General features: G+C 47.2%; 2 protein-coding genes across 6 annotated transcripts; one reads left to right on the top strand and one right to left on the bottom strand.

Annotated features, from left to right (window-relative positions):
• Window positions 1–1,407: 1,407 nt before the first annotated feature.
• On the bottom strand, window positions 1,408–2,438 carry NCBP2L (nuclear cap binding protein subunit 2 like). The gene is made up of 2 exons (XM_040266608.1): window positions 2,433–2,438; window positions 1,408–2,089 (listed from the first exon to the last, which is right to left on the bottom strand). The coding sequence occupies exons 1-2, from the start codon at window positions 2,436–2,438 to the stop codon at window positions 1,520–1,522; spliced, it is 576 nt and encodes a 191-aa protein (XP_040122542.1). The 3' UTR covers window positions 1,408–1,519.
• A 20,537-nt stretch (window positions 2,439–22,975) lies between these two features.
• Window positions 22,976–90,916, top strand: TSC22D3 (TSC22 domain family member 3). Of its 5 annotated transcripts, none has more exons than XM_040265039.1 (4): window positions 22,976–23,133; window positions 23,791–24,216; window positions 88,079–88,130; window positions 89,297–90,916. In XM_040265039.1, exons 1-4 carry the CDS (start codon window positions 23,039–23,041, stop codon window positions 89,525–89,527), a joined length of 804 nt encoding a protein of 267 aa, XP_040120973.1. In that variant the 5' UTR covers window positions 22,976–23,038; the 3' UTR covers window positions 89,528–90,916. The 5 variants fall into 5 exon arrangements, with proteins under 5 accessions (XP_040120973.1, XP_040120972.1, XP_040120975.1 ...); XM_040265038.1 differs by lacking the exon at window positions 22,976–23,133 and adding an exon at window positions 23,317–23,511; XM_040265041.1 differs by lacking the exons at window positions 22,976–23,133; window positions 23,791–24,216 and adding an exon at window positions 81,885–82,313.
• Window positions 90,917–143,931: the final 53,015 nt, after the last annotated feature.

The following is a 143,931-nucleotide window of genomic DNA, read 5'->3' as shown; positions in this document are numbered from 1 at the left end:
ATTGTAAAGTAAAATAAAAAATAAATAAATTAAAAAAAAATAAAAATAAAATGTAAGTAAAATGTTGCAAACTATATTGAGAGAATTGAGAGAAGAGAAGTGCCAGTGGGGGTGTAACTGAGCTACATCCTCATCTCTGAAAGCAGAAAGTCAATAGATGACATTTAAAATTAAAATAAACAGTGTAAGTAGTCATGTTATTTAGAAATATAGAGAGAACTACCAGGAAAGATACCAGAGTCATTCAGTTCAGTCGCTCAGTCGTGTCTGACTCTTTGTGACCCCATGGACTGCAGCATACCAGGCTTCCCTGTCCATCACCAACTCCCGGGGCTTGCTCAAACTCATGTTCATCGAGTCAGTGATGCCATCCAACCATCTCATCCTCTGTGGTCCCATTCTCCTCATGCCTTCAATCTTTCCCAGCATCAGAGTCTTTTCCAATGAGTCAGTTCTTCGCATCAGGTGGCCAAAGTATTGGAGTTTCAGCTTCAGCATCAGTCCTTCCAATGAATATTCAGGGTTGATTTCCTTTAGGATGGACTGGTTGGATCTCCTTGCAGTCCAAGGGACTCTCAAGAGTCTTCTCCAACACCACAGTTCTAAAGCATCAATTCTTTGGTGCTCAGCTTTCTTCACAGTCCAACTCTCACATCCATACATGACTACTGGAAAAACCATAGCTTTGACTAGACAGACCTCTGTTGGTAAAGTAATGTCTCTGCTTTTTAATATGCTGTCTAGGTTGGTCATAGCTTTTCTTCCAAGGAGCAAGTGTCTTTTAAATTCATGGCTGCAGTCACCATCTGCAGTGATTTTGGAGTCCAAGAAAATAAAATCTGTCACTGTTTCCATTATTTCCCCATCTATTTGCCATGAAGTGATGGGATGGGATGCCATGATCTTAGTTTTCTGAATGTTGAGTTTTAAGCCAATTTTTTCACTCTCTTCTTTCACTTTCATCATGAGGCTCTTTAGTTCTTTTTCCCTTTCTGCCATAAGATACCAAAACAAGCTGCTAAAATAATTGAAAGTTATTAGCCAGGGTATAGGCCTAGGGTAGGAAGAGGTGGGGCAGGAGGATTTTTGCTTTCCTTATAGTCTCTTCTGGATTTTTTAAATACTTTATAATAATGTGCTTTCATTCCTTTAATGGCTTTTTAAATTGTTTCCAATTATTAGACTTTATTTTATGCAAAGTCTACAAAATGATCATTTCAGGTTCTGGGAACATGGTTATAAAATCCAGCTGAAATCTTCCTGAATGGGAAGTTGTACTTTTCATGACTCATATCTCACATAGCTAATTTATTCCTGAAGGACATTTCACTTTTGACCACCTGATGATCAAACTGGTAACCTGACAACCAGTCTCAAAATTAAGATAAGAACAAGAGATTATTTTTATTTGCACCATTTAATATCATTTCAGAGAGAAAAATACATCAATAGGGCTTCTGCCCAGCAAATAAAGTAAATTTGTTATGAAATGGGCTATTTGCTGGCCTGGCATTGTTCTTTAACAAAGAGTTTTTGAATGGATTCCTCTCCTACCAGGGACCTGAGCCTGTTTTCCAAAACCTTCTCTATCATCATTGAAGTCTTCATGAAACTCATCTCTTAACTGGCCCCCAGATTGACCATGGCCGTATTGTCTGCCCTCTCTAAAACCTAGATCCCAATCTGTGAGGATAATATGGTCATCTAGGCTGGTGCCATTTAGGAATTGCATGGCATTTTCGGCCTCAGCTCTGTTAAAGTATTCTATGAAACAGAAACCACAGGTCATTTTCTTTATTTTATCCAGGCCCATATAAACATTCTCGATGTCACTGCATCTACTAAAGAGCTCATATATTTGCTCTTTGGTTGTATAAAAGGAAAGATTCTCCACATAAAGTGTGGAGCTTTCCATCAGTAATCTTTCTTGCTCATTGTTGTCACCACTAAACTTCTGGTCCCAGTACTTGCTCAGCTCCAGGGAGGAGTCATTGCACAGAATGCTTAGGTCATTGGATATGGCACCATGTGGGCACCGTGAGGGTGGTTCCTGATCCAGCTTAGCAGTAGCGAGACCGCCAAAGAAGCCCTAAATTAAATTTTAAAGAAAGTAAATTTACAAGGAGGGAAACTGAAATACAAACTTGTGTGTATTCGAGGTTTGCATCCAGAGGCATAGACAACCTCAGCTCTTGACTGTGAAAATCACATCAAGGCAAACCAAAAACGATAAGTTCCAAGTCCCAGGAACATGGTCATAAAATCCAGTTTAACAAGTCTTCCTGAAAGGGAAGTTATGCTGCCTTAGGTTGACTCAGATGTTGTACATACCTCATCTATTACCAAAGAACACATTTAATAACAGTACCCTCCGGGAAAATACAGTATAAAATGGTAAAATGAATCAAATTTTCATGGAGAATGAACACTACCACCATTCCTGATCAAGGACTAGGCGTCAGATAAAACATACCTAACCAGGGGCCAAAGCACCAATATAGTTGTGACATACTCTAATAATTTAAAATAACAAATTTGTGATTCAGGCCTATAATATGGCAATCACTATATTATACTGTTGAATTAGGCAAAATCTCTATATATTGTCAAGTACACAAGTGAAGTGAAAAGGGAAAGTGAAAGTCACCCAATCGCGTCTGACTCTTTGAGACCCCACGAACTATACAGTTCATGGAATTCTCCAGGCCAGAATATTGGAGTGGGTAGCCTTTCCCTTCTCCAGGGGATCTTCCCAACCCAGGGATCAAACCCAGTTCTCCCACATTGCAGGTGAATTCTTTACCAACTGAGCTATCAGGGAAGCCCTCAGTATACAAGTAATTATATAAAAATGAAAACTCTCTGGCATCACAAACTTTGATCTAAATTAAGATCAGGTTTTATTAGCAATAATTTCACTTATTATCTTAGACTTTAGAACTTTAATATAATTAATTGAATATTCCAAGTCTATTTAAAAACCCTTCCCAGGTAATTTTAACGAATGCCTTTTCCTCCCTTTACTAAATGTTCTTACTGTAGTCGGAGATATTAAACATGATTCAACTGGTTTTAGCCACACTTTTCAAAAATATGCATTAGTTCTCCCCCCTCCCCTGACTCCTGTTTTTCAGTGGTTCCCAAATTTTAGTGGGAAAGAAATATCTGCAAACTAGACTGAAATGCAGCTTCTTGAAGCCCACCCTTAAGAGATTCTGACTCAGTAGATCTAGAACCAGAACTGACATTTAACATGCAACCTGAGCCCTTCAGTGATCTAGATGCAAATGGTCTAAGGACCACACTTGGAGAAATTCTTCTGAAGAAATGCATTCTCTTACCAAACCTACAATGAGCAATCTTTATTTGCCAGGCATTATGCAAAGTGCTCGGAGAAGGCAATGGCACCCCACTCCAGTATTCTTGCCTGGAAAATCCCATGGACAGAGGAGCCTGGTAGGCTGCAGTCCATGAGGTCGCTAAGAGTTGGGCATGACTGAGCAGCTTCACTTTCACTTTTCACTTTCATGCACTGGAGAAGAAAATGGCAACCCACTTCAGTATTCTTGCCTGGAGAACCCCAGGGATGGGGGAGCCTGGTGGGCTGCCGTCTATGGGGTCCGCACAGAGTCAGACACGACTGAAGGGACTTAGCAGCAGCAGCAGCAGCAGCAGCAGCATGCAAAGTGCTATGAATGCAAAAATGAAAAAGACAGTGTAAGTATGATTTTCAGAAATTATTGTATCCCCAGCACCTAGCATGAACAATGACTCGCACACACAGTAAACATGCAATAAATACCTCTTGAATGAAAGAACACATGAGTTCAGAACTGACTGATGCAGGGGACAAGTAAACAAGAGAATACAATATGGTGTGATCCATACTGTGTTAATGATATACATGGGGAAAGAGAGAATGAAACAAACGTTTATTGGGCATTGACTTTGTGATAGACATTGTGTGCACTTTCTACTACATCACACAGGAGGAGGAACAGTTATTCACTTTGGAGGCACCAGAGAGGGTATCCAGAGGGAAGGTTGGGTACACTGATTCTCAAATGACAAGGAGGGTGTGTGCATGTGTGTGTGTGTGTTTTGGGGGAGGGAAGAATGTAGAAATTTAGGGAACAAGTCAGACAGAAGAAACATGTGCAAGAGTAGAACTCAAAGAAAAATAAAAGCATAGAAAACTGAAATGGGATCCTAAATAAAACCAGGTGCAAACAACAGTGCTGTACCATTCAAAGCAATAAAAATGGGGGACCCTGCTTATTTAGATGCCATTTGAAGAGCAGTAGCAGCAGCAGCAGCAGCAGGAAGCCCACTGCCCCCAAATTTTCTTCCTGGCAGCCTTTCAGTGACGTTTGAAACTCTGGAAACTTTCTGCTGGAAACTCATTACTTTGAGTCACTGACAAATCGCCCCTTTTAAAAACAAATATCCCTCCCAGACTTCATTTCCTTTTTTTTGGATCTGGTTACTAGATTGGCCGATCAGAGAATGTGATATCTATAGTGGATTGCAATTCATCCAGGCATTAGGCAAAGTTTCCCATATTTTCCTTGTTGATGAGATAGCAAAATATAGGCTGGGCGCCCCAGCTGTTTGTTGCCATGAGCCTGTAACTAGTTGAACAAATGAATGATTTGGTATCATACATGGAGGGAAGTTGTAGGAGTGAGCCAAAAAGCTCTATTCTTGGCTGTGTCTTGTTCAGCTCATTTATAATTTTGGCTTCCTACAAACAAGAGCTTTAAAAATGGTCAGAATATGGATGTCCAAAGATGGAATGGCTGCCTTGGGGAACAGTGAGCACTAGGTACTAGCACTAGGAATTCAAGTCAACCTTGGAGAATACCTTGCCTGGCAGTCAGCAGTGGAGACACCCCTTTTAACCAGTGTAGTGTTGTGAAAAGTAGAAAAAACAGCGAAAGTATTAGCTGCTCAGTCGTGTCCTACTCTTTGTGACCCCATGGACTATAGCCCGCCAGGCTCCTCTGTCCATGGAATTTTCAGGGCAAGAATACTGGAATGGGCTGCCATTTCCTTCTCCAGGAGATCTTCCTGACCCAGGGATCAAACCTGCATCTCCTGATTTCAGGCTGACTCTTGTAGTGTTATGAATCAAGCATAAATTTTGAAGTCAAAAGACCTGTTTAAACCTAAGCTTCACCACTTATTATCAATGTGACCCTCAGTAAAGTAGTTAACCATAGTGATTTCAGTTTCTTCATCTATAAACTGGGGATCAAAACATGTACCTTGAAGCAAGTGCTGTAACAATGTCATTGCTTAAAGGGGCTTCCCTGGTGGCGCAGACAGTAAAGAATCTGCCTGCCAATGCCAGATACATAGGAGATCCAGGTTTGATCCCTGGGCCAGGAAGATCCCCTGGAAGAGGGAATGGATACCCACTCCAGTATGCTTGCCTGGAGAATCACATGGACAGAGGAGCCTGGCAGGCTACACTCCACGGGGTTCTAAAGAGTTGGATATGACTGAGTGACTTTCATTTTCACTTTTCACAGTCCTTAAAACACTGTTCAGTTCAGTTCGGTTGCTCCGTCATGTCTGACTCTTTGTGACCCCATGAACTGCAGTACACCAGGCTTCCCTGTCCATCACCAACTTCCGGGGCTTGCTCAAACTCATGTCCATCGAGTCAGTGATGTCATCCAACCATCTCATCCTCTGTCGTCCCCTTCCCCTCCTGCCCTAAATCTTTCCTAGCATCAGGGTCTTTTGAAATGAGTCAGTTCTTCACATCAGGTGGCCAAAGTATTGGAGTTTCAGCTTCAGCACCAGTCCTTCCAATGCATATTCAGGACTGATTTCCTTTAGGATTGACTGCTTGGATCTCCCTGCAGTCCAAGGGACTCTCAAGAGTCTTCTCCAACACCATAGTTCAAAAGCATCAATTCTTCGGCACTCAGCTTTCTTTATAGTCCAACTCTCACATCCATACATGACTACTGGAAAAACCATAGCCTTGACTAGATGGACCTTTATTGGCAAAGTAAAGTCTCTGCTGTCTAGGTTGGTCACAGCTTTTCTTCCAAGGATTAAGTGTCTTTTAATTTCTGGCTGTAGTCACCATCTTCAGTGACTTTGGAGTCCAAGAAAATAAAGTCTGGCACTGTTTCCATTGTTTCCCCACCTATTTGCCATGAAGTGATGGGACAGGATGCCATGATCTTCGTTTTCTGAATGTTGAGTTTTAAGCCAACTTTTTCACTCTCCTCTTTCACTTTCATCAAGAAGTTCTTTAGTTCTTCTTTGCTTTCTGCCATAAGGGTAGAGTCATCTGCATATCTGAGGTTATTGATATTTCTCCCAGTAGTCTTGATTCCAGCTTGTGCTTCATCCAGCCCAGCGTTTCTCATGAGGTACTCTGCATATAAGTTAAATAAGCAGGGTGACAATATACAGCCTTGACATACTCCTTTTCCTATTTGGAACCAGTCTGTTGTTCCATGTCCAGTTCTAACTGTTGCTTCCTGACCTGCATATAGGTTTCTCAAGAGGCAGGTCAGGTGGTGTGGTATTCCCATCTCTTGAAGAATTTTCTACAGTTTGGGGAAAGGTATAGAATCAGAAAAATCCTGGGAAAGACCAGCATTTAAAGGGTGGCAGAGGTAGAGTCCACAAAGAAGCATATAAAGGAGTAACTAGGGAAGAATGAGGAGAATCAGGAGAAGAGCAGCATCACCAAAGCCAAGGAGTAGACACTTTCAAGAGAGGCATGAGGACAGAAATGGAGTGAGAGTGAGATAGTAAATGTAGCAGCAAGATGTCCAGTAAAACAGAGGTCTGTTAAAACAAAGACTTAAAATTGTTCATTGTATTTGGCAATCAGGATGTCATTAGTTTCCTTAACAAGAGCAGTAACAGTGGTGTTCCGGGACCAAAAAAGGCAGACTGGGTGGGGGGGGTGGGGGGGGAGGTGGGATGTGGAGGGAGGCAGGGCTGGCTTTTGAATGGGAGGTGAGGAAATAGAGCTAATGAGTGTAAACTATTCTTTTGGGTTTTTTTTTTTGAAAATGTTCATTTTTTAAATTTCTTTTTTAAAAATTATTTATTTATTTATTTTTTATTTTAGTTTACAATTCTGTATTGGTTTTGCCTTACATTGACATGAATCCACCACGGGTGTACATGCAATCCCAAACATGAGCCCCCCTCCCACCCCCCTCCCCACAACATCTCTCTGGGTCATCCCCATGTACCAGCCCCAAGCATGCCATATCCTGCATCGGACATAGACCGGCGATTCGATTCTTACATGATATTATACATGTTTCAATGCCATTCTCCCAAATCATCTCACCCTCTCCCTCTCCCTCTGAGTCCAAAAGTCTGCTATACACATCTGTGTCTTTTTTGCTGTCCTGCATACAGGGTCATCATTGCCATATTCTTTTGAAAGGCATCTGTGATAGTGGGTGGAAAGAAATAGGGTGAGCACCAGTTAAAGATAGAGCCAAAGGAGAGTTTGCTTCTTTTTTTTTTAATTGAAGTATAATTAATTTACAATGTTGTATTAGTTTCTGGTATACAACGTGATTCAAGTATATATATATATACGTATACACATACATACACATACATATATACATGCATACTAACATATATATATATGTATATATATACATGTATGTATTGCTGTTGTTGTTGTGTTGGTTGCTCAGTCATGTCCAACTCTTTGAGACCCCATGGACTGTAGCCCACCAGGCTCCTCTGTCCATGGAATGCTCCAGGCAAGAAACTGGAGTGGGTTGCCATGACCTCCTCCAGGGTATCTTCCCAACCCAGGGATTGAACCTAGGTCTCCTGCATTGCAGGTGGATTCTTTACTGTCTGAGCCATCAGAGAAGCCCATATGAATGTATACATACAAATATATTTATAGTCTAAGATTCTTTTCCATTATAGTTTATTACAAGATATTGACTATAGTTCTCTGTGCTATACTGTAGGATCTTGTTGCTTATCTATTTTCTATACAGTAGTTTGTATCTATCAATCCCAAACTCTTAGTTTATCCCTCCCCCCCTTCCCTTTTGGCAACTATAAGTTTGTTTTCAATGTCTGTGAGTCTGTTTCTGTTTTGTAAATAATTCATTTGTATCAATTTTTAGATTGCATATATTTGTGATATCATATGACTTTTGTCTTTCTCTCTCTGACTTCCTTCACTTAGTATGATAATGTCTAGGTCCATGTCTGTTTCTTTTGTAATAGGAGAAAGTCGTACATATCTAAATGCTGATGGGGAAACAGCCAGTAAAAAGACAAAGAGTGGTTGAAGATACAGATGAGTGAGGTGATAACTGAAGAAGAGAGGTCAAGGAGGTGGGAGAGAATAGGCTCCAAATCATAAGCAGTTCCTGCAAGGTAAAACAGGAGGTAGGACACGTAAGGATGCAACTCTGTGGCAGGGTGGGGTGAGGGCAGGAAATGGAAAGGATGAAACTCGGACATGGGTCATTTACAAGGACATTAAAGTCACTCAGGATAAGGGCCAGAGTTAGGGGAGACTATAAGTGAGATGCCGAGATCCTCAATAAGTGAGAGACCTGGAGGGCAGTGGATATGAGGAAGAATGCTGGGAAGAAGGCAGCTATACCATCTCCTGGACCCAAAGGAGGTTCTCAACAAATGTGAAGAAGTGACTTTTTAAAGCCAACACAATAGTAAAATCACATTAGATGACAAGAAGGAACAGTCCTAATGTACTAAGCTCAGTTCAAACCACACATGGAGCAGCACACCCCCTCCTAGGTGCCTTATTTTAACATGAGCATCTACAAACTATAGTGAATTGATTAGCAACTGGGCATATTTAGTCTAGCAAAGAGACAGTTAACCGTTACAGGAAGATATGGCTAGCGTCATGATACATTTGAAGGGTTATTTCTGCTCCGTATGGTCAAAGTAAGATTAATGGATAGAAGTTACAAGGAGAAGACTGCAAATCTTTTTTATGCACGGCTTTTCATTTATCCAATGATGAAATGTGAACCTACCTAGTATATTCAAGTGAAGATTGGATGAATACCTACCTGAAAAGGGAGTCAGAAAGGCCACGGTTGGAGAGAGAAGATGGAAAAGCAATGGAGTTATTTCGGGCCACAGATCATCAAGTTGATTTGTAGACATTGTGAGAGACTATTTCCTACTTTATAAAGTAGAGCTTGGCTAGAATAGAAGGCCCTCCCTGCCTCTTGGTATTGGGGAAGAATGAGTCAGAGCATCTAAAAATAGAAGAAAAACTTGAAGAATGGCTCAAAATGATCGCAATCAAATCCTAAGGGGAGGGAGGAGAGAAGGTGGCAAGATAAATCAAATAATCTTCCAGGGAAACAAATTTTTCTAGTCTTCTGGAATTAGCAGGAGTACTCTGCAAAGAACTTTTTCAATGGCTGCCTTAAATTAATGCTTGGTATCATTTCAACTATGCGGAAGAAAAAGAGATTTGGACTCTTCAAAAAGCCATGCTGTTTCCTGCTCCAGATGAAGGCAGTAGCTCTGAGGAAGGAAATTAGAAAGAGCTGGGACAGCAGTGTTACATGCCTCACCCTTATAAGACTGTTTCTAGCAGGAGAGAGAAAGCTGAGAGTAGCTGTTGAGGTCTGGACCTCATGGCCAGAGATATGGCTTGGGCCAAGAGAAAGTAATGCTTGACTGAGGCTGCTTAGGGCTCCAAGTAGTAGAAGATGCTCATATATCTTTAACACTGTATTTTAAAAAGCAGTTGAGCGTAAGTTGAAACAGACAGGAAGACCCAAAGCAGAGACAATGACCTATGACAGCCTACAGGAGAAAAGAGAATAATAAGTGTTTAGTATAGAAGCTGATTTTGATTAAATTAGTAACAAGGAATTAATGATGCTTAATATGTTTGCTTGCTTATCATTGGCTCTGTGTGGCCTTGCAATTCAAAGTGTTGCCCATGGACCAAGGGTAGCATCATCACCTGGGAGCTTGTTAGGAATGCAGGAGCTCAGGCCCCAACCCAGACCTGCTGAATAATCATTTTAACAAGTATCAGGTGATTTGTATGCACAGTACAGCAAGAAGCGCTGGTTTCTTAGGTGAACTTTTGCCTAGCAAAACTCTCTCCCTTCCTCCTTCCTTTTCTCCCTCCCTCCACCTCTCTTGCTTTCTCTGATCCTTGTTTATATTGTAAGCTAACAAGCAACTCTATGGCTGGTAGCCTTAGTGCTCATGCTATACCCAGATAAGGAAAAGAAAAGAGTGGCCAGGTAACATATTATAAAGCATGAATTTGTGGGGTGGGAAACCACTGACTCGGTTTCCCATTATACTGTGTGAATGACCTTCATCAAGCTTATGGACCTTTCTGAGCTTCAGTTCCCTCATCTGTAAAATAAAGGTCATTATAGCATTTGCCTCATAGTGCTGTTGTGAGGGCGCCTCCCAGGTGGCGCTAGTGGTAAAGAAACTGCCTGTCAAAGCAGGAGATATAAGAGATTTGGGTTCGGTCTGGAAGATCCCCTGGAGGAGGGCATGGCAACCCACTCCAGTATTCTTGCCTGGAGAATCCCATGGACAGAGGGCTTGGCAGGCTACAGTCCATAGGGTGGCAAAGAGTTGGACACGACTGAAATGACTTAGCACCCACGCATGCTATTGTGAGGGTGAAAGGAAGAGAAACATGGAAATTGTCTACCACAGGTCTGTCACACAGTAGATGCTCAGTACATAGCAGTCATTATTACTGAGAGCCATCAGTTTTGAAGTGAAGTTAGAAATAATAAAGAACTAGTGTAGCCTTCCCAAGTCCCCAAAAGTCCCCTTGAGAGCCTCCAAAATGGAGTGAATTCTCCATTTTCCTCATCTAGTTCAACCTTCTTGATTCCAGTGCCAGCCAGCAGTCACACTAAAGACTTTCTTATTCCCTTGGACTATCTTCCTGTTTTTGCTGAATTAGGAAGATTTTCTACTTTTTCATCGCAAACGGCCCACAGTTCTAGTACATTAACGTTTAAAAAAGTCTTTTATGGTCTGATCTGGAAATATAACTACCACTTATAACAATTTTTTTCTCCTATGGAAAACTGCACGTCACCTTCCAAACAGCTGACTCCAGAGTGAACTTTGAGATCCTAGCCTGTGTACAAGTTGGAGGCTTCCTGAATATCAACATACAGAGCAGTGACAAAGGGCTAGATAATCCGAGTCCAGAATTCCAGAGGTGGCTGAAAGGTAAATGAGAATGCTCCAAGGAGTGGAAAGTAGGGTAAACAGATCAATTTGAGTGCACAGCATCAAGATTTAAAAACCTAGTGCAGGAAGGGAGATTCACCTTGGGAAAGATATTAACAGACAGCAACAACAACAACACAAGCCACTTTTCTACTACATTAAGTTAGGGGCCCCTAATCAGTAGCTTGGGATCTACAAACAATATAGAAGCCTTACAAGTTATCTCCGCAAGGTGGTTACCCTCCTTTGCCTTGATGTCTGTAATTCACCTGGATTCTCAGTTCAGGGAAGAAGACAGAAAATATCATCCTGGCCCCCATCTTTCTCACTCCCACACCCTGACAGCCAGCTTCCAGGTTCAGTTAGCTTCCTTCTGCCCTTACCTCCTTCTTTCAAGGGGAGATCAAAGCTTCAGGAAAGTACCACACAGTTTTTCCTTACGAAGAGGGAGAAGACCACTGTATTGGGTTAAATGAAAGGACTAGTGAAAACAGGATCCCCAGAATGGAGAGAGGTGGAAAGCTAATAACAAAGAACCATGGAAAAAGCAAACGACTTGTGTGCCTCTTACTGAAGTGTTTAGCAAGAAGATTGATTATATAATAAACAGGGGAACTCTGAGTTAATAGGGCAGCAAGGTAGCAATGTCGGATGCCCACCATTTACAAATGCCTATTACAATATCCATGAAAGTGAAAGTGTTAGTTGCTCAGTTGTGTCCAACTTTTTGCAACCCCATAGACTGTAACCCACCAGGCTCCTCTGTCCATGGAATTCCCCAGGCAAGAATACTGGCATGGGTAGCCATGCTCTCCTCCAGGGGATCTTCCTGACCCAGGGATCGAACCTGAGTCTCCTGCATTGCAGGCAGATTGTTTACCATCTGAGCCACCAGGGAAGCCCTGAGGTACAATATCCATGAAGCTCTGCAAGAACACTAAGAGTTGCACTAGCTAGTGAAACTGCAGATCGGGGGTAGAAACTGATCATCAACTGCTAGTGAGGAAGGAAGACCTGGCTCTTCTGGGAAGATGGGATTGACTGAGGACCATACTTGTGGCCTATATACCCCGTGATCCAGACAGTATAAGTGCCCAAGAAAGAGGAGAAAAGCTTTTGATTGACTTCTATCAGCTGTCTTCAGGGGCTTTACTCATCAGAAAACCAGAGAGTATCCCTTTACTGGGTTTCCCAGGTGGGCTATGGTCCATAGCATTGCAGAGTCAGACACGACTGAAGTGACTTAGCACACACACACGGACTATAGCTTGCCAGGCTCCTCTGTCCATGGAATTCTCCAGGCAAGAATACTGGAATGGGTTGACATTTCCTTCTCCAGGGGATCTTCCTGACCCAGGGATCAAACCCAGGTCTCCTGCATTGCAATAATACATGACCACCACGAAACAGTTCTATAAAGATAGAGGTTGAGATAAAAATTGCTCTTGGCTGGCTAAATTGTGGGTGAATTTTGAGGCTTCTTCATACCATCCTGCAATAGCAATTGTCTAAAATAATCTTGTATTACTTTTTCTTTCTTTTTTTTTTTTTTTGGCTGTACTAGGTCTTTGTTGCTTTGCATGGGCTTTTTCTAGTTGTGTCAAGTGGAGGCTACTCTTCACTGTAGCGCACAGGCTTCTCATTGTGGTGGCTTCTCTCACTGCAAAGCATGGGCTCTGGGGCAAGCAGGTTCAGTAGTTGTGGCTCATGGGCTTAGTTGGTCGATGACATGTGGAATCTTCCCAGACCAGGGATCAAACCTGTGTCCCCTGCATTGGCAGATGAATTCTTATCCACTGAGCCACCAGGGAAGTCCTTGTATTGCTTTTATATTTTAAAAAAAATCTTGAATTTATATTAGTAAAACATACTGATTTTTGGCAAATGATAAAGCTAAAAAGTCCCTCTCCTTCACTCCTTTCCCCTCACACTTAATCCCACATCCTCCTTAGAAGTAACCCCTGTCACCAGCTTAGTTGGCATCCTTCCAGAAGGGATATATATTTCAAATTTAATCAAGAGAAAAACGTGTCAATTCTAAATAGAGTAAATCCTACTTGTGATAGAAGGATGGAAAACCAAACTGTAGTAAAATAAATCAGTATTTAAAGAAGATCTGTGGCTTCCAGGTGGCTCAGTGGCAAAGAATCCGCTTTGAACCTACATGTCTCATAGGTTCAATCCATGGGTCAGGAAGATCCCCTGGAGGAGGGCATGGCTACCCACACCAGTATTCTTGCCTGGAGAATTTCATGGACAGAGAAGCCTGGTAGGTTACAGTCTATGGGGCCAAAAAGAATCAGACATGTGTGAGCCCTGAGCACTAAGAAGATCTAGAAAATAAATTCTTACGTTCTGGGCCTTATACTACTGCTACTACTACTATTAATTACGACGGCTACTATTTTAAAAATTATTATAATTATTACTATTTTTTGAGCCCTATGGGGAAGATTAGGCTTTCCAGGTGGTGCTAGTGGTAAAGAACCCGCCTGCCAATGTAGGAGACATAAGAGACACGGTTTTGATCCTTGGGTTGGGAAGAACCCCTGGAGCAGGAAATGGCAACCCACTCCAGTGCTCTTGCCTGGAGAATTCCATGGACAGAGGAGCCTGGGGGCTACAGTCCATGGGGTTGCAAAGGGTTGGACATGACTGGGTGAATGAGCACCAAAATGTATTATTTCTCTAATTGTCTAACTTCAACCTGAAGATCCCTGAGGACAGTTTAAAATTTCCCCCAGTTGCTCATCTTCGTATTTTATTTCCTCTTGCATAATCAATCAACAAGCTTTTATTGAGTATCTACCATGTCCAAGCACTGTGCTAAGAAATTTTGTGGCTAGGAACCCAAACCTGGCTATCTGTAAGTATCACCCGGGGATCTTTTAAAATTACAGATACCTGGTCCCCACTCCAGACCTACTGAATCTGAATACTTTTAATTGGGATCTCTTGGCCTTTGGCTAAGATCAAGTGGTGGCTTAGATGGAAAGCGTCTGTCTACAACGTGGGAGACCTGGGTTCGATCCCTGGGTCGGGAAGTTCCCTGGAGAAGGAAATGACAACCCACTCCAGTACTCTTGCCTAGAAAATCCCATGGACGGAGGAGCCTGGTGTCCATGGGGTCGCAAAGAGTTGGACATGACTGAGCGACTTCACTTTTTTTTTTTGTGGTGATATTGTGTTCCCCCTCAAAATCCACATGTTGAAATCCTATCTATACCTCAAAATGTGACTATATTTGGAGATGAGATCTTTAAAAAGGTAATTAAGTTAAAACAAGGTCATTATTTATTGTTGTTGCTGTTGTTTCGTTGCCAAGTCATGGCTGACTCTTTGCAACCCCAAATACTGCAGTACAGGCTCCCCTGTCCTTCACTATTTCCCAGAGTTTGCTCAGCCTCATGTTCATTGAGTTGGTGATGCTATCTAACCATCTCGTCCTCTCTTGACCCCTTCTCCTTTTGCCTTCAATCCTTCCCAGCATCAGGGTCTTTTCCAATGAGTTTGTTCTTTGCATCAGGTGGCCAAAGTATTGGAGCTTCAGCATTAGTCATTATGGTGAGCTTTAATTCAGTATGACTGTCCTTATAAAAGGAGGATATTCGGACACAGACACATACAGAGGGATGAACATGTGAAGACACAGGGAGAAGACAGCCATCTACAAGGCAAGGAGAGAGTTCTCAGAAGAAAACAACCCTGCCAACACCTTGATTTCAGACTCCTAGTTTCCAGAATTGTGAGAAAATAAATTTCTGTTGTTCTCTTCCACTTGCCAGCTGTGTAACCTTGGAAAATTAATTCCATCTCTCTGAGAGCTGTAAAGCAAGGCTACCTCATGGGCTTGCTATGAGGAATAAATGGAAAATGGTAGTAAAGCCCCTAGCACTGTGCCTTGCATATAGTAAAGGCTCATTCATGTTTGCTGTTGTTATTAATATTATACCATGGTTGGTCTAGAACAGGAACTCTTGAAAAAATCAGAGGATAAATGAACTTCAAGGGAAAATATTACAGCTGTATTTTCACCAATCTCTAAACTGAAATTTAAATTTCCTTCTTTTATACATGCAGAGAAGAGATCACAATAGTATTAGCAGTAACTGTGAGTTTGTTACCAGTAGGAATCACAGTTATTACAGATGTCTTTAAATATTTTTACACTCATTATTATTTTGAAGTTATTGAGGTTATCAGAGCTGCATCCATGTCTTGTTATATACATTAATAACAAGCACTTATATATAATTATATGACAATTTCCATTTTTAATATTTTGGTAAGTGAATTTCAATATGATTTATTTCCTTTGTAATTCTACACATTGTATTCTGCATATCTAAAAACATTGTTCTCAGAGGGATCCATGCTGCTGCTGCTAAGTCGCTTCAGTCATGTCCAACTCTGTGTGACCCCACAGACGGCAGCCTACCAGGCTCCCCTGTCCCTGGGATTCTCCAGGCAAGAACACTGGAGTGGGTTGCCATTTCCTTCTCCAATGCAGGAAAGTGAAAAGTGAAAGTGAAGTCGTTCAGTCGTGTCCGACTCTTAGCAACCCCATGGACTGCAGCCTGCCAGGCTCCTCCATCCTTGGGATTTTCCAGGCAAGAGTACTGGAGTGGGGTGCCATTGCCTTCTCCAAAGGGATCCATGGGCTTTATTTTATTGTCAAAGGAGTCCTTGGCATAAAAAAGGTTAAGAACCCCTGATCTAGAAGGTTTTAAACCCTTACTAACTATTGCTTTGTTTAGTCTGGCTCTTTTGCAGCCCTATGGACTGCAGCCCCCTGGGTTCCTCTGTCCATGGGATTTTCCAGACAAGATTGCCATTTCCTCCTCCAGGCGCTCTTCCTGATGCAGGGATTGAACCCACATCTCCTGACCTGGCAGGCAGATTCATTACCACTGTGCCATTTGGGAATCCCCTTACTAACTATAGGAGTCTACAAACCTGTGAAAAATTGTGAAAAGTTTCAGGAAGAATAATCTGCTTTCTCCCATTAAGAAACTTTAACAAAACTGAGTATTGATGGTAGGGAAATGGGCTTGCCTAAAAACTATTGTATGTCTTAACTTCCACCTAATTATTAAGAGATTGCAAGTGCTTAGAGACAGTTTCTATTCTCTGCTGCTGCTGCTGCTAAGTCGCTTCAGTCGTGTCTGACTCTCCGCGACCCCATAGACAGAAGCCCACCAGGCTCCCTCATCCCTGGGATTCTCCAGGCAAGAACACTGGAGTGGGTTGCCATTTCCCTCTCCAATTCGTGAAAGTGAAAAGTGAAAGTGAAGTTGCTCAGTCGTGTCCGACTCTTAGCGACCCCATAGACTGCAGCCTACCAGGCTCCTCCGTCCATGGGATTTTCCAGACAAGAGTACTGGAGTGGGGTTCCATTGCCTTCTCCGTTCCTATTCTCTAGATACCCTATATAACCTCTCAGTGCTTTGGTTTCCTCATCTTTTAAGTGGATATGATGGAAGTATCTCACAGGCTTGCTGTGATAATTAAACTGGATAATACTATGTAAAGCACAGGTGAGGTCTCTGGAAGCACTTGGAAATACCTAGCACATGGTAATAATAAAAACATTCAGCTATTATAATATTAATTATTATACCAGATTAATCAATTTCTTTTCTGGCTCTCTGCAGCACAAATAAAAGTTTTTAAACATAATGGTCAGGGCAGAAGACCCGTATAGACATTTTTCCAAAGAGGAAATGCAGAAGGCCAACAGGCACATGAAAAGATGTTCAATATCACTATTAGAGAAATGCAAATCAAAATTACAATGAGAAATCACCTTACACCTGTCAGAATGGCTGTCATCAATAAGAACACAAATAACAAATGTTGATGAGGATACAGAAAAAAGGAAACCCTTGTACACTGTTGGTGGGAACATAAATTTGTGCAGCCACCATGGAAAACAGTATGAAGGTTTTTCAAAAAACTAAAAATAGAACTACCATATGACTCAGCAGTTCTACTCCTGGTTATATATCTGAAAAAAATCACACCAATTTAAAAAGATACATGTGCCCCAATGTTCATAGCAGCATTATTTACACTCACCAAGATATGGAAGCAACCTAAGTGTCCATCAACAGATGAATGGAAAAGAAGATGTGGGATATATATCTATATTAATATATACATACATATATAACAGAATACTACTTGGCCATTAAAAGGAACAAAATTTTACCATTTGGGGCAACATGGTTGGACTTGGAGGGCATTATGCTAAGTGAAATAATTCAGACAAAGACAAATACTATGTGATATCACTTATTTGTGGAATCTAAAAAATACAACAAACTAGTGAATATAACTAAAAAAGAAGTAGACTCATATATAGACAACAGTGTAGTGGCTCAGTAGGGGGAAGGGGCAATATAGGGGTGGGAGAGTGGGAGATACAAACTGTTGGGTGTAAGATAGGCTCAAGGATGTATTGTATAACATGGGGAGTATAGGCAATATTTTGTAATAACTGTAAGTGGAAAGTAACTTTTTAAATTGTATAAAAATTTTAAACATTAAAAAAGGAAGTCATATATATATATATATGTGTGTGTGTGTGTGAATAAATCATTGATTGCATTTTTTTAGAGTATGTGATCTTCTTAAAATAGATGTTATGCTTTGTAAATGTTTGATAAACCATAACTAAAAAGTCACCTAATGGTTAAAGGCATAAGCTTTGAAGTTGGAAAGGGGTGGGTTCAAATCCAAATGTCACTACTTACTACTTATGTGACATGAGAGCTTCTTGAATGTTCCCAAGGCCATCTCATTACTGGAATCATAACCTACTTCATAGGATGTTGTGAAGATTAAATAAGATCATATATGTAAAGTACCCACCGCATAGCATGACCTCAGTAAATGATACCTATTCCTTTTCTTAATAATTGCTAAATATGCAGCAAACTTGTGAAGCGGGAGGATTTCCTTCATGCTTCGTGTGAGGTGCCCTGATACTGGTCCCCAGATCTCTTTCTAGCCTTCACCCTCAGTGTTCCATCTTTTGCATCTTGCTCTCCAGGACACTGCACTTCTTTGTAATTCATATCCGCCCTGCGCACTGCTGCCACCTCGAGGCCTCTGTTTTCTCCTCTCTCCGTGTAGAGTGCCTTTGCCTCCTTCCAGAGCTGACCCCTTCTCCACACTCCCACAGCAGTGCTCCCCCCACATACACCAGGCCTCCATCGTCGTTCCCAGATTGTGCTGTTTTTCTCTGTTTATGCCTCTGTTTTGCCAACTAGACCATGAGTTCTTTGGGTGCTTGGGCTGTGTCTTACTTACCTCTGAATCCCCACTCACCCCATACTTGGCACAGGGAGAGCAGAGAGTGACTGTTGACTCCATCTGAGAAGGTATCACTTTTTTCCCCCTTTCTACTCCACCCTGTCTGTAAGTGGGCTCCCTTCTGCTCGCTGGGTTTATAAAAGAACATTTTGCTACTTGGGAGTCTCTCCATCCAACACAGTATACGTGAGCAGAGGGAGGCTTCACAGAGAGGAGAAGATGGTCCTGCCCAGTCAGCCTTTTCAGGAAGGTATGCTATATGTCAATACACGCTGGACTTGTGTGCAAATACACAACAGCTTTCTGAACTCTATCTCAGAACAATCTAGACTTTCTTCTAAGTTATATTTGCTCTTGATCAGCCTGGATATAGTATGCAAAGCTGCATTGAATTATTAACAATACTGCTTGCTAGCAAGAACTACAACAAGGGAAATGTCAAGGGGACAAACTCTGGAGTTTAATGGTGCCAAATGCCAAGAAGGAAATACTTCCACCAGGGCCTTGTCCCAAGGTTATGCACAAAGATAAAAGAATTCAGGCAAGTGTAGAAGCAAAAGGCCCCTGCAGTTCTCAAAACACAAATTAAACAAACATTTATGAAGCTATTTTGTTATAATGTTTAACATAAAATAATTATAAACAAGAGGGAAAATCTTAAACACTGTAATTAAAAAACAATTCAGTAGGCTGTAAGTCTACATAATGCATATGAAATTTCATATTCTACTACCTCCTCTGGCTTTTAACCAAGAACATTAAAAAAAAAGACAATGAAGAAGAAAAAGGGAAATTAATGCATCTAAACTACTGGCTTTTTGAGATAAACAGTCTTCAACAGTCTGTGAGAACACAGGGACCATACCCTCAGCTTTGCTGGTCCAGTCAGTGACCTTGCAACCCCTCTTTCCTGTCTTATCTTGGGATCCTGTCAGGAGGCAGGGATACAGATCGGTTTTGGTTTTCTGTGTCTTACAGCAGAGAGAGTACTGTCCTCCTTCCATTTCTGAAAATTGCCGGGCCCCTTGTAAGATCTATAGAGCCTTGGAAACAGTTTGTTAGCTGTCCTTTGCTCATCATAGGGGTGATACTTGTGGCACACAGAGGGAATGTTAAATCTATGAAAGCCCGATCTCCAGAGACTCAGATAAGTGGAGCGGCACTAGAAAGACAGTGGCTGTGCCCTGACTGGTATCCAGATGTACAGCCTGCCCAATGAGCCCTCTTAGCTTAGAGGATCTTCCTCTTTTTACCTCGTGCTCTCAGGACGAGTGCAGTGTGAATCCCACTAGGGGGCACCTCTAGCGTCTCCGCCAAGATCTGACTCAGGCAAGAAATGTTCCGCTTTGTGAACACAAGATGGCAGTATGTACTGGTCTATTGCAAGGGCCATGGGCTTCTGAAAGTGAGCTGAAAGAAGGGTGGAGGAGTGCTGACTGAAATCCATTTGAGTTTTAAGTGAAAATTGAACATCAGGAATATTTTGAATTTTTCTCAGAAACCAATAATTACTGAATTCTATGTATACAAACTATTCCAAGTCTCCAAGTCCTGAGACACTTCAGAACCCTACCACTTAAACATCCACGGCTGGGGTTAGACCTGCCCGCTTTCCACAAATCTGCCCTTTCACGTCAGCTCGGCTCCAGGGGTACTTTCTCCTCAGAGCCAAGAACCCGTCAGGCCAAGGTTTTAGGACACTCTGCAGTGTCCATGAACACCCAATCACCACACCGCTCCAAAAGGTAAGGATAGAGATCACTTGAGATGGTAGGTAGGACTTCCCTGGTGGCTCAGATGATTTAGCGTCTGTCTACAATGTGGGAGACCCGGGTTCGATCCCTGGGTCAGGAAGATCCCCTGGAGAAGGAAATGGCAATCCATTCCAGTACTATTGCCTGGAAAATCCAATGGACGGAGGAGCCTGGTAGGCTACAGTCCACGGGGTCGCAAAGAGTCAGACACGACTGAGCGACTTCACTTCACAAGGTGGTTCAGTTCAGTTCAGTCTCTCAGTCGTGTCCAACTCTTTGCAACCCCATGAATCACAGCACGCCAGGCCTCCCTGTCCATCACCAACTCCCGGAGTTCACTCAGACTCACGTCCATCGAGTCAGTGATGCCATCCAGCCATCTCATCCTCTATCGTCCCCTTCTCCTCCTGCCCCCAATCCCTCCCAGCATCAGAGTCTTTTCCAATGAGTCAACTCTTCGCATGAGGTGGCCAAAGTACTGGAGTTTCAGCTTCAGCATCATTCCCTCCAAAGAAATCCCAGGGCACAAGGTGGTTTAGTTCAGTTCAGTTCAGTTGCTCAGTTGTGTCCGACTCTTTGTGACCCCATGAATTGCAGCACGCCAGGCCTCCCTGTCCATCACCAACTCCAGGAGTTCACTCAGACTCACTTCCATCGAGTCAGTGATGCCATCCAGCCATCTCGTCTTCTGTGGTCCCCTTCTCCTCCTGCCCCCAATCCCTCCCAGCATCCGGGTCTTTTCCAATGAGTCAACTCTTCACATGAGGTGGCCAAAGTACTGGAGTTTCAGCTTTAGCATCATTCCTTGCAAAGAAATCCCAGGGCTGATCTCCTTCAGAATGGATTGGTTGGATCTCCTTGCAGTCCAAGGGACTCTCAAGAGTCTTCTCCAACACCACAGTTCAAAAGCATCAATTCTTCGGCGCTCAGCCTTCTTCACAGTTCAACTCTCACATCCATACATGACTACTGGAAAAACCATAGCCTTGACTAGACGGACCTTAGTCAGCAAAGTAATGTCTCTGCTTTTGAATATGCTATCTAGGTTGGTCATAACTTTTCTTCCAAGGAGTAAGCGTCTTTTAATTTCATGGCTGCAGTCACCATCTGCAGTGATTTTGGAGCCCCCCAAAATAAAGTCTGACACTGTTTACACTGTTTCCCCATCTATTTCCCATGAAGTGATGGGACCAGATGCCATGATCTTCGTTTTCTGAATGTTTAGCTTTAAGCCAACTTTTTCACTCTCCTCTTTCACTTTCATTAAGAGGCTTTTTAGTTCCTCTTCATTTTCTTCCATAAAGGTGGTGTCATCTGCATATCTGAGGTTATTGATATTTCTCCCAGCAATCTTGATTCCAGCTTGTGTTTCCTCCAGTCAGCGTTTCTCATGATGGACTCTGCATATGAGTTAAATAAGCAGGGTGACAATATACAGCCTTGATGCACTCCTTTTCCTATTTGGAACCAGTCTGTTGTTGCATGTCCAGTTCTAACTGTTGCTTCCTGACCTGCATACAGATTTCTCAAGAGGCAGGTCAGGTGATCTGGTATTCCCATCTCTTTCAGAATTTTCCACAGTTTATTGTGATCCACACAGTCAAAGGCTTTGGCATAGTCAATAAAGCAGAAATAGATGTTTTTCTGGAACTCTCTTGCTTTTTCCATGATCCAGCAGATGTTGGAAATTTGATCTCTGGTTCCTCTGCCTTTTCTAAAACCAGCTTGAACATCAGGAAGTTCATGCTTCACGTATTGTTGAAGCCTGGCTTGGAGAATTTTGAGCATTACTTTACTAGAGTGTGAGATGAGTGCAATTGGGTGGTAGTTTGAACATTCTTTGGCATTGCCTTTCTTTGGTATTGGAATGAAAACTGACCTTTTCCAGTCCTGTGGCCACTGCTGAGTTTTCCAAATTTGCTGACATATTGAGTGCAGCACTTTAGGGGGATCAAAAAACTGCAAGTTTGGAAAATTTGGGGAAAATAAGTGAAATGGGGAGGGTGAGACAAAACTAAGGAGAATGAGGGGATGTGGAAGTGAGGGGAGCAGGGGGGAATAAAATGAGGGAAAGAAAAGGAGAAAGAAAGAAACCGAGAGGAGTAAAAGAGGAATGGCAGAGAAAAATCCTAAATAAGGAAATCCAGGAAAGGGAAAAAAAGGAATAAGAAAAGGGGGCAAGAAAGAAAGGAAAGGGCCGAGAGGAGTAAAGAAAGAGGGAAAAAAGAACAGAAAAATAAATGAGAGAAAAAGGGGCAACGGAACAGAAAAATAAATATGAAAGAAAGAATGGAAGAAGAAGGGCAAAGAGAAGCAAGGCGTGGGGGTCCGGCGTGCAGACAGAGGGAGAACTACTTAACAGACTGGTATTCCGGGAAGCTGGAGCAAAGACCATCTCAGATGGGGTTCAGGGAAGACATAGGAGAGAGCAATTGAGGGGTAAGGGGGAAAGGAATGAAGGGAGAAGAAACAGAAACCGAGGAGCGGTTGAGCGTGCTTCTGTGAGTTTTGTTGCAGGAGCGTGTCGGTTACCCCCGAGGCGCACAGAGCGCCCTCGGACACCCAGCATGGGCCACGTGCTCTCTGCACCTCACCCCACCCCCACCCCGCTTCTCGAAGGCGGCGTCTCTCCTGTAGGGGGACCCGTCCGCGGTGGGACCAGGCACATTGGTCCGCCCGTTGAGCTCGAGATCGGGGGTGGCGCGGCGGCTCTCGGGGATTCCTGGCCCAAGATGCGCCAGAAGCAGAGAGACTGCCCGAGGCGAAGCGCGGCGAGACTCACGGAAGGAGGCCGAGCGGGGCCGGGCTCCCGGCAGCGCGGCACAAGGTGCGGGCGGCCCTGCGGGTGCTGGGGCGAGATGGGGGCGGAAGCCCGGTGGGAGCGGGGCGGGGGAGGGGGACAGGACCGTGCCGCCGGCTCCCGGGCGCGCGCGGGCGAAGCTGCGGCGGCCCCGCGTGGTCAGCCGGCCCCCCGGCGGGTCATTTGCATGCTGTCACGGCTCCGCGCTGACTCCTGGGCGCGCGGCTCGCTCGCTCGCTCACTCGCGCTCGGCTTCTGCCACCGCTCCGCCGGCGCAGCCCGGGAGAGCCTAAGAGCCGGCGAGTCCCGGAGCTGGCGAGAGAGGGAGGGATCCCGGGAGGGAGGGAGCGAGGGCGCGCCCCGGCTCTCTGTCGGCCCCGCCGCCCGCCCTTCCTGCTACCTCAGGTCCGCCCCCGGCCCCCGCTCTCACACTTGGGAAACTTGGGGCCGCGCGGGGGCCGCGTGTGGCACCTCGGGGTGGGGGGGCGGCCCTGGCCTGGAGAGGCGGAGGAGGAGGAGGGGGGCGGAGAGGAGGAGGAGGAGGAGGAAGTGAGCCCGAAGGATCCGCTCAGAGCTGTTTGTCCAGCTGTTTCTATTCGCACCCCGAGCGGCGCAGCCAGAAGGGGGCCGAGCCGACGGTGGCCGGCTTTTGACGCTCATTTCCAACTCTTCTTCTCCTCGCAGCTTGTCTGTCCCAGACACCCTGGAGTCTCCTCCGGCCGGCCCGGCGGGCGCGCACCTGCCGGCTGCCCCTGACCTCGCGGGCCAGGCGGGCCCCGAGCTGGAGAACATGGCCCAGCCCAAGTCCGACTGCCGCTCACCTGTCGGCCTCGACTGCTGCAACTGCTGCCTGGACCTGGCCCACCGGAGCGGGCTCCAGCGCGACAACGGCGGGGACAACAACAACTCGGGCAGCCCCACCGTGAGCAACTTTCGGCAGCTGCAGGAGAAGCTGGTCTTCGAGAACCTCAACACCGACAAGCTCAATAGCATAATGCGGCAGGATTCGCTAGAGCCCGTGCTGCGGGACCCCTGCTATCTGATCAACGAGGGCATCTGCAACCGCAACATCGACCAGACCATGCTTTCCATTCTGCTCTTCTTCCACAGGTAGGTGGCGGGGCCCGCGCGGGTGGGCACCTGGTCCCGCCGCCTCGCACCTGCCTGAGCGGAATGCGCCCCTCCGGAAGGCCGGGAGGGGCACTGGAGGTTTTGGCGCCCAGGACCGCCACAACCCGACCCAGGAGGCTACCTGGATTCCTGTGTGGCTGAGGGGAGGCCTGGCAGGTGGGAGCCCTGTTTGGAAAGGTGCCTGTGGAGGCTTTCCTGGGGAAATGCTGGAGCCCAGAAGATGGACAGAGCGACAGAGCGGTAGATGCTTTGGGGATAGCCGGCCGCACTTTCTACCCAAATGCCTGCATTTCTATGGCCACTTTGGAGAGTCTGCCATGGGATGCTCTTGGGACCTGAGTTCCACGCTTATCAAAAGTCCATTTCCAAATAGGCAAACTTGGGCGAAAATTGCAAGGGCTTTTAAATTACTGAGTGGCCCTGACTGAGAATAGGGGCAAGCAAATTGTCCCGGCAGATTCAGCTGCTACTGGTGTGGGGGAGGGTGGGGAATAAGAAAAATGAGAGACCTGTGAGAATTTCTTGAAACTCTAGATAGGGAGACCCCTCCCCACCCATGACCCACCATGGATCACAGCCTTCCATTTCCAGTGATAGCTAAAAGCAGCCCCAAAGAGCATCCCAGGACAGGAGGGTGGATGAGTCCATGTCATGGCAAACCTGTTGTTGGAGTGCAGGTCAGAGTTTCTAGAAATCCTGCTGAAGGGCAAGGAAGGGAGAGTGGAGGAGAAAAACACAATGGGAAGACCAAAGGTGGCTGCAGTCTTCCAGTCTGAGGCACTCTGGTAAGAGCTGGTCTTGAGGAGACAACTGCAGCAATTTTGAGGCAGGAGAGGCAACTTTAGGAAACTCAGCTGTGGGTTTGGTGTTCTTAGAGCCATAGGAGCGAGGCACTGGGGTGTGTGTGTGTGTGTGTGTGTGTGTGCATGCGCGTGAGGGTGGGTGGGGGGGTTTTCTTCTTCCTCAAGGTCACAGGTTATGTAAGAGAAAGAGAAACCCTCTGTGGGAGACCTCGGTTGTAGTACAAGTTATGTGTCTAGTTCCCTGTGTGACCCTGAGCAAGTTGCTTCACCTCTCTGGTCTCTAAGCTTCGTTCTAGTTCTGAGGTTCCAAGTCGTGGGCAGGTAATGTGCTCAGACAAAGTAATAAGTAATTTGGGGCTTCCACAGAGTAATTGAATAATTTGATGGTTTGTCACTGAGACACAAATAGGAAATTTTAAAAGCCATCGAGCTAGGCAAGAGCTACCTTACTTAGTGCTCTGCTCAGGTTAGCTTCCACAGCCCCAGAAGTTCCAGGAGGGGACAAGCAAGGCTGCCAACTTCGTTAGCATTATTATAACAGGTATTTGCAGGCATTTTCCACGCCATCAAAGCCCTTTCTCATCTATTATTTCACTTTAGGCATCAATTTATCTCATTGTCTCTAAGAAACCAGGCCGAGTTTCCAGGGAATCTTCATTTCTGGTGACAGATTACTACAAGTGTATTCAGACCACAGCCACTGCAACCCTGCCCAGCGAAAGCCCTAACAGGTTCCGAATAGCCTGCTGAGCTTAGGGCTGTAGGTGGTGGGGGATGGGTGGCAGCGACACCTGGAAAGAGGGCTCATGGCACTTGCACTCTTTCACCTGGGAGAGAGTCTGCTCCGAAATGGCCTGACGAAACATAAGAGGGGACACTTCCTCAGCTCTGGGTCCTAGGTTGGAGGCCTGGGAGGGTCAGACCTAAGTGAGTGAGATGTGAGGCTGAAAGTCTGAAATCAAAGTGTTCACTTGCGCCACACCTTGGGAGGCTTTCTGGTGGTCTGGGTTTCTTGAAAACAGCAAGACCTCCTTTGTCACCTACTCTGTTGACACCTCTTGGTTCTTGGCAAAGCCTGGAAATGCCACCAGGTTGGTTTGGGGGCTGAGAGCTTTGGTGGAGGGAACACGGCATATCATTGGGAAGTTGTCTCTGAGCACCCTGCCTCCCCTCCTGGGAACAGAGCAACTCAAGCCCCCAGGCTGAGGAGTGACAGGGTCCTGTGGTAACCACTTTAACAGTTCCAGAAACACAAAGCATTCTGTCATTTCTCTTCACAACTAGGACCTTAGAGACTGGAGATGCTGAATTTGGTTGAAAGTTTGCCTACAATGACACGCTCACTGGCAAAGTAGGAGGCCATTATTGCTGGTCAGGGGGTTTCTCCAAAATCTAGGCTGGACAGTCTTCTGAGTGAAAATTTCCTCTTCCTATTTTATTTATTCCCTGGTTTTCTAGCTTCATACAACAGCCATCATTGTTACTTCTATTCCATTTAATTATTTGATACTTCAGATTCCTGCCTGAGTGTCTTTTTCCTCTAACTTGTCTCCTTCATGGCTTCTGGAGAAGCGACTCTTTCTGCCTTTCCTCCTACAGCCCACTCCCCAGCTGCAAGGGCTCCTATATTCTTGGGAGGAAGCGTGGGGCAGATTCTTGATTTCCATCTGGTTTCTGCTTTGACCTGTCCCTGACTATCAGCTTAGCTCTTGGTTTCCTTGGAACACAAGAGTGTAAGCAATTTGAGGGTAGGGTGTGTTTTCCACTTACTTGGCTTTTCCTTGGCTTCTAATTATACTGCCAGTACTCAATAAAGGTTTTTTTGGCTAGATGGCTACTTCATTGTTGGTGTGGTCCTATGTAAACATTTTACAACTTTAATTGACTCTTGGAAAATTCTTATAAGGGTTTAAATATGATTTTTTTCCTGGTATGAACCATATGCAGTAAGTCTGATAGCTTGGTAGAAGCCCTGATAAACAGTGTTGTGTGTATACGTATGAATCAGTGGTAATGGGCATCTAGCTCATTGGTGTGTAAATAGTCCCTCTAAACTACTTGTAAGGGGAGATGTGTTTTACATACCAGCCCTTCAATCTTGTGTTAGATAACTGATAACTATAATAGATTAGTAGCTAAACATCTACTGAGTGTTTACAGCATGTGCTAAGCATTATATCTGCATAGGCTCATTTAATTTTACACCAACCCAATGAAATGGGTACTGTTATCACCATTCTTCATTTTTTAATGAAGGAAATTAAGGCTGGAGAAAATTAAATAACTTTCTCGATGCCTTACAATGAAGAGCAGAGCCAAGACTCCACCTAAGATCAGGAGGACACTAAAGAGTTGTCGATGAAGGAAGAATTATTAAGCAGAGGCAAATATTAGCCCATAAACTAATCAAATGGTTAAAGTGTCCTAATTAGGTCAGGTGACCAACCATCCCAGGACTTTCCACCAACACAGGACTTTCAGTGCTCAAACAGGGACAGTCCCAAGGAAACTGGGATGATTGGTCAATCTATTATTAGGGGACTATTGGCACCCCACTCCAGTACTCTTGCCTGGAAAATCCCTTGGATGGAGGAGCCTGGTGGGCTGCAGTCCATGGGGTCACTAAGAGTCGGACACGACTGAACAACTTCACTTTACTTTTCACTTTCATGCATTGGAGAAGGAAATGGCAACCCACTCCAGTATTCTTGCCTGGAGAATCTCAGGGACGAGGGAGCCTGGTGGGCTGCCATTTATGGGGTTGCACAGAGTCGGACACGACTGAAGTGACTTAGCATACTGTTGAAAATGCTTCTAAAACTGGAAAACCTAAGAGGTAGATAGATTATGCTGGGCAAAGAGCTAACTTTTTTCAATTGAAATGCAGCCTATTAAAAAATTTGCAAAGTTGAATTTTGAGGGGCCTTAATTCTCTGATCTGGGCTTCTCTGGTGGCTCATTGGTAAAGAATTCACCTGCCAATGCAGGAGACACGGGTTCATTTCCTGGGTCGGGAAGATCCCCTGGAGAAGGAAGTGGTAACCCACTCCAGTATGCTGGCCTGGAGAATCCCATGGACAGAGGAGCCTGGCGGGCTACAGTCCATGAGGTCACAAAAGAGTTGGACACAACTTAGTGACTAAACAACAACAAATTCTCTGATCAGTAAAGTATAGCAAGCTGAAAGGGGAGCTTTTGCCATATCCTGTTGTTGTCATTGTTGTAATTTCAAATTTATTTCTAAGATTTTACCCAAAACTACTTAATCAGCTCTATTCTTCAGCTCCCCAGCACCCCGGCCAGTGTGATTTGAGCTACTTTGAATCTGAGTTCTCCTGCAGCTCTGAGAGCCCTTGGACTCTACCTTTAAGCTTCTGCGCCGGCAACAACTGGTCCCCACTTAGATGCTCAGAAAATAATAATAGCAAGATTTCTAGTTGTTTTATGTGTGTTAATTCTTTTAACCTTCCCTATTGATGTGAGATATAGTAGTAAAGGGAAAGATGTGGATTCAGAGATCAGGCTTCCAAGAAAAATTTGCATAAAAATTATTTGTGCTTCTCTGAGTCTTCAAAGTAATGATTTCATAAATGTATATTCCTGAACCTGATTTCTGAGGACATAGAGGATTTAGGGGGCAAAACTCTCCCACCTGCCTGCTGTAGAGCTTAATTTTATACTCTAAGATCAGTTTTCTGTCCTTGCCATCTAAAGTTCCTATTCCATAGTGCAGCAGTATTTGGGCCACACCACAAGAAATTCTGATTTAGAGGTTGCAACCGTTTGTCAACTAATTTTGCCATTTGATTTTGAGGATGATGTACTTTGCTGGGAAAAGGTCTTGAGTTTCTATGTGTTTAAGTCTGTTATTCTTTGCTTTTGTGAGTTTTGCTTTTGGTATCAAGCTCTGAAAGTCCTTTCCTAGCCCAGGGAAATTTAAAATAACTTTTCCCTAAGTGCCTAGTGGTCTGACAAACAATAGGCACCTTGAATTAAGACATATCTCTGTTGAAAACACAAATGCATTTGCAGACATAACACTCATTGTTTGTATACCTCATGAGAGCCCTGATGTGTTACAAATTGTCTTTTTGCTGAGACACAGATGTGAATTCCATGTGCTCAGAGGCTTTGGGTGGTGAGTGACCCTACTGCTCTCCCAGCAACTACTATATATACTACATATGTGAGTGTATGTTTTATATGTATATAAAGAATATGTATATATTAGGTATATGCATATATACCAATAACATATAACATAAAATTTGTCATTTTAACCATTTTTAAGTGTGCAAGTCAGTGGTATTAAGTATATTCCCAATGGTGCAGTCAGCAATATTACCCATTCCAGAACTTTGGCACCATCCCAAATGGAAACTCTGTACCTATTTAGTACCTTCCCTGGAGGCTCAGGTGGTAAAGAATCTGCCTGTAATGCAGGAGACCCGAGTTTCATCCCTGGGTCCAGAAGATCCCCTGGAGAAGGAAATGGCTACCCACTCCAGTATTCTTGCCTGGAGAATTCCATGGACAGAGGAGCCTGGTGGGCTACAGTCCATGAGGTCACAAAGAGTCAGACATGAGTGAGTGACTAACTCTGCATTTAATTAAGCAGTAATTCCCTGTTCTCCTCTCCCTCCAGTCCTTGGTAACTTCTGTTCTTCTATCTCAGGAATTTGCCTATTTGAGGTATTTTGTATGAGTCAAATTATACAAAATGTGGCCTTTTGAATAGCTTCATTCACATGAGGTAATGTTGTCAAGGTCTATCCATTTATCAGCACTTGCTTCCTGTTTATGAGTGAATGAAATCCCTTTGATGGATACACCACATTTTGTGTCATCCAGTTCATCTGTTCACAAACTCGGGTTCTTTCCACTTGCTTGATCTGGTAAAGTATGCTGCTTTGGACATTGGTGTCCAGGTATCTTTTTGAGCTCCTTCTTTCAAGTCTTTTGGGTCTCTACCTAGGAGTGGAGTTGCCTAGAACCTACTTTTCAACCCAGTTTTATAGTCCTTTTCTCATAGTCAATTCATTCAAGTATAGTAATGCCCATGAAAAGAGCAAATGTCTATTTCTTTGGGGAGAAGTCCTCCCTCCCCGAATCAGCTGCTAGTGCTAGTGATTACAATGAAAGAAAGCTAAGAAGTTTAACCAAATGATACAAGTTTTATGAGGGAAATGATGTGCTTTCAGGATGCTGATGAATTAGGGACTGGAAAAAGTTTCAATGAATGGGCAGGGTCTATCCAGGTTGGCTACCCAAGATCTCCTTTTTAAAAGAGTAACATGTACATGTTTTACTCACCATTAACCACTTTGTGTGGACTTGTTTATCAGAACTTCCTTTGGGCATGACAGCTCATTGGGCATAGGGTTCTATGGGAATGGAACCTATGAAAGCCAAGTTTGGAGAAGAGAAGTAGAGAGATGGGGCCAGAGTCCTTGAAAGGCCTGCTGCAATGTGCAGCTCTGGGCAGCACGGAGCTTGAGAGGTCTGGATGGAAGATTTGTGCTCTTCAAGAAAAGTGACAAGAACAGAACGCAAATTCCACCTCCTCCTCCTCCTCAGTCTTGCCAGGAATGGGCCCATGTGAGCCCACACCTCAGAAAATAACTTTCCAGGGTGACCTTATTTTCCCTCCTCGCCTGAAGAGAAGGTTAACTGCTTGTATTTGCACTTCCAGATAAACTAACAAGCTCTCAATTCCAGGTAGAGCTTTGGCTCCTTTCCATAACAGGTCCTGAAGGCCAGGAAGTCTGGGTAAATGGAGATGGATGTGTCTGGCCAAGGCTGCCAGGGTCTCTGGGTCCCTTGGGTAGTGGAGCCCAGCAGAGCACTTGCCTGTGCCTGTGGGCTGGCTGAGAGGAATAAGGTCAGCCATGTCTTTACCTTGGTGGTAGCCATTGCACCGTGTTTGCTCATCACAATTATGCTCTTACCTGAACTTTCTCCTCTTACGTAAGGGATCCCTCAAGATAACCACAGAGCCATAATCTGCCATGACTGGCTGGGTTTACATAACAAATTGGTTGGTGTCATGCAGTAGTCTCACTAGCCCTAGAGAAGCCAGTGTGCTGCGTGGGCCTGAAGCTTGGGCCCATTTGATGGGGCACTCAGTGTGCTCAGTGCACTCAAGGGAGAGCATTCCTTGACCACAGGGGTCAAAAAAGACGAAATTTCTCTTTTAGATGAAGAAGGCAATAATGGCCCAGGACATGTTGTGCTGTCCCATTGCCTGCAATAATGGGACAAGGGTTAGAGCTTCGCTTGGGGCCATGGGTTTGGCAGAGCAGGACCCTGTGGACTAATGGGATCTCTGTGAAGGCTGAAGGCTAGATCTCGGCCTCAAAGCAGGTTTGATGAGGAGTCAGCGTGGGGAAATGGCTTATGGAAGCCACCACGTACCCATGCCAAAATCCAGCTTAGCTAAAGAGTCAGAGTGGGGATAAGATGGGAGGAGTCTAGAAAATAAGCTTTTTCAAATGCTAATCTGGGCAGGAGGGAGTCTTTTCATGGGGCAAAGCTAATTCACTTGTACCTTCTACCTGGAAATCTCTGCCCCAAAGTGGCTGTTGCCCTATGGGAAACAGTTTGTGAGGTGTGAGATCCCAGCCAGCACGAAGACTGACTGGGAGGCTTCCCATTGTGCAGCACTAGCCTGAGGGGAAACCAGAGCCCTAAGCTGCTTGGTCAGTGATGCCCCAGGCATGCAATCAGCCTTCCTCCCCTGGGAACCACTTTCCTCAAATAGGCCTAGCCTGAAATCAGGCCCCTGCCTGTGGACAAAGCCCCGAAGGGACCTTCCCCATCCTTCCTAGAAGGAAGAATTTACTCACGAAACAGCCTTGGGTATTCAGCCTACTTCCTCTTGTCTTCTCTTCAGGGGAGATGGAGAGCAGCTGCTCACAGCTCAGGATCTGGCCGGGATTCCCACTCCGAGCTTTGTAGGCCGGCGATTGGCTATAGCTATCCCTGAGGAAGAAGGGGGTGAGAAGTGAGAGGAAAGGAAGTGGTTCCAGCAGCTCCTTCCTGGCTTACCCCCCCTCCCCACACACATAAACACACACCTCCCTTTTAGCCTCACTCCCAGGCTAAGCTGGGCCTGGGCCAGCCTGAGGTCCCTGACTCATATCTCTCGTAGTGCCTTATGTAACAGAGCCAGGTTACTGAGGCATCAAGCTTCTGCTTGCTCAGTGGCAGGCTTCCCTGGGGCCAGGCATTCAGAAGCCTGCTGGGGGTCTAAGTAGAGCTCACTACACTTCCAAAGGAAAAGCCTCCCCTGCCTAGTGTCAGGCCAAGAGTCTGCTCAGAGGCAAGTGCCAGGCAGTGAAGGTGATTCCTCCCTGAGGCCCCCACACTCTGCAGCACATGTAAGCTGGTAGGTGAGCTGCTATGGACTTAAGCGTGGTTTGGGGTGTTCTTGAGGGTTGGCATCTCCTGCTGTCACCTGATGGTGCAGTGCTGAAGTCAGCCTGGTGCATTGGGGGTGGGGGGTGCAGAACAGGTGTCAGAAGTTCTTCTTCCTTTTGTATCTGCTTGTTGTGACAGGTACTGTTCTGGGGACTTTAGGGAGATGGGTTTAGAGGAAGCTGGGAGGCCCAATCCATTCTTCACAAAGTCTCCAGGCTGGCCTGAATTCACAGTGATACCTAGTTCACTTCCTGCTGCTGCTGCTGCATCGCTTCAGTCGTGTCCGACTCTGTGCGACCCCATAGATGGCAGCCCACCAGTCTCCCCCGTCCATGGGATTCTCTAGGCAAGAACACTGGAGTGGGCTGCCATTTCCTTCTCTAATGCATGAAAGTGGAAAGTGAAAAGTGATAGTGAAGTTGCTCAGTTGTGTCCGACTCTTAGTGACCCCATGGACTGCAGGCTCCTCCGTCCATGGGATTTTCCAGGCAAGAGTACTGGAGTGGGGTGCCATTGCCTTCTCTGAGTTCACTTCCTAGCCTTTTCAGAAAATGGCATTACTGGTTTGGTACAGCTGAGCCCCCAGTGAAATTGGACTTGCTAAATTCTATGACATATTTCTCTAATAAACTCACATGAATATCTACAACACAAAATAGCCCCATCAATCTAATAGTCCACTGGCTCAAAGTTTATGTCTAAACCAATAGGTCCTCTTCTCTTTCCTTGTCTCTACCCAGCCTGTCATACTATGTTGTCAGTGGGTAAATGGCTCACAGGCCGAGTGTCATGGGGGACTCTGCCCTCCTGTCCAAGGAAAGGAGGAAGAAACAGGGAGGTAAAGTCAAAAGGTAGCATGGGAATTACTGACAGGTGTGATTTGTATGCAACTCTCAGACAAGCCCAGGACCACCATCTCAGGGCTCAGGAGAGCTGGGCTCCCCAAATTCCCTGAATCCAGTGACAGTTGGGGGCGGGAACTGAGGCAGAGGTGTAGGATTCCCCTTTCTTGAGGCCCCTCCCAGGCCTCCAGCCCCTCACTTTTTTCTATCCCTCACCCTTTCAGTTCATAGTCAGTTGCAGTAAAAAAAAGAAAAAGAAACAAAAAGGAATAAGATAAACCCGGCCCAGTCCTAACGCACTAAACTCTGCTTCCCCAGGTGCACAGGAAAATGAACCACGGCAGTGCCTCATTAGACCTTGTACTGAGCGGCCAAGCACTTCAATTAATCAATCCATCATTTATCGACCATAGGTCTGCTATTTACCGAGCACCTACTGCAGATTTATTGAATGCCTGCCCTGTTAGGCACGGTAGAGGAGGGAGGCAGCAGGACCAAAGCGGTTGCAGCAGAGCCACTAGCCACTGCAGGCTAGGCTGGGGCTTCTGCTTCTTGAGGGAAAGGCCTCAAGTTTACTGTTTCTGGATCTGCAAGCCCAAAACTTCAGTTCAGTTCAGTCGCTCCGTCGTGTCCGACTCTTTGCGACCCCAGGAATCATAGCACGCCAGGCCTCCCTGTCCATCACCAACTCCCGGAGTTCACTCAGACTCACGTCCATCGAGTCAGTGATGCCATCCAGCCATCTCATCCTCGGTCGTCCCCTTCTCCTCTTGCCCCCAATCCCTCCCAACATCAGGGTCTTTTCCAGTGAGTCAACTCTTCGCATGAGGTGGCCAAAGTACTGGAGTTTCAGCTTTAGCATCATTCCTTGCAAAGAAATCCCAGGGCTGATCTCCTTCAGAATGGACTGGTTGGATCTCCTTGCAGTCCAAGGGACTCTCAAGAGTCTTCTCCAACACCACAGTTCAAAAGCATCAATTCTTCAGTGCTCAGCCTTCTTCACAGTTCAACCCTCACATCCATACATGACTACTGGAAAAACCATAGCCTTGACTGGACGGGCCTTAGTCAGCAAAGTAATGTCTCTGCTTTTGAATACGCTATCTAGGTTGGTCATAACTTTCCTTCCAAGGAGTAAGTGTCTTTTAGTTTCATGGCTGCAGTCACCATCTGCAGTGATTTTGGAGTGCAAAAAAATAAAGTCTGACACTGTTTCCACTGTTTCCCCATCTATTTCTCATGAAGTGATGGCACTAGATGCCATGATCTTTGTTTTCTGAATGTTGAGCTTTAAGCCAACTTTTTCACTCTCCTCTTTCACTTTCATCAAGAGGCTTTTTAGTTCCTCTTCACTTTCTGCCATAAGGGTGGTGTCATCTGCATATCCGAGGTTATTGATATTTCTGCCGGCAGTCTTGATTCCAGCTTGTGTTTCTTCCAGTCCAGCGTTTCTCATGATGTACTCTGCATATAAGTTAAATAAGCAGGGTGACAATATACAGCCTTGACGGACTCCTTTTCCTATTTGGAACCAGTCTGTTGTTCCATGTCCAGTTCTAACTGTTGCTTCCTGACCTGTATACAGATTTCTCAAGAGGCAAGTCAGGTGGTCTGGTATTCCCATCTCTTTCAGAATTTTCCACAGTTTATTGTGATCCACACAGTCAAAGGCTTTGGCATAGTCAATAAAGCAGAAATAGATGTTTTTCTGGAACTCTCTTGCTTTTTCCATGATCCAGCAGATGTTGGCAATTTGATCTCTGGTTCCTCTGCCTTTTCTAAAACCAGCTTGAACATCAGGAAGTTCACGGTTCACGTATTGCTGAAGCCTGGCTTGGAGAATTTTGAGCATTACTTTACTAGCGTGTGAGATGAGTGCAATTGTGCGGTAGTTTGAGCATTCTTTGGCATTGCCTTTCTTTGGTATTGGAATGAAAACTGACCTTTTCCAGTCCTGTGGCCACTGCTGAGTTTTCCAAATTTGCTGGCATATTGAGTGCAGCACTTTCACAGCATCATCTTTCAGGATTTGAAATAGCTCCACTGGAATTCCATCACCTCCACTAGCTTTGTTCGTAGTGATGCTTTCTAAGGCCCACTTGACTTCACATTCCAGGATGTCTGGCTCTAGATGAGTGATCACACCATCATGATTATCTGGGTCGTGAAGATCTTTTTTGTACAGTTCTTCTGTGTATTCTTGCCACCTCTTCTTAATATCTTCTGCTTCTGTTAGATCCATACCATTTCTGTTCTTTATTGAGCCCATCTTTGCATGAAATATTCCCTTGGTATCTCTAATTTTCTTGAAGAGATCTCTAGTCTTTCCCATTCTGTTGTTTTCCTCTATTTCTTTGCATTGATCGCTGAAGAAGGCTTTCTTATCTCTTCTTGCTATTCTTTGGAACTCTGCATTCAGATGTTTTTGTCTTTCCTTTTCCCCTTTGCTTTTCGCTTCTCTTCTTTTCACAGCTATTTGTAAGACCTCCCCACACAGCCATTTTGCTGTGCCAAAGCAAACTAGGAAGGGAGAGTCTGTTTATGGCAGCAGCTTCCAGCAGGGCCTTAAAGAATGGCCAGTGGGAAGAGCTGTGAGGCTGTCTGGTTGGGAGAGGAGAGGGGCACCTTGCCTGTCCAGCAAGGGCCATGGGTCAGAAGGAGCTGGCTGGGGTGGGGACAGCGAGGAACACTTTCCATGTATGAGAGGGCTTCTTTGGCCCTCCTCTTGTGGCCCCTCTCTGAGTCGGAGCAAGCCTCCCCTCAGGGACCTAGCTAGTCTTGGGTAGCTGGAGGCCTTCAGGGCCCAAGAGCAGAAAGGCACCCTTCAAGGATTCTTGAAGAAAGCCCATCAGAACCAGGAAGGCTAAGCGTGGGCGTGCAGTTGACAGTGGGTACCATAGGAGTCTGGGGGTATGGCTTCACATCTGTGCATCTCTGGCCTCGGTCTCCACCAGGCCCCTTCTGAGGGGGATGACAGAACCAGGATCATGTCAAGGCGCTGCCCTGAGAATACATATATAGTGTAGTAGTATTAGTTGCTCAGTCGTGCCTGACTCTTTGTGACCGCATGGACTTAGCCCAGTGGGCTCCTCTATCCATGGGATTCTCCAGGCAAGAATACTGGAGTGGGTTGTCATTTCCTTCTCCAGGGGATCTTCCCGACTCAGGGATCAAACCCAGGTCTTCTGCATTTCAGGCAGATTCTTTACTAGCTAAGCTATCAGGGAAGCCCATGAATGCACACACAGACACACACAGTTCACCCAAATCTCTCTGGAAAAAAGTTCCTGGTGGCCCCACAGGGTGTCATTTTAGCCTTATTTGCATCAATACCTTGGTCAAACCCTTCCTTCCCAGATGCCATATAAATGTAGGTCCTGGGGTTGGGCTGAGGAAGGAGGGAAGTCTCAAGCTGACAGGAAAGGAAAGCGAGCTGGAGTAGCAAAAAGGAAACAGCCTTGGGTCATCTGGGGAAGCAGATTGCTGCTTGTGGTCAGCACCTTGCTTTCTGGGGCCCTCGCACCAAGCTAATGTCCTGGGCATGCATACCCACACCCTTTCCCATCAGTGCTCTGGAAAATTCACATTTAGGTTCATGAGCAGATTCAGTCAACAACAAATATTTCTCTCATGCCTTCCATGTGACAGGCTCACTGTGCGGTTCAGTCGCTCAGACGTGTCCGACTCTTTGCAACCCCATGAATCACAGCACGCCAGGCCTCCCTGTCCATCACCAACTCCCGGAGTTTACTCAGACTCATGTCCATTGAGTTGGTGATGCCATCCAGCCATCTCATCCTCTGTCGTCCCCTTCTCCTCCTGCCCCCAATCCCTCCAAGCATCAGGGTCTTTTCCAGTGAGTCAACTCTTCGCATGAGGTGGCCAAAGTATTGGAGTTTCAGCTTCAGCATCAGTCCTTCCAATGAACACCCAGGACTGATCTCCTTTAGAATGGACTGGTTGGATCTCCTTGCAGTTCGAGGGACTCCCAAGAGTCTTCTCCAACACCACAGTTCAAAAGCATCAGTTCTTCAGCGCTCAGCTTTCTTCACAGTCCAGCTCTCACATCCATACATGACCACTGTTAGGCACTGGGAATAGAGTGGGGAACTCACAAAAAGCATGGCCACAGCCATCATGGAATAGTAAAGAGAGGAACATTAACCTAAATAACCACACCAGTGAATCTATAATTACAAAGAAGTGCCAAGAGGGAAAAGGAATAAGCTCCTCCCTAAGAGTGTAACAAAGTATCAGACAAGGCTTCCTGAGGAAGTGATATTGAGCTAAAGAAATGAATCTCTATGGCTGAAATTCTAATCATCAGACCCAAGCCGAAGGAGATATGTTTAGACAGAGGCTTTCTCAGAAACCCCTGAAGTCATGCTACTCACACTCTTGGAAATATTTCTAGGCTATGAGTGGCCAGCAGGTCCAAAAGGGGAGGTCTGAAAACATTCTGACAGGAGGAAGAGATGGGGGTTGAAGCCCACGGGGCAGCCAGTACTTAATGTCATCTTTCACTAAAAATAGTCCATGACGGTATGGAAATGCGTAAAGGCTGGCTCTGGGGACCAGTGATAAAGCCTATGGTGGAGGAAAATTTGTTTTTGTAAATTATTTACTGTAAAGAAAAAAAGAACCACAGAGGGTCATCGAGGTTTTTATTTTCCCTTTGCAGGCCTGCTTCTAAGTTGTGAATGCTTCTCATTGTACAGTGGCCGTGGGGCACAAAGCTTCAGGCTGCATTCGTTTCTGGGGCCCCAGGGTTAAATTTTCTGGGGTGCAAATGTCAGAGAATTTGTCCAGGCTGGAAAACAGTCTGAATGCAGAAGGGAAGAGAAGCTTGCTTAGCCAACCAGCTAACGCCTGGGACTTCAGGGAGCTGTGGGGCCAAACTAAAGGAGCCAAGATGATTGATTGAAGAGGAGCATAAGAATGGGCCAGACGGTGGCCAAAGAGAGCTTGATCTTCAAATATAATAAAGTCACAGCTCAGAGATGGTGACTAGCTATTTCCAAACCACCCTAGAAACAGAACGAGAGGAAATAGGCCTCTACTGTAGCATGAAGAACTGTGATTAGATAACAGAAAGAACTTCCTGACTACCAGCAAGCAGAGAAGCTAGACAGAATTACCAAGGGATGTTACATAAAATACAAACACGGGGAAGGTGGTGACTAGCAATAAAGAACTAAATAAAAGTATGAGAGGGCTGGTAATAAGGATCATGGACAGAAGGGGTCAGACGGGTGGGGAAAGCAAAGGCATCAGATGCAGGTGCTTATAAGGAAAAGAAAAGTGCATGTGTGAGAGATGAATGTTTTTAGGAAAATACTTTCATAATAGAAACACGTATGATATTTCCATTGGAAATGGAAGTGAAGTGAAGTGAAAGTCGCTCAGTCATGTCTGACTCTTTGTGACCCCATGGACTATACAGTCCATAGAATTCTCCAGGTGGAGTGGGTAGTCTTTCCCTTCTCCAGGGGATCTTCCCAACCTAGGAATCAAACCTAGGTCTCCCACAATTGCAGGCAGCTTCCTTACCAGCTGAGCCACAAGAGAAGCCCAAGAATACTGGAGTGGGTAGCCTTTCCCTTCTCCAGGGGATCTTCCCAACCCAGGAATTGAACTGGGGTCTCCTGCATTGCAGGCAGATTCTTTACCAGCTCTTCTAGGACTGGAATCATGTGGGGGAACGGACTAAGGAGCTGTTAATTCCCCCTCTGAATCTTTCAGCTTTCTTATCTCCTAGGCAGATTAGCTTCAGTGGGACATCCATCCTAATGGTCTAACAATTTTGGGGGGCATCTCAGTGTGGGAAGTCACTGGAATAAGACTGCACACCCCAGGTGCTTGGGGAAGAGGAGGATTTCTCCTTTGACACACATGTGAAAATCAGACACGGGCAGAAAGTGGCAGCCAACAAGCCAGGCAGGATCCCCGTGGCAGGAAATTTACAATCTAGTAGTGGAGACAGACATCAAATAATAATTACACAAATAGCCATATCATTACAATTGATCATAATGAAGAAAAGGTGCAGGAAGCTGTGAGAACACAGGCTGAGGGGTGTTCTAATCCTTCTCGCAGGACTAGAAAATTCACAAAAACAAAAGTCACCTTGTTAAAACCTTGGGCATTGTGTCATTTATGTCCTTCTGTGAGGGATTCTTGCCCCAAATCAGTATCAAGGAAAGTTAAAATGAACCCAGTCACTGCTAATACCCTAAGGTGTGGATTTTGAAGTTACTCTGGCTCACTGGGGGCTTCAGATAGAAGCAAACCCCCAAGGAAATTTTCTCATTGCCAAGATCAAGCAGCCATGATTTAGGCAGAGTGATTCTCTAAGGGCCCTAATGGCCTATCAGCTGAAAATCAAGATCAGAAAGACTTTGACGAGCTCTTCACCTGCCAGATGAACAGGGCGAATGTCAGTGAAGAGAATAAAGAACTGATGCACTGAAAATTATACTCGAAACTAGCCCCCCGAAATGACTATGTCTCCAAAATGTCTTCAGCCACCTATTCAGATGTGGGTGGCTTTGCTGGTATATTCTAGTATAAACTGCAAGGTATGTCCAGAGCTTTTGAATGCTGGGGAGCCAGGATCCTAGAGAGTCAGGGCCCCACTCTGTTTTTCCCAGGTTCTCTCCCAGTAGGGTGGGAGGTGCTTGCCTTTGTGGGGAGCTGGGGTGGGCTTCTTCACCTCAAAAGACCCTGGAGCAGCCACTGAGGAGTAGAGAAGGGCCTGACAGATGATGTGATGTTAGCAAGTGACTTCTCGACCTCAGTCTCCTCATTTAGAAAATGGCGGAAGTAAAAAAAGAAAAAGAAAACGGTGGAAGTGTGGTTGAGGGGTGGGGGTTAAGTGAGAGGATGTTCCAGAACAAAACCTTTTGGGACATGCCTTATCTCCCTCTCTCACCAGTCCCCTCACAGACCCCTCCCCTTGCTCCGTCAATCACACAACCTGTCCTGGCCAAAGCCAGCTAACACCCGCAGCCCAGTCTGGCAAGCTTTATCTCTGTCAAGGCTTGCTCTCTGAACCTTCTTCATTCACACTCAGGTGTAAATGACTGACAAGGCTTCTCGTTTTCCTTCTGTTTGCGGGGGACAAACTGCTGGGAGCTTTGACATTTTTACCAGAGATTGAAACCTGAAGAGGCATGAGGGCACCCTACTCACACTGCTGGCAAATGGAGAAGGATTCACAAAAACAAAAGTCACCTTGTTAAAACCTTGGGCAGTGGAACTGGGGACTGCGTCTTCAAGACCTTGAACTTCCATCTACCCAGTGTTGGGGGCTGGCACCTTCTGCCTTCACTTGCATCTTAGCCAGAGACACAGAGGCTCAGATCTGGTAGGGTTTCTGCAGTCATTCAGTCTGACCCTCACCCTTTACAAATGAGGAAACTGAGGCCCAGAGATGGGTGGGTGCCTGTCACAAGCCAAACGGCCAATTAGTGACCAGCTGAAAAGAGAAACCATGTCTCCTGATTCTCTAACCCAATGGTCTTATGACTTTTCATCTCTCGATGGCTGTGCCTATCCCTTCCCAGTAGGTACACAGCATCTCCATGCCAAGAGACCAGCTTTGGGTCTCCCTGATGCCCCAAATGGTGGTTTTTTATTTGATTTTATTTAATGGAATTGACCAGTGGTTTGGGTGTTATGGAGTCCCAGCCCTGGAATTCTGCTTCTGTTCAGACTGGGGCTGCACGCCACAGCCACAGTCATGCAAGGGGGACAGAAAGGCTTGCTGTTCGGGTTGGAAAAGAAATAAGTTGCTGAAACATTGGTCTTTTTGAAAGTTCCAACCACAGGGGCTGGCTGGCAGAGCCACTGTCTGGGCTCCCCTGGAGGATCCGGCCCTCCCCTTCAGTCTGGGAGTTAGTTTAGGAAGCTGGCTTGGCCTCAGCAGAAGATCTGGAGGGCAGCACTTGCCCCAGGAGCTCCAGCCTTCCCTCAGAGCCTGGGAGCCCCCGAAGGCACTCAGGGCCAGGAACTTCCTCCCGCCTCCACAACTGAGCCAGCCCAGGCTGGCCCCAAGGCTCCTTGAGCACTTTTTCTTCTGAGCCTGGACAAGAGTTTCCAGTTGATCCCGCCCTAGCCCAGCAGCTATAGAGGGAGAGCTAGAGGGAGAGCTAGAGCATGAGAGGGAGGTACAGAGAGAGAGAGGAACCAACCCCAGCCAGACAAGAGAGAGAAACCAACTCCAGTCAGGCAATCAAGATTTTCCTGGGCAACAGTGATAATGAAGGAGGAAAGGCTGGAGGAGCCTCAGCTCATGGAAGAGCCCCAGCTTGTAGAGGACCCCGAATTCATGGAGGAGGCACAGTTCCTGGAGGAGCTACAGCTTGAGGTTGTAGAAAGTGGGTCAAATTTGGATCCAGAAGATCTGGGTTTGAGTCCTGACTTTGCCACCAATCTGATGCTTGAGCTTGAGTAAGTAACTCCCTGCCCTTCTGTGGGCTGCTTTCCCTACTTACAAAATGAGAGAGGGGAGAAAGAAAATGGGTTTATTGACCCTCTTCCAATTCAGATATTCTGAAAGATCACACCTCTAGCATCTTTTGTATAGATGGGATGTGTGGACACATGAATATGTCGTTGAACCCCTGAAGGTTAGAAGGATGGGAGGAAGAGGGGATTCACATAAGCAAGAAAGGGAAAGGAGAAGATGGTAAATGTCTAAAAAGTCATAACCCCAAAAGAGAATCTAGGCTGAATAGAACATTAGGGTCCACTTTGAAAACTCAAGGATGATGGAATGATTTAGTAACGAGAACCAAGGTGTTTGGGGGTGTGGTCAAGGTATAGTTGCTAATGAGCTCTCCACCAAATGTCTCCCAGTGACCCCTTTAGCCCCAAAGCTCAGCTCCTCAACCCAGAATGAGTTTCTTGAGTTCTTCGTGTGTGTCTTTGGAGAAATTATCATTTGAACTAGCGGGATTTTCTGGTCTTGGATGTCTGCATCCCATCTAAAAAACTGCCTAAGAAGAAGGACTAGATTGGTCCTTTGTCTTAGAAATCTGGTTTCTTGGTAAAGCCCCACTTTCACCAGAACCACCGCTGCATGACTCAATGCAGGGCCCTTTGAGAATTTGACTGCTGCCATATATAGCTGCTCTCCCCCTCACTTATGCACAGATGAGCTGCCAGAAACCAGTCTGCTTGGCGAAAGTCAGTGTTTGGTATATTTCACTGCATTCTGATTCCTTCATAGTGGACCATCTCTCCCTGGATTATATGATGAGGGTCCATAGCCACAGTAGGTGACACTTAACTAACCAGAGAGTGCTCCTTGGCAGGCGAGGCTTGAGAGCTCAGGGCTCCCTACATGGCAGATCTTCTCCAGTGTCCTCTGCCAACTGTGTACCCACCAGCCTCTCTACTGCAGTGGGGAGGGTGGTTAGAGAGAAGCCGGCCCCACCTGTCAGGCACCTGCCTGCCGCCCTAATGTCCTCACCCTCAGAGTCACACACTCTGCTTCCTTGCTGCTAGCCCTCTTTCTTTTGGCTCAGTTTGTTCAACAATCATTTCTTGTCCCTCAGTTAATCAGTCATAGAGTCCGGTGGTTGCAAGGGATCTTAGAATTCCCATAGGGAATAGTGCTGCAATATCTAGACCCCTAAGGTCCTCCTTGGTGCCTTGGGGTCTGCCGAAGGGAAAGAACAGAGAAAGGAGGGAGAGAGTTGGGGGCAGATGAAGAGAGGCCGGGGTGAAAGTGAATTTGAAGGGAAGAAGAAAGAGTTTAGAGGAGGACACAAAGAAAGACAGGAGGCATTGTGCCACCGCCCTCATCTCCAAACAGAGGTTACACCTCCAAACAAGCAAGGTCACAAATAAAAATCTGTGTGTGTCTTCTAAACTTGAAGGGGTTTGGGCCTTCACCTGGTTTAATTTTCTTCACCACAGTATTTTCAAGCTGGACTGCCCTGAACTGGAAAGCCTCTCCCAGTGGGTAGTGGAAGTTAGGGAGCTCTGGGAGCCTGGGGAGTGGAACAGGCAGAGCTCCCTGCCTCAGCCCTGCCTCCCTCAGAGCAGTTTTGTTTCTGGGGACTTTGCATTCAGAGACCCTGAGAGAGTCCAAGTTAGATGGGGTGGGGGTGGGGGATGGTGGAATGGGGAATGATTATCTGTTTAATAACAGCAAAAAGGGCTCTAAGCCCCTAAAGGGCCTTAACTCTCCAGCAGAAACAGGAATCTTGTAAAGCATCCCCAGGGGGTGGACACACTGCTTGAGCCTGTAGGCATCTACCCACAAGCGGGTCCCCTTGCTGGTCAGCCCTGATTGTTAGATAGTCCTTGTGTTTACCCCACATTGGCATAATCTTTCTGGGCTGCAGAACACTTTGGCCCCGCTCCTCATGTTCTTGCTGCGGGCCTCCTTTGTCTCCTGACCACCCGGGGAGCCAGCTCAGTGAAAGGGGGGTTGCTGGCCTCCCAGGGAAGACGGTGTTCCCAGCTCGGGGCACCACGCACTCCACGCTTCTCAGCCAGAGGTGGCTGGGCCCTGTGTAAGCACTGGGCTGGACAGGCAGGCTACTGATGTGGGCTTGGGGGCACTCCAGCCAAAGCAGCCCCTGGGGCCAAGGCTGAGGAAGTCCGCTCCACAGAGGGCACTGTCCAAGTTAAGTGAGGTCTAGGGAGGAATTCTCAGCAGGGGAAATAGCTTGAGGGAAGGAGCACTTGACCAAGAATAAGGGCCCTGTGTTCTGCTGCAAACTGCAGCCTTGGCCAGGGTTGGCACCTGAAAGGAGGAAAATAGGAAGGGCTGGGCCCCTAGCCCTAGAGGAAGGCGTGAAGGAAGCAGGCTCAGGATGGCATCTCGGCCACTCAGCCCTCTGCAGCCCTGCCGGCTTTACATTGCAGGAGGAAAGAAAGCCACGCTTGTTGGCAGTGGGGACCTTCTGCATGCATTATACAGAAAGCACTGTTCCCCCCAAGTGCGGTAAACAGGCGCTGGTGGTATGCAAGATCATTTTAGGTGGTATGTGGACTAACTTTTTCTATTTTTACAGCTATTTATTTCTTCAACATGTATGGAGGGGGAGGAGTGTGTCTAACACATACACTGTATGATTTCTAAAATATTTCTGAGCTGGAGGCAGTTTTAAAAAGTGAATCTCCTATAAGCTGTTTTAGAGAAAATGTTAAATAAATAAGGTTTCCCATGTGGCTTAGTGGTAAAGAATCCACCTGCCCATGCAGGACACTTGGGTTCCATCCCTGGGTCGAGAAGATCCCCTGGAGAAGTAAGTGGCAACCCACACTAGCATTCTTGCCTGGGAAGTCCCACGGACAGAGGAGCCTGGAGGGTTGCAGTCCACGGGGTTGCAAAAGAGTCGGTACACAGCTCAGCGACCGACTAAACAACAACAAATAAAGAACAATACTGGTGGCCCTCAAACATGGCCTAAATCTTGAAAGTGGTAGGCAAATCACTGGATTCGGGGCCATCCGACCACACTGTGTTAGCAGAGGCAGGCAAGGGGAGCCGTACTGTATGATTTGAGATCCTCTTATCCATGTACGGGCTTCCCTGGTGGCTCAGCTGGTAAAGAATCCACCTGCAATGCTGGAGACCTGGGTTTGATCCCTGGGTTGGGAAGGCCCCCAGGAGAAGGGAACAACTACCCACTGCAGTATTCTGGCCTGGAAATCTCTTGAACTATCCATGGGGTTGCAAAGAGTTGGACACGACTGAGCGACTTTCACTTTTTAACTTATCCATGTACACCTAGCTTGAAGGCCCCCTCTGACAGACCACTTCCAAGTGTAAGAACACTCTGCTATTTTTATATCTCTGGTGTCCTGCTCTGCCCCGTGACACTCAACACTCCAAATCAGCAGCAGGCCTTTCCCCTGGCTCCAGGGCACCGCCTCTACCACACTCTGGGACACAGTTGCTGAGAAGTTGGTGGGACTGTCCTCACCACCTTCCACTGATTTCTTCTCAGCATTGTTCACAGGCATATTCAGCTCCAACTTAAGGAGTATTTCCGGGAAGTAAGTCAGATGGTTCCAATCTTTTTCTGAATGCACAAAGCCCCAGTAGAAGGACAGGAAATATGTCACTGTGGCAATTTCACACGGACTGGTGCCATTTCTGGACAGATTCAGGCAAGATTTGGTGGGAAATTTGTATAAAATCAAACTGTACAAGAGGGTTCCCATTTCTATGAAGAATTTGTGATGGGCCCCTTCCTCCTTCCATTGCTTTGAGATAGGGAACATGATTATTAGCCCTGCTTCCTCCTGGGGCTCACCTTGCGGATTTTGAGGTGAGCCCTAGAAGGAAGTGGAAAGCTGATCAAGGTTTTAGGTCTGTTCTCCTACCTTCCGCCTGGATTGTACCTCAGGAGCCTTGCATGTCTTTGCTGTGTTGTCCTTGGAACTGTCTTTAGCCAAAGGCTCAAGCCGAGACAGCTGAATTTCCAACACCTCTAAGAAAGGAAATACTACAACATCCTTTGGTGGCCCAGTCCAGGGTTTAACAACCTTTGCTCTCTGAGACTGTTCCTCCCAAATTTTGTCCTCCTGCTTTCTGATCCACCTCTTTTATGCTTAATGGTAGTTCTGACGCCCTTTGTCAGCTTTCTTTTCCAAATTAACAAAATCTATTATAAAAAAATTTGAACCAGCTTGTATTTCTCTATCTCTTAGACAATCTCCAAATTCTCTACCAGAAACTTCGTTATGTCCTCTGTAACAGCTTTAGCCGGTCACCCCCATCTCTCTTCTTACCAGTGACACACATTTTGCAAGATGGCAGGTTTGGAAAAGAGCAAAATTAACTGAACCTCAGAGGACCTAATCACCTGTCCTAACTCCCTGAGCTAGCTGTCCCATGGGAGACTGGAGCAGTATAGGGTTTCATTAGTGGCCAATGGCCATGGAATAGAGAAGGAAGATGACCTCAGAGTTCCTACAGGCTTCTTCTCTATTTAGAGCATCCAGGATCATGCTTGTTCCTTAATAATACTAGATTGTGTACTTCTAATTCATTGCAGCCTCTGTCTTTAGCCACATAGATCCATTCTTGTATCTGTCACATTTTGGTTGTTCTTATATTCATTATCCACATTATCCATAGGAGTCACTGACTCCTAGGTTGCTAGCACACCCCCACCTGAGTGAGCTGCTCTCTGGGTACTCAGGCATGCAGAGTCACTTTGACACCAGTCCAAGTCAAACATAAATAAAAAAGATTCTTGCCAAAAGAAATCATCCACTCACACACAGATTCCAAATACAGTTACAGTTGAATTTCATGTAGCTGGGGTAACATTGGACCTGTGGCATGGATAATTCAAAATAAAAGTTTTACCCCCAAAAAACATGTATAGCTAGCTTTTAAATTGCAGTATGGGCCTAGTTTTTTGTTTTGTTTTGTTTTTCAGTAGTTCTGCTTTCCTAATTATTTGGGCCAATATGAAAGTGAGCCTGCATTCCTGGAGTATACAGAAACTAGGAGAAGAACTTGGGTGTACGGAGAAGCTAAGCTGAGACCAAGTGTTGCCACAGACATTTCTCAAAGTGGAAAAGCCTCCCAGAAATACTTGGGAGTTGGCTTTCAGAAATCTTCTCTGTGTGTCTTAGGCATGTGTCATATGGTTGTTTATGCAACGGACTTGTCCAGGAAGGTCTAAGGGGCCTGTCTGCGGGTATCTAGCTTGCTTTGGGGAGACACAGAGCCAGGGAGTTGACCAGAAATCACAGTTCCCTTCTCCTTCCTCACCATAGCCTGATGGCTGTTGCACTGTGCCTGGTCTGGTCACCTGACCTGAGTGAGTCTGAAGGAGGTGGTGCAATTCATCTGAAGAAAATCACGTCTGAGACAGGAAGGGGCACGGCAGCCTCTTCAGCCAAGGATTTATGTATCTGTCACAGGAGGGAAGTGTGAGCTGAGAAATGACTCCCAGAAGTGCTAGAATTGGAAGAGGCAGCACAGCTACCTTTCACAGTCACTAGTGTATTCATGCGGAATCTGGGCTACCTCAGGAGGCCAGCGTCCTGGCCCTTCCTCCCTTCCTGGAGTCCCTCCTCCCTCCTCCCTCCCCTCCTCCCTCCCTTGCTCCTTGCTCTGACTCCTCATACACTTAAGAAAACAGAGCAGAGCTGGCCAGGTGCGTCCCACCAGGGGCCAAGCTGTAGGTGAAGGAAAGGGGATTGCTACTGCTTTTCGCCTAGCAGTGAGAAGCCAAGAGGACAGAGCCCGGACCCTTGAGCCAGGCATAACCTCTTGCAGCAGATGTCATGTCACCATGCCAGGCACTGTAGCAACCTAGGGGAAGGGGGTTCCTCTGGTCCCTGCAGCCCACAGAGGCCAGGGGATTCATTCAATCTGGCTCTATCTACACTTAATTCTTTGTGGATTTTGTGAATCGATTTTTGCATTTTTGCCTGCTGGGCGCGTTTTGGCTATGGGCCTCGGTAACATCATTAGGCTCTCGTGGTATCTCTGGGGAATATAAGATGGGCTGTAGGACTCCATCTATTGGGCTCTACTGTCTGGATAACTTCTAGCCTCTCCAGTGCCAAGGGACCCCAGCTGCAACATCCAACCCACTGATCAGGTCTGTTCCTGGCCCCAGTGGAAACAGAGTCCTGGCATCCGAGTGCACCTCTTTGTGTGTTCCTTTCCTATTCTTTGTCTCCAGGGCAGGGGCTTGCCCAAGGGGGCAGATTCCCCGCCATGACAAAGACCAGGTCACACTCTTCTCAGGAAGCAAGGAGTGGGCCACGCCAGGCCTTGAAGGGTGAGTGACACCCTGGCGTGTGATCTCGGCCCTCCTCACCAGCACATGCTCCCTCTGTTAAGTGGGAGGCGATGAGTCTGAATTCTGGGGAAATGCCTCTCTCTGGAGAGGAGATTTTATCTCCTTTGTTGTAAACCTAAATGTCAAATCTGAAACATTCTCAGCCTGGATAGAGGAAGCAGGCACATTCCTCAGAAAATGGCCAACTGGGTAGAATTTGGTTTTGACCCTCTTTCTTCTCCCCCATTCTGCTTTCTAGCACAAGCTCCCTCAAACCACCACACCCCCCCGCAGCTGCTCAGGGTGATAGATAGCACATGTTCCAGAACTTTCCTGATCTCCCTGTCTCTTAACCATTCCCCTGCAGGAAGCTTGCTTTCTGCTACTGCTAATGTGATACTGTGAATCCAGCCAAGGTGTAAACAACTGGTAGTAACTGAACGTGCTTCCCCTGCCCAAGTCACAATTCTCTTTAAACCTGGACCTTTGCCAAGAGTAAGCACTGTGAGAACTGCAGGCTTAGCTGGGGGCCAGCAGAGCTGACCTTTTGCAGCAACGTTCCTCTGACCTTTACCTCTCAAATCATACCAAGCAGGCAGCTACCCTCTCCATCCACGTATAAAGCCATCCCTGGGGATGCTGTTGACGTTAGCAGAGGGGACTGGGAGAGTCCTGGCTGTGCCCTGACCCTACCCTCATAAAAGCCCAGACAGAGGGGGAGGTCTCTAGCTGAGCCTAAATTTGGCCTAGGCCTCTGTGCTCTTCCCACAAGTGGCAAAGTGGTAAAAAACCTGCCTGCCAATGCAAGAGACTCAGGAGACCTCCCTGGGTCGAGAAGATCCCGTAGAGGAAGAAATGGCAACCCACGCCAGTATTCTTGCCTGGAGAATCCCATGGACAGAGGAGCCTGGTGGGCTAGTCTATAGGGTCGCAAAGTATCAGATGCAACCTAGCACACACCAGCCAGACAGGATCTTTTGGAAGATGCTAGGAAGAGACTAGAAATCCTTCCTGGCTGTGTGTGTGTGTCTGTGTGTGTACCTGATTTAAATATCCTTGTAATAGCAAAACCATCCTCGTTTGAAGGGAGGAGCTCTAACCACTTACAGAGCAAGGGTTACAGTCCTTCTGAGGGGTCTGTTGCAAAGCTATTTTTGGCTCATTTGCTCTTCTTTCCTCTTTGAGTCCCGTTCCTCCCCAGGCCCCTCAGGAACCCCCCTCTCTGCCTCCTTCTGAGTGTCTGTGCTCACACAGGCTTATGCAGGGGAAGTAACCTCTAGCCAAGTGATACTCTCATCCAACACATTTTCCGAGATGGTCCCGCTGCTCCTTTACAGAAAAGTGGGGACAAAAACTGTCTGGGCTGGTGTAACGACCTCTTCCCCTCCGCCCAAGCACACCGGAATTCCAAATACTCTCGTTTCCTTCGAGCGCAAATGGCTTTTGCTGCTGATCCTTCTGCTCTGGGTTACCCATTTCCTGCTCAACCCTGGCACAGAGAACATGTCTCTGTAGCAGCTACCTCAGGGTAATTTGAGAAGGAGCTCTAGGCCACCACATGTGGAAAATGAATCAGAGAAGACACATGTGGAATAAGAATCTCCTCAAGAAAGATGTTGGACTTTTGCAAAGGGCCTGAATAATACAGACATACCAGCACCGGATGTTTCTCTGGTGCCAGCATCATTTAGTCTAAGGTGATTTTATTGTTATTTTTATTATTATTATTATATCCTCCCAGTTCCAGAGACTCAAAAGAAATCCCTGCCACTGTTCCATCTGCCTTAGGGAGTCAGCAACCACTCATGTCCTGGCTGTGTGAAAGTCTTAGGCACACATACCCCTATTGAGTCTGGAACACTCTGCTTGTACCTGCGGTATCTGATTGCTTTCTGCCTACTCAGTCAACTGTGCCGTGTCACTGAGCCTGTTTGGGTGGGGAGGGTGGGAAAATGGAGCAAGCACTCCAGGAGGAGGCCTGCTGTTTCCCCGCCCCCTCCCCAACTCTTCAGCTCTCTCTCCTTGTTCCGTGTCTCAGGTGTCTGGACTCTAGTCCTGACCAGGCCCAACACCCCCTGCTCAGAATGCCAGGCCCATAGTTGTGCTCACCTGTGTGTCCGCCGCTCCTCCTCTGCCCAGTCCCCGGAGCTGGTGGCAGCTTGCTATCTGTCTGGCCACTGAACCCACCTAAAGATGCCTGGCCAGTTCCTTCTGGCCTTTTCCTCATCCTATGCCAAGGATGCTCATGGGCTGGAAAGAGCTACTCCAGGAGACTCCTTCCCTCTGAGAGCAAAGTGAGAAAGCAGGAGGCCTGCTCACATTCATTTGGTCCCATCCTTTGTTTCACCCATTTCTGCATGTGTGCACGTTAGTTGCTTCTGTCGTTTCTGACTCTTTGCAGCCCTCTGGACTGTAGCCCACCAGGCTCCTCTGTCCATACAGATTCTTCAGGCAAGGATATTGGAGCAGGTTGAAGTGCCCTCCTCCAGGGGATCTTCCCGACCCAGAGATCAAACCCACATCTCTTTATGTCTCCTGCATTGGCAGGTGGGTTCTTTACCAACAGCGCTACCTGGGAAGCCCCTTCACCCATTTCTAGACCCATGTGTTTCTGTAACACTGATTTTGGAGCACTGATTCACAAAACTGCAGCCCTGGGCTTCCCTGGTGGCTTAGTCAGCAAGGAATCTGCCTGGATCGGGAAGACCCCATGGAAAAGGGAAAGGCTACCCACTCCAATATTCTTGCCTGAAGAATCCCATGGACAAAGGAGCCTAGCAGGCTACAGTCCATGAGGTCGCAAGAGTCAGACACGACTTACCAAACCAAACCAAACCAAACCAAACCAAACCATAACAAACCATTCTAGGGTAACCTCAGAATGCAGGCCTGGGGCCCAGACAGAAGCTGCTGAGTAAACTAAAGGTGTTGCCCCCAATTCTGCCTTTCTATGGCATTCTTCCATCCCCCTTTTCTGTGCCCTGTACTCCCTTGCTCCAGTGCCCAGACTGTGGCTGTCCCCTGCATGTCTGGAGCCCCAGATGCCAGGCAAGAGTGCCTGCTCTACACTGACGATTTTTCCATGTGCTCCTTTGGAGCCCTAGGGACCCACCAGAGTGATCTTGAGGGCAGGCAGAGACTCCAGCCAGTGGGATTCCATGGGCATCATCCCAACTTCAACTCGAGTAGCTCTGCTCTCATCTGTTTTATAAACTGAGTTTTCCATGTGAGACTCTGTTTGAAGGAAAGGGTTGCCTTTTTTAAGAAAAACAACCGCAACCCTAGGTCTTTCTCTCTCCATACCAAATTAACCTACTCCTTCCTTGTCCTCTTTCCTCTGGCTTGAACTTTTCTAGGGGACAATGGGGGTAATGCTAATCAAAGAACCACCCCCACGGATGTGCTGGGTGACTACAGGCCAGCTGGCAACGCCAGTGCCTTCACCCAGTGAAGATGGTGATGAGAGTAGGCAAGTTGGCACTCTGCTCCCCCTCGCCTCACGTGGCTACCTCCTCACCCATCATTAATCCCTTGCATTTGCATAGCACTTGACAATTTCCAAAGAACTTTCACAGACTTTATCTTATTTGATCCTCTGAAAAGCCTGTGAAGGCCGCCAGGGCAGGGGCTGTTATTTACATTTTACAGACTCAGGAGACTCTCGAGACCATTTAATCATTGGTCTCTCTGAAGAGCTTGCTAAAGGGAACTAGTCAGTATGAGCTTAAGGGCCAGTTAAAAGGAATGAGAGTTGGAACAAGGATTATAAGAAAGAATGATGGGGGAGGGAGATGAGGCTGAAGGGAACAGCAGAACCCGTAGTGCCACCGGATCCCCCAGCTTGGTTTGTGAAACTTCTCAGAAATAGACTGGAGCTTTTGGAGGGGCCAACCCAAGGAAACAGAGAGATTTCCCTCCTCTGTTACTCTGACTACTGCCCCCATCTTGTCTCAGCCCCATTTTACAAAGTTGACCTGGTCATGCAACTCTCTTGGGGGTCAGGAAGCAGAATGTCAAGTCCTAGAACCGGAAAAGCCCACAGAGATCATCTAGTCCCACCTCTCACGTTGTAGGACAGGAAACAGAAGCCCAGAGACAGAAAAAGTCTCGTCCAAGGTCACCCAGAGAAGCAGAGACAGAGCTGAGTTGATACCAAGATACTTGCAATCCAGAGTGCTTTCCGCTATAATCCGCTGCTGCTGCTGCTGCTGCTGCTGCTGCTGCTGTGTGTGTGTTTGTGTGTGTAGGGGAGTGTATGCAGAGGTGTGAAGGAGGGTTGTGTGCTGTGCCCAACTGCCTGTCTGGTCAACCACTGTGGCCTGGACTTTGTACCTATGTTCAGTGGCAGGGGTTTCAAACCATTTGTAGGGCCTGGCGTATGATAGGGTGTGAGAAAGACAGAGTTCAGGGTTTCTCTCCCAAGGGGATTCGCCCATATAAACTGCTCCAGGTAATTAAGATCCCAGAAGAATTGGCAGCTGCCTGCTGAACAAATTAGACTCTGCCTTTATGGGCATGTTCTGTGCTGGAGATCAGAGGGCCCTCCCTGATGTTTGGTTCATTAGTCATTGTTCCCTGTCAGAGCAGGCACTCAGAAAATTGGATGTCTGGCAACAGCCTGTATTCAGAAATTAAATAGCAGAAGCAGCAATGGCAAGAGCGAGTGTCTGGGACTGTGCTCCATGCACAGTAGGTCCTTGGAAAATGCTTGTTAGCTAACTAATGAACTAAGTAAAGAAAGCCTTTAGTCCTCTGTACTATTCAGAATGAAACAGTGTCAATAACAGATCTGATTGCTTTTCAGCTGAGCCACATTTGAACTTTTTTAATGGGCAGGCTGTTGGGGCCAGGATAAAAAGTAACTGGACTGTAGACTTCCTATGCAGATGGCACTGCACAGATCACAGTGCCCACCACTTGAATCTTAGATCTAATAAACTAACTGTACCCTGTCAGCTTGCCCATGACTTCCTTTCGGTTGAATCCAAAAGCGTTTTCCCAATTCTAGTCTTCTTTGGCTAGTACAGAGGCAGCCTTGTGGGGAAGACAGTAAGGTTCCAGAGCATATATGGGAGGGAGTGGGAGCTCCAAGAGGACACCCAAGGCTGTGGGCTTTAAAATCAACCTCTCCTCCTTCACCATCTTGCCACAGGCCAAACCTGCCAGGTGAATTTGGATAAACACTTTTAGTATTGTTCTTAAATGTCAGGGAAAGATGTTTGTTTTTGTTTTGTTTCTTATACTAAATGTTCTTAGTTCAAAATACCCAGGATTCCTTGCAAAGGTCAGCTAGCATAGCAGGACTAAGAGAGTCTTAGACGCTTTTGGCAGCTGCTAAAGGTTACTGCTGGTGTCTTGTCTATAGGCCAAGGGAGTGAACTCTGTGAGGCTTTCAAATGTCCTTGATGGACTTTTCCACCATGCTAAGAACCATTAGCAAAAGTACTTCTCCAGTTCACCTAGCTATCCAGTCACTCCTTCAAATCCCATCCACCAAGGGAAGAAAGCACTAGAATTTATTGAGCAGACTTCATTTTGCCTTTGTTGGGAAGAAGATGTGTTTGAGTGTATGCATGTATGGTGGTGGTGGTGTTTAGTCGCTATGTCACGTCCAACTCTTTTGTGACCCCATGGACTGTAGCCCGCCAGGCTCTTCTGTCCACGGGATTTCCCAGGCAAGAACACTGGAGTGGGTTGCTATTTCCTTCTCCAGGGGATCCTCTCCATGCAGGGATTAAAGCCATGTCTCCTGCATAAGCAGGCAGATTCTTCACCCCTGTGCCACCAGGGAAGCTCATGTATGTGGGTAGGAGGACTTGGTTGTGTGGAGGGAGTTTCAGTAGTAATGTAGATATACATAAAAATATGTATAAAATAACATAAAAATATGTATAAAATAACATAAAATATGTTATGTTATTTGAACATAAAAATATGTTCAAATCATAGGCAAAAAAAATATGGAAATGTATGGGAAATATATTTATGTGTGGATGGGGAGGGATACTTGTGTTTGTGAAGGGACAGCTGAAAGGATGGCATCAGGGAGGGTTGGTGTTCTTATGTGTGTGACATATGAGTATGTAACTGTCTTGAGTTTATTCCTTTATTTTTGACTTGAGAGCCAGGATGAGGAAGGTTAGCTAGCAAAGGTCAGCTAGCATAGCAGACCTATGTAAAAGAGGCATGTGTGCCTCTGTGTGTGTGTGCACGAGTGTGTGTGTGTGTGTGTGTGTGTGTGTGTGTGTGTGTATGTGTGTGTGGTGAGGGTTTGGTGAGGGTTTGTGAGGATGTATATATCTAGACTATCCTCAAGTCTCAGGCTTGCCTGGGAAAACTATCTTGGCCCCAATTTCTTTTTCTTCACTCACAGATATCTTTAAGTTCTCTGCCTCTACTTTATCCTCTTTAGGCAGATATTTTCTACCATGTATTCTCCCCCATTCTGTTTCATGATCTCTATCATCCCTTCCCACTGCCCCCTCTCCCAGGCCACCTGCAGTCTCTACCAACAAAGTGAGGGTGACTCCACCATTGAGAAGGGCAGTGTCAATGACTGGGAAACAATCTCTGAGCCAATGAAATGTCTGCCTAAAGATTGTTCTTGGATCAATGGGAATCCTGTGGATCACCCTTGGACGGATTACCATCATTAAGAAATGTAATATAGATATTCAATCTGAGAATTTTGGTGACTTAATTAAAGCCTTGTTTTTAGTTCTGTTGAGAAGGAAAATCATTTATTATCTTAAGTCTGACCCTGTGCCTTCAGGAGAACTCTTATTCTGTGAAAATAAGGGCTGAGGTAGGCAATTCACACATACTTGTGAAATCTAAGCAGATTATCTCACCAGTGGCTATAACTGTAATAAACTAAAGTGACCTCGGTTTAAACAAACAGATGTTTGAGGCTGACAATTGAAGTGCAAACATAACCTTAATTAATGACTTGGTTAATAGTAGCTCACTCTTTAGAGATATTAGCTAAATTCCCAGTCTCAGCTATAACATAGGTCTCCAGGCTACCTCTGTGTTATTTCTGTTAGAAAAAGAAAGAGTTTTAGCTACTCAGTCTGTGAGGTTGCTTGTGAAGCAGGAGAGAAGGAAAACCTAGCGACAGTTCTGATTGGGATGAGTGTTTTAAAAGAGTGTTCCTAAGTACTCTAAGTTCCCACCCATAAATGTGTATCCACCATCAAAGCCAGTCCTCTAATATCTTCTACTAGGTAAACCCCTAAAGAAGATATACATTAAGAACCATTAATGAGCAAACATGATCTCTAACTTCAAATAATTTCCTATCAATAACTCACTCTGGGTCCAGTGGAGTCCCACAGCTAGAGTCAGGGAACTGCCACATCTGGAAACGAAGCTAGAAAGCAGCCTAACACTCTGTTGCCAAAGAGATGGATGTATCGGAGTGGAGGTTGCTGGGAAATGCAATGTCCAGCTTGTCAGCTTAATGGCCGCTTGGTGTGAGGCACCCCACCCTTGTCCCAACTGGTTATTTGTTGTTTCATCAAGATGGGACGAGAAGGGGGTGGTTAAGTCAAGTGACATGCTGGCTTTGGGTGACCCTCCCTTCAAGAATAGCTCTTTCTTTGCTGCAACGGATCCATCCAGCTGCAGATTTCCGTCATCACTGGATGCGCTCGCCGATGAATTCAGAAATTATGCTGGCCTCCCCAGTTGTTACTGAGTTGAACAAGCACAATTGAGACCATCCTCTTGGCCACACCACTGTCCTGAGTGCCACAGAGGGAGGGAAGAGAGGAGAAAAAGCCACCAAAGGCCTGCTTCCCACCCTTCAGGAGCTTTGGGGTCAAGTCAGGGAGATGGATTACATGCAGAGAAATCACTCCAGAACAATTATAAAGATAGTCCACACATGCAACATAACACATGCCAAAATGTCCTGTAAAATGATCGTCTCTATTAAATGATAGGTGGAAGTAAGTAGCCAGTGCAGCTGTCTGGAATCTTGATGCAAGACTTTGTGAGTGGGGTCAAGAAGGACTTTGTTCTAACTGTCGCCTGAATGCCATAGCCCTCAGCAAGAATAAGGGGAATGGAAGTGGTGACAGTAGGTTCTAAAGCATGTGTTTAAGTACTGAAAGTCTGGGGCATGACTGTCTTCCATGCTGAGCTGTTTATTTTAATGGAGCTTCTTCCAGATATCCAGGTCACCCTGTCTCAGAAAGCAGCATGTGCTATTTCCACACTGGAGGGTTGGCTGTTTCTATGAGGGTGGGGTCAACTCAGCTTCACCCCAGCCCATGGCTTGAAGACAGACTCAGTTGATATAATTTTGTCCTGAGCATCCTGCCAGGCTCAGCCTTGTGGGCCTTGCCATCTGCCCACAATCTGGCCTCAGAGCTTGCTCAAAGTAAAGAAAGCTAGTCCATGGCTTATTACCTTCTCAAAGTTCATAGGCCCTCCCACCTACCCACTTTTTCTTTCCTGTTCACAATTGGAGTATTACATCTGGGCCGTGAAGGAGCAAGGTGGGCTCTGAACCTCAAAGGGGTGGCAAAGGCTCCATACCTAGGGTTGCCCTCACACTGCCTTCTCCCATCAGTGGAAAAACTAGGTCTTAGTTTCTTCTCCCTTCCAGACCTGAGGCCTTGGTAGGAAGAATACTCTAGAAAACATGAAGGCAGGGTAGAGCAAGAGTCCCCAACCCAAGTCTGACTTGACATTGAGTCCCAGTTGTGTTGCTCACCTGGCCTCATAAGGTCAATAGACATATCCCTTGGCAGATGAAAGGGATTTCAAGAACTCATAGCCCCACACCAGCCTCATGGCCACATTCAACTCACTCTCAGGCTACACCACCCATGTCAACCCTGAGCTTCTTGATCCCAGAATTCTTGACTGGGCCTCAGGTTGGTATATCTACTCTCAACCATGGCCAGGACCCAGAACTCTTTGGCTTGGTGCCCTGACTTCAAGTGCCAGCTCTTCTACTAACCGCCTCACTCTGGACCCCCATACATAAGGTGAAATGGTTGGAACACAGGATTACTGAGGTGCTTCTGGCTCTGCATCCTGGAGTCTAAGGGCCCCCCATTTTTTCATGAGAAGGCCTTTTTTTTGCAAGGGGACAGACAAGGGACATTTGAGGACTTTCAGTTTGGAAGCTGGTCCAAAGTTCCCAGGTTGTGTTTGTTTTCTTGTTTGCTACTTCCCAACTGGCTTCTCCCATTGGTAAGGGCCAGCAGCCACTGGGCTTGGGCCTTGAACACGGTGGGGTGGTGGGTCAGTGGTTCAAGGCTGCCCTGGGCCTCCCTCTCTGGCTGCAGAGGCTGAATTCTGTGTCTCCTGCCAGAGACACCATCTCCTCCGGGCCAGGCTGGCCTCCTCCCCTCGGAGGCAGCCTTGTGAACCGACCCCAGAGGTCCCCTTGGAGACACAGCCAATGGACGCCTGGTGCTGGCTGGGTGTGAGAGTGGGTGCTAGGCTGGGAGGGCCCTGAGGAACAGGAACTTACGGGGACTGTGTGGAAGAGCCAGTGCCGACCACCAGGATAAAGTTCCTCCAGGATAGTCGGGCCTGAGGGAGGCCCTGTGGGGGCTGGTCAAAGTGTGGGTCTGGGGGCTATTTGTCATTAGGCTATAAATGATCCTGGGGGCGAAGGAGGGGGCCACAGTACATGCCCTGCTTCTTCCAAGGGACCTGGGAGGCCTTTAAGCCTGGCGCCTTGTTTCACATAGGACAAGATGGAGGAGACAGGCTTCTGTGAAGCCACATGACCAGGGGTTTGAGGGAGGGCGAGTTGTTCTATGTGATCACATGACCCTGGGACTGCCCTATTTCCCAGTGCTTTCTGGGAAAGCATTAGTGGGCTGGAAGGCGCCTAAGTGGGGAGAACAGTGATGATGTGCCACACAGAAGGCCATGTCAGCCCCAACAAACAAGCACAGCCTCTCAGACACAGACTCTCTCTCTCTCCCTCCCTCCCTCTCTCTCTCTCTCTCTCTTTCTCTCTCTCTCTCTCTCTCACACACACACACACACACACACACACACGCTGAGGCTTTACTGCACAACCCATGCCTCTGTGGCACTGACTTTCTGTGATGACAGGCTCATGGCCCAGCCCATGTCACTGGTTGGTCCAACCTCACTCTAACCCAGGTGTCAGGGAGGGACGAGGTTTCCTGAAAGGAGGGGAGCATTTTTTTAAAAAGCTCCAGAAAAAAGAAAGAAAGAAAACAAAGCAAGGCTGAAGTCCTCCCACAGGCAGGCTCGTGCTCCGGGTGCGCTTCCACAGGCCAGAAACTGCAGAACTGGGAGTACTGCCAAATGCTTTATCAAAGGAAACAGCCCGCCCAACAGCTGGAGATGGGCTCCTGCCAGCTGTGTGTGCCTCTTGGTCGCTCCTTCTGCTTTTCTCTCTTCTTCTAGCTCCATCCATCCATCTCCTGCAGCCTTGCACTTGGCTATGGGAGAGCCCACAGACGGACTTCCTTGGACCACAGAGAGTCCCCTTGATGCCGAGTAACTGAGTGGATTGCAGGCCCAGCTGGGGTTGAGGGTGGGATGGGGTGGCTGTCCTTTCAGGGGGATGTACTGTCTGGAAGCCGGTCTCCTGGCATCAGGCAAGGGATTGCTGGGTGGCAGGCGCTTCTGCTGCAGCTGGCACCTTGGGGAGACGCAGTCAAGTAGTCCCTCAGAGCTTCCTTTTCATCCACAGTGGGAGGCGGGTGCCGAGCCGGGTTGTGTGTGTTGGCGGCAACAGGGTATTTTCCAGCAACCTCAGCAACTTTGCCATCCATATTCATTAATTAGTTAATTACTTGGACTCATTTCTCTAAGCCTTGGGCTTCCCAGGGAGGGAGGAGATGATGGGCTGGTGGGGGAGAGCTCTGAAGAGCATTCTCCCCTTACTGGAGGCGGGAGGCCCACTGGCAAGTGAGAGAGGGCGAGGGTAACCTCCTGTGGCTTCCCCACCTCTCCCAGCCCTCACCCACTGCAGGCTCCTGGTGTGTCAGCTGAAGTGGCCGGCACAGCCCTGAAAGGCTGCTCCGAGCTGTGTTTGTCTCAGCAACCCCGGTGGGGAATGGTGCCAGCTGGGCTGTCCAGCTCTGTGAGTGGAGCTGAAGGCAGCAGCCCTGTGTCTGGGGAGGCCCAAGGGCTCCCTTCTGTTCCTTGACTGGGCACAGCCTGCATCATTTGCCCCAGTTAACCCCAGGGACAGCTCAAGGCCCAACTAACATCTCCCCTGCTGACAACCTGGCCACATCTTAAGGGCAGGGTCCCTGTTGGGTTTGTCTCTATCCCCCCGTTGTCTGCCATGTGCTGGGAGCTTCAGTAATGTCTAGTGACCTGGCCTGTGAGGAAGCCACTTTAAAGCTTGGGTCTTACCAAGGGGGAGGCAGCCATTTGGTCTGTGTGTAACCCCCAAGGTTGCCGTGTTGTTTGCTCATTGTTTTCCTGAGTTGAGTACTGGTGTGATGGTAGGCACTATGATGGAGACCTTGGCAATTCCTGAGACATGTAAGGCTGCAAACTTAGATCGCCTGAGCTTCTGGCATCTAGTGGGCGTTCTGCTGCCCATCTTAACTCTTTTAGCCCTTGGCCCACCATCTCCTCCACCCAGGTGGTTCTTCTCCGAAGGCCCAGCTCTTGGATCTTTCCTTTTACCCCTGTGTTCCTTCCTTCCCGGAGGCTTTTTGTATAAATGGGCACATTCATATGCTTAGTCACAAGGGCCCTGTAATTTAATAAGCACAGGCTTTGGGCCCAGACCTCTGCTGAATCCCTATTCAGACACTGCACCTGATGGGACTTTGAGTAAGTTATTTTGCCTTTCTGGACCTCAGATTCCCCCTCTGTAAACTGGGGAGGGTTAATTGAGATAAAAATACATACTGTATATGAAATGCTTTCAACTATGTTTGGTGCAAAGTACGTGCTTGGGAAGATCCCTTTGAGAAGGGAATGGCACCCCACTCTAGTACTCTTGCCTGGGAAATCCCATGGGCAGAGGAGCCTGGTGGGCTCCAGTCCGTGGGGTCACAGAGTCAGACACGACTGAGCTACTGAACATGCACTCACAGGTGCTCAGTGAATGTTAGCTGCTGGTGTTCATTGCTGCTGCTGCTGATGTGTGTGTCTGTGTCTATGTTTGTGTGTATGTGTACTGAAGGTGTATATCATGCACAGCTGGGCTGATAGGATTGACTATGTGCTAAACCACAGATAAACTGGAGACCCTGACCAGGACACTCAGAAGGCATTCTGGAAATTCCATTTGCCCAGCCTAGGCAGCCACAATCTTGGGTGGAGCAAGGTTTGGAGGTCAAGAGCCTGAGAGAGTTCAACCACTTATCCATGATTCCATCCTTCCCAAGCACAGCTTACCCTCAGGCTATAGGCCAGACTAAACTTCCAGGCAGTGTGGATAGGGCCAGATGTCTTCTGGGAAATGCCACATTTCCCACAATTTCTCTGGACTCTAGCTTCTCAGCTTCCCTCATTTGGGGTCTCTTATATTTCACCTGTCTACCCCAGCCTACGCTCTAATACACATGCTGTTGCCGCATTTTCTCCAGGATGTTGTCAACTCTGTGAAAGTGAAAGATGGTCACTCCTGCCCAATTCTTGCAACCCCATGGACTGTAGCCCACCAGGCTCCTCTTTCAGTGGAATTCTCCAGGCAAGAATACTGGAGTGGGTTGTCATTTCCTTCTTCAGGGGATCTTCCCGACCCAGGGATCAAACCCACATATCCTGCATTGCAGGAGGATTCTTTGCCATCTGAGCCACCAAGGAAGCCCATTGTCAACTCTGAGTGTAACTGAAAAAAACTAGGCCAGGACTCGAAATGACCATTTCTGTCATGTCGTGTTGATAACCATCTTCCTGAAGATGACGACGATGATGATGGTGGTGTGTATGTATGTGTGTGTGTGTGTATCAACAACCTGCAACCTTGGGCTCCCAGTTCTTCTGTGTGTTTAAACGTCATGACATCAAGATTTCTCCTTCTTGGTATTTTCTGACCGCTCAACCTTCCCTCAGCAGCAGCATCTGAGAGCTGGGCAGACTGAAGGATGTTGACGTGGGCATGTACACGATTTGCAAGCTAGGTCTTCACGAATGGAGGTTTGTGGGGCTTGCCCCCTCCGGTTCCCTCACTGGGGCACTTCCGATGGTTGGCACCAGCAGCATGTCAGCTGCAGGGAGCAAATGGTGTGAGGAGAGAGATTCCAGGTCTTCTTTGGCTACGGCTGATTCCTTATTTCCTCTCCTTTCCCAGTTTGGGAGCATTTGTTGCTGTCTGAAGGGCCGGGCAGTGCCAAGACCACAATAAACAGCTTGTCCAGTACACACAAGCTCTTTGGACCCTGAAATGTCAGCTGGCCAACTGGCTCACAGCTAGACCCTGCTGCGTGCCATTTGCATCCGGCCCTGACAATGCCGCTCAGCACTTGTAGAACTCTGTATCGTAGCAACAGGCCTGGGAGTGGGGGGCCACAGTGACCTGGCCCAAGCCCTGGGATACTGAGCTTAGGCACCACACTTCAAAACCCCTAGTAAAAAGAATAACTGCATTAGGGACCCAGCTTTGCAGATCTCAAACCAGCAGAGTGACCCCCCTCCCCGCCCCCACCTGGGCCTGGCCCCTTGGTCAGCAGTCAGCCAGACTGCCTATGCCCCATATGGCTGAACCGCTGACTGGTGTGAGACAGAAATATCTCACCCAGTGGAAGCTAGTTGGGTGCAGGGCACATGCCTCCAGACGGTTCAGACAGAGCACAAAGGGCAAGAGAGGAGAGCCAGTGGGGTCTGGTGGCCAGAGTGCCAGGCCAGGATCCAGGAAACCTGGGCTCTGCTCCCAACCCCTGCCACCAATTCCCTTGGCATCCTTGAGCAAGATCACCCAGAGGGCAAGGTCAGGGCACCAGGTACAGGGCCAAAACCGTGCCTCGGAGAAGATGAGCTGCACAATTGAGTTCATGCATTTGGAAGGTGGGTGTTTAACCAGGAATGCTTTCCCCTGAAGAGTTGCCTTTAAATGCCTTGAACACTTCTGGAGCAGCAAAGGAAACAAACTCAAGTGCCCAGGGAATATATCAGAAAAGAGAGTACTGTTGTTCAGTCACTAAGTCATATCTGACTCTTAGCAACCCCACTGTCTATAACACACCAGACTTTTCTTTCCTCCGCTGTCTCCCAGAGTTTGCTCAGATTCATGTCCATTGAGTCGGTGATGCTATCTAACCATCTCAGCTTCTTACAAAATGTCCTGTCCTTTGCCTTGTTTGGGAGGTCAGTAGGTAAGGACTGAGGACAGAGGGCACAGCTTGTCTCTTAGCTGTGGAAGTTCCCCTGATTATCTACACCTCTGCCACTTGTGGCTCCCCAGGACAAGTGTGAGATTTGTCCCTGGTCCTAGGAGTCTGTGTGGAAGTGGCATCTCCCAGCTTACCACCCTAAGCGTCCGTACCTGAATATCCCCGACGTCCAAAGACCCACACTATGGTACATACTTACTCTCAGGACCTACCTTTGTAGTTTATCCCCAAGCTTCCTCTGCCTGGTAGCAACAAACCTGCTATTCCATCTGACCTTACATGCTCATTAGGAGCTCATGAGGTACAGCAGTCTTCAATTGCACAAAACACAGTTGATAGAAGCTATTAGTGTCTGACACAGGGTAGGTACTCAGTACATATTTGTTCAATGAATTCAGACTGGAATAAGTTCATAATACTTTCATAGAAAGGACACCATTTAATGGTAGAAATATCAGGCTCAAGCACTGTGGTCTGGTTTCAGGACCAGTTTCAAGACAGAAGGAAGAAGCTTGTCTGTGACCATGCAGATAACAGCATGAGGGCAGCCACCCTCTGTGTGCATGGAGGGAAGGTAGGATACACCCACTGGGGCCGAGGGAAGGATGTCTGGGAAAAGGGCCAACATCCACTCCAGTCTGAGGGCCTCAGACACTTCCCATTGCAGGAAGGCCCCATGGCATTGTCTAATTGGCTTTCTAGTTACTCTCTTCCTTAGTGAAGGCCCAGTGTGGCAAAGCTGGGGCTGGTTGAGCTTCCAGAATTGCTAGTGGAGCTCTGGACAGCTTCAGATTATTCTCAGGGGCCAGCTACCAGGGAGGTCCTCAGATCCAATTAGCATTGCCCAAGGAAGCCAGGAGGGCCTTGGTCAGGGTCTTCACAAATCATTCATACCTCAGCATGCTCCTACCGCTCCCCATTCAGTTCAGAGGCTCTGGGGGTGGTGGTCTGGCCTTTGCAGCTTTGCTTGCCAGATTCCTGTATTGTCTATGCCATCGTAGCAGGGTGGGTGAGAAAGAGCAGCCCAGAAGGAAAAAACAAACAGAGGAAAGGTCTCTGAGTCTGTTGACGTTATAAGTGCTATTGATTTTATAAGATTTTTCCATTGAGAGGCCAGTGAACTGACCTCATTTTGCAGCCGGCTCGGGCTTTGACGCCAGTGTCTAGGCCGTGAACTGAGAATCCGAGAGGCTGTGGCTTTATCTCAACACATACTTGATAGTCACCACTCTCGGCAAGGCCAGGCTGGGGCCTCCCATGGAGGATAGGAGGATACAGGCAGTTCTAAGCCTCTGCTCCTTCTACCTTTCCCCAGTGACATTGTGTCACCCTGGGCCAAAGCCCTCCCAGATCTTGCAGGACCTGAACATCATGGGAGGGGGACAGGTTTCCAGACAAGAAGAATTCTTGACAAAAAGTGCAGACAGGAAGACGGTGGTTGAAAGAACACTGAACTAGGAGTTGGTGACTTGGACTTAGGTCCCAGCTGGGCCACTAATTAACTGTCTGATTTCAAGCAAATGACTTCCCCTCTCCTAGTCTCATTTTTCTCATCTGTGCAGTGATAGGTGAAACTAATGATCCCTGAGGTCCCTTCCAGCTCTAAAATCCAGCAGGTTTGTGAAAAATGCAGAAGTTGGGAAGGAGGATAAGAATATCAAGGAAAGAAGAAGCAAGAATGAACCATCCCAGTGCAGTACTGAAGGGGGAAATGGGATAAAAAGAGAGGTGGAGCGCATTGGGCTGTCATGGATAAGGCCCCAAGTTGTACCACTAGAGAGCTGCATGACCTTAGGCAGCTTAGTTCCCCTTTTTGTACATCATTCAAGTGGGAGGAAGGATTAGCTCCTACCGCCCAGACTACTTTCTCATTGTGAAACCTAGATATACACGTAGGAAACAAGTAGGGGATAGAGTCAGTGCACAGTGGTGTGACATGAGCCACAGGTACATCTGAAGAAGGAGAGGGGATTGGCAGCTGGTGGGTTAAGGCCTTACCTAAATGGTAAGGGAGCAGAGTAAAGGAGCAGAAGCCCCAGAATCAGGCAGACCTGGATGGGGTATTGGCTTTACCCCTGCCCAGCCACGTGACCCTGGGCATGTCATTTACTCTATTCAAATTTCAGTTTCCTCGCCCATGAAAGGAGGGGTTGGAACTAACTAGCTGATCCTCCAGGTTCCTTCCATCTCTCTGAATATGTGGGAAAACAAAACACAACGAAAAGAGGCCAGATTATGCCAAGTAGGCCAAAGGGGAGAATTGCATGTTTAAGGAGGAAGCCAGCCATTGTGGATCAGAGTTGTTTGCCAGGAGAAGAGAGCAATAGTGAGCTAGGGGGAAAAGAGAACAAGGAGAAGGAGGAGGAAGAGGCAAGGAAAGGTCATCTCAGAGGAGTGATAGGAAGGGACATTGATGCATGTTTGGTGAGAGAGGTCTTGGTTGGAGGGCATGCCAGTTAAGGAGCCACTGCCTGGCACCAAGTTCTTGAGTGAGTAGTGGACCAAAGATTAAGGGTGGTGAGGGTTACAGCAGACACTCCAAAGGGTAAGCTCTGAGTGGAGTGGGGGAAGTGGAAACACTTTCAAATGGGCAGGGCTTCTTCCATGGAGAGCAGAGGATTCAGGGGCCCGTCAGTAAGTATTTGGCACTGGGATTTTTTTTTTTCATGAAGCTATTAAAATCTTTTTAACTTTTTATTTTATATTGGCGTATAGCTGATTAAACAATGTTGTGATCGTCTCAGGTGGACAGCAGAGGAACTCAGCCATACATACACATGTATCCATTCTCCCCTAAACTCCCCTCCCATCCAGGCGACCACATAACATCAAGCAGAGTTCCCTGCTATAGAGTAGGACCTTGTTGGTTATCCATCTTAAATATAGCAGTGTGCACATGTCCGTCCCCCACTCCCTAACTATATCTTCTAAAAAAGAATGATACAAATGAAGTTATTTTCAAAACAACTTTATGGTTTCCAGGCAGGAGTGGGGTGGTGCACACAGAGGGGAAGGATTAGTTAGGGAGTTTGACAGCCTTGGATTTTATACATCACTGATCCGTTCAAAGCCCAGTGCTCATGCATGACCCCTGTCCCATTCATTGGATTGTGTGCTAAGTTGCTTCAGTAGTGCCTGACTCTTTGCAATCCCATGGACTGTAGCCCGCCAGGCTCCTCTGCCTATGGGATTTTCCAAGCCAGATTACTGGAGTGGGTTGCCATGCCCTGCTCCAGGAGATCTTCCCAACCCAGGGATCGAACCTGCATCTCTTATATCTCTTATGTCTCCTGCATTGGCAGGTGGGTTCTTTACCACTGAGCCTCCTGGATGCTCTTAAACAAATGCCTGATTGGAATTGTTAGCTTCTTGGTGGTGCGGAGGAGAGGGGGAGTGAAGCAAAGAAAAACCAATTCCAGGTGACTGAGGCTCTCAGTACCTTTGGAGGCAAAAACCTGCTGGAGAGTGCCTGGTATGCCCTTTGGCTGCAGAGCCCACACTGGGGGCAAGGGCGATGAGGGCTGGGTAGGGGTGAAGAAGGGGTGTTTCAGAGTCAACTAGGTCCTCAGATAAGCAGCTCCAGCTGAGTGACTTTGGGCTGGTCACAACCTCCCTGAGTTTCTATTTCCTTATTTGTCATCTGAAAAAAAATAATTTTTTTTACACAAAGTTATTGTGAGGAGTAAGTGAAATAATGCACTTGCAATAACTAGTAGGTATGGTTATTATCATTACTCTTACAGTGACTGGTTTAGCAAATGTGAGAGTAGTAGTCTTTCTTACCAGTCTCCCTCTCCCACCAAGGACCCAGACTCTGCACTATCAACTTCCTTCTCCTCTGACTTGCCTCAGAATCCTGCCACCGCTTCAGCCGCTGGGCTCTGAGACTAACTTTGTCACCTCCCGTATGAGACCAGCTTTCCTGGTGGCCTGTCCAGAGTCCCACCTCCTCTTGACTTGCCTGCCAACATGGGGCCCCGGCAGTGGGCGGAGGGAGGGAGACAGGTGGCAGAGGGCAACAAAATGAGGCTGTGTGTTGCCACCCTGTCACCGATTCCCTGCCAAGGCCTAGCAAGGTCACCTTTTGCTTCTGATTTCCTCCTTTGGGGAGAGGAGGGTTACAATAGCCCTGAGGGATAGAAGGGAAGGGTTTGCCCCCACAGTTTGGGAGGAACCCTCTCCAGTATTTGCCGGTCCAAGAAACATTCCAGCCAAGGGGAAAAGCCCAAGAGCCCCCACATCTGCAGAGGAAAACCCAGGTTTTCCTCAGGTGAGAAGACTCCTAGGTGTGGCCTTGAGAGGGAGGTGATTGCTTATGCTGGGAAATTCAGAGGGTGCTCCAAACTGCTCTCAGCCTCTTGTCCCTGAGGGAAAGGTGGGGTCACCAGAGAAACGCAGTGGCAGTAGGCCAGGGAGGCCTGAAATCACATTCTAGCATGCAGGTCCTGGAGATGAAAGAGCCCAGCCCATTCTCTGGGTTGAGAGGTGAAGGGGAAGATGGGTGGGAAGAGCAGGCAGGCAGGGCCCCGCAGATAGATCTAGAAGTGGAGCAACCTTCTATCTGATGAGCTGTCAGGGGCCAAAGCTGCCTCCACCCCCAAGTCTCCCCCAGCACAGGCAACCAAACAATGATGTGTTTCTGGAACGCATGCTGGGTGTTCCACGTTGTGCTCAGCCTCTGTATCAAATCGTCAAGTTCAGTCATTACCCCCGCCCCAGAGTCCTTTCCCTTCAAAGCTTTGATGGGGATGGGCTGAGGTCACGCCAGGAGAGCAGGGTCATTCGGCAAAGGGATGGCCTTGGGCACTGGGCTGCAAGAGAGGGGGAGAATGGAGCAAGAGGCCCTTGGATGGTGAAGGAAGGCCTGAGGGCAACTGGATGGGTGGTGAGGGGTATGGGGGCGGGGCAGGAGATGTTCTTGAAGCTGGGCGGAGGTGCACAGGAGACCAGATTTGGCGAAGACCCAAGCCCTGGAGGAGAAGCAGGGGAAAGGGGCAGGCCAAAGGCACACTGGCATATCTGTAAAGAAGGGCTTTACCATGTAACCTGCATGAGTCCTTCAAACATAGCAGCGGGGAGACATAACCCCTGATACTTGTCCCAGGCTTTGGAGTTAGCTCCCCCACCACCCCAACACACACACACACACACACACGCACACACATCTCCTTTAATTTTCATAACACCTCTGTTGAGGGTGGCAAGGGTAGGGCAGGGGTAATTACTCCCATTTGACACATGAAGAAACTGAGACTCAGCGAGATTAAGTGACTTGCCCAAGGTCACACAAATAGTTTTAGTGGCAGAGATGGGACCAGAACTCTGGTCTCCCAACTCCCAGGGCAGCAAAAGACAGAATTGGTCTAAGAAGCATCCAGAGGATGGCATGTCATACCAGGAATTCTGGAAGAGACCCCTGCCCCATCAATCAATCTCTCTCTGTCTCTCCACTCACTAATACCTGAAATTTCACTCTTAAAGACTCATTCTCGTGGATTGAAACTGTGGGTCCTGTTTCAACGTGAAAGGGTGCTGGAGGAGAGTGGGGACACAGAAGTATTCCTAGGAGAGGGCCCTGGCCATGGAGTGGGGTTGGGGAGGGGAAAGCAGGGGGATGTTAGGAGGGAAAGGGAGAGGAGAGGCAGCCTGGCGAATGCACCTGTTTTGCGAAAGAAGGGGAGGAGTTGCGTCAGAGTGTGAATGCAGGCGATGTGAAAAGGAGCGGCAAATCGGCCTCCAGGGGGAGGTTGGGGGTGGACTTCACGTCCCCTTGGGGGAGGGGAGAGGGCAGCCACTGATCAGTTGGTTAGGGAAGCAGGCTGGCCTGAGAAGCTGGAATGGTGGAGGGGTGAGTGGGGTGGGAGAGCTATTCAGGGAGCTGGCCTGAAGCCAGGGGCCCATCCCAAGGGGGTGAGCAGAGGCTTGAGAGCTCCGGGCCCCATTCCAGCTCCTGACCTTGAGTCACCATTGCAACTCGGCACTTTTCCTACCTCAGCCCAGACATCCATCAAGTCTCTGTTATCTCGGTTTCCCGTTTTACAGAAAACTGTGTAAAAGTTACTCTCCTGATTCTTCCTGACCGACCCTGCCCTTCCTACATGCCTCACTACCGCCCCCATCCAACATCCTGAAAGCCTCCTGGGCCTCCTGGAAGCTCTTCCCAGCTGCCTTTGGTCCCAGAGGCTGCCCTTCCACAGTGCAGGCTGCCCCCGTAACCTCTGGTCCTGAGGGCAAGTGCCTGGAGGCCTCACTCAGCCCTTGGCCTGGGCCTCTCCACTCAGAGGCACAACTATAAAGAGCCGCATTTGAGGACATCAAGGCTGGGACTGGCAGCAACCTTAGAAGTCACTTTTGCCATTCCTTCCTTCCTCCCTTCCTTCAATTGTTCCATTTGTTGAACACTTACTATGTGCCAGACACTGTTATAGGCCCTTGGTATGTAGCTTCACAGAGCCCTCAAGTCTAAATGAGGATGCATGTGTGTGTGCTAAGTCACTTCAGTCGTGTCTGACTCTGTGCGACCCCATAGACTGTACTCTGCAAGGCTCCTCTGTCCATGGGATTCTCCAGGCAAGAATACTGGCGTGGGTTGCCATGCCCTCCTCTAGGGGGTCTTCCCGAGCCAGGGGTTGAACCCGCATCTCTTATGTCCCCTGCATGGGCAGGCAGGTTCCTTACCACTAGTGCCACTGGGGAAGCCTCCTAAATGGGGTTATCATTCATCAAATAAGCACCTAAATTACTATACATTTGTAGTCTCAATCCTCTCATTTTGCATTTAGGGGAAACTGGGGCCCAGAGTGGTTATGAAACATTTCCAATGTTGTTCTGGCACCCAGGGGCAAAACCACGCCAGACTCTGGTCTCCTGACTGTTACCCCAGTGCCCTGTCCACAATGCTCTGGAAAGAATACAGTGAGTGTAAGGGCAAAGTGCTTATCCCTCTATGCAGACCCAGACTTAACCTATAGTCAGAGTAGCACATGGCCTACTTGTCAGGACTTGAAGATCACCAGTGAGCAATCTCCCCTCTCCCACTGTTGTGACCCTGCTAGCTTGTTCCCTCCCCACCCCCAGGTCCCCATCCAGGTGTAAAATTGTACCACTAACTGAAATCTAAGGGTTAGAGCCCCATGACCTGGGGAAAACCTGTTAAGCCATTACCTGCCATTTACACAAACACATTTCCCCAATTTGTCCTTCAGGAGAGGCTGGGTGCATATCATTGCAGGGAGGGAGAACAACTGTTGCCCTTACAGGGGGCATTGCTAGGAAGGGCAGGGCACCTCCAAACATTAGTGAGGGTCCCCATGGAACCCTAGGCAGCAGGAGGGCACAGGTCACTTGCAGGGACAGGCAGGAGGAAGGTACCTGAAAAGGAAGTGGGAACGTTCTGAACACAGGCTCCTCCTTCACAGTTTAGCCTGGAGGCCAGCCCTGCACCAACATCAACACTGACCAGTGACATTTTATTTCAAAAATATGTGTTTACAATTGGTCTTTCCTTCTACTTGGATTATATTGAGTCTTTTGTCCCTGCCCCAGCCTGCTGTGGGAGTAGTTTGTACTGATTTGCTATTAGAAAGGGCCTTCCCTGTGTCCGGTCAAGCAGTTGTCCTTAACCCTGGGGGTCTCCAACCTCTGTGCTGTAGACTGGTCCTCCTTTCAGATCATTGGCAGCATCAGATTAGAAGTGAAGGGCACGATAAATGTAATGTGCTTGAATCATCCTGAAACCATCCCCCGACCCCCAGTCCGTGGAAGAATGGTCTCCCACAAAATCGATCCCTGGTGCCAAAAAGGTTGGGGACTGCTGCCTTAACCAGTCTGCCAGGCCTGAGTTGAAATGCAGATCCATCCCATCCTGGCATGCTGGTAGGGCCACCCTCCCCATGAGAGTCTTTTAGTCAGTAGAAAGAACCAGCCCCAATCTGGGGGCTTCCCCACCCTAACCCTGATAAAGGCCTATTAATAGTTCCCCTGCAAACTGTGATGAAGGGGGTTCAGTGCAAATGGGCATTCATGCCTAGAATGCAGCCCTGCTTAGAAATCTCAAAACAAGGTGAAATCCCCAGCCAGAGACAGCCTGGAGTTTAGAATCACACACCAAAGGTTCATGTCTCGCCTCTCCAACTGCTAGCTGGGTAACCCTAGGCTAGTCACTTAAACCTGTCTGAGCCTTGGTTTCCTCATCCACAAAATGGGCCTAAGATAATAGGATATTCTATTCCTACTATCAACTATCCTGGGGCTTCCCAGATGGCACTAGTGGTAAAGAACCGACCTGCCAAGGCAGAAGATGCAGGTTCAATCCTTGGGAAGATCCCCTGGAGGAGGGCATGGCAACCCACTCCAGGATTCTTACCTGCAGGATCCCATGGGCAGAGGAGCCTAGCGGGCTACAGTCCATAGGGTCTCAAAGAGTTGCACACAACTGAAGCGACTTAGCACATAGCACAGTCACTGAAACCTGTGTGAGCCTTAGTTTCCTCATCCACAAAATGGGCCTGAGATAATCTGATACCCAATTCCTACTACTGTTAACTATCCATAGCTATTGACAAGGTTCAAAAGGCTAATGGATATAATCTTAGCACAGTGCCTGCTAAGCAATCAGTACACGGGAACTACTGATGTTATTATTTGGACCAGATGTGGCTGTGAGATCTCCCAGGGATAGGTCAAGACCTAACAGCTGTGCATCCCTGCCCTCTTGCTGAATTGAGGTTTTCATATGTCAGGTTTGCTTAAAGCAGGGCCCACCTGCAGGGCATTCCCTGAGCTGGTGATTCATGGGTGGGATGCGTTCCACCCACCTATTTTAAGCTGTTCTACATTTTCTTCCTCTTGATATGGACGTGTTTACACAGAGGAGGACAGTCCCAGTCAAAACAAGATGAAAATACACTGCTGGCTGGGAGCCCCAAGCTAACTGGTTTCAGGTCCTCTTCCAGCTGTCAGCACCTCACAACAGAGCTACAGGGGTTAGGGGGGTTGCTGCCCAGCCCTACTCCCCTGTCTCCCTCCACCATCCCAACTCTGCCTGGTATCAGGCAGTTGGCCATCGCCTGGTCAAGCTAGAGTGGGATTCTGGGGCTGAGGTTTTGCCAGTTTTACAAGGGCAAGAAGGAGGGGTGCTGAGGGGCAAGGGCTGCCCTGGCCAGCTCTGGTGTGAGTATTGTGTCTGCCGCCAGGGCCGCCTGCTACACAGGCAGAGAAGACAGCTGCCAACAGAGAGTGGCAGAAAATGGCCAAAGAAAGCTTCCCCAGCAACCTGACCTCCTGCCTGGCAGTCCCTGCACTGGGTTCATTCCCTGGGGTTAACAGGAGGCTCTTAGTAAAAAGCAATTACCCCAGGGAAGGAGAACCCATGTACCCCTTATCAGTCACAGAGCTTTCCTGGGGGTCAGTTTCTCACCTGTGTCAATTTATCAGTGAGTTGGTAGGACCTGAGGAGATTTCCAGGGGGGATTCTTTGATGAGCGTGCAAACCAGGTTCTCTGCACAAGGAGCACTAAAAATAAATATCCCCAGTAGGGCTTAGACATATATATGATTACTCCTCACAGCCTCTGCAGAACACTTTGCTTGTGTTTACCAAGAAGAGCAGGAGAAAACAAACTCTTTTGTCATAAACTCTGCTATTCAGACGTGCCCGCTCAGGTAGTTTGGTTTATTTACAGTGAGTTCAGGAATGTTTGGGCCCATTTGCCTGTCCCCTGAAAGCCCAAGGCCACCAGTTAGCCAGGACCCATTGTAAGGCCTCACCTCAGGCCCAGTCTATACTTAGTCGGCCTAGGTCACTAATCCCAGAAGCCCTGCAACTCATTTTCAATACTCAACTTAGTACTCCAAATAAAGTAAGTATATTCAGACCACACTGAGCAGGTCATCATGTTCTTCCTGAGACAAACGAGTTTCCCTTCTGAGAAAGACTTTTCATTTCAACAGGGATCCTCAAGATTTCAAAGCCAAGGGTGACATTAGTGGTGAGAATTTCTTCTATGTTGGCAGACATCAGGGTATTTTTAATCAGGATTGGTTTTTTATCTGCACCCCCACCCCACTGCACCATCATTCCAGTTATATGGCTGTCACTCACTCAGAATCAGGCTTGCTAGCCTGAAATCCCTCTTTGATGTTACTGCCAGCTGAGACTTGGCTGTCCTCCTCCCAGGCTTCACCACCCTCTAGTGCTCCCTGTGGGTGCCCTGTTCCCAACTGACCAAGCCCCTCCAGCTAAAGATGGAAAGTGACCGAAGTCCCAGCATTTGCACAGAGCCAGGCATGCACACATGGATGAATTATCCTTTTTATTGAAGAGGTCGGGCCTTGATTCCAGGTCATTAGTGGCCACTTAGATTGTGTTTGGGTTGCGTTTCCCAAGTATGTTTGATTTTCACAGGTCTTTTGTGTTTTTAACTATGACAATGATTGTCACCAAATTAAAATATTAACAGGAAGCAAATTCATGAATTTGCCTATAGTTTTTCCCTGTGGGGGCCATGAACCAAGTTCAAATACTTATCTAAACTTTCTGTTTACTTATTAAGCGCATGTGTATGGCATTGAGGCTGTGTGCCAGGCACTGGGCCAAACTCTGAGGGATACAATGATGAATAAGATAAGCCCCTGCCCTCAAAGACCTTATATTCTAGTCTAGAAAGCCAGTCACTGCTCACTTGAGAACGTATGCACTGCCCACTTCTGGTGGACATGTTCTTATCTGGCTGTGCCTTTAGTCCTGCTTGAAAGACTAAAAGTGATTACTGACTGCTGGTGCCATTTGGGGCTTTCTTGGTGGCTCAGCAGTTAAGAATCTGCCTGCAATGCAGGAGACACGGGTCCGATCCCCGGATCGGGAAGATCACCTGGAGAAGGAAATGGCAACCCACTTCAGTGTTCTTGCCTGGAGAGAGACTCTCAAGGCCAAAACTTTATGCAGGTTACAAGTCGTCCATGCAGGAAAGGATTGCTAAGACCTTCAAGAGACTACATTTTACTTGCTATTTCCCATTTGAACATCAGTCACTCAACACTATCCCCCTCCCCATAGGCAGTAGCCACAACTTGTGAAACCATGGAAGCAACAAACTGAAACTGGACAGGAAATTAGAAATGCTAGACTTTGAAAGAGCAGTGATAAGGCTGCTCATATGGTGAGCCATTTTAGCAGCAGTGTTTGAGGACAGAGCCCTTACCCCACATTCACATGGCCCTTCATATTTAGAAGCCTTCTGAGTGTCCAGGGGGTCTGAGGTTAAGGAGGAAAAAAAACTCTGGCCTTCTGGTATGTTTTCTTCCTACTTGACCAAGTTCATTTAAAACAGGTGCTAGACAAACACAGAAATACAGATCAATGGAACAAAATCAAAAGCCCAGAGATAAATCCACGCACCTATGGACACCTTATCTTTGACAAAGGAGGCAAGAATATACAATGGGGAAAAGACAATCTCTTTAACAAGTGATGCTGGGAAAACTGGTCAACCCCTTGTAAGACAATGAAACTAGAACACTTTCTAACACCATACACAAAAATAAACTCAAAATGGATTAAAGATCTAAACGTAAGACCAGAAACTATAAAACTTCTAGAGGAGAACATAGGCAAAACCCTCTCCGACATAAATCACAGCAGGATCCTCTATGACCCACCTCCCAGAATAGTTGAAATAAAAGCAAAAATAAACAAATGGGACCTAATTAAAATTAAAAGCTTCTGCACAACACTGTATAATCGGCTCCAGTTTCATTCACCTCATTAGAACTGATTCAAATGTGCTCTTTTTAATGACTGAGTAATACTCCATGTGTATATGTACCACAGCTTTCTTATCCATTCATCTGCTGATGGACATCTAGGTTGCTTCCATGTCCTGGCTATTATAAACAGTGGGAGAAGGAGAGGGTGGGATGATTTGGGAGAATGGCATTGAAACATGTATAATATCATATAAGAAACGAATTGCCAGTCTAGGTTTGATGCAGGGTGCAAGATGCTTGGGGCTGGTGCACTGGGATGACCTGGAGGGATGGTGTGGGGGGGAGGGGGGAGGGGGGTTCGGGATTGGGAACTCATGTACACCCGTGGCAGATTCATGTTGATGTGTGGCAAAACCAATATAATATTGTAAAGTAAGATAATAATAATAATAAATTTAAAAAAAGAAAAAAAAAGATTCTGCACAACAAAGGAAACTACAAGCAAGGTGAAAAGACAGCCTTCAGAATGGGAGAAAATAATAGCAAATGAAGCAACTGACAAAATTAATCTCAAAAATATACAAGCAACTCCTGCAGCTCAATTCCAGAAAAGTAAACGACCCAATCAAAAAATGGGCCAAAGACCTAAACAGACATTTCTCCAAAGAAGACATACGGATGGCTAACAAACACATGAAAAGATGCTCAACATCACCCATTATCAGAGAAATGCAAATCAAAACCACAATGAGGTACCATTTGACACCAATCAGAATGGCTGCTATCCAAAACTCTACAAGCAATAAATGCTGGAGAGGGTGCAGAGAAAAGGGAACCCTCTTACACTGTTGGTGAGAATGCAAACTAGTACAGCCACTATGGAGAACAGTGTGGAGATTCCTTAAGAAACTGGAAATAGAACTGCCTTATGACCCAGCAATCCCACTGCTGGGCATACACACCGAGGAAACCAGAATTGAAAGAGACACGTGTACCCCAATGTTCATTGCAGCACTGTTTATAATAGCCAGGACATGGAAGCAACCTAGATGTCCATCAGCAGACAAATGGATAAGAAAGCTGTGGTACATATACACAATGGAGTATTACTCAGCCATTAAAAAGAATACATTTGAATCAGTTCTAATGAGATGGATGAAACTGGAGCTGATCATACAGAGTGAAGTAAGCCAGAAAGAAAAACACCAATACAGTATACTAACACATATATATGGAATTTAGAAAGATGGTAATGATAACCCTGTAGGCGAGACAGCAAAAGAGACACAGATATATATAACAGTCTTTTGGACTCTGTGGGAGAGGGAGAGGGTGGGATGATTTGGGAGAATGGCATTGAAACATGTATAATATCATATGTGAAATGAATCGCCAGTCCAGGTTCAATGCAGGATACAGGATGCTTGGGGCTGGTGCACTGGGATGACCCAGAGGGATGGTACAGGGAGGGAAGTGGGAGGGGGGTTCAGGATGGGGAACATGTGTACACCCGTGGTGGATTCATGTTGATGTATGGCAAAAGCAATACAATATTTAAAATAATTAGCCTCCAATTAAAATAAATTTATATTAAAAAATGGGGAAGGCAATGGCACCCCACCCCAGTACTCTTGCCTGGAAAATCCAATGGACGGAGGAGCCTGGTGGGCTGCAGTCCATAGGGTTGCTAAGAGTCGAGCACGACTGAGCGACTTCACTTTCACTTTTCACTTTCATGCATTGGAGAAGGAAATGGCAACCCACTCCAGTGTTCTTGCCTGGAGAATCCCAGGGATGGGGGAGCCCGGTGGGCTGCCATCTATGGGGTCGCACAGAGTCGGACACAACTGAAGCGACTTAGCAGCAGCGGCAGCATATTAAAAAAAAAATAAAAGGCCATTCTTATAAATGCCTCATAAAAAAATAAATAAAACAGGCGCTAGAGCCGTGTTTCTCAGGGAGCCCCTCCCCTGCCATGCGCACTGGTAGAGTCCCTCTCAGTTCCTCTTGTTATTACTCTCTGTCTGAGGACTCAACTCCGTGGACCAAGCCCCTTATTGCAGCAGCCTACTGTTGGATAGAAATCACCCAGCAAGATGACAGATGCGTCTGGATTGTCTCCCAACTGTGCTCAGGCCCCGCTGCCCCAAGAGGTCCAAGGAGTGTCTGAGAAAGTCCATCTTCTCAACTGCCGACTTAGTAATTGTCTACACTTAGCCATTCCTCAGTTTCCATGTTTACTTTAGTTCTTCTGTGACTCTGTCAACAAACGCCATGGTATTATTAGTTTTAGCAAATAACAGGATGTCAGAACTGTTAACCAGGATTCGTTACTTTGCTGTTATACCTCTATCCCAGGACATAGGGGCCAGTATTCCTCTTATTTTTTAAGATGTATGAGATTTGGCAGGAAGCCTTTCCCGGGCAGGCCCAATGCACTCTGCTCCGTCTATAGGCCTTTAAGGCTGCTCACTGCCAAGGCTCCGCCCACCAAGACCTGGGCTTTTCTGACTTTGCTTGATGGCACAAAGACATCGGGCTTCCCAGGTAGCAGTAGTGGTAAAGAACCTGCCTGCCAATGCAGGAGAAGTAAGAGATGTGGATTCAACCCTTGGGATTCCATCCCTGGGTCAGGAAGGTCCCCTGGAGGAGGGCATGGCAACCGATTCTCTTGCCTGGAGAATGCCATGGACGGGGAGCCTGGTGGGCTACAGTCCACGGGGTTGCGCAGAGTCAGACACGACTGAAGCTGCTTATCACTGAAGTGACTTAGCATGCACAAAGATATCTGTCAAAAGAAAAAAATCAATGTGAATACTTTGAATTTTCCTTTTCTTGTGCTTTACCCTTACACTCTTACAGTGCCCTTTAAAAGCAGTCTGTACTTGGTAAGGCAGCTTCGGGACTTAACATTCATGTGGAGAAGGGTGAGGGGATGGTATTTCAGGCTGGCACTAAGAGTTTCCAGGCTTTGGACGCAAAGTATGTTGTTCTTCCAATCCCGCCCCCAACACTGCCTGTCTCAAGGAGTGAGAGGTTAAAAGGGTCACTCGCTTGCTGACAGAGAACCAGGAAGTCCAAGCCTTGGGGGAAACACAGCCTTTGTTTACTTAAGCCCCAAACCTAGCAGGCAGTGTAAATTAAACATAAAAATAAAATAAGATACCAAAACATAGGCCGGATGCATACCACAGAGAGCAGTGAATTCCCCTTCTGCTCTCCCTGGGGAGAGGGGGAGTCAGTGAGCCTCAAGGGCGCCCTCCTGGCCAGGCAGACGCTAGCAAGCCACGGGATGGGGTGAGGTGGTAGAGGCAGGGGAGAGCAAGGCTTGGCTCAGGGTGGGGATGGGCACATTGGCAGAGATCCTGGACAGTCTTTATAGTCAGCCCAGCAAGCTCCTGAGGGGGCAGTGAGTCATAGCCCTCCAGCCAACCTCAGAATGGATCCATGTTTGACCAGGCAGTGAGAGCCACAGGGCTGGAGGAGAGCTGGCTTTTATTGAAGGGAGGTAGGGCTGATTAATTGACCAGACCATGCTGTTGGAAAAAAAAAAGCAGCCTCTCTCCATTCTCACCCTCTCTCCAGGTTCTTCTTCTCCCTTGTCGTCCTGATGCCTACCCCCATACCTCCAACGTCCCAGGCCAAGAGTACTCACCAACAGCTGGGAAGTGTCTCAGAAGCAATCTGTTCCTCATAATGGAGAGGCCAAATTTGCCAAAGGTTGACTTATAAATCAGAGCAGATTGGGGTTATCTTTCTAATAGTGGCTCTCATTCATTTTCTGATTAAGCTTTTAGGAGTGAGAGGGAAAGAGGTAGCCAAACAGGAGAGGGAAGGAGATGACTGAACAGAAGTTAGGCTCAGAATGGTTGGATGGCATCCCCAACCCAAAGGACCTAAGTTTGAGCAAACTCTGGAAGATAGTGAAGGACAAGGAAATCTGGCGTGCTACAGTTCATGGAGTCACAGAGTTGGACATGACTGAGCGACTGAACAACAGTGCTCAACCCCATCATGGTATGTGACACAAAGTGGGTCATGGTGACTGGCATTATGGTGATTCTTCAGGTAGACCCTGTCGTGGCTCTCACCTGTAGGCCAGTGACTCCCAAAAGCAGTCCCATGGACTGGAGCCACAAGCGCTCCATCCACATCTCCTGAAAGGACCCTTCGCAATCCACAGACATCTGTATTCTCCTCATCTGGACCCATTTCTTGCCCTCCGCAGCCCACCAGCAAGGTGTACCTTCTGCGTTTGCTCATCTTATGCTGATCGGCCACTGACCACTCTGTTGGAAGTAATACAAAAATTGAGTTCATCCCGATTTAAATATTTGTAATTGATAGTGGCAGAATGTGGCACTCTCCCAGGGCTTTTGCATGGGGGAAAAAATTCCTAATTCCTCAAAGTGTCAAGAATTCCATTAGAACTCTAAGGTGTGACTCGGAGGGTGGCATTTGTAGGCACTGCAGTAGCCTGGTCAGGCAAACAGCTTGGACTGAGGGGGAATTTTCCTCAGTGCCATTCAAATCATGCTTCTCAGACCATCAGTCACATATGATGCCTATGCCAGGACTGGGTCTCCTTAGAGCTGATCTCATGAGGAGCCTGCAGGAATCATGTCTTAGGCATTCATATGATTGATGGTACACAAATGGTGCTCGTTTTTATTTCTTTGAATGTGTAATTGACCTCTTTGAAAACTGTGGGCCTGGCAGCACCAGCACTTCTTTGCAGCTGGTAGACGGTGTGTAGTATCAAGCTGGTTCCCCCTATACCCACCTGACTTCCACTCCCAAGACCCTGTCACCCATGACCCTTGCACAGCACTCAGTCATCCTTGGATGTCAGAGTAGAGGCTGTGGCTTGTGACACTCTGGCTGGGTCTAGAGTATCCTGCCCTGTCACCTTGCCATGTCCTATTGCTTTACTACCCCTTTGGGGTCACGGGGAAGCTGGCATCAGCTGAGAGAGAGAGAGAGACAGAGATTGAATGATGCCCTGGGCTTGCCTATCTGTGAATTGTGCTCCATTGCTCAGTCGTGTCTGATGGTTTGTGACCCCATGGACTGTAGCCTGCCAGGCTCCTCTGTCCATGGGGATTCTCCAGGCAAGAATACTGGAGTGTGTTGCCACACCCTCCTGCAGGGGATCTTCCCAACCCAGGGATCGAACCCAGGTCTCCCACATTGCAGTTGGATTCTTCACCATCTGAGCCACCAGGGAAGCCCAAGAATACTGGAGTGGGTAGCCTATCCCTTCTCCAGCAGATCTTCCCAACCCAGGACTCGAACCAGGGTCTCCTCCCTTGCAGGCAGATTCTTTACCAGCTGAGCTACCAGGGAAGCCCCTCTCTGTGAATTAGACTTCGTCAAAGGCCGAAAGGGTGTTTGCATAAATGTGTGTGGGTGTGCTTCTGTGCTGCTCTTTCCTCCTGATAAGGTGTGTGTATTCCTTGTCAGCAGTTCTCAAACCCTGGGCAGGGGGCCTTCCTTAACCTCTCCCAGAACTCCTTTGAGCTCCCTGGCTCAGTTCCCATGTCTGGGGAGGGTGGGGGCAGGGGGCCTGTCCAGGGAGGAGCTTGCCTTGTTTCTCTCCTTTCTTTCTGTTCTGGGAGTAGTGTGTAGCCTGCCCCTTCCTGCCATTGCCCCACCTCACTCAGCTGGGCTGCCTTCTTTCCATCCAGGAAGCCCGAGGGAGGGGGGAGGTGGCTGGAGAGCCAGAGGCCCACAGAGTCCCACAACAGAGGATCAAGGAGCCACCTCAAGTGAGCCTAGTGTGAATAGCTCCACTGTGAGTTAAGCAAGGGCCTCAGGAGTACAATGTGGGAGCCCGGGGAGGCTCATAATGCTTACCCATCCTGGCCTGGGAGCCTCCCCGTGCCTGAAGAGGCCGGCATTATTACCAGCGTTTTGTTCCCCAGGGAACCTGGACCACTTCAGAGGTCACCCATTCTATCGCGGGGGCCCGCAATAGAGCCAGGTGCTCCACCTCAGAGCCCCTGGCCTCTTTGCAGGCCCCTCGTCTACTGGCTCAGCGTCCCCAACAAGATCCTCCTGGCTCTCATCTTCCAAGCATTGCCAATCACCGCAAGTCCTTCACATACCACTCAGAGTAACCCCAGCAACTGCCAGAAAAAAATGGCTTGCCTTGGAATTTCGGCTCTTGTGGCCGCTCCATAGAGCAGAAGGGCTGGGAAGAGGCCCTGCCAGTGTCGGTTGCCCTGGCCCAGAGAAGCTGGTGGAGGGCTGGTGCAGACGAACAAACATGGAGATTGGCCATGTTCTTGCTGCTTCCTCTCCCAGCCTCTGGGAGGGCTGTTGAGCACAGGGATTCCCAGAAGGTGGGCCACGATGAGGGGGGTTATTTGCCCACCTGAAGATGCTCACTAGTTGGGAGGGCCATATGAGGAAGGATGAGACCACTAGGAGCTGGGCAAAGAAGAGAGACCAGGAGGTTGGCAGACAGAGGTGAACACCCCGCCCATGCTAAACATAGATTGCCCCCCTTCTCAGAAGGAAGACACTGGCAACTGTGAGACCCTTAAGGACCTGTGCTTTGTTCCCTTGGTTTACAAAGGAAGGGAATCAGAGTGAGGGACCCTGGCACTTTCAACCACGTCACAGGAGCCTTAGGTCCCATGGAAATTCCAGGTTTTAAAGACTGCTCTGTTGCATGCTAAGTGGCTTCAGTCGTGTTTGACTCGTAGCAACCAAATAGACTGTAGCCCACCAGGCTCTTCTGTCCATGGGATTTTCCAGGCAAGAATAGTAGAGTGGGTGGCCATTTCCTTCTCCAGGGGATCTTCCTGACCCAGGGATCAAACTAGAGTCACTTATGTCTCCTGCATTGGCAGGTGGGTTCTTTACCATCTGAGCCACCAGGGAAGCCCCTGACTGCTGTTATCCCTGTCTAGATGGACAAGGACCAAATGACAGGGTGGGGAGAAACAAGCGTGCCCAATTCTCGGGAATGGAGTGATGTTGGTGGTATGGCCCTCCCAAAGCCCAGACTGCTATCCTGAGCACCCTGAAGCCCTAGGCTTTTTCCTGAAGTAAACATTTCACTTGAGGTCTAACCAGTAGGGAGACTTCAGAGTTCGCCACAGGCCTAGGATATTGTAGAAGGAAGCACAGCTGTTGACCTGTACTACCAGTTTGTTTATTTGTTTTTTTAATTTCCATAAAATGTGCCTTCTACTTTGAATAGGTGTTAATCTACTTTGATTTGAGCTGAGTTGAACTGAACTGAATTGAATGATAATGGCAACTAGTGTGGGAAGGAGGGACGTTAAGGGTATTCCATTTACTGAGGTGAATTTGATATCTCTTTTTTTTTCAGGAATGTCTGTTTCATACTTGTAGATGGGTAATGGGAGACAGTGGAAAATGGGAAGAGAACTTAGAAAAATTATTGAGGTAAATTTTCCCAGCTGCAAGGCATAAGGAGAAGGGAGACAAGCATAAATATTGACACAAGGTTCATGAAATTTAAGATCCACTGAACTAAACTGCATTCCTGGATAACGTTGCCAATACTTCCAGTCTTGCTGAGATGCCAACACAAACCTCGCCCCCCTCCCCACAAAGTGAGATGCCAGAGGTGGGGCAACCAAGGTGATTTGACAAGAGCCCTTTCCGGCTTCTTTGAATGAGGGTCAAAAGGGTGGAATGCCTTGTCCAGATGGCGCTTGGCTTCTGCCTGTCATCCATAGTGTCACTGGGAGATTGTTTGTGAAGCTCACGTGGGACCCCGTCCGGAGGGAGCTGAAAGGCACAATTCATTGCTTCTGCCACCATTCGGTGCCAATGTTTGGCCCAAATTGGTTGCTAGAGCCACTTTTCCAAGACAGTGTCCCTCTTGCCACAGTTCCCCTTGGGCTCCCTGCAGCCCACCGCTGCCTTCTGCATCTTCGCCTGCAGATTCTTCCCCATTTTCCTGCCCCCCAGAGTCGACATTCTGGGTCCCAGCCATGTGGAGCAGTTCACGTGACCCTCTGAGGACAAGGCACTTTGTCTATCACTGTCTTTCCTTCTTGCTTCCCTCCTTCTGGACTTTGGGGATTTTCCATGAGGCCAGAGTAACCATGTAAGTGGCAGCGTCCTTCCTGTCTGTACTCTCCCACCCCTGGCGTGGAACCTGAGGGCAAGAGAGAAGAGTGAAGCCAGGACAAACTAAATGATGGCCTTTCAGCCTCCTTTCTCCCCCAGCCTCTTCAGAAAAAGGGACAAGTAAGTACTTAGAGGTAGACGGAGCTTCAGGCGGAAGGGGCGCGGAGGGGAGTGAGTGGGGAGGGTTGTTTGCAGCCACCCCGTCAACTGTGCTGACACTCCGGTGCTCAATAGCCTTTATGATTTCCTTGTCCGGCTCCTAACTCAGCGTTTCTTTGGTGGCCAGTCCCATACCTTCCTGCATCTCCTGACACAGACACTGTGGTTTGCTGGCAACAGGGCTGAATCTTGGGGGTGGAACATATCCTGTAGAAAATAAGGAAGACTTGCCTATAAATAGTTTCCTCTGGGCTGCGTGGCACACAATGCTTCAAGTGTGACAGAAAGGGAAGTGAGATGTTCCCCCTCCTTGCCCCCCCAACCTACCGCACCCACCCCAATCTGGTCCCCACACCTCGGCAGCGTGCTCAGATCCTGCCCACGAGTTCTGTGGCCCAGACTGGCCACTCTCCGTCTTCCTGGGCTGTGGGAACCCGAAATAGGAAGGGGCTCCAGCCCTAGAGAGTCTGGCTTTTGAAGAAGAGACTAGTGATAATGTTGAGACACTTCTTCCAGTTATGAGGGAACAAGGGTCTCAGCATCCAGCCTCAGGTGGCTTCCAGGGCGACCTGAGATGGTGAGAGTTGAGGAGCTGACTCGCCCTCCTCCTGCCCTCCATCTAGAAGGTCACCCTGGGAGGGGGAGGGTCAGCTGTGTCTGTTTAACCACAGAAACCCCAGCCGTAGGGCTAGGATCAGCGCTGGCAAAGGAGCCGGCTCATCAGCTGGGTGCTGGGACTGTGGGGGCTCTCAGTCCAGCCTGTCATGTAACTCACAGCATGGGAGAAACGGAGTCGGGAAATCCACACGTTGGCGCGGCTGTGCTGTCGAATCCTTAGGCCACTGTTTCCTGCCTGGGGCCCACGTCCACAGGGCACAATGATGCTGACAGCCTCATGGATCAGCACTTTACTCAGAAAAATCAAATCAGATCACAGATACCCTATACAGCGCACACTACCACTCACTGCAAGGTCTGGTGCAGCTATTCTGGACAGAGGAATTTTCCAGTGTGCCCAGGGTTCAGCAGAAAGCCTTCTGGGTTCCTCCAATTTCTCCGTCTCCCCCTACTACCCGCCGCATCTCCCTTATGCCTGCTGTTTGAAAATCTTCCTACACGGACAGTTTTTATTTAGGTTGGTGGCCTTAGTTTAGCAAACCCTGGGGTCCAGGGATCCAGCCATGATTTGTAAACTGAGAACCATGAGGCCTCACGGGGAGTGCTTCTCACTACTGGTTGGTGAACTAGAGGTGAACAGGGGAGAGAGATCCGCTGAGGGTGGGCTGAACCTGGGACATACTTTCCAAGTTGTTTTTTTAAACTACATCCCTGATACGAGCTTGTTTTCTTGCTCTTGGTTTCATTCTTCTAAAAGCTGAGCACAGCAGGAATGAGGGGAAAGAGTTAATTAAGGGCGTCAGTTAGTGGGGCCCTGGGGACTTTAGGTTTGACTGGATTATTATTCCGAGACTCCCTACGTCATGTAGGGCACTGTGTAGTCCATCCTGGGAGCCACCTGGTGGGAGTCATAGCTTCAGTTTTCTAGACAGAGAGGGCTTTCATTGAAGACTGCGTAGCTGCCTTTTGAAATCATGCAGGTGAGCAAAGCCCTCTTATAAAGCTCATTTAGACACTTGGGATATTCTTCTGGTCCCACATGCTGCTGGTGTCCTAGACACTTCTAGGTGGGCCTGCCCCCACCTTTTCTTCCTCCCTCACTACTTTCCTGGCACCTCCAACACATCCACCAACTGCCTTGATTCACTCATTCAATAAATTTACTCCCTGCCCCACTAGTAAGTGTAGTAAGAACAAACCTGGTCTCTAGGTCAGGAAGACCTGGGCTGGAGTCCCAGCTCTATAATTTATTCACTATGCCACCACCTTGGGCAAGGTAGCCTCTCAGACCCTCTGTTTCTTCATCTGTAAAAATGACAGTAACAGCGCCTACATTACCAGGTTTGTAACTCAGCCAACACAGCGTCCGGCCCATAGCCGAAGCTCAGTGTATGGTAGCAGTTATTGTCAGCGGGTCTCAAACTGAGCTTATTTCTAATCGAAGTATAATTAATGTACAGTTACAGTACACGACTTAGTGACTGAGCAACAACAACAACGTACAGTTCAAACACAGCCTCGCTAGCAAACTTCACCTCTTTGCTTTCCCCTCCCCGAACTACCTGGAATTTTATGCCTCTCTCTCCATATAAGGGAGTTCCCATTGAAGGAGCCGGTTTTTCTCCTCTCCTATGCCCTGTTTTCCTGGTGGTGTTTTCTCCCTCCTGACCTAGCTTATTTATCTCTTTTCTTTTCATCATCTCCCTTGGAATCTTGAGGTGGGTAGCAATAGTGAGTTTAAGAAAGATTTACAAGCAAATGAAAGGTCAGCTCAGACCCTTTCTGGACCAGGAAAGCTCTCTGTGACACAGAGGGCAGATTAAGATATCAGGGAATTCCAATATCGATTAAGCTCCAGATTTAAGAAGGTTTGGTTTTTTGTTGTTGTTGTAGGTTTTTTTTTTTTTTTTTGCTCAGATAATGTTCCTGATGATCTATAAATACAGTCTGCACTTTGTTCCATATACTACACGCAGTTTAGTGTGAACACCTTGTTCAGAGAGTTTGTGACCTGAGGATAACCTGATATCCTGAGATTGGGGTTGTCTCCCAGCCAAACTGGGGTGAAGAAAATCACCATCCGGGGCTAGTGCAGTAGGTTTGCTTGGGTAGATCTGTTTGTCAGTCCTTTGCAAACAGAATGATCTTTGTCCATGTATTACTGCTGGTGGGGTCCAATGGAGGGCTTCCTAGGTGGTACTAGTGGTAAAGAACCCATCTGCCAATGTAGGAGACGTAAGAGACTCAGGTTTGATCTGTGGGTTGGGAAGATCCCCTGGAGAAGGAAATGGCAACTCACTCCAGTATTCTTTCTTGGAAAATCCCATGGACAGAGGAGCATGGCAGGCTACAGTCCACGGGGTTGCAAAGAGTGGGACACGACTGAAGCAACTTAGCACGCACACACGATCCATTCAGAGTTTCATATCATACTAAAAAATGTTGGCTATTCGGTGGCATAACTGCACTGGCAGCCTAGAGAAAATTAAGGCCTTCAGACTAGGCTTAACTGGGGCCTTGGCCAGAGTGTCCATGCCAGGCACCTAGTTAGGTGAAATATCCTGAAGCAAATAATAATAGCCTTTGCTGATAAGCCCCCAGTACTTTTCCAATACTGTGATTGCACTAAGTTATTTCTTTGGACCATAGCCTGAATCACAAACTGATTCATGGGTACTGGCCCTAGCTTCATCCAAACTATTGTATATGTGGTGGAACCCGATGTTCTCCTTATGGTCCTGAGTTGGTGTAAATAATACTCCCAGTTGCGTCAACTGTCCCGTTTCTCTAGATTGCTCCATCTGTCTGCAGTTCTCCTTCTGTCCACTAGGTGCCTCACTTAGGAAAGAGCAGGATAAAAGGACTTCGAGCCTCTGATGGTTTGGTTTGTTTTTGTTTTTTAAGATTGAGGCTAGAAAGAATGAAAATATATTTTGATGGAAACGTGTAATTTTTAGTAGGCAACAATCACCTCATCCTCCTTGTGACTTGGAATCTGTTTATGAAGTACCCTGTAACCCTGTATATAACTGGACCCCATCACAGGGTATTCTCCGAGGATGGTTTATATATAGCCTTGACTCATAATTTTGTTGTCATTAGCTGTTTGTAGGAAAGTAACAAAATCTTGTCTTTAAAAATAAGGACATGAGGGACTTCCCCGGTGGTCCAGTGGTTAAGACTGAGCTTTCAACACAGGGGGAGTACGTTTGATCCCTGATCAGGGAACTCTAAGATCCCACCTGTTGCGTGGCATGGCCAAAAAATGTAAAAAGTATTTTCTGGCATCTTGTGGTCACTGCAGTGCCCACTCCCCTACTGGCTCCTCCCCATCCCCTCTGCCACCTGCCTGCCGCCAGCTGCTCTCCTGTGCATGTTCCCCAATTCATCTGAGTTCCTAAACACTTACAGTGTCCTCCATGCAAGCACACTAGCACATACAGATTGGCTAGTCTGTGCATGCCACAGATCTGTGCATGTGTCAGTAGTTGGACAGGTACATCTGAGGATGAGGTGAGTGGATAGGTACTGGGGATAGGGGCAAGCCAGTGGGCAAGCTGGCTGGGAGAGGGGACCTGCAGGTGACAAAGTCTGTGTGCAGGAGAGAGGCCAAGAAGGCAGGTGGCAGGAAGCAATGAGGAGACTGGTGGTGAGGGTGGGTATCCAGGGCGGCAGCCTGTGATCGCATGGCAAAGACAGGCGAGTGTGCTGGCTGACATCTGAGGAAGAGCTTTTAAAACCAGCGCCACCCTCTACCAAACGCTTCCTAGCTCCTACGATGGCATTTCTACTTCTCATTTCTCTAAGAAATCAGCTCCAGTTTGTTTTTTACCAATCTCCAGAGCCCTCTTTGGAGATGCCAGTTGGCACAAAAAAGTGCTGAACTGTTTACAGTCCCAGCCTAAGGTTCAGGGAGGGGATGTGGTTTAACTGGGTCACAAAGCCTGGTACAGGACTCATTTGCATGGCCCCTGACGCCATGTGACGCAGCCGGCTCCTCCTATATAAAGAAGAAGGAGCCGAAATATCTCCGAGTCTGGGTTGGACCGGCGGCCGTGGAGTTTGTGACACGCTAGGTGACACCCCTCGAGTCACTTCCCTTCAACTCTGGAACGCCCGCCCGGCTTTGGGTCCTCTTGGCAGCCTTCGCCCCCTCCTAGCTCCAGGGCCCAACGCGCAGAGCCCAGCCCCGCGCAGCGCGCCAGCCGCCGGCGGCCGCCCAGCCTGCCCAGCCCAGTCCAGCCCGCAGCCCGGCCAGAGCTCCCCGGCAGCCCGAGCCATGAACACCGAAATGTATCAGACCCCCATGGAGGTGGCGGTCTATCAGCTGCACAATTTCAACATCTCCTTCTTCTCTTCCCTGCTTGGAGGGGATGTGGTTTCCGTTAAGCTGGATAACAGGTAACAGTTGGCCACAGCTCCGGAGCCCGGGCGCCGGCGGCGGGGGCTGGGCTGCGAGCGGGATCTGCGAGCGAGCCGTGTGCCGGCGGCCCCCGTTCCCCGCGGTGCAGCATCCTGGGAAGGGGCGGAGGTAGGGGACGCGGGGGGGGGTGGTCACCGCCGCGCCTGGATCCGCCGTCGGAGCGTCCCTGCGGCCGCTGCGCCGTAAGAACGAGCTGCCACAGCCGGAGGCAGAGGCGGCAGGGCTGGGCGGGAGGCTGGCCGCGCGCCGTGCGCCGTTGGGGAGCAGACCGGAAGCTTCTGAGCCGAGGAGAAATTCCTAGCTAGCTACAGAGCTCGGTAGGTTTGCCTTGGACCTTGTGGGCTGGCGCCGTAATGGGCCGGCAGCAGGCGACTCGCTGGGCCGCGCGCCCCCATTGTTGGCACGTCACCGAGCAGGCCACTGCTGGCCCGTGCACCCCCGGACCTGCGCGCCGCTCCCCGCGGAGCTCCATACAGCAGTGGCCGGCAGCTGGCCTTGGTGGGGTGGTGCAGCTTCCTGCAGGGGCCAGAGAGGGACCTGGGGACAAAGTGCCTGAAACTCCCGGCCAGGGTTGTGATAGAGAGGAAGAACTGGGCCAGAGGGAGGACCTTGTGGCCACCACTACCAGGTACTTAAGACTGTGACCAAGTGGGTAACGTGGTCGCTTTCCTTTTTGTCTTGACAGTGCCTCTGGAGCCAGTGTGGTGGCTATAGACAACAAGATCGAGCAGGCCATGGTGAGTGGCATCACTGCGTCATTGTCATTCCCAGACCTGTCTTCTGCTTATGTAACTCACGGCAGTGGTGAGGGGGTGGGTGCGAAAGCCAAGAGCCTGGGGAAGCTGACAGCCTGTCTCCTCTCCCCTTAGAGGCCTGGAGTAGAGTCCCATAGGAATGGCACCTTTTAGGGCATTTCCAGTCCACACTTGCTGGGCCCTCTCCTTTCCTCCTCCTCCTCCTTCTTCTCCAATTGCAGGGCTTTACAGCCATGGCTGGCTCCCTCCTGGGCCCATGGCAGGGCAGGGAGCTCAGACACCTGCATTTGTCTACATCCCACACTTGGCAGGGGCCAGAGCTCATTGGATATAAGCACACTGCAGTGCCTCTGCAGAGCCTGGGCTGGGGTCAGGAGTTGGGAGGAGACAGGAGGCAAAGCCACGCCCCCCCCCCCCCCCCGCCGACAATCCCTTCTTCCTCTCCTTACCAGGTAGAGGTCATATTCCACCAAGCAGCCACAGTGGCTACAGGGCTTTGGGGCATCGAGCAGTTAGCAACCACGTCATTGTGCCCGGGAGCCTAAGGACATTGTTCTCTGCCTCCGGTGCAGTTATCCGAATTCAGAGAGGATGCGGCCATGCTGGTAGCTTCCCCCAGGGCCAGTGTCCTGTCTGGCCAGGCTGCAGAGCAGCTGCAGCTCAGTATGCTGGATTATGAGGAGTGGGAGAGGCTCCAAAATAGCCCATTTTCCTCTCGGTGAAGATGTGTCAAGCAGACTGACAGTAAGGGGTGCATTGCAGGTGTTCCCTGGGATCAGGGCCAGCAGCGGGACCTTATATGGAAATGGAGATAGAGCGAACCACCACCAGCCAGCATAAGTCGCACCCAAAAGGCTCCCAAGAGGCCAGCTTTGAAAGTTATTAGAAACTTATTGGGGGAGAGTCCTATGTAGTTCAAAGCTGGGCTCCCAACTCAGGGGTGGCCCCGATCCCACAGCTCTTCTGAGCGTGGCTTTACGTGCTTGGGAGAAAGGGGCGGGAGGAACAGGGCCACACAGGGCCAGCATGCTGAGGGAAGTATGGTGGTCAGTGATGTGAGAGACAGCAGGCACCCTGATGGCCAGGGTGCAGTGCTGCAGAGGGGCCGCCATGGCTAACGGATGCCTCTGTCATCTTCTCCGGGACAGGATCTAGTGAAGAATCATCTGATGTATGCTGTGAGAGAGGAGGTGGAGATCCTGAAGGAGCAGATCCGGGAGCTGGTGGAGAAGAACTCCCAGCTGGAGCGGGAGAATACTCTCTTGAAGACCCTGGCAAGCCCAGAGCAGCTGGAGAAGTTCCAGTCCCGTCTGAGCCCTGAGGAGCCAGCTCCCGAAACCCCAGAAACCCCTGAGGCCCCTGGTGGTTCTGCGGTGTAAGTGGCTCTGTCCTCAGGGTGGGCAGAGCCACTAAACTTGTCCTACCTAGTTCTTTCCAGTTTGTTTTTTGGCTCCCCAAGCGTCATCTCACGTGGAGAACTTTACACCTAGCCTAGCTGGTGCCAAGAGATGTCCCAAGGACATGGCCACCTGGGTCCACTCCAGTGACAGACCCCTGACAAAGAGTAGGTCTCTAGAGGCTGAGTTGCATGGGGCCTCATCACCCCAAGCCAGTGAGCCTCTAATGCCACTGCGCCCTGTGGGCTCCCAGAGCCTGGGCAATTTAGCAGCAACTGGCAAAGGAGAAAGGTAGTTTGAGACGGGCTGCTCCAGAAAGTCTAAGGGGTCTGTTTTTTTCATTTCCATGGACATCTTCAACAGCTTCAACCTGACAACAGCTGTCTTATGGAGAAACCAATTGTGGTTTAAGCAGAGGCAACCTCTCTCTCCTCCATTGCCTCACCAGGACAGGGCCACAGTTGGGAGAGATTGAGCCAAGTCAGCCTTCTGTTGGTGAATATGGTGTAATGCATGGCTTTGTGCACAGCCCAGTGTGCGATTATGGCTTTGGGATGACCGCTTACAAAGTTCTGTTTGGTTAGTATTGGCATAGTTTTTTCTATATAGCCATACATGCGTATATATACCCATAGGGCTAGATCTGTATCTTAGTGTAGTGATGTATACGTATACACATACACCTATGTGTTGAAGGGCCTAATCAGCTTTGGAAGTATTGAGTGGTCCGTTATCTCTTAAGGCTAATTCTTAGATTTGTTTATTTACCAAGTGGATCCAGTTTGTCCTTTAGGTTAAGTAAAACTAAAGAGTAAAGGCACGTGTATACCCGTGGTGGGTTCATGTTGATGTATGGCAAAACCAATACAATATTGTAATTAGCCTCCAATTAAAATAAACAAATTTATATTAAAAAAAAAAGAGTAAAGGCAGGGAGGGGGCCAGCCTCTAAATGCCTTGCTGCTGCAACCTTTGCCCCATATGTCCCCTGAATACATGTGAGGTCCCCTTCTGAATGCCAAACCCACCATTCACTGGTGCTGACTACATAGAATGGGGTTGAGAGAAGATCAGCTGGGACTTTGTCATCTGAAAACTTTGTTTTGTTTTTAACGGTTGTGGAAAACTTTCAAGTGCAGAGAACGATCAGCTTGCCGGTGTCCTCTCATGGACAAGGGAATAACTCTGACCCGATGATGCCTGGGTGATGTGCTCAGGGAGCTTGTCTCTAGGGAGTTTTGTGGCAGTTGAACACTTCCCACTTTCTAACACCTTATCCTGATGTTATGTCTCCAGGATTTGGATTTTGATTTTTCAAATGTAGCTTGAAATTTCAATAAACTTTGCTCTTTTTTTTTTTCTAAAAATAAACCTGGTGTCTGCCTGAGCTTAAAACAGAGTGGGTAGTAGAGGCCCTAATGGTGGTTGGGGTACTGTTTTTCTGACTCATCTGCTCATGGGCACCACCTGAGTGGCAGGCCTGTGCTACAGCCATGATCTTGCAAATCTGTCACAACACCCCCATTGTACGGGTGAGGAAGCTGAGACTCAGCCCGCTGAAGTGACTTGCCGAAAGTCACACAGCTATTATGGCAAATTGGGACCCAATCTTCCATCCATCCCTCTCTCCCACTCCTTTCATATGGCAGCTTGGGAGTAAGTGATGAGGTGACTACTAACGTACAACTTCAGCTTGAGGGGTGATTTGCAAGGAAGGGTACCCCAAGAAAGGCCCCAAAAGAAAATGGCACGGTGTCCATGTGAGGGAGCAAGAAGGGGGGAACCAAATAAACGCAAATGGGTTTCTCCCCTTCTGAAACATCATCCAGATCACTTAGTACATTTACCTTAATACCGCCCACAGGAGACCACTGACACTGGAAAAGGAGCTAAGAGGGCCTCAGTGAGAAAAGGACACACGGTATATAGGATGGCTCAAACCCCATTCCACTCCCCCAAGGGGAGATGCTCTCAAGCTCTGCTGCTCCACTTGTTACTGCTGAGATTTTGCTCACAAAACCCACCAGCCCCTTGGGCACGGCCAAGTCTAAGTATCCCAACTCCACTTCCCTCCTCTGTCTCTCCTTGGAGGCATCCTTCCTTACCCATCACCCTTTCCTGGGCCCCATGTCTCTGGCATCTGGGGTCCAGCCATTTCTCTGATTCTGGGCATTCACTGTCTCCTCCACTGTGTCCTTACCTGGAGCCACCATGGGCCCTAAGCTGTGGTCTAAGCCCCTCAGTTTCCCAAGGGAGGGAATCACTCCTGTGTGAGTGACTCCATTCCATCTCAGCTTCCTGTAGCATATGCACCTACCTCTTTGTCACTTGAAATTTAAAGGAACTCCTTGACCTTCCTGAGCCATAAACCTCAAGGGCCAAGAGGTCTTGGCTCCTTTTCTTGCACCCATCACTGACCAGATATATTTCAAATGGCAGGCTTCTTTCACTGTAAAGGTCACACATGTAGGCCTATTTGTTTAGAATCACTAAACCTCTTCTTCACAACCTTACCCTGCTTGCTGGTCTCTCAAATCCCAACTTCCCTTTCTGCTCCTCAGCTCTCAACTCATGATGCCAAGTTCATTGTCTGCACCTGCCCATTTAATCAATTTCCTGGCTGTGCAGACTTCACAGCTGGTAGAATGGACACAAAGGTTGCATCAGGCAGCTACTCCCCCAGTTCCCCTCATCTCTCCCATCCCCTCCCCATCTCACAAACTGAGGGGCTTTTCCACTCTTAGGCTCATCTGCAGACTTCCCATATGCTGATTTCCAGCCAAATAAGAACCAACAGATGAAAAAAGGAAACTCAGGAGATGGCCCAGCAAACATACAGCCCTCTCTGGTCATCCAGCCCTTCCCTATGAGAAAGGGGAAAAACATACCCACAGTCACACAGTGGGAAAGAGAGAACAAGTACGTTGCCCAGGCAACCATGACTAAACAGAGACAAACACTGCACCTTCTGAGGCCACAGCAGTTGCTAGACTAGATAAGAGGAACTTTGTGGCTGTTTGTCAGTCACATAGAGGAGCAGCTCTTGTTGTTTTTGTTCCACAGAAAACCAGCAGGGGTGGGGAAAGGCAAAAGAAAACATGACTCCTGGAAAGACCTTCACAGCTTGGGGCTTCCGGGCCCAGCTGGTCGGGCTGGACCCAGTACAAGGAAAAGAACCAGCAGTACCGAAGCAGTATGTTCCCCTGCCTGGACATGCTCCCTCTCCCAGGACCGTCCTACCACCGTCTCATCTGATCCTCATGCAGCCTGCTGCCCCCTCCCCACCGCCACATCTGTGTTTCCTGCCCTTACAAAAACAGACGCTTGTGATTCACCTCCATTTCACAGATAAGAAAACTCAGAACCAGAGAGCTCAGAGCTACTCCCAGGGCTCTCACTGATCCCATGGGACCTTTGTGACATCAACAGCCCCTTTAAATGTCAAAACTCTTCCCCAATCTATCCCAACCCAAAAGTAGTTGAACTCTTAATACAGTCATACCTCACTTTATTGTACTTCGCAGGTACTCTTTTTTTTTTTTTTAAACAAAGGTTTCTGGCCACCCTGCATCAAACAATTCTATCAGTGCCATTTTTGCAACAGTGTTTGCTCACTTTGTGTCCTTGTATGACATTTCGGTAATTCTTGTGATGTTTTCAACTTTTTCGCTGTTGCTATATTTTTATGGTGATCTGAGATCTTTGATGATACTATGACTTGCTGAAGGCTCAGATGATGCTTGACATTTTTTCAGTGATAAAGTATTTTTTAATTATGGTATGTACATTGCTTTTTCTGAATGTTGAGCTTTAAGCCAACTTGAAATAGATGGGGAAACAGTGGAAACAGTGTCACACTTTATTTTGGGGGGCTCCAAAATCGTGGCAGATGGTGATTGCAGCCATGAAATTAAAAGACGCTTACTCCTTGGAAGGAAAGTTATGATCAACCTAGATGACATATTCAAAAGCAGAGACATTACTTTGCCAACAAAGGTCCGTCTAGTCAAGGCTATGGTTTTTACAGTGGTCATGTATGGATGTGAGACCTGGACTGTGAAGAAGGCTGAGCACCAAAGAATTGATGCTTTTGAACTGTGGTGTTGGAGAAGACTCTTGAGAGTCCCTTGGACTGTAAGGAGATCCCACCAGTCCATTCTGAAGGAGATCAGTCCTGGGTGTTCTTTGGAGGGAATGATGCTGAAGCTGAAACTCCAGTACTTTGGCCACCTCATGAGAAGAGTTGACTCATTGGAAAAGACTCTGATGCTGGGAGGGATTGGGGGCAGGAGAAGAAGGGGACGACAGAGGATGAGATGGCTGGATGGCATCACTGACTCGATGGACACGAGTTTGAGTGAACGCTAGAGTTGGTGATGGACAGGGAGGCCTGGCGTGCTGCAATTCATGGGGTCACAAAGAGTCAGACACGACTGAGCGACTGAACTGAACTGAACATTGTTTTTTAAGCCCTAATGCTGCTGCACACTTAATAGACTACAGTATACTGTAAACATACATTTGATATGCACTGGGAAACAAAAAAATTCACGTGACTTGGTTTATTATGATATTCACTTTATGGCCACAGTCTGGAACTGAACACATGGTGTCTCCAGGGTATTATTCACTAGATAGAGAAAGAGAATACGTAATGACAAGCAGTGACTGAATTCAGTGGGGCTTTTAAAGGAACTTACTGTATTTGCCACACAAGCATAGAGGTGGATTTGGAAAGTAGAACAGAAATGTGGGTGGTAGATTATTTACAGACTAAGACTGCAGAGACACAAGGCACAGGGCTCTCAGACTGGGAACCACTACAGAAGAAGGTACTTCTTGTGAGGCTCCAAAGAAAGAACCCACGGAGTGAGATGAGGAAGCCGGGCCACTAGGACCTGAGGTATAGGGAGAAGGAGTCTAGAAAGACCAGAGGAAATAACCTGCACATTCTCTTTAGGGTATTGTGAAGTATCCTAACATCATCCTACTTACCCTGGAAAAATCTTGATTTCAAATCTCACCTCCTCTCCTTCTAGTTGGCTAGAAATTAATGGACGTAATTAACGCTTTGTAGGCAGCCCAGTTCCTCAGGTTGTCTCATGCAGAGCTGCTTATTGGAACCCAGATACTTAGCAATTAACCACCTCTGCCAGATCTGGCAAGGTCTGACAGAGAACTCAACCAGTTAGCTATTCCAAACAGAAGTGGTTTCCAGGGAAGAGCTTGCTGCAAGGGGCCATAATAACAATGATTAAGTAATAATAGCTAGCACTTAACATGGCACTTACTTCACGTCAGGCAATATTCTAGGTCCCCTTGACACCTAGTGTTTCTTTTCATCGTCTCTGCAAACCCATGAGGATGTACCATTAAGATCTCCATTTTACAGATGAGAAAATGAGAACACTAAGGCACAGAGAGGTGAAACAACTTGTGCGAAGTGAACGGCCAAGCCGCGATAGGGGGCGGGGAGATGGATGTGCTGAGAAACGGACTAGGGAGTCTCAACAGTTTTCATAATTCCCCCTAAGTCACAAGAGGTGTTCTGGGCACGGTGCAGTGGGGGGGGGGGTGGGGGTAGAAAGAAGTGACCAATGAAGCTGGCTGGCTGGAGTGACTAGGAAAGGACGGGAGAGAAAGAATGGGAGGCCGAGTTGGCTGGCTCCCAGCTGGTTGACTTAAGCTAGGATCTCATAGGTCTGGGGGAGCCATGGTAAACTTCTGAGCAGGGAAGTGATGTGATGCCAAAGATATTTGCAGAAGATGGGTCCTGGCAGCTGGGGAGGCTGGAGCAGAGAAAGGCTAGCTGAAGGCAGGCTAGCTGAAGGCAGGCCAGCTGTTGCAGTAATCCAGGTGTGAGGTGATGAAGGCCAGCCGGGGCGGGAAAGGGTCATGGAAAGGAGACAAAGGGACAAAGCCAAAAGGAGGTGAAGGGCAGTATTTCTCCAAGTGTGGTCTATGGTCCACTCGCGTCAGGTTTGTTGGGAAGTAGGTTTAAAATGCAGATTCCAGGGGCTTCCCTGGTGGTCCAGTGGTTAAGAATCCCCCTTGCTAAGCAGGGGACATGGGTTCAATCCCTGGTTGGGGAACTAAGATCCCACATGCCACTGGGCAACTAAGTCTGTGCGTGGCAACTATTGAGCCACGTGCCACAACTAGAGATCCTGCCTGATGGAATGAAAATCCTGAGTGCTGCAACTAAGACCCAATGACCCAACTAAGACCCTTTATGTAAGACCTACATAAATAAATAAATATTTTAAAAGGCAGATTCCAGGCCCTACCCCCAGACTAAAGAGGGAAGCAGGTGGGCCTTGGGAACTGATAATTCTAACAACCTCCACTGGTCATGCTGCAGGATGTGAAAGTTTGAGGAACCTCCACTAAGTGAAAAATCAGCATGACCTGGTAACACAGTGAGTTGGGATGAGAAAGCAAAGTAGCCACAGGTCAAGGATGACTTGAAAGTTTTGTGTTTTGTCTTCTTTTTAACTGTGATAAAGTATATATAACATAAAAGGGACCACTGCAACCATTTTAAAATGTGCAGCCCAGTGGCATTAAGTACATTTACACTGTTGTGCAACCGTTGTCACCATCCATCTCTAGAACTGTCTCCTCCTCCAAACTGAAACTCTGGACCCATTAGACACCAAGTCTCCATTCCTGCCTCCCTACCCCCTCAGCCTCAGGTGATCTGAAAGTTTTGTGTCTGGAAGACCGGGGGATCCTGGAAGCCCCAAATGAGACAGATTCGCAGAGGAAAGAAAAATTCCAATTTTGATCTCCAATGGATCTAACCCTATTTACATAGGGAAATACCCTAGAATCAGCTATGGAAAGAACTGTCAGCTTCAAGGCTAGAGCACCAGATGCGGGTGTGTCCACGTGTCACAGGAGCTAGGGTGATGCGAGGGTACATGTGCTCCAGGAAGTGGGTGCCGAAGAGGCCCAGCAGAAAGCCTAGAGCTGCACTTTGGAGGCTGCCCACAGTGAGGCTGGGTGAGGCAGGATGGAGGGCCGGCTGAGAAGTGTCAGAGAAAGACAAGACAGGCCCTCCAAGGAACACTGAGGTTTGTGATCCCCCGTCTTTATCCTTTTGTCTATTCTTTTTGACATTTCCCCTTCAAAGTCTTTAGCACAAGCCCCACCAGCTTATAAAATTAAACAAGTCCCTCCCTGAAGGTCATTTTGGGGTAGAAGGAGGCAGCTGAGATATTCAGAGAAGAGGAGTCAGGAGTCTGGGCTGTCTTCGGCCAATAAGCTATAGGACCTTGGGCAAGTCATTGGCAGTATTGCCAGACCTGAGCTTCCCAATCTGCTAAACAAAGCAGTTACCCAGAATCAATTCTCAGCCAGGTACCTAATAAGTACCCTGGCCAGGAAGAACCCTCTCAGTGTGAGAATGAGATTTATATAGCTTCCTCCTTGCTCTAGGCCTGTTTCCTTTCCAGCTCCCAGATTCTATTCATCCTCATATTGAGCTCTTAACAAGTTGCTGAAGAAACAGACACTTCTTAAAATTTATATTTATTAAGCTTTTTATTTTATATTGGAATGTAGCTGATTGATAATATTGTGACAATTTCAGATGGCAAAGGGACTCAGCCATACATATACATGTGCCCATTCTCCCCCAAACTCCCCTCCCATCCAGGCTCCCACATGACATTGAACAGAGTTCCTTGTGCTATACAGTACGTCCTTGTTGGTTATCCATGTTAAATATAGCAGTGTGTACATGTCTATCCCAAACTCCCGAACTATTCCTTTCCCCCACCTTCCCTTTCCCCTCTGGTAACTATGCTGCTGCTGCTGCTGCTAAGTCGCTTCAGTCGTGTCCAACTCTGCGACCCCATAGACGGTAGCCCGCTAGGTTCCTCCGTCCCTGGGATTCTCCAGGCAAGAATATTGGAGTGGGTTGCCATTTCCTTCTCCAATGAATGAAAGTGAAAAGTGAAAGTTAAGTCACTCAGTAGTGTCTGACTCTTAGTGACCCCATGGACTGCAGCCCACCAGGCTCCCCTGTCCATGGGATTCTCCAGGCAAGAGTACTGGAGTGGGGTGCCATTGCCTTCTCCGTCTGGTACCTATAAGTTCTCTAAATTTGTGAGTCTGTTTCTATTTTGTAAATGAATTCATTTATATAATTTCTTTTTAGATTTCACATATAAAAAATATCATATATTTGTCTTTGTCTGACTTACTTCACTCAGTATGCCAATCTCTAGGTCCATCCGTGTTGCAGAAACAATCACTTTTAAAGGCCAGTACATTGCTCCCCAACACTCCATGTGAATTTATAGAAGGAATCATTGACAATCCTTATTACCCAGGCTTTCTCGTTGCATGAATCACTTCTGGTTGCCTATATTGTGACAACACACTTATGAGTTCTTGGTCACCAAATTCATGTGGCAGGAAAGAGGGCGGGTTGCACCAATGATGTCTCTGGTCGGCAGAAGAGATAGGCTCACCTTCAAAACACTTGTGACTGATGCCAATACATAGAGAGGGCAGGAAAGGCATGAAAAGAAGATGACTTAGCCGTGGGTGGGCAGAGCCAGACATAGAAGAGGACAAATGTGGGCCCAAGGGGCATCCCCAGCCGATTAGACCTTTCTTAGCTGGGCTCCTCTGCTGTTTCAGTGGTGAACTTCCTGCTAGAGATCAAATGTCCCATCCTCATTTCCCAGAGGAGGACACTGACCCCCAGAGACAGAAACAGGCTTGTCCCAGCCACTCAGGCAGTCGGCAGCAGGGCTGGGACGAGCCCACAAGTTACAGATGACCCCCATAATTACTCTACAGCTCAGTATTTCCGTTGGGAAAATGAGGAACTGGGTCAGAGCAATGGTGTCTTGGCTTTCACAAAAAACTTAAAAAAAATTTTTTTTGTTTATTTTTGGCTGCACTACATGGCATGTGGGATCTTAGTTCCCCAACCAGGGATCGAACTCACACCCACTGCAGTGGAAGCACAGTCTTAACCACTGGACCACCAGGGGATTCCCAAGAGCAATAGTTGTTAACTTTGGCTGCACAGTGGAATCACCCGGCAAGACTTGAATGGAATACTGTTGCGTTGAACTCTGTCCCCAGAAATGCTGATAAAACCAGACTATAACATGGATTGTAACACGGGCACTGGCATTGGTCAGCTTCCCAGGGAATTCCCGGATGATCTGTGAGGTTGGTTTCAATTCTGACATCCATTCATGCCATGCACATGGGCACCTGCTGAGTGCCAGGCCCTCAGCTATAGCCAGGCAAGAGCAGAACTGGACACTGTGATCCTGGGGCTGGTTTCCTGTTTCTATGTGGACAGGGTGATTGAGACAGGCTGCTCATATTAGCAGCCTATTCACAGACAACTCTACTTTCTCCAGGCAGCCTTATGATTAATAGAGGTGATATTCTTATCTCCTGTCTGACTCATAAGTGTGTCTCTTTTGATTGATTCTGATTTTAGGCGGAAGAAAAGAGATGCTATTTGTCAGCCTCCTCGAAACTCTAAACCATTCTGCTGGAGATGACGAGCAGCATACAAATGACCTTAAGGCTCCCTTCTCAGCCTCCCTTGCAGACTTGTCTTTCCTTCAATGTTGGAGTACCTCTAGGCTTGGCTCTACCCTACTCTCTCTCTCTCTGGTTGATTCCATCTATTCCAAAGGTCCTAAGTAACAACCCCAGGCTAGTGACTCTCAAATTTATATTACCAATCCTAAGCATTCCCCTGAGCTCCAAACTGAAATATTCTACTTTCTCCTGGACAGCCCCAGAGAGTATGTTTTACAAGTACATCAAAATCTATGTGATCAAAATCAAAGTCTTGACTCCCACCTCCCCCAGCATATTTGACCTCAGTGTAAGGTAGCACCACCTACACAATTGCTCAACCAGACACTTGATCCCTCCCCACCCACTCAGCTCCCACATCTAATACCTCACCCAATGTGGGCCAGTCTGCCTCCAAAACACACCCTGAATCCCTCCACTTCTTTCCAGCCCCATCACCGCTCCCTGGTCTAAGCCATCCTCATCTCTCACATGGGGGCCGTCTCACACATTGGTCTCCCTGCTTGCATGCTGGCCTCTGTCCAATTTCCCACAGCAGCCAGAGTGACTTTCTTAATGCAAAACTAGATCCTCGTGTTCCTTTACTTTAAGCTTATCAAAGGCTTATCATTGTGCTTAGAATAAAGTCCAAACTCCTGCTCATGGTCTGCAAGTGCCCACGTGATCTCACCTGCGCTGACCTCTCCGGCCTTTATGTGTCACTCCCCTCTCTTACAAAGCTCCAACCCCCTTTCATTCCTGGAACACACCTCAGAGCGTTTGTGCATGTGGTTCCCTCAGTCCAGATGATCCCACTAGCTCTGCCATCCAATTCTCTTCATGGCTGTTTGTCCTTTTTTTTTAATTTTTTAAATTAACTTATTTAATTGTTGGCTGTGCTAGGTCTTCATCGTTGCTACACAGGCCTTTCTCTAGTTGCAGTGAGCTGGGGCGATTCTCCATTACAGTGTGTGGGCTTCTCGTTGCAGTGGCTTCTCTTGCTGTGGAGCACAGGATCTAGGGCATGTGAGCTTGGCAGTTGTGGCTCCTGGGCTCTAGAGCACAGGCTCAGTAGTTGTGGCACACGAACTTAGTTTCTCCATAGCATGTGGAATCTTCCAGGACTGACTGGGAATCAATCCCATGTCCCTTGCATTGGCATGTGGATTCTTTACCTCTGAGCCACCAGGGAAGCCCATAGCTGTTTGTTCTTGTCCTTTAGCTGTCTCCCTTCCTGAGAGGTTTCACCCCTAACCTTGTCCACAAGAGTTTCCGCCATTATTATTTCTTTCCTTGCTCTTATTCCGAATGGTAATTAGTAGTTCACATGCATATATATATTTTTTGGTTGTGCCACTTGGCAAGTGGGATCTTAGTTCCCCAATTAGGGACCAAACCTGTGCCCCCTGCCTTGAGATCGTGGAGTCTTAAGCACTGGACAACTAGGGACATCTTTAGTTCACATATTTTTGTTGTTGTTGTTTCTGCCTCACTGCACTGAAGCTCTCTGATGGAAAGACCCACACCTGTTTTGCTCACCACCCTGGTGGCTCAGACAGTAAAGCGTCTGTCTGCAATGTGGGAGACCTGGGTTCAGATTCCTGGGTTGGGAAGATCCCCTGGAGAAGGAAATGGCAATCCACTCCAGCACTCTTGCCTGGAAAATCCCATGGACGGAGGAGCCTGATAGGCTACAGTCCATGGGGTTGCAAAGAGTCGGACACGACTGAGCAACTTCACCTCCCGTGAAGTTGAACCCATGACCTGACACATGTTGATCAATAAAAATATATATATATGGGGGACTTCCCTGGTGGTCCAGTGGTTAAGACTCCATGCTCCCAGTGCAGGGGACATGGGTTTAATCCCTGGCAGGGAAACTAGATCCCATATGCCTCGGGGCAACTAAGCCGGTGAGCTGCAACTACTGAGCCCATGAGCCTGTTCTCTGCAACAAGAAAATCCACTACAATGCCCATGCATTGCAACTAGAGAAAGCTCACATGCAGCAATGAAGACCCAGTGCAGCCAAAAATGAACAAATAAATAAACATTATGAGAGTTTCAGATGCTGTAGCAGGTAATGGTAAGTTAGGGAAGAAATTTTGGATGGGGACAAGGTGGGAACTTTCCCAAAGTTTTTCAGATCACACAAGTAAATTGAGTTGTTGATTATGTCAATTATGAAAACAACTCTTTATTCTTTCAACAAGTTTTACTTGGGCTTGTCCTATGTGTGAGGCACTGGCTGAGGCACTGAGGATACTGTCAAAAATCTGAGAGTATGATGTGGGTTCTCACGGGATTTGCTCAGAAGAGAAACTGCATACAGCCTAGTTGTATTCCCATACCTCTTTCCTAGGGAAATTCCCTCTGTTATCCCTTGCTGCTGCTGCTGCTGCTGCTAAGTCGCTTCAGTCATGTCCGACTCTGTGCGACCCCATAGATGGCAGCCCACTAGGTTCCCCCGTCCCTGGGATTCTCCAGGCAAGAACACTGGAGTGGGTTGCCATTTCCTGCTCCAATGCATGAAAGTGAAAAGTGAAAGTGAAGTCGCTCAGTCGTGCCCAACTCTTCGTGACCCCATGGACTGCAGCCCAGCAGGCTCCTCCATCCATGGGATTTTCCAGGCAAGAGTACTGGAGTGGGGTGCCATTGCCTTCTCTGCTGTTATCCCTTAAGTTAGTCTAAATGCTCACTTTTCTCCACATCCATATTTTCACCTATAAAACTTCACCACATTACCTAGAGCTACTTGTCAAACTCCAGTCTCATGTTAGGGAGAGGGTATACTATTAGTTAGGATTAGCTCTGGTTGCAATAATGGAAAAAATAATGATAGTTGCTTGAATAGATGTTCATTTATCTCTCCCATAAGAAAAGTCTGAAGGTAGGCAGTCCAAGGTTGATAGAGTGACTCTATAACGTCACCAGAGACCCAAATTTCTTCCAAGTTGCTGCTCCACTAGATATAGAGCGTGTTGCTTCATTGTTGACAATTGCTGTTCAAGCTCCAGCCATTGCAAAAAATCACTGCTTCCTTTTGAGGAAGCTTCCCAGAAATACAGTATACTTCTGCTTACATCTCATTGGCCACATCTTAATCTGGCTACTCCTCCTAAGGGAGGTTATAAACTATGTGCATGGCCACCCCCAAAGAAATTTAAGTTTCTGTTTTTGTGAGACCTTTTATTTTAAACTGCCTCAGTTGTCTACTGCCACGATCACACTGCATAGCAAACAACCATCAGAATCAGAAACAGAAAACAATAAATATTTATTTGGCTCATGAGTCTGTAGGGTTCAGCTGATTTGGACTGAGCTCATTTTCTTTCAATCACACTCACTTATGTGCCTTGATCTTTTCCTAGAACCAGCTTTGGTTTCATTGACTTTTTTCTATTTTTCTGTACTCTCTATTTTATTTCCATATTTTCTTTTATACTGTCTTCTGCTTATTTTAACTGGTTGTTTTTGTAGTTCTTAAGATGAAAGATGAGGTTATTGACTTAAAATCTTTATTTGAAATATAGATGTTTCAGTTCACTTTCAGTTTAGTCGCTCAGTCGTGTCTGACTCTTTGCGACCCCATGGACTGCAGCTCTCCCTGTCCATCACCAATTGCCGGAGTCTACCCAAACTTATGTCCATTGAGTTGGTGATGCCATCCAACCATCTCATCCTTTGTTGTCTCCTTCTCCTCCTGCCCTCATCTTTCCCAGCATCAGGGTTTTTTCCAATGAATCAGCTCTTTGCATCAGGTGGCCCAAATATTGGAATTTCAGCTTCAACATCAGTCCTTCCAATGAACACCCAGGACTGATCTCCTTTAGGATTGACTGGTTGGATCTCCTTGCAGTCCAAGGGACTCTCAAGAGTCTTCTCCAACACCACAGTTCAAAAGCATCAATTCTTCGGCACTCAGCTTTCTTTATTGTCCAACTCTCACATCCAAACAGGACTATGGGAAAAATCATAGCCTTGACTAGACAGACCTTTGTTGGCAAAGTAATGTCTCTGCTTTTTAATATGTTGTCTGCTATTGCTAAGTCACTTCAGTTGTGTCTGACTCTGTGCGACCCTATAGACGGCAGCCCACCAGGCTCCCCCGTCCCTGGGATTCTCCAGGCAAGAACACTGAAGTGGGTTGCCATTTCCTTCTCCAATGCATGAAAGTGAAAAGTGAAAGTGAAGTCGCTCAGTCATGTCTGACTCGTAGCGACCCCATGGACTGCAGCCTACCAGGCTCCTCCGTCCATGGTATTTTCCAGGCAAGAGTACTGGAGTGGGGTGCCATTGCCTTCTCCAATATGCTGTCTAGGTTGGTCATAACTTTCCTTCCAAGGAGTAAGTGTCTTTTAATTTCATGGTTGCAGTCACCATTTGCAGTGATTTTGGAGCCCCCCAAAATAAAGTCAGTCACTGTTTCCACTGTTTCCCCATCTATTTTCCATGAAGTGATGGGACCGGATGTGATATTTACAGCTATACATTTTCTTCTCAGCACCACTTAAGCAGTATAAGTTTGGTACCTAGTGGCTTCTTTTTATTCATCTCCAAGTATTTAAAAATTTTGTTTGTGATTTAATTTTTGAACAGTGTTTAATTTGGTTTTGTGTGATTTGCACATACTTTTTCATTTTTGTGGAGTTTTTTTTTAAATTGAAATATAGTTGGGTAGCAGTATTATATTAGTTTCAGGTATAAAACAAGGTGATTCAATGTTTTTATAAATTATACTCTATTTAAAGTTATAAAATAATGGTTGAGGGGCTTCCCTGGTGGTCCAGTGGTTGAGAATTCACCTTACAATGTAGGGGACACCGGTTTGATCCCTGGTCTGGGAAGATCCCACATGCTTTGGGACAACTAAGCTCGTGTGCCACAACTGCTGAGCCCATGCGCTGCAACTGCTGAAGCTCGAGTGCCTAGAGCTGTGCTCCACAACAAGAGAAGCCACCACAAGAAACTGGCACACTGCAACTAGACAGTAGCTCCCATTCGCTGCAACTAGAGAAAGCCCTGGCACAGCAATGATGACCCATCGAAGCCAAAAATAAATAAATATTTTTAAAAGATGTGTTTTTAAAAAATAAAATGATGATTGGGACTTCCTTGGTGTCCAGTGGTTAAACTCTGGTCTTCCAATACAGGGGACACAGGTTCCATCCCTGGTCAGAGAAGTTCTGCATGGTACAGGGTGCCTCAAAAAATAAAATAAATAAAAGAAAGTAATGGCTATATTTTTCTATGCTGTACAATCTAAACTTGTTGCTTCTCGATTTTATACACAGTAGCTTGAATGTCTTAATCCCCTACTCCTATTTTGCCCCCCGCCTGGTTACCTCTTCCCACAGTAATCAGGAAGAGAAGAACAGATGTTGGAGTAAACAACCAGAAGTTTCTTCTTCAGGTGTTTGGATATATTGAGAGATGAGAAGGAGGAAGAAGAAGAAAAGAGAAAGAAAGCATAGCAAACTGTATCATAAACGGGCCTGTGGCCACTGACTTCTGCATAAGAGGATGTGCCTACTCCAATGGGCCAAAGCTGGCTGGCAGGTGAGATCTGTGCCCTGGGAACCAAGTGAACAGAGCAACCCTTGGGGGTATAATGTCTCTGCTACTGCAAAACTGTTTTCCCAGAATTTTCCAGCCAAGAATTTTCGGGCCTTAGAAGCTGACCCAAGAGACCTCTCATTGGAGAGATTCCAGAAACGATATCCTCTTAAATGTCTCTGTGGAGGCAAATGGGATAGTGATATGTGAAATACGTGACTCCAGATCAAAATCTGGGGCTTTCCTTGTAGCTCAGCTGGTAAAGAATCTGCCTGCAATGTGGGAGACCTGGGTTTGATCCCTGGGTTGGGAAGATCCCTTGGAGAAGAGAACGGCTACCCACTCCAATATTCTGGGCTGGAGAATTCCATGGATTGTATATCCATCAGGTCGCAAAAAGTCTGACATGACTGAGCAACTTTCACTTTCAATAGGTCAAAATCTGGGACACCAGTAGTCAAAGTCAGAATTCCAGAGAAGATCCTCTTAGTTTTAGGTGAATATAAAGGGGATATCAGCACACAATCTTCAGATTTTGGGACTGCAAGGGGTCTTGCAAATCACCCAGTCTATCCTCATCCCACCAATCGTCACTGTCTTCCACCCTCCAAAACCTCACAGTCAAGACACGAAATTCCCTGGTGGTCCAGTGGTTAGGATTCCAAACTTCCACTGCAGGGGACAAAGGTGCTATTCCTGGTTGGGGAACAAAGATCCTGCATGCTGTGTAGGGGCAGGGAAGACAGGCTGCATGGAGAAGACATTTATTTGAGGGGATTATTTGTTATGGGAATGTAGCTTTTTGCAAAGCTAAAAGATTTTTGTGGGTAAAAATTACCCAATCACACCCAGTTCCCCAAACCTAGGAATACAGAATCTGTTTCAACAGTCTTCACATTTGCTGAAGAGCAGTTGCTGACCTTATGAAGAATAACAGACGATTCAGTGTCCCTGAAGGACCAACTTGCTCCCTCAATTCCCTTCTCCTCACTCCAAAGGCATCCATGTCATCTTAGCAGCTTCTGCCTTGCAGAGAGTCAAAGAATGGGCTTGTTTTGCTTTTAGCAAAAAGCAAGGGACTCTTTAGAACTTTGGTTCTTCAGGCTCCCAAGTGAATTCTTCTACAAGAGTTTCCTTGGAAGGTCCCACAGGTTAATGACTTAAGATTCTCCCTATCAAGCCCATAAAATGGGCCACCAGGGAATGGTTGGGGAATGCTGAGGAAACTAGGACTTCAAGAAAATATTGCTCCTGTTTCTGGCCAAGCTATGGAAGTCTGTCACCTGACCCTGCCCATCCAGCAAGCAAGATTCCTCAGGCAAAACATAACTCCTGCCCCTCCCACAAACGCTGAACGTTCTGTTTTTTGCCCTGAGGAAGAAACTGGTAAATAACTGCCTTATCTTCTCCCCGTTGCACACTCTCTTCCTTGCAAAACCAAGGAATTGGGTGACATTATCTGAGTCTGTGTGGTTTAGCAGGGCTCAATATCAAGCTTCAAATTGTTGTCAGACACACATTGGAGTACAGCCTGTGTTCTCCTGGGTGCCACGAAGGGAAGCCACTGAGCTCCAAATTTCAGCAAGTTGTTTTTCCAGACACTTCAGATCATCTTAACTCAAGCGACCTATTTCCGTTCCTGTCCTAGGGAGGCATGAAGCTCTCGTAGAAGTACATAAAACTAGTTCAGACAGGCATGCCCGTTAGGGTATGGGAAAGGGAAAGTTCCCAGAAATTTCTGCCATCAAATTACCAAGTATAACCCCCTCCTTTAGTAGATTAAGTCAGTCAGTCATCCACTGCTTCATTCAATAAATATTAATAGAGAAACTATTGTGTGCTGAGCTCTCTGACAGATGAGGTTCCTGATCTCCTGGAGCCTACATTCTAGCAGAGGGAGACCATCAAGACCCAGAGAGATGGTATGGGGAGGGAGGGGGGAGGGGGGTTTAGGACTGGGAACTCATGTACACCCGTGGTGGATTCATGTTGATGTATGGCAAAACCAATACAGTATTGTAAAGTAAAATAAAGTAAAAATAATAATAATAAAATAAAATTTGCAACAACAATAAATAAATTAAAAGAAACAAACAAGGACTTCTCTGGTGGTCCAGTGGTTAAGACCACACTCCCAATACAGGGCCCATGGGTTCAATCTCTGGTCAAGGAAGATCCCGCATGCTGCACAGCCAAAACAAAGAGGCAAACAAACAACAGCAACATCGGATAGTGAGGAACTGAGGCTACAAAACAGGAAGAGACTTGCCCAAGATTATATTGTCCATGTCTTCTGACTCTCTGTCTCTCAGTTTTTCATTGAATATATTTTGAGTGTCAAGTACCTACTATGTGCCAGGCACAGTGCTAGACACTGAAAATAAAAGATAAATAGGACAGACGGGGTTCCTGTCCTTACAGAGTTTATAGTATAATTAGGGAGTGTGTGCGTGCTCAGTCATGTCCAACTCTTTGTTACCCCAGGGACTGTAGCCTGCCAGGCTCCTCTGTCCATGGGATTTCCCAGGCAAGAACACTGGAGTGGGTTGCCATTTCCTCCTCCATGGGATCTTCCCAACTCAGGGATCGAACCCACATCTCCTGTGCCTCTATAAATAAACACACAGACTATGTAAGGAAGCCCTGATGGCTCAGTGGTAAAGAATTTGCCAGTAATACAAGAGAAGCGGGTTTGATCCCTGGGTTGGGAAGATCCCCTGAAAAAGGAAATGGCAACCCACTCCAGTATTCTTGCCTGGGAAATCCCATGGACAGAGGAGCCTGGAGGGCTACAGTCCATGGGTTGCAAAGTTGAACACAATTTAGTGACTAAATGACAAAAAAAAAAAAAAAACATGTAAGGAGTTTAGAAGTCAGCACTCCATTGAACAACAGAAAAAAAGCTTAGATTCATAAGAGAAGTGAGGTCACTGAGTAAACTGTTGCCCTCCAAATTGGAGAGACAGACAAGGAGATACGACTCACAACTTAGAGCAGAAACCTCCACAGAAAACAGTACTGGAGTAGGAAAATCTGAATGTAATTAAGGAATTGCTGGTGACTCAGCGTGGACAAGCTGCAATTTTAAAATTCCAGGGGACCCAGTCCACAGGGAGGCCATGATACTTTTGTTAACTTTATATCCAGGAGCTCAACCAGGTCCTTAGAGTAAATATTGGAAAACAAAAAACTTCCTGTGTTTCAGGCAAAGGGGAGGTGAAAAACAATCATTTTGAAATATGCCGGATCATTCTGCACTTCTTCAAATGACCTGCCTTCTGGAGAAGCCAATTAACCAATGCCTAACCTTCTGGGGTTTTATCAGAGCCTAACTGACCCAGGAGAAGGAAGTAGTCAATTCTAACCATCCTGTCCCATCAAAGCTGGAGGAAAAACTGAGATGCACTGGTGGTGTTCAAAGTCAAGGGGCACAGCATCATGAAGGACTGAGACCTAATCACAGACCTGTGGAATTCTTCCCCCCCTGACAATTTACCACCATTTCACTATTACCCTGGTGCCTTTCGCCCAGTGCATCATGTCCCCCTTTCAACAACAATGAAAAAAATACAAAGCCTATTAAAAGACAAAAAAACACAATCTGAAGAGACTGAACAAGCATCAGAACCAGACACAAATATGGTAGGAATGTAGAAATTATCAAACCAAGAATTTTTTAAAACTATGAAGAATATGCTAAGGGCTTTAATGGATAAAGTAGACAACATGCAAGAACAGACGGATGATGCAAGCAGAGGGATGAAAGTCTAAGAAAGAATCAAAAAGAAATGTTAGAGATTGAACACACTGTAACACAAATGAAGAATGTCTTTGATGGGCTCATTAGTAGACTGGATACAACTGAGGAAAGAATCTCTGAGGTTAAAGATATGACAATAGAAACCTCTAAAACTGAAAAGCAAAGAGAAGAAAAAAGTGAGGGGAAAAAACACAACAGAATCCAAGAACTGTGGGACAACTACAGAAAGTGTGATATATATGAAGTAATAGCACAAGGAAAACAAAGAGAAAAGACATGTTTGAAGCAATAGTGATTGAGAATTTCTCCCAAATTGTTGTTGTTATTGAGTCACTAAGTCGTGTCTGACTTTGTGATCCCATGGACTGCAGCACGCCAGGCTTCTCTGTCCTTCACTATCTCCCAGAGTTTGCTCAAATTCATGTCTATTGAGTTGGTCATGCCATCTAACCATCTCATCCTCTGCTGCCCTCTTCTCCTCCTACCCTCAATCTTTCCCAGCATCAGGGTCTTTTCCAAATTAATGTCAGACACCAAACTACAGATCCAGGAAGCTCGGAGAATACCAAGTGAACAATGGTAAAGAAACTGCATAAGGGCATATCGTATTCAAACTTGAGAAAAATCCAAGATAAAGAAAAAAAAAGAAAAACCTTGAAATAAAGCCAGAGGGAGAAAAACACCTTACCCATAGGGGAGCAAAGATAAAGATTACATTTGCCTTCTTCTCAGAACCCATGCATGTAAGAAAATAATGGAGTGAAATATTTAAAGTATGGAGAGAGGGAAAAAAAGACACCAACAGAGAATTCTTTAGTTTGCAAAATTAGCCTTCAAAAGTGTAGAAGAGGGCTTCCCTGGTGGCTCGGTGGTAAAGAATCCTCCTGCAGGAGGATCCTCAATGCAGGAGACATGAGTTTGATCCCTGATCTGGGAAGATCCCACATGTTGTGGAGCAACTAACCCCGTGCACCACAACTACTGAGCCTGTGCTCTAAAGCCCAGGAGCTGCAACTACTGAGCCCATGCTCCAGAACTACTGAAGCCCGTGCACCCTAGGGCTCATGCTCCACAACAAGAGGAGCCGGCCCGGTCAGAAGGCCACACACTGCAACTAGAGAGTGGCTGCCACTTGCTGAAACAAGAAAAAACCCTGAGCACCAACGAAGACCCAGCACAGCCAACATAAATCAATAAATAAAATTACTTTTTAAAAAAACTGAATGAGAAGTAAGGACTTCCCTGGTGGTCCAATGGTTAAGACTTCACCTCTGTGTGTGTGTGTGTGTGTGTGTGTGTGTGTGTGTGTGTGTGTGTGTGTGAGAGGGGTGGTGGTGCAGGTTCGATCCCTAGTCAGGGAGCTAAGAACCCATGTGGCTTCTGGCCAAAAAACCAAAACACAGAACAGAAGCAAAGTTGTAACGAATTCAAAAAAGACTTTTTTAAATGGTCCACATCAAAAAAAAAAAAGTCTTAAAAAAAACTGAAGGAGAAATAAAGAATTTCTCAGACTAATGAAAATTGAGGGAATTTGTTGCCAGTAGACATGTGTTGTAAGAAACATTAAAAGAAGTTCTTTAGTGACAAGAAAAATAATACAGGTCAGAAACTCAGATCTGTATGAAGAAAGGAAGAACATCAGACAATGAATAAGTTAAGCTAAAATAAAAACCTTTTTCTTATTCTTAATTGATCTTACAATAACAGTTGTTTTCAAAATAGTAATAGCAATAATGTATTTGATTATGTATGGGGCTTCCCAGGTTGCTCAGTGGTAAAGGATCTGCCTGTAATGCAGGAGATGCAGGTCAGTCCCTGGGTTGGGAAGATCCCCTGGAGAAGGAAATGGCAACCCAATTCAGTATTTTTGTCTGGAGAATTCCATAGACAGAGGAGCCTGGTGGGTTACAATTCAAGGGGTTGCAAAGAGTCAGACATGACTGAGTGACTAAACAACAATAACCATTTGATTACGTATGTTTGTGTATAAGTGAAATGAACAACAGTAGTAGTACAAGGGACAAGAGAGAGGATTGGAATATTGCGTTACTATAAGGTATGTGCACTGCCCATAGGATGGGATAGTAGTATTTGAAAGTCAACTTGGATGAGTTGTAAATGTATATTGCAAATTCTCGGGCAACTCAAGACTGAAGGAGAATGGCATTGAAACATGTATAATATCATATAAGGAACGAATCACCAGTCCAGGTTTGATGCAGGGTACAGGATGCTTGGGGCTGGTGCACTGGGATGACCCAGAGGGATGGTGTGGAGGGGGAGGTGGGAGGGGGGTTCAGGATGGGGAACTCGTGTACACCCGTGAAGGATTCATGTTGATGTGTGGCAAAACCAATATAATATTGTAAAGTAAATAATAATGATAATAATAAATTTTTTAAAAAGACTGAAGGAGAACAAAGTCAGAGGACTGACACTATCTGATTTTAAGACTTACTATAAAGCTAAAGCAATCAAGGCAATATGGTATCGATGAAAGAATACACAAAGAGATCAGTGGAACACAAAAGAGAGCCCTATAAATAGACCCAAATAAATATGCTCAACTGATCTTCGACAAGGGAGCAAAGGCAATACAGCAGAGCAAAGGTAGTCTCTTCAACAAATGATACTCGAACACCTGGACATCCATATACAAAAGAAAATGAATCTAGACACAGATCTTTATCACTGTGGCTTCATAATAAGTCTTCACATTAGATAGTGATCAGTCCTCTGATTTTATGTGTAAATGTAAAATGTAAAACTATGACAACGTTGAGTTCTAGAAGCTAACACAGGAGAAAACCTAGATGACCATGGGTTTAGCAATGACTTTTTAGATACAATTCGTGAAAGAAAGAATTGCTATGTGGGACGTTATTAAAATGAAAACTTCTGCTTTGTGAAAGACACTGTCAAGAGAATGAAAAGGCAAGCCACAGACTAGGAGAAAATATTTGCAAAAGACACATCTGTTAAAGGACTACTATCCAAAATACACAAAGAACTCTTAAAACTTAATAATAAGAAAATGAATGGCCTGATTTAAAAATGGACAAAAGACTGAGAATTCCTTGGTGGTCCAGTGCTTAGGACTCTATGCTTTTGCTGCTGAGTGCCCCAGTTTGACCCCTGGTCGGGGAACTGGGATCTTGAAAGCCTCGAGGTGTGGCCCCCAAAAAATTTTTAATAAAAAAATAAAAGTGAACAAAAGACCTGAAGAGACATCTCACTTGAACAGACACTATGCAGATGCAAGTAAGCATATGAAAAGATGTTCAACATCATATACCATCAGGGAAAGGCAAATCTAGACAGCAATGAGATCCACTATACACCTATCAGAATGGCCAAAATCCAAAACACTGAAGACATCAGATGCTTGGATGAGGATGTAGAGCAAACAGGAAGTCTTATTCCGTGCTGGTAGAAATACAAAATGGGACAGCCACTTTGAAAGACAGTTTGGTAGTTTCTTAAAAAACTAAACATACATTTTCATAAATCCATCAGTCATGCTCCTTGTTACTTACCCAAATGAGTTGAAAACTTATGTCCACACAAAAACTTGCAGGTGGATGTTTATAGCAGCTTTACTCATAATTTTCAAAACTTGGAAGCGACCAAGATGGTCCTTCAGTAGGTGAATGGATAAATAAACTGGGATACATCAGACAATGGGATATTATTCAGCACTAAAAATAAGTGAGCTATCAAGCCATGGAAAGACATGGAAGAATCTCAGATGCTTATTACTAAGTGAAAGAAGCCAATCTGAAAAAAATTACAAACTGCATGATATCAATTATATGATATTCTGAGAAAGGCAAAACTATGGAGACAGGGAAAAAGTCAGTGGTTGCTAGGGGTTGAGGGGAGGGAGGGACAAATTCTCAGAGCATAGAGGATATTTAGGGGCAATGAAACTATTCTGTGATGGCAGATACATTTGTCACAACCCTATAACATGTGCAACATGAATAAGGACTTTTAAGTGATAATAGCATGTCAATGTAGGTTTATTGATTGTAACAAATGTACCCCTCTGGTGGGGACTGAGCCTAGTGGGGGAGGCTGTGCATTTGGGGGGACAAGGGGTATTCAGAAACTCTATACTTTGCACTTAGTTGTACTGTGAATCTAAAGCTGCTCTAAAAAAAATAGTCTATTAATTAAAGAAAAAAAACCCAGAATGTTGGTGCAGCAGTTCCCTTAGAGATCATCTGTCCACTCTACTGATTTGGCAGATGCAACGGCTGAGGCCCAGAGAGCAGAAGGTACTTGCCTAAAGTCACACAGCAAGCTGGCAGCAGAGCCTGGGCCAAAACCAAATGTTGTGTTTCTTTGTCTGATAAATATCATGCCAAGTAGCAAGGGTCAGCACATTAGTGCTTTTGTTTTGTTTTGTTTAGTTAGAAATTATTTGCATGAACACCTCTGAAATAGCTTACCAGCTCCACTGTCTGCAAAAGGACAGAATGTTTTAGCCCGCAGTCCTTCACCCTTGGAGAACAAACTCTCTGCTTCCCAGAAGATCAGTGCCACACCCAGGCCTCACTTCTATCCAAGTTCTACTGAGCCGTCAGGGTTAGGGGCGGCCCCTGAGGCCAAAGCCAAAAAAAGAGCCTGGGGCCCGGCTCTCTGTCCCGTTCTCAGCCCTCCAACTCTCGCCCAAAGTCCAGAACAGGGAAGAACAGTTTGTAAACTCATTCATTAGGTCCTATTTATTCATCATAAAGTCTCATAATTTGTTTTAGGGGAGACTTTTTACTTTGATTAACATCTGAAGCTCCCAAGCATGTGTGAAGCTATGTTTGAGTCTGTACAAACGTACCTGAAGTGTGCGTTGTCTGCAGTTCCCTGTGGGCAACTAGTGCCTCTGTCAACGCTGTCCTTTGCAGATGCTTCTGACCACGGCCCGGGGTCCTATTTGAACTGACACATGACTACACCCTCACTCTCTGACTTTGCAGACGGCCCGAATTCACACGTGGATAATTTGATCTTCGCTGTTTCCTTCATGTTGAAAATGATTCCACGGGCAGATAGATAGATATATGCTTTTTCCTGCTCAACCGTAGCCCCAGTCTCTGGGCTCTCCATGTCATTAGGCCCCCACCTCCCTCTGCTGGAGAAGGATATTGCAACCCACTCCAGGATTCTTGCCTGGAGAATCCCATGGACCGGGGAGCCTGGTGGGCTACAGTCCATGGAGTTGCAGAGTCGGACATGAGTGAGTGACTAACACTTTCACTTTCCTCCACAGGTGAATTCCTTCCTTTTCTGGGTTTTCAGTCTTGTGTGTCTACTGACTCGGGAGTTAAAAATGAGCTTCCTTGTTTCTTCCTTATAATAATGGCTCTCTTCCAACCCTTCACCGTCCCCTCCTCCAGCTGCCATCCCATCTCACTCCTTCCCTTCACAGTCAAAGGTCCTTGAAGAAGAACCCCATCACTGAGCCCTGCTGCTCACTCTGCAGCCCTTGTAGTTTGCCTTTAGCTGCCCCCATCCCCATCTGTGCAGCTCTTGTCTTGGGGGGGGCGGGGGGGGGGGCAGGCAGCCCTGGGCACTGCTGAGCATGCTCCTCTTGCAACTCCCTCCCTCTGGGCCTCCAGACCCTATTCTCTCCTGGTTCTCATGCTATTTCTACTACAATTTCATTCTAGCCACCTTCATGAGGTCTTCATCTTCTGCCTCCCCTGTTAGTGTTCCCCAGGACTCTGCCCTTGGATCTCTTCTTACAGTGATACTTACGCTCTCCCATTCTGGCCTCATCTTTTCAACCTCCATCTACATGCTTCCACATCTATGGTCCCTGCCCAGACTTCTCCCCTGAGCCCCAGACCCATACATCCAACAGATCCAATCTGCTGACACCTCACACTTGACACATGTGAGGTGACTTGACCTTTCCCCACAAATTCTACTCTTTCTGCTGTGGTCCCCATCTTGCTGAATGGCTCCATTAGACACCCAATCACTGAAGCCAGATAGCTGGGAGTTATCCAGACCCCTCTTCCTCTTTCATCCTCCCCTACACCCAGTCCACCAGTTTGTCCCACCAGCTGCACCTTCAAACATCTCCAGTACATGACCACTCTTTTCCATTTCTACTATTGGGTTGGCCAAAAAAATTCATTTGTGTTTTTCCACTACATCTCACGGAAAAAATCTGAATGAACCTTTTGGCCAACCCAATACTACCTTCCTCCAAGGTCACCATCCTCTGTCGCTTCAAAGTGGCCTCCCTGCTTCTACTCTCTCCCACTTCAGTCCACAGCCCACATTATAGCCACAGGGATCAATGTAGCATAAACTGACCATATCACTCCTCTGCTCAAAATATTCCCACAGCTTCTCATGTTCCTACAAATAAAATTCAAACTCACTACCATTGCATAAAAGAAAGTCTACTTTCGGATTCCCGCCTGCCCTATTCAGCCGTTCTCACAATAGTCCCCCGTCCCAGCCCCTTTCCCTGCCATGCTCTCTCCCCTTTCTGGACTTTGCTCACAATTCTTCCCTCTGCCTGGTACAATCTCTCAAAGTGGCCAGCCAACAATTTGACCACAGACTCACGTTTCAAGATGACAATAGAAACCCTTCCTGTTATTCCCAGCTGAATCTACCATTCCTTCCACAGTGTCCTCTATAGCACCCAATGGTCATTATCAGGAAATGCCTGTAATGCACCTACTATGTGCTGCCCCCACCCTCTCTGTAGGTAACCAATTCTATGAGTTTCCAGCTTCTACTTCTTGTGTTTCTGTACAAATGAGCAGATGCATCTATATTTACTTATTTCCTCTTCTTTTTACACCAAAGGAAGCATACTACAGATGCTTTTTTTGTTTGCTTTTGGCCTTTTTCATGTATCAACCTATTCTAAAAATCACTCCCTATCAGTTCATAAAGAGCACCCTCCTTCTATTTTATAGCACCTTGGGACTCCATCCTGTGGTTGTACCAAAGTCTGTACAACCACTCTCCTCTGTAAGGATACTTCAGTTCAGTTCAGTTCAGTTCAGTTCAGTCGCTTAGGTAATAATTTCAAATATTTTGCATATATGTCAACGAAGCTGTAATGAACAACCTTGTGCATATACATTTTCACATTGTTTGAGGTGTATTGTCAGGGTGTCTGTATGTGTGTGTGTGTGCTCAGTCATGTACAACTGTTTGTGACCCCATGGACTATAGCCTGCCAGGCTCCTCCGTCCATGAAATTCTCCAGGCAAGAATACTGGACTGGGTTGCCATTTCCTCCTCCAGGGGATCTTTCTGACCCAGGGATTGAACTGACATCTCCCACATCTCCTGCATTGCAGGCAGTTTCTTTACCACTGAGCCACCTGGGTAGGTTCCTGGAAATGTGATTGGTAAGTTAAAAAGTAAATGCACATATGATTTTGTGAGATATTGTCAAATTCTCCCCTGAAGGGTTGTATCCATTTTCTTTTCCACCAGTAATATATGAGAGTCACCTCAGGAATTTTTGGAAGAGGGTTTTCTCAGGGCATGAGCTCTGTTTCCTAGCTCACCTGTCTTTGTGACTGATCCACCCCAGCACATATGAAGGCTGCTCAGCCTCTCAGCACACAATCCTGCCCTTTGAGAATTCTCCTTCTGGGTGGAGCAAGGCAGAAACCCACGCCCTGCATTGTTGGCAATGTTCCTGCATCTTCTGCCTTTCACATTATTTGTGAAGGAAAAACAATCAGCAAATTTTACACTGGCTCCACGTGCACAAGGCTCCAGACCTATCAGAAGGTTCTTGTCTCAATCAGCTTGAGGAACAAAGGAGGAAGTTCAAGGAAAGTTTGGTACTTTTCTAGGCTCAATGAGTACCAATTTGGTTTGTTCAAAGGTATCTAATGTGGACAGGCATCTATCTTGTAAATAAATAAACCATCCTATTCAGAAAAATAATAAAAGTAACTTACTGTGCTTCAAGGATCACAAAGGGCTTTCATACACACACACACACACACACACACACACACACACACACATATTATCTCATTTGATCCATACAACAGAAGCATCCATGCTGGAACAATTGCTTCCTTGGTGAATCTTTGATGTACATTAAGTGGTTCGCGGACTTTAATTGTAATTTATCTACCCAGACTTCAAAGGGTTAATGAGAGTTGAACTCCCAGCAACCTGAACTTATTAGAGGAACAGGGTTGGAGGGAGCCTGGGAGCTGGAAGTGGTCAGGAAGCCCAGTCAGCCCCAGGCTCGAATTTCCCTGACTGAGAGCCTCCAGTGAATTATGATGGGAAACCCCCAACTGCACTGTGTCCTCTCCCTTTAATTTAGGCATTTAATAAACAGATTGCATCGCTCTCCAAAAATGAGGAAGGTTAATGATTTCCTTGGACAAATAGTTCCAAGCAGCCCTTGTGGCTTTGTGCAGACCTTCAAAAGAACTTCTGCAGACAGAGTCTGTGAAACTTTTTATACTTGTCTATTAAATTTTCACTAAGCTCCCCTGCCTCATTAATATCATTAGGGTATAGACTTGAGAACTTGTCCAGTATTTGTCAGATATCCCAGAACCCAGGGAAAGGATCTGAAGCTATAAATCGGATGATGCCCTCATGGGGCATTTCTCCTGCCAGTTTTCCCAGCTGGCAGTGCCCTCCTGCTTCTCCCTGGGCCCCCAGGACCCCCCACCATTGCACCCTTGCCAGGAACTAGTTGAAAGAGGCCTTCTCTTGACCCATCAGCTCATGGCAGAAAAGTGCCCATCTACCAACATAACAGGCTGGCACACAAAATGTAAAATGAGGAGGCAAGGTCATTTGTCTCTTGGGCCTTCCCAGCTTGTCTCTTGGGCTCCAAGGGCAGTTTGGATGGTGTGGAGCCTGTAAAGTCACAGCTTAAGGAAGCAGTTATGAGTATGGGATGTGGGATCAGATAGACCTGAACTCAGATCCTGGCTCTGTCTTTTGCTGGCTGTGTGTTCTTGGGTAAGTCACTTAGCCTCTCTGAGCTTCATTTTCTTTATCTGAAAAGTCGGAGGAGGTGAGACATAATAGTATCTATGTCACAGGAGTTGCTGTGGGAATTTAATGAGATGAGGAATGTAAAATGCTTGGCCTGGTATCTGGTGCACCATAGCTATTAGACTCCTAATACAAGAACCAGGGTTAAACAAAAGCAGACTCAACAGATATAAAGAACAAATTAGTGGTTACCAGTGGGGAGAGGAAAGGGGGGAGGGGCAAGATAAGGGTAGGGGTTAAGAGGTACAAACTACTATATATATATATAACAACAGGGAATATAACCAATATTTTATAATAACTGTAAATATTTATACTAATATTGAATCAATGGCTTAGTGAGTAAGGAACCTGCATGCAATGCAGGAGACACAGGTTTGATCCATGGCCCAGGAAGATCCCCTGGAGAAGGGAATGGCAGCCCACTCCAGTATTCTTGCCTGGAGCATCCCATGGACAGGGCTACAGTCCAAAGGGTCGCAAAGAGTCAGACACAACGGAGCGACTAAGCACACACACATGTTGTAAATCTGAAACTTACATATTGTAAATCAACTCCAATAAAAAATAAAGAAAAGGAAAGATTCCCTGACTCTTTTCAATGCACCTTTTCAATGCCTCTCTTGCCCAAGGAAGGGCACTCCCAAAGCAGAGGGTAGGTAGTGAGGCCAGGCCTGACCCGCTGGGGCCCAGGGAGAGCAGATGGCAAATGCCTCTTTGGCCTGTGCAGTGTATGGAGGCACCAGAGCTGACTAGCAAGCGAGGCTTTGTAAGAATTTTCCCGTCTAGGATTATTTTCGTGATTAGCAACACCTAAAGGCTATAACCTTGGTTGACTATCCATTTGGAGTCATTTCTCCCTAATAGAACTAAAGAGCCTCTTGATGAAAGTGAAAGAGGAGAGTGAAAAAACTGGCTTAAAACTCAACATTCAGAAAACTAAGATCACGGCATCTGGTCTCACCACTTCATGGCAAATAGATGGGGAAACAATGGAAACAGTGACAGACTTTATTTGGGGGGTGCTCCAAAATCACTGCAGATGGTGACTGCAGCCATGAAATTAAGCTTACTCCCTGGTGGCTCAGAGGTTGAAGCGTCTGCCTACAATACAGGAGACCTGGGTTTGATCCCTGAGTCGGGAAGATCCCCTGGAGAAGGAAATGGCAACCCACTCCAGTATTCTTGCCTGGAGAATCCCATGGACGGAGGAGCCTGGTTGGCTACAGTCCACGGGGTCGCAGAGAGTCGGACACGACTGAGCGACTTCACTTTCACTTTACTCCTTGGAAGAAAAGCTATGACCAACCTAGACAGCATATTTAAAAGCAGACATTACTTTGCCAACAAAGGTCCACCTAGTCAAAGCTATGGTTTTTCCAGCAGTCATGTATGGATGTGAGAGTTGGACTATAAAGAAAGCTGAACACTGAAGAACTGATGCTTTTGAACTGTGGTGTTGGAGAAGACTCTCGAGAGTCTCTTGGTCTGCAAGGAGACCCAACCAGTCCATTCGGAAGGAAATCAGTCCTGAACATTCATTGGAAGGACTGATGCTGAAGCTGAAACTCCAATACTTTGGCCACCTGATGCAAAGAACTGACTCATTGGAAAAGACCCTGATGCTGGGAAAGATTGAAGGCGGGAGGAAAAGGAAACGACAGAGGATGAGATGGTTGAATGGCATCACCGACTGGAAGGACATGAGTTTAAGTAAGCTCCAGAAGTTGGTGATGGACAGGAAAGCCTGGCGTCCTGCAGTCCATGGGGTTGCAAGACAGGACTGAGCGACTGAACTGAACTCCCTAATAGGTCTTCAACGGAGTTCTCCCCCAAAAGCAAACATTCTGCTTTGGGAAGCAAAGCACTGATACTCCTTGGACTGTGAGCAGGACACCCCTCCCCAGGGCCTGGTGTGAGGTAGGAGGAAAGAGACTTCTCTCCCCAGCTCACTTTGTGGTGGGAAGTTCTGTGGTTTTCACAAGGACAAGTGAGGGGCGGGGTGGAGAAAGCAAGGATGTTGTGGCTCTTGTGATTGGCCATCCACGGAAGTGGTGTGTCAACAAGCAGCCAATTCCATGCAAGCTCGGGAGTGCAGGCCCCGCCCCCTGACCTCACGTGGCCCTGCATGAGGTTGCTGCTTGCTTGCTCCTGGACCCAGGAGCACTGGGAGTTCTGCCCAGCTCAGCACTTCATTATACTATGGAGGCAGGAAGGAACTGGCCAGTAAGTACTTAGCTCCTGGTTGGACCACGGCCAGACTAAACAGAGCTGGGATATGTGACTGAGGGTTGGTGCTGGCTTCACTGCACCCCCGGGCAGTGGAACTACAGAGCACCCCCAAATAATGGATACCAGAGTCACTTCATTTCCTTCCCCCTCCAAGCATCTGCTTTGGCTGCCAGAACCCAGATGTGCCACGAGGCATCCATGAATTCATCCTACCAGAATGCACTCAGCTTTCTCTGCTTGGTCCTCTGTTAACCTCTCTCTTGTGGGAGAATAGGACTGGGGGCAGGGTGAGTGTGGGCAAATCATTCCCCTTCTCGGGGCCTCAGTTTCCTCATCTGTACAACGTGTGGGCTGAACGCTTTCACTGAGGTCTCCATAGCCACTATTCTCAGCCAGGTCACCATCATAACCTCCTGATTTGTCTCTCTGCTTCCACTCTAGTCCCCCTTTTCATCTGTTACTAACACAGCAGCCAGAGGACCCTCTTTAAAAATGCAAATTAAATCGTAACTCTTCCCAGGTTAAAAGCCTCCCAATCCCACTTTAAATAAAATCTGAAGTCTTTACCACGACCCACAAAAAGCCCCATGTGATCTGGTCTAGTCTCATCACCTGCCCCCCACCCCCTGCCTCCTCACTCCCTCTGTTTCAGTCCCAGCATTCCAGCACGTTCCACAAGCATGTCAAGCTTGTAACTGCCTCAGGTCCTCACATGGCTGTACCCTCTGCCTGAGATGCCCTTCCCTGGCCTTTTGCTTATTTACCTTCTGGTCATGCTTATGGTCTTGATTCAAGGTCAGCTCCCTGGGAAAATCCTCCTTGTACAGACGGCATGCTACTGCTAAGTCGCTTCAGTCATGTGTGACTCTGCGACCCCATAGACGGCAGCCAACCAGGCTCCGTCCCGGCTTGCCCCTCCCAAATATACGCTTTTACTGGACACTGTTTTTTGTCTTCATAGCTCTCTCCCAACTATAAGTCTTTCTATAATTATTTGACATCTGTCTTCCCCACAAAACTGTAAGCTCTGTGAGGGCAGGAGTCTTGTCTGTCCTGTTCCCCTTTTTATCTTTAGTACCTTCCCTGACTGGTAGCTCAGACAATAAAGAATCTGCCTACAATGCAGGAGACCCAGGTTCAATCCCTGGTTTGGAAAGAGCCCGTGGAGGAGGGCACGGCAACTGACTCCAGTATTCTTGCCTGGGAAATCCCATGGACAGAGGAGCCTGGTGGGCTACAGTCCATGGCATCACAAAGCCTCGGGCATGACTGAGCGAATAAGAATGCACCTTGTGCAGTGCCTGGCACATTTGCTTCAGTGAACGAATGAGTGAATGAATGAAGCTCCTTGCTGGCCTGGGCAGCCCACAATGTCAGCCCCATAGCTCCTTAATCTGGTCACTGTGTTCCCACCCTCTCTGGGGCTCGAAAACAGCAGTGTTGATCTATTGACCTCCCTGGCAGGCAAACATGGTCTCCGAAAGGCAAATGTGAAGGATTTGGGTTTATGTCATTCAGTCCTCTTGCTCCTTTCTTTAGTGATTCATTCCCTCCTAGTATCCATCCGGCACCTACAGTATGCCTGACCTTTCCTCAAGGCTGCTGGTCTAAATGTACTGGGCTCCAAAAGAGCTCACGTGTAAACAACCAGCTCTCACACGCTGCAGCCTGTGCTGAGTGCCGGGAGGACAGAGGAAAGAGCAATTGAGAATTGATTGTCCTGTGGAAATATAGTGGGGGAAGGTGGGGGGCAGAAGATTGTGCAAGAGGGTGATCTAATTAGTGGCGGGGCAGGAGTGCTTTTCCTGATGGAAAGAAGGATGCCCATGTCGGAGGCAGCATTCTGGGGTGGACTCTGTCCATCGGGTGGCCGCCAGGGACTGCCTGCTGGGGTAGCAGGGCCACCAGTGTCCCGAATACAGTCACACATTGCTGGCTCTCACAACCATCCAGGGAATTTCTGAAATATGTGGCACCCACTCCTTCCTCCTACTCAGCCCTGTAGATTCTGATCGAGTGGGGTCAAGTGTGGAGTCTGGCTATCTGCCTGTTTAATAAACACCCTCCCCCATCCCCCGCCACATCATCTTGAGGCAGGGGATCTAAAGAGAGCACTTAGAGGGACACTGGCCCATTGCTCTGGCAGGCGACTCATGCCTGAGTGGGAACTTAAGTGGAAGCTTAGGATGACGGTACTTCCTGAGCACTTGGGATGCATTGCTGACGGATGCGGGAAGGGTTAGGGTTAAGTAACAGAGTCTGGGTGAGGGTGGCGGTTAAGGATCTAAGAGTCCTGAGCCCATGACAAGAGTCCTCAGGGCCTATGGGGCCATCTGTTCCCACGTGTCCCCCACCCCCAGACCAAGGATCCCTTGTGTGCTCGGGTGGTTTTGGGACCAGAAGGGAAAGAATAAGATGCGGGTTTCTTAGAGGTGAACCGGGAACAGTGGAATCTCCAGGCTGCTCCGTCTCCAAATGGGCAGTGAGTACACCGGGGTCCAAAGGTCTAGCCTATGGGTGAAATAGAGCGACTGAGCAGGAGATGATACGAATGCACTTCATTCATTCATTCATCCAATCATTTCTTCATTCCACAGACCTGTGCTGAGGGCCAAGCACTAAGTGCTGTGACGTTTGATGGTGCCACCACCTGGCCACCCATCAAAGTCAGGAACCAGAGTGTTGTCCTAGACCCTTCCATTTCTCTTCCTTATCCCCTCCAGGCAATCTGTTTACCAAGTCTCATTGATTCCACCTCCTAAATGTCTAGTGATTTCAGCCCTCCTCTCCCAACCCCTCCGGCACTGCCTGAGCACTGCAGCTCGCTCTTTCGCAGACCTTTGCAGAAGTTTCTTCACTGCTCTTGCCAAGCCCAGGCTTGCCTCACTCTGATCCATTTCCCACACTGTGACCAGACTGATGGTCTTATTCTGAAACAGCTTTATTGAGATATATGTTATATACCCTACAATTCAGGGCTTCCCAGGTGGCACTAGTGGCAAAGGAATCACCTGCCAAAGCAGGAGACATGAGAGATGTGGGTTCGATCCCCAGATCGGGAAGATCCCCTGGAGGAGGACATGTCAACCCACTCCAGTATTCTTGTCTGGAGAATCCCATGGAAAGAAGAACCTGGCTAGCTACAGTTCATGGGGTCAAAAAGAGTCAGACATGACTGAAGTGACTTACCACTCAACACACACACACCATACAATTCACCTGTTTTAAACATATAATTCAGTGATCTTTGTATATTCAGAGTTGTGTAATCACCACAAGCCAATTTTAGAACATTTCCGTCACCCTGAAAAGGTCCCTCGTGCCCATTAGCAGTCACTTCCTTTTCTCACCCCTGGCCTCAGACAAGCACTCATCTACTTTCTGTCTCCACGGATTTGCCTTTTCTGGGTATTTCAATATAAATGGAATCATGCAATATGTGGTCTTTTGTGTTGGGCTTTTTGATTGCTTCTCTTAATATACACATGCTCAGTTAAAACCCTTGGATGAAATGGTAATTAGCTGGTGGATGGGATGTGTTAACTAACCTGACTGTGATAATCATTTCACAATATAAATGTATATCAAATCATCAGATACACCTTAAGTTTACACAATGTTTTATGTCAATTACGTCTCAATAAAGTTGGGGAAAAAGTCTTGAGCAGCTGTTCATCATTCACCCATCAGACACCTCATGTTACTGTTCCAGGTTATTTATACCTTACCCTATGGTTCCCTAACATATAGGAATGCACTTTTTGGCCTATCCAATACACTCTTTCCTGCCTCCACACCTTTGTGCCTGCAATTTCCCTGTCTGGAATGTACTTTGTTTTTCAGTCACTAACTCGTCTCTGACTCTTTGTGACCCTAAGGACTGCAGGATGCCAGGCTTCTCTGTCCTTCACTGTCTTCCAGAATTTGCTCAAACTCATGTCCACTGAGTGCTGGATGAGTCCACTGGATGAGTCCAACCATCTCATCCTCTGTCATCCCATGCTCCTCCTGCCTTCAATCTTTCCCAGCATCAGAGTCTTTTCTAATGAGTCAGCTCTTGGCATCAAGTGGCCAAAGTAATGAAGCTTCAGTTTCAGCATCAGTCCTTCCAATGAATATTCAGGATTGATTTTGTTAAGGACTGACTGGTTTGACCTCCTTGCTATCCAAGGGACTCTCAAGAGTCTTCAACACCACCATTCAAATGCATCAACTCTTCACTCAGCCATCTTTACAGTCCAACTCTCACATCCATACATGACTCCTGGAAAAACCATAGCTTTGACTATATGGGCTTTTGTCTGCAAAGTGATGTCTCTGCTTTTTAATCCACTGGCTAGGTTTGTCATAGCTTTTCTTTCAAGGAGCAAGCATCTTTTAATTCATGGTGGCAGTCACCATCCACAGTGATTTTGAAGCCCCCCCCCCAAATAAAATCTGCCACCATTTCCACTTTTTCCCTATCTATTTGCCAAGAAGTGTTGGGACTAGATGCCATGATCTTAGTTTTCTGAATGTTGAGTTTTAAGCCAGTGTTTTCACTCTCCTCTCTCACCCTCATCCAGAGGCCCTTTCCATTCCCCTAAAGAGGCATAATCTCTGGTAAAATGTCTCCAACATTCCATATCCCAAATTCTGCTTATCACTTCCTCTGTAAGCACTTTACACTTTGTATATGCTTTATTTATTGCACAACTCATGCTGCTCTGTAAGTAACCATACTGATCATACCTCTCTAGACACACCATGAGTTCCTTGAGCAGTAGCATGATGCCCTCTGTATGCCATCTCTGTATCCTCAGGAATAGAGATGCAGACATAGAGAATGGATTTATGGACGTAGCTGGGAAAGGAGATGGTGAAACTAATTGAGAGAGTAGCATTGACATATATGCACTGCCATGTGAAAACAGATAGCTAGTGGGAAGCTGCTGCATAGCACAGGGAGTATGGCCTGGTGCTCTGTGAAGACCTAGAGGGGTGGGGGGGGGTTGGGGTGGGAAAGAGGCTCAAGAAGGAGGGGAGATAGATTAGATTAGATTAGATAATTATGGATGATTCACATTGTTGCATGGCAGAAACCAATACAACATTTTAAAGCAAGTATCCTCCAATTTAAAAGAAACAGTTGTCAAATCAAAGAGAACTGCATGAGATTGAGTCCACAGACCACCCTTGAGGAGCTCACCGTCTTGTGAGAGAGCAAATAAACCACTGATTCACCAGTGTACATTGATTGAGGCCCCATTCTGTGATGGTGGGAGGAAGGAAAGAATAAAAAGCACTAATGGTAAAAAAAAAAAAAAAAAAAAAAAAAAAAACCTGCCAGTGCAGGAGACATAAGAGGCTCGGGTTTGATCCCTGGGTGGGGAAGATCCCCTGGAGGAGGGCATGGCACCTCACTCCAGTATTCTTGCCTGGAGAATCCCATGGACAGAGGAGCCTGGCAGGCTGCAGTCTGTGGCGTTGCAAAGGGTCGGAGAGGACTGAAGTGACTGAGCACCCACACATGATGGCAGCCATGATGAGGATGCGGACAAGATGCACTCTCCACAGATCAGTGCATTGCAATGAAACCACGACATCACCAAGTGTTTACTGCAACAGTGTGATGTCCTAAGGGCATTCCAGAAGACAGGGCAGTGACCGATGTTAAGACTCTTGAACAGAGCATAATGGAGGAAGAACTCGAGTGTGGAGAGGGGTCTGGACAGGAGCAGGAAATGTAAAAAGCAGTCTTCCATGGCAGCAAGAGAATGACCCAAGCAACATCTTGGGATGAGGGTAGGATGGTTTGGAAGAGGGAGAGCCCAGGGGCGAAGGAATCAGTTTGGATGCTGATTCCTTGGCAACTTCATTCAAGAGAGTGTGATGCCAAGGGCCTGAAATAGGGCTCTATCAGTAGGAATGGCAACACAGCTGAAGTAAGGTTTCCAGATTTAGCAAATTAAAATACAGGACACAATACAAGGGACACACTAACTAAAAAATAATATGTTGTGTGTATTTGAAACTCACATTTAACTTAGCACCCCTGCATTTCACCTGACATGCCTACACTGGTGGAGAGCAAGATGGGGCCAAACTTGGAGAAAGTTGAATGCCACGCCAAAATGTTCACCCTGTGCCCTGGTGGGTAATGAAGAGCCCCTGGAGGGTTTTAACCACAGGTTAATAGATACCTTTTACAATGATGGTTCAAGTAGTGGCAAGGGTAATGGGCTGAGGCATGGTGGTGGTGGCTGGAGGCCTTAACAGTAATTCAGAAGACAGACGCTCAAGGGTCTGAGTCCTGGCAGAAATGGTGGGCACAGGAAGGGGTGGAGAACCCAGCTCAAATCAGATGATGGTCCATTAATGCTAAATTCACACTGCAGGAGTAAGGCATGGGGGCTGTGACTCAACACCTAGGGCCATCGTGGGAGCTGCCTCCAAGTTGGGGCGCCCGTGAGTGATTTCACCTGCTACTTCCTGCCACCCAAGGTGGGGAATCCAGTGTCAGTGGTGACACTTAGGAGGAGGAAACTGAGCAGCTGCCAGAGCAGAAGCCCCTCCCAGTCTCCCCACTCTCTTCCATTCTGTACTCTTCCCTTTCCCCTCGGGCTCCAGTGCCAGTCCAGAGCACACAGTGTTCTCCCAAACAGATGCATGAATTCTGGGCTGGGTGATTCACTCTCCCTGGCCAGAAGGCCCTGCCTGCTGGGATAAAGACCAGGCCACCCCAAAGGGCCCCCTGGTGCAAACCCTTACAGAAAAGTACACACCAAGGAAAACAACAGGTGTCTAAACAGTGCTGGCTTTCTCTGAGGGACAATTTTTAGCACAGCTGATGAAAGAGATGCCCCATCTTAGCCCTGCTGGCCAAGAACATCTAGAACACTCTCCCAGCTCAAACCTAGGGCTCCCTGAGGCTGCAAGAGCCAAGAAGGCCAAGCCTCCTGCATGTTGATTTGTTTCCCACCAGCCAAGACATCTGCACCACCCTCTGGTCCCGCCTGGTCCCATGATCTTTGGGGCTGCACGTGGATCTACACACAGTTGGGGTAGACACCTATGGCTGACAGAAGGAAAGGGCTCATCACAGGCTGCAAAGCTGGGCACAGAGAATGGGATGAGATTTTTTCCCCACAAGCCCCACTGTCTTTCTTCAGGATCTCTGGGAGGCAGTGGTCCCTCAGGGCCTGGGCTGGAGTTGCCAGCACCTTCCTTGGTAATTCTGAGGCCATTATACCAGCGGTGAGGAGGCTATTGGTCCAAGGGTAATGGCTCTAAACTCAGATGGAGCTGAGGTCTAGGCTTCACTTTCCCTTTACTACCTATGGGCCTTGGACAAGTTATTTAACCTCTCTGAGCCAGAATTGCTACTAGCCATGTGTAAAACAGAGCCAATTAGGGTAGTTGGGGGACTTTCCAAGGGGCACTAGTGGTAAAGAACCCATGTGCCAATGCAGGAGACATAAGAAACGCGAGTTCGATCCCTGGGATGGGAAGATCTCCTGGAGGAGGGCATGGCAACCCACTCCAGTATTCTTACTTGGAGAATCCCATAGACAGAGGAGCTTGGCAGGCTATAGTCCATAGAGTTGCAAAGAGTTGGACATGACTGAAGTGACTTAGCATGCACATAGTTGGGAAGATTAAATGAGATTATATATGTAAAGCATTTAGCCCTGTACCTGGCACTTAGGAAGCATTCAATAAACGCTAAAGGGTATAACTGCCCACCTTTAGGTCCATCTTCCCTTACCAGATTCTTCCCCAGGGTCACAGCTCAGAACCATCCCCTTCAGGCCACCACTGCCTGGTCACAGAGCCCTGCTTAAGCACCCTTGTCTCAGGGACTCAGTCCTTGCTCCACAGACAGTGGTCCTTCCAGGGTCTCTCATCCTAATTCATAGCACCTTGCCTCAGTGGCTCAGCCTTTTGCCTTTTATCTCGTGTGCCATTGTTGGAGAAGAAGCCAGAGACAGAGAGCAAAGGGCAAGGGCAGAGAGCCAGCAGGCTACGCCAGGTGGGGCCAAGGAGATGCTGACAGTCTGTCCAATCAGCACTTTTTCAGTGTAGGGAGGCAGACCGCCAAAGGAGTAAGTTTTGTAAGAATGTCCAACCTTGCTCTTGCCCTAAGCAGGCATGCTGGGAGGTAGCAGCAGGTGTATGTGGCGGAGGGAGGGTGAGGTGGAGGGAATGGCCCCTTCCCACCCCGCCAAGCTCTGATCTCTTGGGTGGAAGGAAGGAACAAGGAGCTCAAAGAACTCAAAGATCACCTCCTACCTAGCCATCCCCATGGCCGCTCAACTACCCTCCTCTAGTGCAGGCACCCATGTGCCCAGATTCATACCACACACTGAAAAACGAAGGAGAAAAGCTAGTCTTGAAAACAGAGGGAGTCTTGCAGGGCCAGGCAGTGACCCACCACTGGAGGCATCTGTTTGCTCTCCCAACTGTACACCAGATCTCAAAGGCACCTCCTTGTTCCTGCACCTCCCAGGAGTTATCAAGAGCAAGTGTGAAAATGTCCCCGGTGCTAAATCAATTAGAATCGCCTTGGCAATCTAGCCTTTAACAACAGCTTTTACTGCACCTTCTAGATAGAAGCCAATTAGATCTTCTCCAATCTCTAGGAAAAAGAGACAAGCACTTGAGAAAAAGAGGACACAAATAGCTGCATTCAAGGCAACTACACAGAGAAAATAAGTAGTCAGTGGGGGAGAAAATATAGATGTTATCCTTAAAACATCTGGGAAATGGTGTCAGTCCTGTAAAAGCAAGGCTGGTTGGTGGGGGGTGGAGGGTGGGGGTGGGCTTTCCATTGGCCTTGCCCAGATGTCTTCCTCCCACTCAGAACGAAATGTTCTGTCTTTCTGTGGTTATAACCTCTTTTCACTTGGAATGACTTGCCCGTGTCTGGACCTTGCTCAGGGCTGCCGCTCTAAGACGCTCTCACGCAATCGCAATCGTGAGTTACCCAAGTCAACCTCAGCGGACGCTCTCCTCCCCCGCCCGCTCTCCTGCCCCACTGCTGCCCTAGTCCCACAGGAAGAGTCGCTGCGGTTGGTTCTTAAGCGGCATCCAAGGCATCCCTTGCCTCCCGCTCACCCTCCCCGGTGGGCACATGGCTTCCCACGCGGCGGCGGCCGGGGAAGCTAGAGGGCGTGTGCGTGGGCCGGGCAGCCGCCCGACGAAGGCTGGGTGGGCAGGGGAGGCCCAGCGGCCGCGGAGCCCTACCTGGGTTCCTGGCGAGTCCCGGCTTACTTACCAGAGGCACCTGGGAGGATCTGGGGCTCTTTCGATTTCCCAAAAGCCTCTGACAAACGTCCTCACCCAAAGCTGCCTGGGAAAACCAAACGACCTGCGCGAACTCCCAGGCACTTGGGAGGAACTGGGTAGGAGATGTTTGGGTTTAGAATCCCAGAACCAGCGTGGGATGAGGGCGGTGGGCAGGGCCAGGGTGGCCAGTCACGGCCTTCTTTCGGGGGGCTTGGAGCGGAGCAGGGGTTCAGATGTCTTGGGGAGCGCCAAGGAAGCAGAGGGGAAAGCAGCCACCGGCCAAGACAAGGGTTCTCAAAGTTGGCTGCCAAGTAGAATCAACTGAGGAGCTTCAAAAAAAAATCCCAGTGCCCGGGCTTCACCCCAGACCAAAGTGATCTGAGTCCATGGGGGTGGGACCCAGATGTGAGTAGTTTTTAAAAACTCCCTAAGTGGTTCCAGTGTACACCCGAGGTTGAGAGCCCGCGGTGTCTAGAGCCTCAGTGAGCTGGTCTCCAGCCTCACAGCCCTGACCATGCCCGGGAGCTTGTTTGAATTTCGGGCTTCTCCAGCCCCACCTCTGGCCCTACTGAATCAGTTTCTGCATTTTTAAAGTAACTGCTTTATTAAGATATAATCCATGGCTGGTGCCCTGGGATGACCCAGAGGGATGGTATGGGGAGGGAGGAGGGAGGGAGGTTCAGGATGGGGAACACGTGTATACCTGTGGCAGGTACATGTTGATGTATGGCAAAACCAATACAATATTGTAAAGTAATTAACCTCCAATTAAAATAAATAAATATATATATATAAAAGATATAATTCACACAACACAAAATTCACACTCTGAAAGAGGACAACTCAATCATTTTTACTGAAAGTTTCACAAATTTGTGCAACTACCACCTCTTATCTGATTTACTTTTCATCACTCCCCAAAGTAATCTGGTACCCATTAGTAATCACCCCGCCTCCCCCAATTCCCTCCTCCATGCAGCCATCGGTCAGTTGGTTCAGTCACTCAGTCGTGTCCGACTCTTTGCGACCCCAGGAATCGCAGCACGCCAGGCCTCCCTGTCCATCACCAACTCCCGGAGTTCACTCAGACTCACGTCCATTGAGTCAGTGATGCCATTCAGCCATCTCATCCTCTGTCATCCCCTTCTCCTCCTGCCCCCAATCCCTCCCAGCATCAGAGTCTTTTCCAATGAGTCAACTCTTCACATGAGGTGGCCAAAGTATTAGAGTTTCAGCTTTAGCATCATTCCTTCCAAAGAAATCCCAGGGCTGATCTTCAGAATGGACTGGTTGGATCTCCTTGCAGTCCAAGGGACTCTCAAGAGTCTTCTCCAACACCACAGTTCAAAAGCATCAATTCTTTGGCACTCAGTCTTCTTCACAGTCCAACTCTCACATCCATACATGACCACAGGAAAAACCATAGCCTTGACTAGATGGCCCTTAGTCGGCAAAGTAATGTCTCTGCTTTTGAATATACTATCTAGGTTGGTCATAACTTTTCTTCCAAGGAGTAAGCGTCTTTTAATTTCATGGCTGCAATCACCATCTGCAGTGATTTTGGAGCCCAAAAGAATGAAGTCTGACACTGTTTCCACTGTTTCCCCATCTATTACCCATGAAGTGATGGGACCAGATGCCATGATCTTCGTTTTCTGAATGTTGAGCTTTAAGCCAACTTTTTCGCTCTCCTCTTTCACTTTCATCAAGAGGCTTTTTAGCTCCTCTTCACTTTCTTCCATAGGGTGGTGTCATCTGCATATCTGAGGTTATTGATATTTCTCCCGGCAATCTTGATTCCAGCTTGTGTTTCTTCCAGTCCAGCGTTTCTCATGATGTACTCTGCATATAAGTTAAATAAGCATGGGCAGCCCCTATTATACTTTCTGTGGATTTGCCTCTTCTGGATATTAGCATGTGCATTTTAACAGAATACTCGGCTGCCAACGCAGGAGATGTAAGAGACATGGGTTTGATCCCTGGGTGGGGAAGATCCCCTGGATGAGGGCATGACAACCCACTCCAATAATCTTGCCTAGAGAATCCCACGGACAGAGCAGCCTGGCAGGCTACAGTGCACAGGATCGCAGAGTCCGACGTGACTGAAGCAATTTAGCACATATATCAGGTGATTACTCCAAGAATTACAGTTTGAGAAACAATGGTGTGAGAGACCTTGCAGAAGCAGCCCTTGCTGGCTCCCTTCCCATAATCACTGTCATGCAAACATGTGGATCCAGGATTGCTAGATTTTCTGCTTTCTCAAGAGAGGCCAGAAATATGTACTTTTATGTGAAATCTTTCACATTTTAAAAGGTTGGCAAGTAATTCAGATTTTTGGAAAACACTGTTTGAGCCAAAGAAAACATGCCTGAGGGCTGGATTCAGCCTGTCAGTTTGCAACTTCTGATGATCACCAGGTTCTGACCCACTCCTACCAAAGTGCTTCCTACTCTGGTTGTCATCCGTTTCTCCTTGTTCCATGGATAAGGGAGAACAACTACTTTGTAACCTCCTCATAAAATCCTCTGTATCTTATTCTTCCCTCTCCAAACTGACAGCTATGCATTTATTGAGGACCTACTATGTGTTTTCTGCTTTATGTCTCTGGAATCACTTAAATCGTCACAAAAATTGTTATGGCAGATATTATGATTCCACTTTTAAAGACAAGGAAACTGGAGCTCAGGAGGTTAAGTACCTTTCCTGATGTTGCAAAGCAGCTCAGTGTCCAGCTCCTGAATGTTGGTGCCTGGGTTCTTTCCACCTTCTCGTGCTACCTTTCCTTTGCCAATTTTTGCTCAGAGGTCCCATTTTTTATCTTTTTTCTTCTTTTGAACCTTCTCCATTTCCCCCAGATTCTGGACATAGCTCTCATACAGAGCATGGTCTCAGTGAGCCTAGGACTTAGGTTTGCTGGGGAGAGAGTCTCAATTCCAACCACTGAAACTTGTTTCCCCTAAGTATACTCATCCTTGCTTAATAGGCATTCTGATCTTTGGTTTGGAAAATGCAGCCAACGTAAGTGAGCCATGCTCTCTTCTGAGGCTGATTCATATCCAACTTGTGGTCAACTCCCTCCTTCACTTGGTGTTTTCATGTTTATTTGTGTTGAGCCAAATTATGTTGTCAGGTTTTGTCACTAACGAGCCCCTTGCACTTGTCCCCACTGAATTTCATCTGGTTTCAAAGGACCTTCTTTCTCCAACTCATCTGACCAGAAGTCCTTCCGTCATTTTCTGTGGGTTTGGCCTCTTCCCAACCTGCTTTCATTTTCAAATTGCTTCAAGAAACTGTCTCCACCCTCCCCAAAGGTCTCATCTGGCTCTGTGCTTTCACTGCTCTGGGAACCCTGGTGAGGCCTCCTGGGCTTGGAGCAGACAGGTGGAGGGGAGGGCAGAATCTGTTCCCCGAAACGGGTTGGGGTGGAGGAGGGTCTGGTTGGGACTGGGAATGCTCCCTCTTGGTGGCCTTAGGCTGGAAGCTCTCCTAGGTCAGCTCCAGACCTAATTTGGCCCAGGAGGGTGCCAGGGGTCCACAGACCTCTCTCAGATGAGAGGGACCCAGGGTCCTGGGAGATCCTTTGGCAGGAGGTCCCTTAACTCAGTCCTGGCCCTCTTGGGACATCCCATTGTCCAAATGCTGTGGCATCCCAAGCTAGTTGCTAGGCACAGGGCTCTCAAACAATGTCGTGTGACAGCTTCTCAGCCCGCCCTAGGGGCCTCCCCAAGCCACAGGGTGTGGTTTGCAGTCTGGGTACATTCTGTACCCTCACTCAGGGGACGGGTTTGTGGTTCTTGGTGCTGTGCAGCAGAGCCCCGCCCATGCCTTTCCTCTATAGCCACAAAAACAAGCTTAGACATCAGGAGGGGGGAATCGAAACAGTGGCTGTTACTGTACAGCTGGCCCTCGGAGACACTGAGATGGACACACTCCCTTCCCGTTCTCCTTCTCTGAAGGTGTCTGGGGCTTGGAAGGTCAGCATTACCACCAGCTCTCTGCTGCTGGCTCTTGGCTTCCCTCCTGAGACCCATCCAACAACATCCTAGGGGGATGCAAGGCAGGGCTCTCTGGGACTAGCTCTTACTGTCTTCCCCAGAGACCATGAACTGTAGCTTTCCTCTCTGTGCAGGCACTGTTGTGAGCACTCGACAGATCTCATTTACTCTTCACACACCTGAAGAGCAGTCCCTGTACTAGTATCAGTCACATCTTACAGACAAGGAAAGCGAGGCACAGAGGAGTTAAACAGTGTGCCCAAGCTCATACACTACCAAGTGGCATAATCAGGCTTTGAACCCTAGTCTGAATCCCTGATCTTGCCACTTGGATTAGACTGCCTCCTTTCCCCCCAGCATTCCTGAGGACTGGACAGGTAGCATACGTGTATGCTAAGTTGCTTCAGCTGTGTCCAACTCTGTGGGACCTTATGGACTGTAGCCTGCCAGGCTCCTCGATCCATGGGATTCTCCAGGCAAGAATATTGGAGTTGCCATGCTGTCCTCTAGGGAAACTTCCCAACCAAGGGATCGAACCTGCATCTCTTGTCTCCTGTACTGACAGGCAGGTTCTTTACCACTAGCACCACCTGGGAAGCCTGGACATGTAGCACCTCCTAGCAATCTTTTCACTGGAGAATAAACCAACTCAGGCCTTGGAGGGGAGGACTTACTCCCTGGAGAAGCTGGGAGAAACAGGCACGACCTTTGCCCAGTTATAGGGATTCCCCAGGACTCCCTGAGAGTCAGGCCACACCCAACACTGCTGGCTTGGCCGGCAGTGTCTTCTCTGCAGAGGGGCGTGTGTGTGTGTGTGTGTGTGTGTGTGTGTGTGTAGAGGGTGTATATATCTGGGTGTGTGTGTCTGGGTGTGTGTCTCTGTGTACAGGCACAGACTGTGCGTGGGGTGGGGTGGAGTAAGGCACTCCCAGAGCTCTCTGGCGCCCTCTTGAGGCAATACCACCCACTGCCGCTCTTCTCTGTGCGTGACCTGCTTCTGACGTCTCAGGCTCTGTCCTGGGACCTCAAAACCCATTTCTTGTGGGCTGTAAGCTCAGCGTACCAGGCCGCTGCTGGGCCTGTTTTGTTTTTATTTTATTTTATTTATTTTTTAACCATTTTAAGTGTACAATTCAGTGGCATTAAGTATATTCACATATGGTACAACCATCACCTCTATTCATCTCTAGATTTTTTCATCATCCCTAACTAAAACTCTGTACCCATTAAACAATAAATAACTCCTGAGTCCTCCCTCTCCACAGCCCCTAGCAACCACTATGTTACTTTCTATCTCTATGAATTTGACTATTCTAGGTACCTCATGTAAGTGGAATCATATAGTATTTGTCCTTTTGTGACTGGCTTAACATAATGTCTCCTGTTTGACCACTTCCAATTTACTTTGATTAATGGACCCAACATTCCAGGTTCCTATGCAATATTGTTCTTTACAGCACCTGACTTTACTTCCATCAGCATCTACAACTGGGCATTGTTTTCCCTTTGGCTCTGTCTCTTCATTCATTCTGGAGTTATTTCTCCACTCTTCTCCAATAGCATATTGGGTACCTACCTACCTGGGGAGTTCCTCTTTCAGTGTCATATCATTTTGCCTTTTCATACTGTTCATGGGGTTCTCAAGGCAAGAATGCTAAAGTGGTTTCCCATTCCCTTCAATGGCGAATTTAATGCAGATGATCCTTATATCTACTACTTTGGGCAAGAATCCCTTAGAAGAAATGGAGTAGCCCTCATAGTCAACAAAAGAGTCCAACATGCAGTACTTGGATGTAATCTTAAAAACAATAGAATGATCTCTGTTCGTTCCCAAGGCAAACCATTCAATATCACAGTAGTCCAAGTCTATGCCCAAACCAGTAATGCTGAAGAAGCTGAATGGTTCCATGAAGACCTACAAGACCTGCTAGAACTAACAACCCAAGAAGATGTTCATCATAGGGGACTGGAATGCAAAAGTATGAAGTCAAGAGATACCTGGAGTAACAGGCAAAGTTGGCCTTAGAGTACAAAATGAAGCAGGGTAAAGGTTAACAGGGTTTTGCAAAGAGAACGCACTGGTCATAGCAAACACCCTCTTCCAACAACTCAAGAGAAGACTCTACGCATGGACATCACCAGATGGTCAATACTGTAATCAGATTTATTATATTCTTTGAAGTCAAAGATGGAGAAGCTCTATATAGTCAGCAAATACAAGACCAGGAGGCTGACTGGCACATATCATGAACTCCTTATTGCCAAATTCAGACTTAAATTGAATAAAGAAGGGCAAACCACTAGACCATTCAGGTATGACCTAAATCAAATCCCTTATGATTATACAATGGAAGTGACAAATAGATTCAAGGGATTAGATCTGATAGGCAAAGTGCCTGAAGAACTATGGACGGAGGCTCATGATATTGTACAAGAGGCAGTGAGAAAAAGAAATGAAAAAAGGCAAAATGATTGTCTGAGGAGGCCTTACGAATACCTGAAAAAAGAAGAGAAGCTAAAAGCAAAGGAGAAAAGGAAAGATACACCCATTTGAATGCAATGTATAACTGAATCACCTTGCTGTGTACATGAAACATTGTAAGTCAATTATACTTCAATAAAATATATATATTAAGAAAAAAAAAGAATAGCAAGGAGAGATAAGAAAGCCTTCCTCAGCAATCAGTGCAAAGAAACAGAGGAAAACAATAGAATGAGAAAGATTAGAGGTCTCTCCAAGAAAATTAGAGATACCAAGGGAACATTTCATGCAAAGATAGGCTCAATAAAGGACAGAAATGGTATGGTCCTAACAGAAGCAGAAGATATTAAGAGGTGGCAAGAATCACGGAAGAACTAGACAAAAAATTTCTTTGTGACCCAGATAACCACAATGGTGTGATCACTCACCTAGAGCCAGACATCCTGGAATGTGAACTCAAGTGGGCCTTAGAAAGCTCACTACGAACAAAGCTAGTGAAGGTGATGGAATTCAAGTTGAGCTATTTCAAATCCTGAAAGATGATGTTGTGAAAGTGCTGCACTCAATATGCCACCAAATTTGGAAAACTTAGCAGTGGCCACAGGACTAAAAAATGTCAGTTTCAATCCCAAAGAAAGGCAATGCCAAAAATATTCAAAGTACTGCACAATTGCACTCATCTCACATGCTAGCAAAGGAATGCTCAAAATTCTCCAAGCCAGACTTCAACAGTTCATGAATCATGAACTTCCAGGTGTTCAAACTGGATTTAGAAAAGGCAGAGGAACCAGAGATCAAATTGCGAACATCCGTTGGATCATCAAAAAAGCAGGAGAGCTCCAGAAAAACAGCTATTTCTGCTTTTTTGGCATAGTCAATAAGGGATTAGATCTGATAGACCATGTGGATCACCACAAACTGTGGAAAATTCTGAAAGAGATGAAAATACCAGACCACCTGACCTGCCTCTTGAGAAACCTACATGCAGGTCAGGAAGCAACAGTTAGAACTGGACATGGAACAACAAACTGGTTCCAAATAGGAAAAGGAGTACGTCAAGGCTGTCTATTGTCATCCTGCTTATTTAACTTATATGCAGAGTACATCATGTGAAATGCTGGGCTAGATGAAGCACAAGCTGGAATCAAGATTGCTGGTAGAAATATCAATAACTCAGATACACAGATAACACTACCCTTATGGCAGAAAGCAAAGAAGAACTAAAGAGCCTCTTGATGAAAGTGAAAGAGGAGAGTGAAAAAGGTGGCTTAAAACTCAACATTCAGAAAACTAAGATCATGGAATCTGGTCCCATCACTTCATGGAAAATAGATGGGGAAACAATGGAAACAGTGACAGACTTTTTTTGGGGGGCTCCAAAATCACTGCAGATGGTGACTGCAGCCATGAAATTAAAAGACGCTTGCTCCTTGGAAGAAAAGCTATGACCAACCTAGACAGCATATTAAAAAGCAGAGACATTATTTTGCCAACAAAGGTCTGTCTAGTCGAAGCTATGGTTTTTCCAGTGGTCATGTATGGATGTGAGAGTTGGACTATAAAGAAAGCTGAGTGATAAGGAATTGATGTTTTGAACTGTGGTGTTGGAGAAGACTCTTGAGAGTCCTCTGGACAGGAAGGAGATCCAACCAGTCCTAAAGGAAATCAGTCCTGAATATTCATTGGAAGGACTGATGCTGAAGCTGAAACTCCAATACTTTGGCCAGCTGATGTGAAGAACTGATTCACTGGAAAAGACCCTGATGCTGGGAAAGATTGAAGGCGGGAGGAGAAGGGGATGACAGAGGATGAGATGGTTGGATGGCATCACCAACTTGATGGACATGACTTTGAGCAAGCTCCGGGAGTTGGTTGGCATGCCGCGGTCCAGAAACGACTGAGGACTGAACTGACTAGCATAATGTCATCAATATTTACATGCCAATTGTGGCATGTGTTGGCATTTCATTGTTTTTTATGGCTGAGTAATATCCCACTGTATGTAGAGACCACATTTGGTTTACCCACTCATCTGTTGACTTGGGTTTCCACCTTTGGACTGTTGTGAAAAATGCTGTGAACATGGGTATTCAAAGATCTGTTGGAGTCTCTGCTTTCGTTTTGGCAAATATGCCTAGAATGGATGTTGTGGTATTAGCTCCTTCCTCACAATAGGCTAGTGGCCTGGCCCTCCTCAGAGGAAACTTGACTCCGCTTTATCTCAGCACACCTATCAGCATCTCTAGGAAAAGCTCCTCACTTCACCCCGTTCTACACAACATGCATGCTTCGGCCCCCTGGACCATAGCCTGCTGTGCTTCTCTGGCCATGGGATTCTCCAGGCAAGAATACTGGAGTGGGTTTTCATGCCCATCTCCAGGGGATCTTCCTGACTCAGGGATCGAACCTGGGTCTCCTGTGTCTCCTGCACTGGCAGGTGGATTCTTTACTACCAAGCCACCTGGGAAGCCCCATCCTGCCTCTAGGCTGTTGCCAAAGTTTCTCAGCACCAACTCTGACTGGTGAGCCTCTCTGGGCTTCATTTACTATTTCTGCCTTGTGTACTTATGGTCATATCCTCTCCACTTGAAGACCATGTTGGTTTTTATTGCCTTCTTTGTCAAATCCACGAGTACCACGGCCACAACTGCCATGGCCTTTGTACAACAAGTGGGAGAGAGTGTGGTGCCATGGTAAACTGTGTGGGCTCTGTGGCCAGATTGCGGGGGAGTTTGAATCCTGGCTCAGTCCTAGTATAAATTGGGGCAACCTACTTGGCCTTGTCACACCTCAGTGTCTCTATCTGTAAAACGGGGACAATAAGGATAGTAATCATCTCAAGAGCTTGAAAAGTGAAGTGTTAGTTGCTCAGTTGTGTCTGACTCTTTGTGACCCCATGGACTATAGCCTGCCAGGCTCCTCTGTCCATGGGATTCTCCAGGCAAGAATACTGGAGTGGGTTGCCATTCCCTTCTCCTGGGGATATTCCCAACCCAGGGATCAAACCCAGGTCTCCTGCATTGCAGACAGATTGAGCCACCAGGGAAACCCATCTGGTACATGAAAGTGAAAGTTGCTCAGTTGTGTGACTCTTTATGACCCCAGGGACTATACAGTCCATGGAATTCTCCAGGCCAGAATACTGGAGTGGATAGCTGCTCCCTTTTCCAGGGATCTTCCCAATGCAGGGATCGAACCCAGGTCTCCCACATCGCAGGCAGGCAGATTCTTTACCAGCTGAGCCATGAGGGAAGTCCAAGAATATGGGAGTGGTTGCCTATCTTCCCAACCCAGGGATCAAACCGGGGTTTCCTATATTGCAAGAGGTTTCTTTATCAACTGAGCTATCAGAGAAGTGCATCTGGTGTATAGTGAACTCTTAATAATTGGGACCTCTTAAGCCACCTTTTTCCTCTTCAGTGCCTCCTTGGCTACCAAAACAAAACAACAACCACCCCATCAGGAGATAGCAGGTGCCACCTCAGTCTGATTTCCAGGGAGGGTTGTTGTTGCATTTTTAGACTCCCTCCTCCATCATCCTCCACTCCTTTCCTGTGTTGATCTGTCTTCTCGGGCTGCCACCCCTCCACTTGTGTGCAGTGTTTTTGTTAAGTTGTTGTAAACAACAAAAACTAGAGAGATTGTTCTCTTCACCCACAGCCCAGCATATTGTAGCCATTGTGTGCTCATTAACCTGGAGGTGCCTCGTTGGGCTCCCACACGGGTTAGATATGGTTGAGGAAAGCTGCCAAGAGCAGCTGGCTTGAGGAAATTTCTCTTCCTCTCTCAAGAACCTGAAACAGAGGGGAAACATTGTTTATGGCTTCCAGGATAGGAGAGAAGAAACTGGGCTCTGGGGAGTTCCTTCTTATCAGTAAAGATAGCTCTATCTACTTAGTCCTGTTGGTTAAAGCAATATATTAATAGGGTCTATTCATGGTGTCAAGACCATCACTTCTGTCTCCCCAGCCATTGATTGGGTACCTGTTACAAGCCAGGCACCATGGTTCACACAGATAAGTAGAGGAAGTTGCCTGCTCTCCAGAGCACCCAGGCCAAGAAAATGGTAACACAGAGATTAAAGAAGGTCACCACAGACCTCATCTATACAAGTCCTCCTAAGAGGAATAAGGCAAGGCTTCAAAAAGGCAGTGTGGACTTTTGTGACTGGATGCTTGTGACTGGTGCACTGGGATGACCCAGAGGTGCCGGGGGCCAGCGTGAGGAATCCCACCCGTGACAAGGTCATCCGGAAGGAAGCCTGACAAAACACAAGGACGTGATCAGGCTTTAGGGGTTCCCCCTGGAATTTCTTGAGCATCCATCCCCCCAAGACCAGAGTCTGCCTGCTTTTCCACTCTTCTAATATTCTCTGGAAAAAGTCAAATCAGGGCTTTAGTTTTCTGCATTTGAAAGGGATGTTTCAGTTAAACCCCTCTGATAGCTCTCTAGCTTGCCTAACAGGTTCCCCGGGCACAGAGGGATGGTACGGGGAGGGAGGAGGGAGGGGGGTTCAGGATGGGGAACACGTGTATGCCTGTGGCGGATTCATGTTGATGTGTGGCAAAACCAATACAATATTGTAAAGTAATTAACCTCCAATTAAAATAAATTAATTTATATTTAAAATTTTTTCACTTTTATTTTAGATCATCATTTTAACTCTTTCTTTCTACTAGTAAATGCATTTTATTTCTTTTTTTTAATTTTTTAACCATTGGACTACTAAGGAAATCCCTGCACTGACTCTTGAAAGAGAAGTTTGTTGGAGTGGGGCATGGGGCACTCCACCCAGGGGCATGACATGACACTTATGCACCAGGGGACTGAAGGTGACGGGGTGCCGAGGGCCGTGCTGCGGCCTTGGCCAATGCATAAGGAATGTGGTAGGGTGGCAAGATGGGCAGGGGAACAGAACCCAGAGCATGGGTTGTTGCTGTTTGTTTTGTTAATTTGGACTTTATTCTGCACATTTCCCCATGGCCTCCGTGGAGCTGCCCTGTTCTCCTCGGGAGCTGAGAGGGGAGGAAGGGACATGGAGGGACACTGAGCAGATGGGGCTTTAGGATACTTGCTCCTCTCCAACTAGAACAGCTCCATTCTGACCTGTGTTTAAAAGTTTCATTTGTTTCCATAAAAACTTTTGAGAAAGTTCCTCTGCTAAAACCACCACCCACACAGAAGTTTCAAACCTGTTGCTGTGGACAGTGGGCAAATGTCAAATGATTTGGAATAGGGGACTTGATTTATATGCTTTCATATATATATACATATATATGATAAATCAAAGATTGTGATAAGGCAAATACATATAGAAGTCAAATATATCAGCTTGCTTACTCTCCAATCCTTTAGTATCTGCCCATTGTCCATAGCACTGGAGGAGGGCCTGGCAACCCACTCCAGTATTCTTGCCTGGAGAATCCCCATGGACAGAGAAGCCTGGTGGGCTATAGTCCATAGGGTCAAAAAGAATCAGACATGACTGAGCGACTAAGCATAGCACAGCATTGTCCACAGCAGCAGTTTTTAAATATCAAATTTTATATATATAAAGATATATCTGCTATATATATGGAGAATGGATTCTAGGACAAGAATGTGTGTTCAGTTGCTCAGTCATGTCTGACTCTTTGCAGCCCCATGGGCTGTAGCCCACCAGGTTCCTCTGCCCATAGAATTTTCCAGGCAAGAATACTGGAGTGGGGTGCCATTTCCTGCTCCAGGGGATCTTCCTGACCCAGGGATCGAACCTGAGCCTCTTGCATCTTCTGCATTGGCAGGCGGATTCTTTACCACTGGCGCCACCTGGGAAGCCCCAGGACAAGAATGGAGGCAGAAAAAAAAAAACAATTAAAAGTTCAGGAAAGAATATGGTGGCTCAGAAAGGGGTGAAAGCCATAGAGATGGTGAGATGTGGTGGGGGTGGGGCTAGGTTTAGGGAGCAGAATTGGCAGAACCTAGCAATGGATAGGGAAAGGAGGTCAAGAAGAAGATGTCAAGTATGACTTATTGGTTTCTGCTTAGGGCCAGTTCCTGAAGTGGGGGAATCTGATTTGGGCAATGACTTGAGCTCAGTCTTAACCACATTGGTTGGGGCAATGTGACCTCCAAATGGAATCTCCTAGTAAGAACTTGGCTATATGACTCTGAGTTCAGAGAAAAGGTGTGGAGTGGGGCTGTAGACTTGGAATCCATCAGTAATGAGACTGAATGAACTCCCCATTAGCCCCCCATCAGCCTGAGTGCAGAGAGAGAAGACAAGGGCTCTGAGTGCTAATAGCACAGAGATGAGAAGGGCCCTGCAAAGCAGATTGAGAAGGAGCAACCAGTGGGTCAGAGAAACCAGGAAAGTGTGGAAGAGACCCCAAAATGAAGGGAGGAAAGAATTTCAAGAAGGACTAAGTGATCAGTGGCAAAACTGGTGCTGAGAGGTCTAGTCAGTTGAGGACAGACAATTGATCACTAGAGCTGGTGACTTGGAGATAATCAGGGACTTTGACAAGAATGGTTTTGCTGAAATGTTGGGGCTGACAACTAGATTGAGAATGGGTTGAAGAATAAATGAATTGAAAATGAAGGCCAAATGGGAAGCGAAATTGAAGCTATATGTGCAGACAATTCTTTCAAGAGTTGTGTTTTGTTTTGGAGAGGAGGCTGGAAATAAGTTCATCTAGAGGCAAATTGAATTGGAGTGCCTTTAAGACATCCAGAGTGTTCATTTCGGCCTATGGCGGTACAGGCCTGGAAATGGGAAGAAAAGTCTGGGCTGTATACAGTTTCATGAGCCATGCATTCAGTAGGTAGTCACTGATGGAAGAAGGAAAGTTAAGGTGGTGACTAAAGATAGAGAAGATTTGGTAGGAGGGCAGCTTGAAAGTTGAGGAAATTCCTGGCTGCTGGCCTGATAGGAGCTAGTTAGCGTGGCTCTACTTGTAAGGGACATACAGCTGGTCTATGGAAGGCTGGTGTTTAGACCTCTTGAAGCATAAGGCTGTGAAGGAATCGGAGCTCTCTGTGAAGGCGATTATCTTGTTGTTTAGTTGCTAAGTTGTGTCAGACTCTTTGCGACCCCATGGACTGTAGCCCGCCAGGTTCCTCTATCTGTGGGATTTCCCAAGCAAGAATACTGGCGTGAGTTGCCATTTCCTACTCAAGAGGATCTTCCCCACCAAGGGATTGAACCCATGTCTCCTGCAGGTGGATTCTTTATCATTGAGCCATCTGGGAAGCCCAAAGGCAAGTCTAGATGGGCCCTAACTCTTGACATTTTATGATCTGGAAACTATGTCAGTGAAGCCATCCACTAGAGCGGGGGTCCCCAACTACCTGGGCCAAGGACCAATACGGGTCCATGGCCTCTTAGGAACCCAGCAGGAGGTGAGTGGCAGGTGGGGAAACAAAGCTTCATCTGCTGCTCCCATTGCTCACATTACTGCCTGAACCACCCCCTGACGCCGACCATTCCATGGAAAAATTGTCTTCCGTGAAATTGGTTCCTGGTACCAAAAAGGTTCGGGACCACTGTACTAGAGCAAAATACAAATTAAGCACTCGTTTCCAAAATGTACATAATGACACCAGTAATGGAAAATAAGAAAAACAGAAATCAGGGCTTTTGTGGTGGCTCAGTGGTAAAGAATCTGCCTGCCAAAGATGGGACATGGGTTTGATCCCTCGCCTGGGGAAGATCCCATGTGCCCCAGAGCAACTAAGCTCATGTGGCACAACCACTGAGCCTGTGCTCTAGATCCTGCAAACCACGACTACTGAGCCCACCTGCCCCAGAGGCCTTACTCTGCAACAAGAGAAGCCATGGCAACAAGAAGCCCACACACCGCACCCACTGAACTGCTGCTAGAGCCTGGGAACTACAGCTGCTGAGCCCACTTGCTCAACTATGTCCTAGAGCCTATGTCCTAAGCCCATGTCCTCTATGTTCCACAACAACAGAAGCCACTGCAATGAGAAGCCCTCACATTGCAACCAGAGAGTAGCCCCTTCCACACAATTAGAGAGAAGCCCATGCAGCAGTGAACATCCAGCACCATCAAAAGATAAAAGTAAGAAAGTATTTTAAAAATTAAAAATTATAGAAATCAATACTACAGAATGTTTATGGATATACAGCATGTAGTAAAACTATCAAAGCATAACTAGGTGGGACTTCTCTGGTGGTCCAGCGGTTAAGATTCTGTGCCACCAATGCAGGGGGCATGGATTCAATCCCTGGTCAAAGAACTAAGATCCTGAATGCCACGTGGCACAGTCAGAATACATAAAGTCTCCAGCTACCGACATCAAGAAAAAACCAACATAACTACGAAAGATCCTTCCCCACCGACCACCAACTCCATAATAATAGCTGACAGTGGGGAGGGCAGAAGAGGAACAGGCTAGGGAGAATGTTAACTGTTTCTGCAGTGTCACATTTCTTTCTTGTTTGCTGTTGAAAGGATCCTAGGTAAATATGGGGAAAAGGGAACATTTGTTAAATCTGGCAGGTGGCTATGCA

Source organism: Oryx dammah, unplaced genomic scaffold, assembly GCF_014754425.2.
Source record: "Oryx dammah isolate SB20612 unplaced genomic scaffold, SCBI_Odam_1.1 HiC_scaffold_23, whole genome shotgun sequence".
NCBI lineage: Eukaryota > Metazoa > Chordata > Mammalia > Artiodactyla > Bovidae > Oryx > Oryx dammah.
Note: the sequence above shows the minus strand (reverse complement) of the source record. Positions and strands in the feature narration are given on the sequence as shown.

What these genes read in the sequence shown, in the direction of transcription:
- TSC22D3 (XM_040265039.1), top strand. Translation starts at nt 23,039, where the DNA reads ATGCGCCAGAAGCAGAGAGACTGCCCGAGGCGAAGCGCGGCGAGACTC. An exon ending in TCCCGGCAGCGCGGCACAAG is followed by an intron (nt 23,134 to 23,790) that starts GTGCGGGCGGCC and finishes TTCTCCTCGCAG; the next exon opens with CTTGTCTGTCCCAGACACCC. An exon ending in ATTCTGCTCTTCTTCCACAG is followed by an intron (nt 24,217 to 88,078) that starts GTAGGTGGCGGG and finishes TTGTCTTGACAG; the next exon opens with TGCCTCTGGAGCCAGTGTGG.